The sequence below is a fragment of the Hyperolius riggenbachi genome, chromosome 2, assembly GCF_040937935.1.
Source record: "Hyperolius riggenbachi isolate aHypRig1 chromosome 2, aHypRig1.pri, whole genome shotgun sequence".
Taxonomy (NCBI): domain Eukaryota; kingdom Metazoa; phylum Chordata; class Amphibia; order Anura; family Hyperoliidae; genus Hyperolius; species Hyperolius riggenbachi.
This window is the reverse complement of record NC_090647.1, coordinates 348,197,499-348,321,959: the sequence shown is the minus strand read 5'-3', so window position 1 is coordinate 348,321,959 and position 124,461 is coordinate 348,197,499. Positions and strand designations below refer to the sequence as shown.

Below are 124,461 nucleotides of genomic sequence, written 5' to 3'. Positions count from 1 at the left end.
CTCACGTTGTACTTGGCGAAATAGATTCTGAGACACTCCACAGCCCAGTGACACCCAGAGCTGTGCATAATGTGATTTCTGCCCATTAGGTTTTAAAACGCGACTTTGCGTCAACTTCGTAATTTTTGGTGAGACTTTTGGCATGGATCCCCCTCTGGCATGCCCCTATCCAGATGTTAGACCCCTTGAAACAACTATTTCATCACTTTTGTGGCCAGAAACAGTCTTTGTGGGTTTTAAAATTTGCCTGACCATTGGTCTATGGTGGTTCACCAAATTCGCCTGTTTGCAAACATTTTTGCGGAAATCCGCGTTGGCGATATCTCTACCAATGGACACAGGTACATAGTAATTCAGTGGTGTGGGAATTTGTTTGCTAAAAAACACACAAGTTCACACCTAGTGAAAACGGACCACGCCTGACTAAGACAGCTGATAACGACCGCCTCAGCCGATAGTCAGGCGTGTCTACAGTGTCCTCAGCTACACACGTCGTTAAAGGCCAGCCAGCAATGTCGCACAAGGGTTCCAGATCCTGCATGGGAGACACAAGTCAAGAGGTGTGCACGCACCTTTAGATTTCAGAAATTATCAGCTGTAACCCAGCTGTCTGATTAATACTATTTAAATGTCAGGAGATAACTAAAGACACTGATTACTTGATTAACAGCACCATGGATAACAAAGTTATTTTTAAAAATAATTTTCTGACTGGGTGTATCTGGGCGTAACTGCATTGTTAACATAGCAGGAGTTGTAAAAATAAATCTTCCAAAAATCACTTTAAACACACCCAGAGATAGAGGGCAAGACATGCTATTTTTGTGATTATTAAAAAGAAATTATGAGCAAGGGAAATGATACTAGAGATTAATGATAACTGTAATGACTAGGTATCTATTTATAGGACTATTATCGCAAAAAAACAATAACAACAACAACAACAACAAAAAAAACAACTGTAAAATTTAAAATACATGTGTATGCATATACGGTACATAAGACAGGGCCGGATTTATCATAAGGCACTGTAGGCATGTGCCTACAGGCACCTGATGGTGGAAAGGCGACTCACTTCCCTCCCCTGTGCCTCCTTCCCTATGCAGAGTCCTGAGCAGAGTGTAAATGAGGGGTTACTCACACAGCCCTTGGCATTCCACTGACGAGATCTCCCTTCAGTTGATGGCACCACTGCCAACTTAATACTGAGGGTACCTCTGGCTACCTAATGCTAAAGGGCACCTGTAGCTACCTATGACAGGCAAGGGACGTAAGGGAGAAGTGACAGCTGGGACAGCCAGCACACTTGCGATGCAGTTTGGTGGCGGTTTGTATGTTCAAGCAGGGCGAATTCTAGGGTGCTAGGACCACTGTGCCTATAGGCTCCTGTAAGGTAAATCCTCCTGTGTACACATGTTCTAGAGTAAAATGCACTACATATTATTATTATTTAGTATTTTATATAGCGCTGACATCTTCTGCAGCGCTATACAGAGTATACATATTGACTTGTCATTTAACTGTCCCTCAGAGGGGCTCACAATCTAATCCCTACCATAGTCTTATGTCTATTTCATCTGCTGTATGTGTCTTAGGCTAGGGCCAATTTAGGGGGGAAGCCAATTAACTCAATAGCTATGCTATGCTTTGTTGCAAATGATTGATTTGTAGACTGATTGAGTGCTATGTTATTTTTATAAAAAGTGTCTGTAAAGATGTGATCTTGTAAAAGGCTGTTTTTATATCTTGCCAAATTAAAAAGATTTAAAAACAAATGTTACAACTGTTGATCATAGTGCCCTGCGGTACTTATAAATACGTTTCTAATGACTCTGACATTTCTAAATTGCATAATTCCTATATGAAAATCTCAACTGAACCAGGGAGGGGATTACATTTAGCCAATTAATTAAACCTACTAGCTGTTTGTTCTTTCACTGCCAGCTATCTGATCAGCAGCTGCAAGTTTTGAAAGGTTCAGTCTCTTTCCAACCCCCTTTCGTTGGAGTTTTGCATGTTGTGGAAGAGTATAAGCATGACAGCCAGGCAAATAGAAAACATTTTCTTATTATATGTGGCTTTTAGGTCTCTTTCACAGTGCGACGTTAAAGTTGCACGTTAGAAAATGTTTTAACGTGGACTAACGCACAGCAATACTAAGTCTGTGCAACATTCACAGTGCACACGTTGCGTTTGTGTGTAACGTTTAGCATTATTAAATGAGTGCTGCATGCTGTGCGTTATACATGTTATTAACTACGTTGGACTGTTTGCACATGCGCAGTAATGACTTGGAAGCATACTTTTCATTGCCTGTATGCTCTAGTCTACTGTATGCGACGATAACAGGGCATAGAGTTGCGTTGTGACATTTTTGGGACATTAACGTTGCATCAAAATGCAACATCCCGCTGTGAAAGTAGCCTAAATAACCCTGTAGCACATTATTGCACTTTAGACATCAGCAATGCTCTTTCTACTGCCCTATTCATTTAGGCCATAAATGCCTTTTATGCATACTGGAATACAATATATAGTGACCTGTTGCCAATGCATCCCACCATAGAAAAAGTTGGTATGGTTACTAACAACAACTTAAGGCCTAGAACCCACTAGCAGTACGTTGCTAAGCCATTTCTAAGAGCTAGTGACTTGAAAAGCTCTTGCTAATGTAATGCTATGGGTGTGATCCCACTTGAGGGGGGGTCATTTTATAAAAATCACCCATAGTATACCATTAGCAAGAGCTTTTCAAATCACTAGCGCTTAGAAAAGGCTGCTAGTGGGTTTGAGCCCTTAGGTAGCTTGCACAGGTGTAAAAGAAATGAGCAAATTTGCTTACCTAATTACCCCATGAACTAAAGCCACCAGGAGTAAAACCACAAGGACTTGCTTCATCATGACCACATGCAGAGACTGAGCTGAATGTAGTAAGGACCAGCTAAGAATTTCACTTTATATCATCTGCTAGAACCAAACCCATTTTCCCAGATAGCGCTGTTTGCAATGCAGAGCAAACACATGACTGGTTTCCGTAGTTCTTAAACAATTAACAAGGTTAAAAGCAGGTGCGAGTACCTGCCACACCATTGCTAGTGACGTTGCTGTGCAGCCCACTTCTGAATACAAACTGTAATATAATTTAAAAAAAATGCACCCACATGTACACATACATACATACAGTACTTCAGTGCTGAATCTACATTACCTATGACTTTTGCCTTGCAGTCCTAATACATGATTATGTGGAAATGAGTTGTGTATAAGGCGAGTTCATACATTTGGCAGTGTCCCTTCCAATGCTGTAATTTGTCTCATTAAGGTAGCCATACACTGGTCGATTTGCCATCAGTTTCGACCAACAGATAGATCCCTCTCTGATCGAATCTGATCAGAGAGGGATCGTATGGCCACCTTTACTTCAAACAAATTGTGAATCGATTTCAGCCTGAAACCGATCACAATCTGTGGAGTTGCCGCTGCTGCCGCCGCCCCCCCCCCCCCCCTGCATACATTACCTGTTCCGCCGGCGCGACTCCCCTGGTCCCCGCTGTCTTCTTCTCCGCTCCGGGCTCCGGACCGTTCCTGCAGCTACTGAACTTTCGGTCCAGGAAAAGTTTAAAGGGACACTTAAGTCAAACAAAAAAAATGAGTTTTACTCACCTGGGGCTTCCAATAGCCCGCTGCAGCTGTCCGGTGCCCTCGCCATCTCCCTCCGATCCTCCTGGCCCCGCCGGCAGCCACTTCCTGTTTCGGTGACAGGAGCTGACAGGCTGGGGACGTGAGTGATTCTTCGCGTTCCTGGCCACAATAGCGCCATCTATGCTGCTATAGCATATATCATATACCATATAGCAGCATAGAGGGTGCTAATGTGTCTGGGAACGCGAAGAATCACTCGCGTCCCCAGCCTGTCAGCTCCTGTCACCGAAACAGGAAGTGGCTGCTGGTGGGGCCAGGAGGATCGGAGGGAGATGGCGAGGGCACCGGACAGCTGCAGCGGGCTATTGGAAGCCCCAGGTGAGTAAAACTCATTTTTTTTGTTTGACTTAAGTGTCCCTTTAAACAGTAGAGGGCGCTCTACTGTTTAAACTTCCTGCCGGGACAGGAAGTTCTGTGTAGCTGCAGCGGTCCGGAACCCAGCGCAGAAAGAAGGTAATGTATACAGGTAATGTATACCTGCTGTATTGCGTCGGTCGTCGGCCATTCGAACGCCGCTATCGACGCACCGCCGACCCACCGGCGATCGAGAAAAATCTTCTACACGGACGGATCGACGGGAATCGACGAGAACGATCGATTTTGGACGGAAATCGATCGTTCTGTCAGCGGTGTGCGCGGCGATTTCACAGCCGATTCGATCACTGTGATCGATTCGGCTGTATATCGGCGGGAAAATCGTTAGGTGTATGGGCCCCTTTAGACTGATTAATGACAGACATGCCTTTTGCCTTCTTTTCTTGTTTTTCCTAACATAAACCGTCAGATGGAAGTGTCGAAGTTTGTTGCTAATAGATGGATTGCAGGGGTGTTGCACTCTAGCCAAGAAAAAAGGGTGTGGCCATGCACCAGAATGTGGGTGTGGTCATGGGTGGAGCCAAATTTACCTGAACTTAACAGCGGTAAGTAGGCCTGCCCAGCAAAATGTTGCAAAATCTCGAAAAGAAAAAGCACAAATGTCTGGCACTGTAGCTTTAATATAAGCAGCAGGTGTACAGCAGCCGGAGACCTGCTGGTACCAGGTGTCACCAAACATAAAGGCGTTGTGAGTAAGAATAAAGCCTAAGCAGTCGCAAATGTATTCATTATAGAGGGGGTCCTTGTCACCTCTGTCAAGATACATTCTGACAGCTTTAAGGCCCTCTAAGTGCGGTATCCTGCTGTAAAGGCTTGTGACATCAACGGTAACCAACAGGTCCCCTTCGCACCACAATGTGGACTCCAGGCCCCTCTAAAACATCGAGGGTATCGCTCAGGTGAGAAGGAACTTGGGACAAGAGAAGTCTGAGGATGTGGTCCAGATACCTGGAGAGTCTCTCCGTGACCGACCCCAGGCCTGACACAATAGGTCGGCCCGGTGGGTCGGTCAGGGACTTGTGAATTTTAGGTAAGTGGTACCAAACCGGCTTGACTGGAAAATCAGGTAACAAATCCTTAGCCAACCTGGGGGTCAAAAAACCCAGTTCTACCCCTTTCCATAGGAGAGACCTCAAGGCGGATTGATATCCCACAGTGGGGTCTCCCTTTAAAGGTTTATAGGTCGAAGAATCAGTGAGCTGTTTCAGCGCCTCATTTTTATAAGCTGTAGTAGCAAGAATAACTACTGAACCCCCCTTGTCCGCCTTTCTTATGGTCAAGTCTGGACGATTCTTGAGCCATTTAAGGGCCTTCAATTCCACTGGGGTAAGATTGGGTCATGACTGGGGGTACAAAAGGGCTTTAACTTCCCTATCTACTCGCTTCTCAAAGATATCAATAGCGGATCCAGCTTGTGTGGGAAAGGGCATAGTGGATTTACAAGGTTGGAATTTCTTAGAGTAACATAGCGACACTTCAGTCGGAACTGACTCCGTTAACAGTTTATTCATGGCTGAGATTATTTCTAAGTCCTTATCATTCCAGCTTTTTGATGTGCTGAAGCCAAGGACTCCCACAGTTGGCCTTCTACCTGATTGAGTGTTACTAACTGGATTATCCCCATCTGACTTCCTCTTTTCAAAGTGGTGTCTGATATTTAACTTCCTGACTCCCTTATACAGATCCACCTTGAAACTAGAATAGTCAAATTGAGTGGATAGAGACTAGTGCCCCGCTTCACTGTCCCTCCTGTTACCCACCACATCTCTCCCATTCCTCACCTGCACTCACATCCCTCACGTTTCCCTTACCCATCCTCTCTTTTCCCTTCCCCCCTCCTCTTCCCCTCCCGACCTGGAGCCATCCATATCTACACTGATTACAGCGTAATCGGTGTTGATAGCATGCTATAACACGACCCAGCTACTGAGCTTTTTTCCTTGGTAATTTACCAGGATTTACGTGGTGCAGACGTCGGACATGGTTAGGCAACATAGCTTCTGCAGGCAATCATCGTTGTGGGGCATGCAAGGCATGCCGGCACATGAGGACAGGCAAGTCGTACAGACTGGGGCCGATTCAATTCAAGGTCCCCTTTTTTGCAACCTGCAGGACAAGCTACGTTGTCTATGCATTATGGTGCCCTTGCCAACGTTTTTACGTTGGCAAAACAACCAGGATGGCCAAGGATCGTATCTTGGAGCATGTCCGCTTGTTGCCCAAAGGTAAGGGCTGCCCGAGAGTGGTGGAGCACATGACTGCTGTCCACAACTCGGATCCCAGCCTCTTATCCTTTGCCTGTGTGGATTATTGTCATCTTCCACGTAGAGGTGGCAACAGGAAGAAACTGCTTCTTAAGCTAAAAGCAAAGTGGATTTTCAAGACTGACGCTATGGGCCCTTTAGGCCTAAACGACTATGTCGATTTGGCCTGTTTCCTTGATCCTTAACCAATCTCCATCTTCTCGGATCTTTTGTCTATCACTGTTCTTCGCCCCTTTATACATCTGGTCGCATAGGTTGTTAATATGTAATTTTGCTGAATACAGCTTTCCAATAAATTTCTATTTTTATTTTTTACACCTTGCGGCCATACTGTATGCTACCTGGGTGTTCTTCACTCTCCAGGGTATCTCTCGGGTACTTGGAGCTGTTTTCAATCCTCTCCCACTTCTGCTCTCTATGGGCCTCTATTCCTGGGACTAGTGCCCCGCTTCACTGTCCCTCCTGTTACCCACCACATCTCTCCCATTCCTCACCTGCACTCACATCCCTCACGTTTCCCTTACCCATCCTCTCTTTTCCCTCCCCCCCCTCCTCTTCCCCTCCCGACCTGGAGCCATCCATATCTACACTGATTACAGCGTAATCGGTGTTGATAGCATGCTATAACACGACCCAGCTACTGAGCTTTTTTCCTTGGTAATTTACCAGGATTTACGTGGTGCGGAGGATTTTGTGCATTTCAGCCGTTCACCCCCCTTGCCTGTATCGTGGGCCGATAGGTGTTTTACTGTGGCCTGCTTTGTTGGATGAGGGAGAACGCTGCTATGCACAACTATTTGTTTACTAAATGTGTGACATACCCGCCCCCTGCCTGCCGATTGGCTGACAGCTGTTAGCTGCCGCCTCTTACATGGCTTGGGGCGGATTAGGTTGCCATGGTTACGCGTTCCTCCTTTAAATGGGGTAAGCGTCCACTGAACGCGGTGACGTATGCACACCGCCCGTCATGACGCACACAAAGCCTCTATCTTTTGATTGGCTCCAGGCCGTTCTGAACAGGTAGGCGGGGACTTTTACGGAAGTAGGCTATTTTAAAGGCCTCTCCCGTCCAGCACTTTGTGCAAGTTAGCCTCCAAGGAAGCAAGGCTCACCCCGTTGCGAAACGGTCATAAGGCCGTGCACCCTCTGGCGCCCACAGCTGCCTCCCCACTCCAGCAGAGCTCGATAAGTACCCCACTTTACATGGACACATGCCTTTGTGTATTTGTATGTGTTTTACACCTGCTGTACACCTGCTGCTTATATTAAAGCTACAGTGCCAGACATTTATGCATTTTCTTTTCGAGATTTTGCAATATTCTGCTCATCGTGTCTTGAGCATGTAGCCAGGGCCGGTTTAAGCAACAATGGGGCCCCAGGGCAGAATAAACCGGGGGGGGGGGGGGGGGGCCCAACAGATACCCCCGAACAAAAATCGGCATTAAGGGACCTTTTTTGCAGCTGGTATAGTCAGGGTGTGAAGCCCCAATTGGTCGGAGCTCCACATTCTGGTTATCCCAGCCTGCATGGGGGACAAGGTGTTAAAAAGTTTCAGGAGGGGGGACCCCACATGATTAAAAAAAAAAAACTTCCCACACTTTAAACATAAATAAAAAATTGGGAAAATAGGAAAAAATGCCAGGGATCTTCATACAGCCATATTGCGGCTGTATAGCGATCCCTGGCCAAAGCGATGCAGCTGCGTATGGACCCCCTGGAAACCCCGTCAGGAAATGTATTGCTCTTTCTTTTGATACATTTAAAATTACACTACCGTTAGGTTTGCTACTAAAAGTGACATTTACCGCATTTAAAAGTATACTTTTTTCCTTCGAAACTTTAAAATCGATTTTCTCAAAAACGATAAGGTCTTTTTGAAAACTTGTTTTTTCCTCTTATTCCCAATGATCTCCTTAACATATCCAGAAAATTTTGAGTTTCTAGCATTTAAGGATTTGCTATTAACCATTAAAGTCGGTGGGTTTTTAAATGTGTATTTTTTTTCCTTTGAAACATTAAAATCGATTTTCTCAAGAACTATAAGGTCGATTTGAACCCCTACAGGCTCTGGGGCCCTGGGGCAACTGCCTACTTTGCCTCTATGGTAGCGCCGGCCCTGCTTCTGCTGGAACTTTACACCTATAGTTGGTCATCTCAATAGCATCCACAGTTTTACTGAGTGCCTGCCTCCTCTCTCTTAGATTGCATCCAGCAAAATGTTGGATGAAGCCCCCCTATCCATTAATAAAAAAAAAACAATGTGTGCTAGGTGCTATGGTGCCATACTGGGTAATGTGGTGCCTCTGTGGTGCATACTGGGTGCTGTAGTGCCTCTATGGGGCATGCTGGGTGCTGTGATGACATGCTGGAAGCTGTGGAGCCTCCATAGGGAGCATGCATTATTGTGTGTGTCCCGCTGTTCTTCCCCCCGACCCAACCCCTTCCCAGCAGAGTAGCACAGCGGGAGGAACTTATCTCCTTCATCCACTCTCGAGAATCAGATTCTAGGAGCTCTAACTTCTGATCCCCTTCTCTGGGAGAAGCCCCGAAGAGATGTCTGCAGAATCTGGAGAGCAAGCGACTGGAGATGTGTACTGCCACCCGCTGCCTGATTCTGCCTGGGGGACATCTGGGGCACCCTAGAATACATCCAGGGCACGTGACACTGATCTTTGGGGCTAGCAACGCCCCTGACAGATTGGTTCTTGAGTTGAAGATGAATAACAAGGGTTCCAACTCTGTGTGTCCAATTGCTTGTGGATTAGGATGAGACGTACTTGGCAGTCTATACTATACATGCCTTGCTCACAAACAAGTGCACTCTGAGCTTACTGTCAGTGTTTAGAAATTCATAACTGGTTACAAGTCTAAATAGGAAGGTTATTTTTAATAACATTTGAAAAAGGCTCCTTCAGCACTGATATATATATGGTAGACAGAGCCAACAAAGGGACTCTGTGCAGAATAAATGGAAAGGGGCCCCGTGTGAGTGGCCATGGTCATAACAAATCATGGTTGGATCCAAGCCCGAACTTACCATTAAGCACTGTAGGCTCATACCTACAAGTGGCCTATCTGGTAGAGAGCCTACAGGCCGTCCAAAGTGCCTAAACCACCCGGCGGCTAGCTCTCCCTCAGCAAAGCAGCAACTGCTCCGTCAGGAGCTGGTGAGTTTACTCAGGGGCGTAGCAATAGGGGGTGCAGAGGTAGCGACCGCATCGGGGCCCTTGGGCCAGAGGGGCCCCGAAGGGTCCACCCTCTATCACAGAATTAGCTCTCTTTTGGTCCTGTGCTGGTAATAATCACTTCAATAGATGCTTTGAATAGTAGTAATCCTTAACAAAATGTTCCTCATCCCCTTCTTGCAACTCTGACACTGTGGTTGTCCTTGGCAGGTTTTGGTGCGCCGTATCACTTGTTATGTATAAAGTTCTTGGGGGGGCCCCATGTAAAACTTGCATCAGGGCCCACAGCTCCTTAGCTACGCCACTGAGTTTACTGCCATATGTTGCTGCTTACTGCTATGCAGAGGGGGGGAGGGAGGGAAGGAGCCGCCACTGAGCCTGTATAAATAAATGGAGGTAACTATTTAATACTAGGGGCTGCCTAATAATAGGGGCATGTCTGGCTACCTATATAGGGGGCTGCCTAATAATAGGGTAGGTCTGGCTACCTATATGGGGGGCTGCTTTTTTCAGCTGAAATGATCACTGATTGATGGTGTTTGGTAAAAAACTACTGTGTACAGGTGTACCCCAATGTCATTGACCTCTCCTCAAATAACAGATTACAATTACATCAATCAAATGCCATTGCAGCTGATTTTGATTGATCAATTTTCAATCTGCAAATTTATTGATCTATCACTGAAATCTACTACCTGCCTGTGATTAGAAACTATTTATCACAATTGTCATTTATATTATGTCTGTAACGATCTGCCAGTGTGTGTGGGCACTAGCAGACAGACAATAAATAGACTTTCCCTGAAACGGTAAAGTCTTACATACAGTGGCAGTAGAAGGCAGTACAAACATATATATATAGAATGGTCAGGCAAATCGAGTCGGCAACAGATCAGATTGGTCAGGTACAAAATCGGCAGGCAATAACAAAGTGAGTAATCAGGCCGAGGTCGGCAACTGGTCAGATAGGCAGAGGTACAGAATCGGCAGGCTAAATCTAAGTGAGTAAACAGGCAGAGGTGGACAACAGATCAGATTGGCAAGGTACAAAATTGGCAGGCAGAGAGTAGTCAGAAAAACAGGCAGAAGTCAATACACAGGTAATACAATATATAATAGCTGAGCTAGTATGGAATCCCCGGGGTCCTGTCGGTTCAAGCCACACACGGAACTGACTAAGGTCTGAAGCCTTCACTGCAAAGTGTTAGCTAGAGCAGACAGAGAGCAAGTGTCAGAACAGAGCCCGGGTAAGCAGGAGAACACACCCCCTAGCCGCTTGGCCAATCAGGAACCGGAGGTGGAGTCCTGCGTGTCAGCTGACAGCTGATCAGCTGACACGCTTCCTTAGGGCATAAGAGGAGCGACGTTGCCAGCACATGTGTCTACCCTCATTTACAGTCTGAGTGTCATGCGGCCGGCTCCCCGCAGGAACGTTGCTGACACTATCCCTGCCACTGTGGGCAGCCGCACCGGAAGTCCAAGATGAGCTGCCAGTGGAGGCAGCCGCAACTGAGTTGGTAAGCACAGGATTTCTGACAATGTCTGCCTGGTTTGTATTATCTGCTTGTGGTTGGTAATATCAGCCTACATTTGATACATTATACATGTCGTTGGTTATATCTGCACATTGCTGGTATTCTCTACTTGTCTTTGGTAATATCTGCATTACCTTGTGTGGTTTCAGTGAATGGGAAAAGGAGGTGTGATGTGAAGGGGGTGGCCTGTGATAAGGGGCTGAGTTCAGGATGCCAGAGCTTATGTACCTATTGGCTCCTGAGCTCTAAACCTGGCCCTGGTTGGATCCAAAGATAACTTAGAAATACATGAACCTAGGTTATATTCTGTAAGCGCATGACTGGGCCACAAGCAATTATCACTGTTCCTTATGTGTTACAGAGAGAAATACATGAAGAAGAGCCTAGGGGATAATTATGCCCTAATTGTGGTGGAGCTGGATGAGCCCTAGAGGACATGGTGCCCCAGAGGCACAGGCCTATGTCTGCATTTGATATATATATACATATTCGATTAGATTGTGACCTCTTTTCATGGACAACTTTTGATTTGCAGCTTGGGAATGGGCTGACAGTCCAAAACAGCAGGCAGTAGCCACTGTCCATCCTTTTTTTTCACCCTTTTGCAGAGGTTATTTCTTTACTCTATATTATAAAAAAATAAAAATAAAGAGCTGTTTTTACAAAATGAGTGTTGCTGGTCTAAACTATGCTATCTTTAAATAATTCTCTGTGCATTATGCATTAATAATAGCCATTGCCACCTCTCTGCGCTATAATAAGTTCTGCTAAATGCAAATAATATTAATTACCAATGTCAATGGGAGTAGGCGCTGGGAGAAGTTATACCTATTGAGCTGCACGTTCAAAAAGGGGTAATCCCAGAACCCTCGAAAAGTTAGAAATACAATTATAAACAGAGAACATGCGCTATTTCCAAAAAAGTTAGTTTAATCTATGATTCTCTCCAGATATACATATAAAACTTCATAAAATCTCACACTAAAAGTAGTTACTATGTTAAAACAAACATTAATACTCCTCAATCAACCCCCAAACCATCATGCACTCGTCAATGATAGCACACACTAATATACGGATATAGAGGCTGGACACTACTGATTGGCAATTCTCACTTCCCGTGATAAACAAAACATGGTTTGCTAATGTCGATTTCAACAGCTATTTAAAAAAATAGATCGTAGTGTAGGATCCTACTTTAAGAAAAAAATGCCGATCGACCTTATGATTCAAAGATACTGGTATTTCCGGTTAGTGGATGGGTCCGTTCTCAATGGATTTATCCTGTGCGGCATATACTAACAGTCACGTTTTAGGTGCACCTTCTTCTGACTTAGTTTCAGGGCAAACTACATTTACTATGGTACCTCTGAACCATGGAAACTCTTCTTACGGATATTCGAGCTATACGCTCAGCCATGCACTTCAGGGCTTCTCTCTCCAGTCAGCTCACGGCGTTGCTCGGCGGCCTACGTCACTTCCTGCTGGCAAGTCCAGTGTGACGCTCGCTCTCTATCCCGGCAAGCCCAGAGCGGTCTCTTTGGGTGACGTCACCTTAAAGAAGTAGGACCTTTAATACGGAAATGGTCGCTTTAGCGCTATTGCGGCCAACCTGGCTCCTATACTTCAAAGACAGCTTATTTAGTTTCAGGAGAACCTCTACGCGTTTCAGCTAAAAATCGTTAGCCTTCATCAGGAGGAATAATTCTGCTGAGTGTGGCTCATCCATTTATACAAGTCTCTGCCCATATGCAAATGTCACTCCACCCATCTGATAATCACACTGATGTGGATGTATGCAAATCCTTCCGTGCTGTTGCGATGTCACATGCTTTATTCTGCTCTGCCTATTTGCCAATCTGAATAGTTCGAATTTATCAAATTAAACAGATCTCATATTTAATCAAAAAATGCGAATGTTTCCATCTCGCTATTAAGGCCCTTTGGCATCAGTGTGTCCAGCTGAAAAAATCCATCTAGATTCATTTTTAGACATCTTCTTGATAAAATCTCCCCCCCTGGGACTCCTCTTTATCACCTCTAAACCAAAGAAAGTAGTGCCTCTTAGTTTCCCACCATGTTTCTCTTTATAGTGGTTAGAGAGTGGATGCTTATCATTTTTCTTAAGGATATTTTTAAAACGTTCATTTATGCGTTCATGTAATGATCGCTTCGTCCTGCCCACATATCTTTTGTGGCAGGGACATTGGATGCAGTAAATGAGCCCCTTTGTGTTACATGTCATAGAATCTTTGATTTTAAAGGACACCCCCGCTGGCGTGATAACTTCAGTGACCTTCCCATGGTTACTTGTCAATCTGCAGTTTTTACAGAATCCACATCTTGTGAATCCCTGTTTCCCTTTTGGTAACATCAACGTATTTTCTTTAATGATTTGGTTGGCAGCTGTAGCTATAGAGAGGCCCACATTGGGGGCTCTCCTAAAAATTAATTTTGGATCTTCTGACAGTAACTCCCCCAGAATTTTGTCCTCCCTCAATATACTCCAGTGTTTCCGGATAATTCCAGATATCACCTTAGATTGTGAAGTGTATTGCAGAACCATGGAAAAATCACTGCCGCCGAGCTGGAGGGGTAGCTAGCAGAAAGGGGGTATTGGGCCTAGCGGCGGGGAGGGGGGTCGGACCCCCCCCCTCCCTCGCCTGGGTCCCCCGATCTGCGCTCCTTCTCCAGCGTAAAGTACCAGCCAGCCTGCATATGAGAAGAGGCAACGGGCGGGGGAATCACTCACCTTCCGCGTTCCATCGTGCGCTCCACCGACGTCACTTCCTGCAAGGCCGTCCACTTACAATACAGTGGGCGGCGTTGCCGGAAGTGACGTCAGTGGAGCACGCGATGGAACGCGGAAGGTGAGTGATTCCCCCGCCCGTTGCCTCTTCTCATATGCAGGCTGGCTGGTACTTTACGCTGGAGAAGGAGCGCAGATCGGGGGACCCAGGCGAGGGAGGGGGGGGTTCGACCCCCTTCCCCGCCGCTAGGCCCAATACCCCCTTTCTGCCTGCTACCCCTCCAGCTCGGCGGGCGGCCCCAGCGTCCATGGACGGGCGGGTGCCGCCCCCCCAGATCTGCCGCCTGAGGCAAATGTTTCACCCCGCCTCATGAGCGGGCCGGCCCTGTGCAGAAGCAAAACAGCAAGCAATCCCCCAGCACAGTTCAGCCAGTTAATGGCAGCATGAGGAAACAAACAAGATTTTAAGCAACATGACACGTTCTTACATGTGCTGTAGTTCTCCACTGGAGTCAACCAGGAGTAACTCTCTAGGCAGCTTGGATGTTCTGTGACTGATCAGTCATTGTAGGTTGGTCTCTGGCTGAGGCTGACAGATGCTGGATGCTGGGTGAGGCTGCCGGGTGAGCTGGATGTCCAGGAGCAAGGGTAGTGGCCAAGCAGGTCCAAGGTGTGTGGTGCGGGGAGGCCGGGACGCAGCACATGCGTCCTCGACCGGTTTCGCCGGACTTCCGCTTCCTCTGGAGGTATGACACTTCCTGTGTCGGCTCCTATTTATTCCCCCCAAGGTCCGGAATGGACAGAGAGGCCATGCCACGCCCGCCCCCACCAGCGGCCAATGCTGGGCAGGAGGGCGGAGCCGGCCGACGCCGCGGGCAGACGCAAATCATCCACCCGCAGCGTCAGCACAGCACCGCCCACCCGCCCGAACAACCGCCGTGCGACGGGGCGGGGCAGGCAGACACCACGCGAAGGCCGCTAAGCAACCCACACGGCGCGTCCACCAGGCCCCGCCCCCACACCCAGACACGCCGCCGGAGGGGGCGGGCGAGGACGAACACACGCCAGCCCACGTCAGACCAAGAAGGGAAACCACTTAGAGGCAGCACCAGGTAAACAAACCCCGTATCCTCCCCAAATGCAGTATATAGAACATTACCTTTTAAATTACAAACACCATAGAAACTAATCTCGATATATAGTGACAGTAAAGAGCATCCTATCGATAATCATGCAAATGCCCAGGAACTTAACATAAATCGCGGCTCATATCAACATAAGCCGCGTATCTAAATATTCCTGGTATCTAGGCAAACATCAGCCCATAATATGGCAAATATCTATACAATGATCTTACAACTCCATGTCTGGCGATGTGCGGTAAAAAAAAACCCCCACCCCCCCACGAGATCAACAGAACATGTCACAGAAACCAGATCAGCCAAAGCTCCCACAGACCCATCAGAGTGGCAAGAACGAAGCATAACTAGTATGCTCGTTCAGACCGGGGGGCCTAGTGGCCTCCAGTTCAAAAATCCATCGTGATTCCTTTTGTAATAATAGGTGATCCATGTCCCCACCTCTGATGGAGGCATGGATCCGATCAAGGCCTACAAATCGCATTGCGGTAGGACTACCCGCATGCATGGTTTTAAAATGTCTGGCTACGGGAGTGAGACTGGAAAGGCTTTTGCTTTTAATATTCGTAACATGTTCAGACATACGTGAGCATAATTCACGTTTGGTTTTACCTATGTAAAATGCCCCACAGGGGCACTGCAAGAGATATACTACCAAAGTGGTGTTGCAATTAACATAATGTGCCAATTTCCAGTCTCTACCATCCGGCAGCCTGACACTTTTTCCCACCTGTATGTACCTGCACATCGTGCAGCCACCGCAGGTGTAAGTGCCTGTCACTTTACAATGTTTGGATCCAATAGATGGATCCGAAAAGTGGCTGCTAACCACCCTATCCCTCAGTGAAGGGGCCCGTCTGAAAGAAAACAGAGGTTTGGTAGGTATATATATTGATCTGCTTCTGGATTCTTCCCCTCTATCTTTTAATTTGTCTATCCAAAGGACTCCTTCACCTCTTAGTTTGTAATAAGTGTGATAAAAAGCACCAGGCTAACGAAATAGTCTGGATAATTTTTAGTGTTTCTGTTATGAGGCTATTAGCATAGGACGATGTCACACATACAGTTAAAGGGAGAGTTCAGTGGGTACTACTGCCTCTCACAGAGTACCACCAAACTGTCTAGTACTAAATATTGAACTAAGCAAAATTGGCAGAGTACACAGCGACCCAAATGCATCTTGTCATGTTCAGGCAGTAGGTAGGACAGTAGAATGTATTTCTGCTAAGACGTCTAACAATATGATCATTATATCACCAACATCCTATTGGTGGATCAGAATGTTAAACAAAGGAGACCTCTATGAGAGGACTTTAGTGGGGATAACAACAGCAGCATCTATGATAAAAGCTAAAAATTGATACATTGACAACTTTTATTCACACAAAAGCAATGAACAGTACAAAACAATACATGAAAAGTGGACCAAGACATCTGCTATTTAAAGAGAACCTCCTTCTTTTATAATAATATCATAAGCATCGAGTTTGCTAATTGGAGGAATTCCTATATGATAATGATAGCATGTTTAACTAAATAGATATAGTCCGCTGGGGCATCAGTCCATCTTTTAGGACATTACAATAACGAGTTTGCTAATTGCTCATGGTTCAAGCCAGTAAATGGCCAATCAGAGCAATGACAGAGAATCTTGACAAAATATAATGTTATACATAGACATTGTACTCTGCAATGCTGATTGCAATCGATTCTAGTGCAGTCTTTAGTTCGCTGCATTTCTTGAAATATGATTCACTTCCTCAAAAGCAACTGAATGCATTGGACCCAGAATGTAACGCCCTCTAGAAATAACAAGAAAGCACACAGCTATAGCATACTGTAGATTCATATAAAAATGTGAGTAAAGTGTAGAATAGAATATCATGCTTAGTTGTTCTGTAGTGCACATGAATTGTCTCACTACAATTTATTCATTCATATTTTCAGTACAGTACAAAGTACAGTAGGGACTTTTCCTCTTTTAGGGACTTAAAGAAAACCTGAACTGAAAATTAAAAGTCAAAATAAGCATACGCAATTCATACTAACCTTCCATGTAGTCTACTCCTCAGTGTCTTTCTCCTGTCTCGCGTCCTGTTTGTTCACTGTGATCAAGGGAATTTTCCGTCCTCCATTTTGAAAATGCACACTACCCATAACAGCTTTCTGGTCAGCACACTGTTAAACTGTAACATCGCCCACTTGAGCCATAGGGAAACATGGACATTACCTGGTACATCAATTTTCCTCTCAGCTATAACTGACAGCAACTGATATTTTATTGACAGCAACTGATATATTTCAGATCTGACAAAATGTTGTCAGAACTGGAAGGGATCATTGTCAGAAGAAAATGGTGAGCTTCTGAGAGGAATTGATGGCAAGGTAGCTATTTAATGTTCATTTGAAGTTACCTCATGTGTTTATTTTAAATATTTTTACTCAGTACAGGTTCTCTTTAAAGGGAACCTGAAGTGAGTAAAATTATTTAAAATAAACACATGACGTAGCTGCAAATGAATATCACATACTTACCACGCTGTCAGTTCCTCTCAGAAGCTCAACATTTTCTTCTTACAGTGATCCTCTCCAGTTCTGACAATATTTTGTCAGAAATGAAATATACCAGTTGCTGTCAGTTATATATCATCTGCTGACAGTTACAACTGAATGTGCAAGGTAATGTCCATGTTTTCCTATGGCGTTGACCAGGAACCTGTTATGGGGTAATGGCCATTTGAATTTTATTTTCAGTTCAGGTTCTCTTTAAGTTTTACGCATATGAACATCAAAAGATACTGATACAGTTTGAAAAATGTGAGAGTAACAGGGTAAAACCATGCTGTAAAAATGTCTTACTTACTGGTTAATTAACATTTTAACTTCCAATGTAATTAGTGGCATGCCAGTTCTCCAGGCCAATTAATTGTAATATATGTATACAAGCCCAGCGCAAGGGTGGACCTAATCACAGTAGTAAACCACTGCTCAGCTGCGTGTTATAAAAGGGGCTCCCTCAACCCCTCCAAATCAAATAGCACAATTTTTAAATACAAATAACACGCGCTAGGGAGTCACCAAAAGACATTTATTAGTGATGATCTAAAATACACACTTCAGACGCAGGTCTGCTGCCTAAACATTCAATATGCCACTCATTCCTCACGCATTCAGAAGGGCCCTTCTAAAAATGACACAGAAAATAAAGAGAAAAAAAATGTAAAAAAGAAAAATAAGAAATATATAAAAGATATAAAATATATCGGGCAATACAGGAGATAATGAGTTATTACTCTCCTTATAGAAGCATATGTATCCTTTCAGCTGTATTTGAGTGACGCTAATGTCAGTTTCCTTATAAAAAATAGATTTCCATCCAACACTCCGCACAGGTAATATATAGTCCAGTATACAGTTCCTTGTCGGAATGTTAATACACGCGCTGCGTGTGTCAAAATACTAATGCTGGGGCAGATTGTACAAAACTCACGTATTCCCCCATGTGTGTCCTCACACCTCTTAAGGTCCGGATGATGTTCCTCCGTTCTGCTTACACAGTCCAATGGCGGTGGCGGTAGCTCCAAATTCCGGCTTCTTGCCACACATCAACCTCTCATCGGCGGGTTCGTTCAGAGCGCGTCACTTCCGCCAATAGATACAGCGGGTCGCTTACTCAGTACTTCCGCCAGGTCCGGCTTCGCTGGGCTTAGCTTACAGATGGTGACGTCACCTTAAGGTCTCTGAACTTTTGCACTTAAGCGGCAGCTGCGCGCAAGCTGCCTACCTAGTTCAGACCTTGTGCCCACAGTAGTCCAGCAATAAAGTGTTGCCCACAGACAGCAACAATAACTCTGCACCTCTACGCGTTTCAGCCACTAAAACGGTGGCCTTCCTCAGGAGGGTTTCCAGCTTGTGAAGCCATCCGCCATCTTCATTCATATATATCTTGCAGAGATCCGCCCCTCCCTATGTCATTGGGGGCAAAGTTCATCCTTATCAATTTCGTTTGTTTGAAACCGAGAAACACACATGAGAGGTCCCCCTAGTATTTTTATGTAAAGAGCGTACTACAATAAAAAACTCTAGTAGTGACCCGTTAGTAACCTGTTATCATCCTGTTTCAAAAAATAAATAAATATAAATAAAAAATAATAAATAAATAAAAAAAATAAAAATGTGAATAGAAGCACACCATACTTATTCATTCACATAATTCCAATGTATTCATAATCCCTTAGCATCTCCCATAAATCAAATATCAATATTTTCCAGTTTAAATAATCAACCTTCCCCCACTCTCTATATGGTGCAGCCCTCCCCTTCACTCATTGGAGCTTAATTTCTAAAAAAATGCAAAAAATTCCATTTCGCTATTTAATCCCTTTGGAATCAAGGTGTCTAGTAAAAAAATCCACTTCGATTCACTTCTGGACATCTTATGAATATAATTGCCCCCTCTCTGGTCAGGTTCCACTATTTCTACCCCAAAAAATATTGTACCCCTTACACTCCCATTATGTTGTTCCTTATAGTGTTTAGAGAGTGGGTGCCCTTCATCCTTCTTTTCAATATTATTAAAGTGTTCCCCCACCCGTCTTTGAAGGGACCTCTTGGTTCTCCCAATGTACCTCTTATGGCAGGGACACTGGATGCAATAAATCACCCCCACTGAAGTGCAAGTGATAAAATCTCTAATCTTATATTTCACCATATCCAGTGCCTCAATTTCCATTATCCTACCTGGATTACTAGTCCTTCTGCAGTTCAGACAAGTTCCACATCTTACAAAACCGCCTCTATCTCTAACTCCACTACCCTTTGGGGGAAGCCCCTCATTTGCCGCTGTGGCTATAGATAGCCCCAAATTCGGAGCCTTTTTAAAGATCACTTTGGGTCTGTCTGGCAGTCTCTCACCCAGTATCTTATCTTCTTTAAGGACATCCCAATGTTTCTGGAATATATTCACAACCTTTTTTGATTGGGCCGTATATTGTAGCACCACATTAAATTCATTACCCTCCACACTATTCCAGTCCCGCACATTTCTAGAACCCAGCAACTGGTTGCGTTCTTTTTGTCTTATTTCTTCTTGTGATCGATATACCTTTTCGTTAGGATATCCCTTATCAAGGAAGCAATCCACGAGCTTTTCAGATTCTTTATCATAGTCGTCTATGTTCGTACAATTACGTCTGAGTCTCGTGAACTGCCCCTTGGGGATATTGTTTAACCAACGTGGCAAATGGCAGCTAGTGTATAAAATATAACTATTGACATCAACGTTTTTTTGAAAGGTTTTAGTGTTTAGAGAGTCATTTGCCACGAACACTTCCAAGTCCAAAAAATTCACTCTATGTTTACTGATATCCACAGTGAACCTGATGTTCCAGTCATTCGTATTAATGTCATTCACATATTTCTCCAATGACTGAGCGTCTCCTTTCCACACCATCAACACATCGTCGATGAAACGACGCCACAGGACCAGGTCCGCACCAGGGCCCCGCACCCCAAAAACATAGAGTTCCTCCCAATAGGACATAAATAAATTAGCATAGGCCGGTGCGAACCTGGTCCCCATCGCCGTCCCACCGACCTGTAGATACCATTTTTCTTCGTATTGGAAGTAGTTATGTTCCAATATGAATCTTATTGCTTTCAGGATAAAATTCTTTTGTGATATGCATATCTCCTCATCCTTACTCAGATAGTAGTCAACCGCCTCCAATCCCCTGTCATGATGTATAATAGTATATAGGGATGCTACATCCATAGTGCATAGTATCCAGCCCCCTCCCCACTGCAAACCTTCCAAGGCGTTCAAAATATGTTTTGTGTCTTCAATGTATGCCTTTGTCTTTCTGACTGATTTTTGTAAAAAGGTATCTACATATCTTGAAAGGTTTGCTGTCAGGGAATTTACACCCGACACAATTGGTCGGCCCGGGGGGTTTCCCAGGTCCTTATGCACCTTTGGCAGATGATAAAACAGCGGCTTCCTGGGAAATGTAATATTTAAGAAGTCATATTCCTTCTGATTTAGAATTTCCCCTTGTAGTCCTTCGTCCAGTAATTTCTCCATTTCTCTTGCAAATTTGACTGTAGGGTCCTGACCCAAGACGCGATATGTCTCTGGGTCACTCAACAGTCTCAGTGCCTCCGCTTGATATACATCTGTATCCTGTATCACTATACCCCCTCCTTTATCAGCAGGGCGGATTGTTATTTTAGAATCTTCCCGCAACTCCCTTATAGCCTTCCTCTCACCGCGTGTTAAATTGTCATTCCCGAATTTATTAATTTTCATACGTCTAATGTCTTTCTCTACCAGATTTTCGAATGCCTTCATGGCATCACTATATTCTGATTGCGGGAAGAAGGTAGAGGGGTTTTTTAAAGAGGTATGTACAAATCTGGATTGCTCCAGTTCCCTCTCGGCGGGGTTTTTTAAGAAATATTTTTTTAGACAGAGTCTCCTCATAAATTTCTTTACATTGACATAGGTTTCAAACTTATTAGCTCTGTTATTCGGTGCAAATTTTAATCCTTTAGATAGGAGGTTAGATTCCTCCTTCCCCAGTTCCCGTTTACTTAAATTGAATACTCCACCAACCTCCCCCGAACCAGGAACCTCTATAGTCTCTTTTTTACCCCTCTTCCTACCTCCCCTGCATCCCCTTTCCCGTTTTTTCCCCGGGGCATTCTTAAAAAATACTGGCTAATTGAGTTGCGTGGTTCCTCCACTATTATATTATTTCTACTCCTTATTCTCTTAATACTATGGTTTCTTGGGGTTTGATGAGGTGTTCTAATCGGGGTCTGTCTGGTGCTAGAGCTTTTTCTATTTCTTTGATAGGGACCATGTCCCCTTAATGGGGGACCACTTGGAGTTCTATTCCTTCTTTCCTCCGTGTATCCTCTTTCCGTTCTATTCCTTCTTCTCTCTGTATTATCCCCCTCTGGGCTCCGAGTGAGGGTTGAGTATCTGTTTGACACAGGGATATTATATCTTACAGGACTCATGAGTCCTAAACCAGCCTCTGGGTTCCTGACTCCATTAAGGGCCCTACCACTGATATTACTAATATTTTGGGGTTTCTCCTGATTCCGGGGTATGCGATGGGGTTTAGGGATACTTACCTGGATCTCATCTCCACTTGTTTCATCCCCACTTAGAATATCCTCTACGTCTTCCCCAATCTCTATTTCCAGTCCCTGTAGTGTGGAACACCCAGCACCCCCCCCCCCGCTCCTTCCACTATCACCTCCCCCTCCCCCGTCTCATCAATGGTCTCCAGCGTCCCGCACATCGTATTCCCCCCAGGGTTCTCTCCTTCTACACTTTCCTCCACCATTATTCTGAGGTCCTCTAGCTCATTTATGGGGATCGAGTCTCTAGCAAATTTTCTCGTTTTTTTATTTACTATTTCTTTTTCTAAAGTCTCCAGTCTGCTCCTTATACTCACCTCCATATTTCGATATTCCTTCATAGATTTAAATGGTGTTAACACCTGCTGTATGTCTTTAATTTCTATTCCCAAATTTTTTGTTTGTGCTTTCCTCGCATCCATCACAAATTGGACTGTTTCCATGGAAAATACATGAAACATGTACTCCCATTTAGCCAGTGTGTCCTCATCTGCCAAATCTTCCGATAAAGTTTTAGTCACTGCCAGGCCCACCGGGGCTATTTCCCACTCCAAATATTTCTCTAAAGATGCCACCTCCCAAACGTTCTTTGTTTCTTTTACAAGTAATTTTTCTAGTTCCTTCAATTGCTCAATAACACCACTACTGCTAATCTCATCCTTTATATCCATTCCACCAAAGAAGTTCCTAATCCGACTCCCCTGATGGGATCTGTAGTCCCACAAGTTTCCACCTGCTGCCATGGTTAGAGGGATAATGCGAATATATCAATATATGTATACAAGCCCAGCGCAAGGGTGGACCTAATCACAGTAGTAAACCACTGCTCAGCTGCGTGTTATAAAAGGGGCTCCCTCAACCCCTCCAAATCAAATAGCACAATTTTTAAATACAAATAACACGCGCTAGGGAGTCACCAAAAGACATTTATTAGTGATGATCTAAAATACACACTTCAGACGCAGGTCTGCTGCCTAAACATTCAATATGCCACTCATTCCTCACGCATTCAGAAGGGCCCTTCTAAAAATGACACAGAAAATAAAGAGAAAAAAAATGTAAAAAAGAAAAATAAGAAATATATAAAAGATATAAAATATATCGGGCAATACAGGAGATAATGAGTTATTACTCTCCTTATAGAAGCATATGTATCCTTTCAGCTGTATTTGAGTGACGCTAATGTCAGTTTCCTTATAAAAAATAGATTTCCATCCAACACTCCGCACAGGTAATATATAGTCCAGTATACAGTTCCTTGTCGGAATGTTAATACACGCGCTGCGTGTGTCAAAATACTAATGCTGGGGCAGATTGTACAAAACTCACGTATTCCCCCATGTGTGTCCTCACACCTCTTAAGGTCCGGATGATGTTCCTCCGTTCTGCTTACACAGTCCAATGGCGGTGGCGGTAGCTCCAAATTCCGGCTTCTTGCCACACATCAACCTCTCATCGGCGGGTTCGTTCAGAGCGCGTCACTTCCGCCAATAGATACAGCGGGTCGCTTACTCAGTACTTCCGCCAGGTCCGGCTTCGCTGGGCTTAGCTTACAGATGGTGACGTCACCTTAAGGTCTCTGAACTTTTGCACTCAGGCGGCAGCTGCGCGCAAGCTGCCTACCTAGTTCAGACCTTGTGCCCACAGTAGTCCAGCAATAAAGTGTTGCCCACAGACAGCAACAATAACTCTGCACCTCTACGCGTTTCAGCCACTAAAACGGTGGCCTTCCTCAGGAGGGTTTCCAGCTTGTGAAGCCATCCGCCATCTTCATTCATATATATCTTGCAGAGATCCGCCCCTCCCTATGTCATTGGGGGCAAAGTTCATCCTTATCAATTTCGTTTGTTTGAAACCGAGAAACACACATGAGAGGTCCCCCTAGTATTTTTATGTAAAGAGCGTACTACAATAAAAAACTCTAGTAGTGACCCGTTAGTAACCTGTTATCATCCTGTTTCAAAAAATAAATAAATATAAATAAAAAATAATAAATAAATAAAAAAAATAAAAATGTGAATAGAAGCACACCATACTTATTCATTCACATAATTCCAATGTATTCATAATCCCTTAGCATCTCCCATAAATCAAATATCAATATTTTCCAGTTTAAATAATCAACCTTCCCCCACTCTCTATATGGTGCAGCCCTCCCCTTCACTCATTGGAGCTTAATTTCTAAAAAAATGCAAAAAATTCCATTTCGCTATTTAATCCCTTTGGAATCAAGGTGTCTAGTAAAAAAATCCACTTCGATTCACTTCTGGACATCTTATGAATATAATTGCCCCCTCTCTGGTCAGGTTCCACTATTTCTACCCCAAAAAATATTGTACCCCTTACACTCCCATTATGTTGTTCCTTATAGTGTTTAGAGAGTGGGTGCCCTTCATCCTTCTTTTCAATATTATTAAAGTGTTCCCCCACCCGTCTTTGAAGGGACCTCTTGGTTCTCCCAATGTACCTCTTATGGCAGGGACACTGGATGCAATAAATCACCCCCACTGAAGTGCAAGTGATAAAATCTCTAATCTTATATTTCACCATATCCAGTGCCTCAATTTCCATTATCCTACCTGGATTACTAGTCCTTCTGCAGTTCAGACAAGTTCCACATCTTACAAAACCGCCTCTATCTCTAACTCCACTACCCTTTGGGGGAAGCCCCTCATTTGCCGCTGTGGCTATAGATAGCCCCAAATTCGGAGCCTTTTTAAAGATCACTTTTGTAAATAGCAGCTCACATGGCCATGCCTACACATTAACACGGGGCTGCTCCGGCTTACCGCACAGGCAAGGCCGTACTTGCACTGGCACCAGGGGCGTCGCTAGCCCTGTTTTAGGGGGGCACGTGCCCCCAATCTTTCCTGGGGTGCCACGGATCTCCGCCCGGCCGCCCCCTCTGTCAGACTCAGCGGCTCCCTCCAGCCGCCGCGTCACTGACAGTCTCAGACCTCAGGATCAGGCGGCGAGCCGGCGACCAATCGTGCGGGCGCTAGGACCCAGCGCCCGCACTGATATGCGGAAGTGACATCACTTCCGCATATCGAGCGGGTGCGTCCAGTGCCCGCTCGTACATCTGGTCGGGTCGCCGCTGATCCTGAGGTCTGCTGAGAGGTAGGGGGGGGAGCGGCGGCGGCTAGAGAGGGGGCCTCCCTGTCACTCACTCACTAACTAAAGGGGCTCCCTGTCACTCACTCACTCACTCCCTAAAGGGGCTACCTGTCACTCACTCACTCCCTAAAGGGGCTCCCCTGTCACTCACTCACTCCCTAAAGGGGCTCCCTGGCACGCACTCACTCCCTAAAGGGGCTACCTGTCACTCACTCACTCTCTAAAGGGGCTCCCTGTCACTCACTCACTCCCTAAAGGGGCTCCCTGTCACTCACTCACTCCCTAAAGGGGCACCCTGTCACTCACTCACTCCCTAAAGGGGCTCCCCTGGCACGCACTCACTCCCTAAAGGGGCTCCCTGGCACGCACTCACTCCCTAAAGGGGCTACCTGTCACTCACTCACTCCCTAAAGGGGCTCCCTGTCACTCACTCACTCCCTAAAGGGGCTACCTGTCACTCACTCACTCCCTAAAGGGGCTCCCTGTCACTCACTCACTCCCTAAAGGGGCTACCTGTCACTCACTCACTCCCTAAAGGGGCTCCCTGTCACTCACTCACTCCCTAAAGGGGCTCCCCTGGCACTCACTCACTCCCTAAAGGGGCTCCCTGGCACTCACTCACTCCCTAAAGGGGCTCCCTGGCACGCACTCACTCCCTAAAGGGGCTCCCTGGCACTCACTCACTCCCTAAAGGGGCTCCCTGGCACGCACTCACTCCCTAAAGGGGCTCCCTGTCACTCACTCACTCCCTAAAGGGGCTCCCTGTCACTCACTCACTCCCTAAAGGGGCTCCCTGGCACTCACTCACTCCCTAAAGGAGCTCCCCTGGCACTCACTCCCTAAAGGGGCTCCCCTGGCACTCACTCACTCCCTAAAGGGGCTCCCCTGGCACTCACTCACTCCCTAAAGGGGCTCCCCTGGCACTCACTCACTCCCTAAAGGGGCTCCCCTGGCACTCACTCACTCCCTAAAGGGGCTCCCTGGCACGCACCCACTCCCTAAAGGGGCTCCCTGGCACGCAGCCACTCCCTAAAGGGGCTCCCTGGCACGCACCCACTCCCTAAAGGGGCTCCCTGGCACGCACCCACTCCCTAAAGGGGCTCCCTGGCATGCACCCACTCCCTAAAGGGGCTCCCTGGCACGCACCCACTCCCTAAAGGGGCTCCCTGGCACGCACCCACTCCCTAAAGGGGCTCCCTGTCACGCACCCACTCCCTAAAGGGGCTCCCTGTCACTCACTCACTCCCTAAAGGGGCTCCCTGTCACTCACTCACTGCCTAAAGGGGCTTCCTGTCACTCACTCACTGCCTAAAGGGGCTTCCTGTCACTCACTCACTGCCTAAAGGGGCTCCCTGGCACTCACTCACTGCCTAAAGGGGCTTCCTGGCACTCACTCACTGCCTAAAGGGGCTCCCTGGCACTCACTCACTACCTAAAGGTGCTCCCTGTCACTCACTATCGGGGTCCCTGTCACTCACTACCTAACTGGAGGTGCCTGTTACTCACTAGCTAACCTGGGGGTCCCTGTCACTCACTACCTAACTTGGGGGGCTACCATATTAAGGGGGCATTCTGCCTATTTATGTGAAATGCTGTCTATTTATGTGCCTCATGACTGCTGAATGTGTCTTGTTGGGAGCCTTATGATTTTTTGGGGGCCTCATGATTGCTGAATTTGTCTTGTTGGGGGCCTCATGGTTTTTTGGGGGCCTCATGATTGCTGAATTTGTCTTGTTGGGGGCCTCATGATTGCTGAATTTGTCTTGTTGGGGGCCTCATGATTTGTTGGAGGCCTCATGATTGCTGAATTTGTCTTGTTGGGGGCCTCATGATTGCTGAATTTGTCTTGTTGGGGGCCTCATGATTTGTTGGAGGCCTCATGATTGCTGAATTTGTCTTGTTGGGGGCCTCCTGATTTGTTGGGGGCCTCATGATTGCTGAATATGTCTTGTTGGGGGTCACATGATTGCTAACTGCGAGACTATGGGAAAAGCTGAATCCTTATCATATGAGACAATAGCATTAAACCTACTTTTTTTAGCGTTTTAAAACAGAAAATAAAACTGGGAGGTTCTAAAAAATTGAATACATTTTTCAGGAGTAGGATGGATGAAATTGTTTATCTTCACAGTTTATTTTCAACTTGGATTTTCCATAATGTTCATGTATGAGTTAAAACGTTTGTACAGTATTTAGTTTAAATTGCTGTTGCCACTTTGCGATAGATACCGGTAAGTGACTTTTGGGTTGCAGTTTGGGCACTCGGCCTCCAAAAGGTTCGCCACCACTGTCCTAATCTGATGTCCCACCATTGCTAGGTTCATGTAAATTTGTCTCCACCCGTTACCACACCTATATTCTGGTCCATGGCCCACCCATTTTTTGGTGCGGCGCGATAAGCACGCCACACAACGTGATCGTCATATTTTTGGCACGCTAGCTGCAGTGTGCTGAATTCTGCTGCCTACAGTATGTACAGTATACGCTGTTCTCTAGTGCTTGCACTGTGTGCTGATTTACCTCCAGTGTGTACAGTGTAAGGTGTTACTCTGTGCCTTTATTGATTGTAAACCAGCTGTATTGTATGCTGATCCCTGCTACTTTCAGTATGTACAGTATTAGCTGTAAAGCCTGGTACACACATACAATTTTGATTAGCCAATTTTAGCTCTGTTCATAAAATTCATTGTCTGTTGGCCCACTTACTGCACGGGGGTGGGAAATTGGGGGTCAGTGATTAACCAATCAAAATTGTATGTGCGTATACATCTTTGATCTATGCCTATACTGATTGTAAATGATCGAAATAAAGGACAGGGGGCTCCGTCCAATATTTCGATGGGCAGGCCCGTTATCCGTAGCTTACACCGCTGCTAAGTTCATGTACATTTGGCCCCACCCATGGCCACGCCCACTCACCGCATGGCCACGCCCATTTTTTGCCGCGGCGCGCGCCGCATGTACCTCCCCTCCTGGTGCCCACAGGTGCCACTGATCTCCAGGGACCCTAGAAACAATACTGCCACGCGCATGCTTGAAGAGGAGTGCGGCTCCAATCTCTTGTCGGTGATCCCTGGAGGGGCCGCGCTCAGTGATTGGAAGCTGAGGATGCTGAGGGAAGCCACATTAAAATGCAGAGACTTCCCTCTCCTTAGGTACGTATTTCCTTTTCTATCCAAGCTTTGGTTATTTACATTATAAATGTTGATTAATGGGAACCTGAAGTAGAATACGGAGGCTGCCATTTTTATTCTCCAATAAACAATGCCAGTTGCCTGAATCCTGTGTTGATGCTCTGCCTCTAATACTATAATTTACAGGCCCAGAATGAGCAACCAGATCAAATGCTTTGACTCTGGCCTGACTTCATTGTTTACAAGGGAATGAAGATGGCACCCTCCATATTCCACTCCCTTCAGGCTCCATTTAACTGTAAACAAGATAGGGTCTGATTCACAAAGCTTTTCTGTTGAATTATCGGAAGCGGGAAAAAAGGGCGCAGGCAGCTAGTGGACAAAAAGGGCGCCGCCATTCATTCTCATAATAAATAACATTTAATGGGCGCCGAGCAGGAAAAAAGGGCGCCGAAGATAAATAACGTTTACAAACGGCGCCCGGAGATTTTTAATGATTTATAACTGTGCTTGTGGTGATTTACGTTTATAAAATGCACCCGTGCCGAATAACGTTTATAAAAATACTAAACATATTTATCTTATTTAACTAATTAAAACATTATTTAAAGTTTTATCCCTTACTGTTTGTAAAACATTATTATTCACAAAATAAAGCGATCAGTACGTAACGTAAATTGCAATATATTTTTTGCAGCCACAATTAGTAAAATATTATTATCCACATAATAAAGCGATCAGTAAGGGGGTCTTAGGTTTAGGCACCACCAGGGGGGTCTTAGGGTTAGGCACCACCAGGGGGGTCTTAGGTTTAGGCACCACCAGGGGGGTCTTAGGTTTAGGCACCACCAGGGGGGTCTTAGGGTTAGGCACCACCAGGGGGGGTCTTAGGTTTAGGCACCACCAGGGGGGTCTTAGGTTTAGGCACCACCAGGGGGGTCTTAGGGTTAGGCACCACCAGGGGGGTCTTAGGGTTAGGCACCACCAGGGGGTTCTTAGGTTTAGGCACCACCAGGGGGGTCTTAGGTTTAGGCACCACCAGGGGGGTCTTAGGTTTAGGCACCACCAGGGGGGTCTAGGGGTTAGGGATACAGGGAGGGTTCTGTGTGAGAGTAGGCTTAGGTATAGTTTTAGTAAAATTTTAGTAATACTTACTAATGTTTTACAACACTAATTACGAACGTAGTTATATTTATATCATCGTTATAAAGAATATTTTCAGATTTTATTATAAGAACAAACCATAAATGAAGGTTTATTTACAATAATAAATAATTATAACAATTAAACATATATTATCGTTTTTTTAATAAACGTAATTATAAGTTTCACTTTTGAAACAGGGAAGATTAACGTTTTCACAATTGCCGATTTCATAAACATTATTTAATGATTTATAATTTTGTAAAACATTATTTGTAAACAAAATATAGCACCCTATTTTTATAAACGCTATTAATGATTAATTATTAATTAGCGTTTACACCCCTTTTTGTCCGGGCGCCCTTTTTGTACGTACACGAATTATCTCACCTTATTTATTAACTCACAATTTATCTCCTTCAAACAAGCTCTCAAGACTCACCTCTTCACGCTCGCATACCCCCCTACACCAGCACCATAATATGTTCTGTTAGACCCCCTCTCAAAAGACGCACCTATTGTCTCCACCCCACCCTTTAGATTGTAAGCCTCCGGCAGGGCCCTCCTCCCTAACGTATCCAGCTTGATTATGCAATCTTACTCGCAACCACCCCTCTTGTAGACTTGAACAGTCTCTATTTTGACCTATGACACTGTATTGTTATCAAATCATTTGCATGATCTTGTTTTGTTGTGAGTTTCCGTATGTTCTACCTGTATGTTAACCCATTTATCTATTGTGCAGCGCTGCGTAAGATGTTGGCGCTTTATAAATACAATAAATAATAATAATAATAATAATCTCTCCTTAAATGACTTAACTCATGATTTAACCCTCCTTATCTAACTTAACTCATGGTTTAGCTCTCCTTATCTCACTTAAATCATGGTTTAGCTCTCCTTATTTGACATAACTCAGGGTTTAGCTCTCCTTATTTGACATAACTCAGGGTTTAGCTCTCCTTATTTGACATAACTCATGGTTTAGCTCTCCTTATTTGACATAACTCATGGATTAGCTCTCCTTATTTGACATAACTCATGGTTTAGCTCTGCTTATTTGATATATATCATGGTTTAGCTCTCCTTACCCATTTATCTCATGAATTATCTCTCCTTATTTGTTTATATCTCATGCATTAGCACTCCTTACAGTTAAGGTGAAAAATAAATGACCTTTGTGAATCATCCCCATAGTCTCTTATACATTGTTAGTTTAATGGCCCTTTCAGAATCTTGATTAATGGTCAGACATTGAGCTAGTAAGACCATTTCTGCCAGTGTTTTCTGAACCATACTTTTCCCAGACAGTATTACACTTTTCTTTGTTTAGATAATCATAAACAAATGATACCATTGGGCTAATCTACCTGCTGACGGAAATATTATCTACAAAACCTATTCACAACTCTATCTTGATAAAAAAAAATGTACCAAGGGTAGGGTAAACATGAGTTGTTGTTCCTGCTGACATGCCTTTCAGAACTATTTACATATAGTAACAGATTGCTCTGGAAATAGGAGAATTGTATAGTATTATCTGATTCCTCCTCACAGCACAAGGTATGACGTGAAAGAATATGAAACTTGTGTGGTAAATATCATTCTGGTCCAGATACATTCAGATTCAGGATGTAAAGGAAATGAGGACCGGCACCATCAGGTGAGTATTAAGCTCTTTATTGTAGACAGATGAACAGATGCATTACAGCATATCAGCGACGTTTCGGAGGACAATCCCTCCTTTATCAAGCTCTGTCCGTGTCTGAATAAATATATTCAGCTTTTCTCATCGTATTTATATATGGAATGAACCAATCATAGTGTTTCAGCCAATTTTGGCGACCAATCCCCATCCGTCCCGCAAAGCGGACTTGATAGGGGACTGCTACTAAATATGCACATACTATGGCAGCCAATGAAAACCTACCATACACGGGTCACGTGTGGGGCAACGCGACATGACACCAGCGGCGCACAGACACTCCCCGCAAGACGCCGACCAGTGGAAGGAGGGAGATGGAAGAGCGTCATCAGGTTCACGCCCCCACTAGGAGCGGACCTGATGGGAAACCTCTACCACCAGAACGGAGCGAGACCACGCCCTGATATGACGCCTCTCACCAGACTCTGTGCGGCGAAATGTAAACAAACTGCCCATGTGTCTGGATGTAGTGCCGCGCGCCGCCCATGCCCGCCGCAGTGTCCCACATCGCCAGGAATAGACCCTGCAGATACAATAAAGGACATTAAAGAAACATATCACAATACCAAAAATGCACAGAACAACAGAAGTGGACACAACAAGTACATGGGGGCATTGGGAAGCCTCCCCGTGGCGCTCCTTGATAGTGCTATAAAGCATGAACTAGTTCCCGCAGGGCAACCGCTTCGCGGTATTGGTTTTTGACCCTGCAAAGTTTGGCATGCGAAAGCAGATGCATTTCTGCGTGAGCATGTCTCATGGTAAGCCATTTTAGCCAGATTTGCACAGCCAGACTTGAAAGGGTTAAGCTTGATGTTGAGCACGCATACATTTTCTTCTGATTAACAGGGCCGGATTTGTACTTACCAGTGCCCTAGGCCTGCTGTCACCAAGCGCCCCCCAACACCCCCCCCCCCCCCCCCCCCGCCACCACCACCACCAAAAAACATTCTGTCCAACTATCTGACTAGTGATCACTGGTTTGAATGGGCTCATTTCAGTTGTGCTGCTGTGCCCCTCATTGAACAAAGAATCAGTGGATGCTCTGTCCTCTCACGATGGAAATTTGCACTCCTGCTCGAATGTGCACAGCAGCCGATAGTGTTCTGGGAATGCATACTTGAGAAATTACGCTGATGTATGATCGGTACTCGTCAAGAATGCATAACACTGTACCGGCCTTGGTTGCTGTGCACATCTGGGCAGGAGCAGGAAATTACAGGGAGAGCAAGTGGCCAGAGCATGCACTGCTTCTTTGTCCTCTGTGCGGCTGACTGCAGTTGGAGCCACAAACAGGTGGCAGGGCAGTGCAATGGAGAAAAGCCCAAACAAAACAGAGAACAGGTAAGTAGCAAACATCCTGTCAAGACCCACTTTGGATGTTTGGTTGTAATTAGTGTGGACCTGAACTCAGAACTTCCTCTCTGCTCTAAAAGATACTCAACAACATAACCTTTAAAGAAAAAACATTTCTTTGTTACAGCTGATACAAATCCTGCAATAAATAGACAGTGTGTCTAATTCCTACTTTCATGGAAGCAAATATATTAACATCTTGTGCTTTAAAATAAGCTTATATGCTGTGGCAGCCAGGTGACACAGGGAAGATATCAAATTTGTGATTAGACACAGATGTGGAAGAATTCGAAAGGCTCTCTAAATACACACATGGTGCATGTCTCTGTATGGTTTCCTTCTGTCCTGTGCAAGAGTTCAGCTCCACTTTAAAGCATCTGAATGACATTTATTTATATTTGCCGAAAAATCTACGTATCTCTTTTGAATGCTGAATGTACATATGGCGGTGTGCTTTAACATATAGACAGTATACAGGAACAAAGTCTGAAGAAGGCTTATTAGCAGAAAGATTACTCTTTTTCTTTTAAGTCAATAAATGGTATCATCCTGATTCAAAACTCTCTGCTTTTGCTGATGGCTAAGATGGTACAATGCTCTAATGCTACAGGAAAGCAGAAGGATGCCAAACCAAACACACTAGCATAGAGGTAGTAACAGCTCAGGTGACAGTGACAGTTTAGCAATGAAAGGGAAGCATACAGCATTTTTATTCCAGGCTGCAGCAGTTCTCATAGATGGTCAGAGATGAAGGACAGAAAATGAGTCAGGAAAGAGTTAACTTAAGCAGAGACCAGATCACTGGCTAAGAAGAAAAGAAAGCAATAAATTAGGCCTAGATAAGAAAGTGTAATTTACAACTGCTGGGGTCAGACAGTGTCACAGCTCTAAAAGAGAAGGCGAAGAAACTAGCAGAAATGTTTGTGAATGCCTGCATTAGAACTCAGCGGAACTTAGTTTTATCTTCTTTGTAATGTAAATCCCTGGTATTTCTCACATCCACTTGTACTGTATGTCGATCCATATAAATAATTGGATCATCAGGTGACAGTTATGATTGATCCTGATTGTTATAACACATCAGGAAGTAAGAGGTGCAGGGATTGGGGAACTCTGGAATTCCTCTATTAGTGCAGAGCAGGGCGCTGGCTGGCTGCGCTGCGGGAACAGAGGAGATGATTTACTTTGACATATGACCTCTTCTCTCTCCAAGTCATGCCGCCCTTCTGATCTTATCGCCCTAGGCCGATGCCTCTGTGGCCTTTGCAGAAATCCGGGCCTGCTGATTAAACAGGAAGTACATGTAGCCACCTAAAACAAGTGTCCGTATCACAAGAGCAACACCAGATCAACATCAAGGACTCAAATTCAAACAAAATTATATTATATAAAAGGCAACATATCATAGTCCCTATTCATGCCACGTGGCTCTAAGGTGCCCAATTTGCGAATCCAGATCGCTTCTTTATAAAGTATTCTCTTAACTCTATCCCCTCCCCGTCTAAGGGGGGGTATTTGTTCCACGATCTGGAATCGCAGTTGGCTCACAGAGTGACGTGCCTGCATGAAATGACAGGGAACTGCAAGTCCCTTGACATGATTTCTGATGGTGCTCTTATGAGCAGACAATCTAACCTTCATAGGCTGGGTGGTCTGTCCTATGTATAGGAGGTCACAAGGGCACTTTAATGCATATATTACATATTTTGAGTTACAATCAAATTGTCCTTTGATCCTAAATTTGGTACCTTTATGTGGATGGCAAATATCAGACCCCTTAATAACACTGCTACAATGTACACAATTAAGGCACGGATATGTGCCATTAGATCTCCTAGAAACTATTTTCTTTCCTATATTAGTGCCAAGATCTGCATGTACAAATCTATCCTTTAATGATGGAGCTCGTTTATATGACATCAATGGGTAACTCTGAAACTCCTCAATGTCTACAAAACTGTCTCTAAGCATAGACCAGTTACTACGTATAATATTCGCTATACTCTCGCTATAAACATTGTATTGGCTAACAAAAGGTATGCGCTTGTTGTGTCCCCTCCTGCGGTTAGTCCTATCTGACCTGTCTCTCTGTAATTGGCACCTTGCCCTGCCCAGGACCTGCCGGGGATATCCCCTCTGGATAAACTTATTTTCTAACTCATTGTAAACAATAGCGGAGCCGCCACCGCGCAGGGCAGCGTGGCGGCGGCCTCCGCATCCCAGCCGGAACCGTTCAGCTCACGGAACCGCCGGCACAGAGCTGGGCGGGCGCCGCCGCCTAGTTCTGAGGCAGAGGGTCACACGCGCACGCGCAAGGAGACAGGACTCTTACCTCCTACGTAGGAGGGTCAGCTGATTCTCCTGTCAGCTGACATCAGGAGAGTCCCTGATTGGTTGGGCTCTGGGGCGGCGCTGAGTAGCTCTCTAGCTACAAATACAACTTGCCTGTCAGTAGCAAGTTGTCTGCTGTCGTGAATACACTCGTGTTAGCGCTCAGACCTTAGCTCAGTGCCCTGGTGTTGATACTAAGGATTTCACACCTTAATTAGGATTGTATTTGATATTGTATCTGTGTTTTGACTCCGGCTATCCTTGACTACTCTCTCTCTCTACGCTATTGTGCCTCTGCCTATCTGATTCTTGTTGCCGACCTCTGCCTGATTACCGATTACTCTTCTGCCTTCCGTTCCTGTACTGCTGCCGTCATCTCTGTTGCCGAACCCTTGCCTGTCTGACCTTCCTCCCTTCAGTGGAACGTCTCCCACTGGAGGGTTATCTTTGAGGCTTGCCTCTCCGAGACGCCTGCCCCAAGCAGACGATTACTGCTAGGGGTCGAGATTCCTCACTCTGCCTGGTTAGAGGATCTCACTCACGGGGTTCCCATTCAGAGGTAACCACACCTCTGAGGAATTGCCATGAGGTGGATATTTCCACACTTTTGTAATATTACTGTATTTATTGTGTTCCCTTTGCTGGGTGTCCAGAGGTTAGCGATATATCCGTATTAAATATTGGTGATTCTGCAGATCGCCAATAATCGGTTATATATCTGTATACTTGGCGATACTGCAGATCGCCAATAATCAGATTCTCTCTGTGTGCTGACACCGATCGTTACACTCATCAAGTCTAGCCTCTCTCATAGTACTATCTTCTACTATTCTCTGTATTCGCTGAAATTGACTAATAGGTATAGACAACTTTGTGGCAGGCGGGTGGAAGCTATCAAAACGCAACGTGGAATTGGTGTCCGTAGGTTTAATATATAAGTCTGTGCTCAACCTACCCTCAGACACTCGCACCATTGCGTCCAGATAGCTAACCTCCCGGCTGTCAGTATGCAACGTGAGTCATATATCTCTACAGCTAGCATGTAATTCTTCCACAAACTGGACCAGACTCGAATGCGGCCCCGCCCACACGCAAAATACATCATCTATGTAGCAGAACCAACAAATGGCATGAGAGGTAAATATTTGATTAGTATATACGAATGCCTCCTCATACGCATTCATGAATATATTTGCGTACGACAGGGCCACATTCGAGCCCATCGCTGTACCCCTCAACTGTAAATAGTACCAGTCTTCAACTAAAAAATAATTACAAGATAACAACAACTTCAATAGACCACATAGGAACTCAATCTGCGCCAGGTCAAAATCAGAAGCACATCGTAATATATGTTCTACCGCCTCTACACCTCCATCATGTGGGATGGAGGTGTAGAGGCTTTCCACATCTAGTGTAACCAAAATAGCCCCTTCTGGAATCATAGGTAGCTTTCTAATCTCGTCTAGGAACATCGAAGTGTCTCTCAAATAGGATTTGCCAGCGATTACTTATGGTCTTAAGATGATGTCCAAATATTTTGCTATTGGTGAAAAAATAGAATCTATGCCAGCCACTATGGGGCGCCCCGGTGGCCTTTGTCTATCCTTATGAATCTTGGGGCAAATGTAAAACACAGGCACTATCGGATTTTTATGTTTTAAATAATCAAACAGTTTCTCATCAATGATATCCATCTCCCTTGCTCTTGTAAGTAACACTTTTATCTTAGATTCAAATTCCCTGGTGGGATCTTGTTCCAATGGGGCATATGTCGTAGTGTCTGATAATAAATGATAGATTTCACATTTATAGAATGCTGTGTCCATCACGACCACTGCTCCTCCCTTGTCCGCTTGTTTAATTGTGATTAATTTGTTGTTACTAAGTTCCCCTATTGCAGCTCTTTCTTCCAGACTAAGGTTATGAGATATACGAAGATTATCCAAACTTCTACCTTCTCTCAAAAGGGAATCAACCTCATGTGTCACTTTGGTAACACATTTATCAATAACTTGACATGAAGATGGATTAAAGTTACTTTTGTTACGCAAGGGAGTATCCTTCAAAGTCAACATGTCTGTATCCGACGATTTCCTAGGCATAAAAAAGTCCCCTCGAGGTCTACCAAAAAAATATTTTAAATGAATTGATCTAAAAAATCGTTGAAGCTCAATATCCATGTCCACTTGATGTGGCCAGTTAGTGGGTGCAAATGAGAGGCCTTTCTCCAGCAGGGCCTGCTGTGCAGGGGTCAGGGCCACAGAGGATATGTTTCCACTAGAGATTTTACTCGTTGGATCTGGGGTTCATCTTCCTGGGTTGACGGGGTCGCTGTCGTAGGCAATCTTTAAAAATTTCCACCGCTTGCCCCCCCTTGGAGTTCTTCTACGCTGGAAGGGTGATCTGAGGATGCCTGAGATCTCATCGCCAAAAAATCTGAAGAGCCTCCCTGTGGTTCTGGATGGCGATTGTCTTGTGGTTTTGGACGTATTGGACGTCTCCTTTTATTATTAGGTTTCTGCCAGGCGTAAATATAACCAGTAGTATAATCGGATGCGTCTCTTTGATATGTCTCCAGTTTGATGGCCTGTAAATTGATCTTATGTTCTTTAATGATAGTAGACAATTCAACTACATATCTCGCATACTCATCTGTTGGCATGTTATCACACAGTTTCTGCTTAAGATCACTAATTTGGCCTTCAAGTTTGGGTACTTCTTCCATAATTCTATCAATGGTCAGAGTCATGGAGTCAAACTACGCTTTATTCCATATAAGCATCCAAGTGTGGCAGAATTTGGTATCTGTTGGAAACATGAGGGGGCTCACATTGGAGCGTAGCCCCCTCGGTATCCTTCCCACTCTCAAATATTCTGCTAGAGTTGTGGCATGTAATTCCAGTGATGCTTTCAACTTAGATATCTTATCCAATTGTTTACGGATCATTTTATCATCAATGGTGTTTAAATATGCCACTTCAGCGGTCACCTTGGCAACGATCCTTGCCGTGTCCTCCGGTGTATAGGAGAATATGAGGTCATCAATGGCTGAATTTTCCATATTGAAACAGGGTGCAAGTCAAATGCTGTATCAATTGCAGAAATGTGGTACTGACAGCACTCCTGTGATGTTAGCAGTCGATGTGCCAGGTCACTGGGTCTCACAGCATTCGAGGCCCAAACTTGATCCAAAGGAAATGAGGACCGGCACCATCAGGTGAGTATTAAGCTCTTTATTGTAGATAGAATTATGGAAGAAGTACCCAAACTTGAAGGCCAAATTAGTGATCTTAAGCAGAAACTGTGCGATAACTAGAGTTGGGCCGAACGGTTCGCCTGCGAACGGTTCCATGCGAACTTCAGTGGTTCGCGTCCCGCAGGTGAACTTTTGTGGAAATTCGGTTCGCCCCATAATGCACCATGAGGGTCAACTTTGACCCTCTACATCACAGTCAGCAGGCCCAGTGTAGCCAATTAGGCTACACTAGCCCCTGGAGCCACTCCCCCCCTAATAAAAGGCAGGCAGCGGCGGCCATTACGCTCACTCGTGTGCCTGCGTTAGTGAGAGTAGGGCGAGCTGCTGCAGACTGTCTCTCATAGGGAAAAATTAATTAGGCTTAGCTTGTTCCTGGCTGCATACCTGTTTTGTTCAGTGAGCCCACCATACCTGTTCTGTTCAGTGAGCCCACTGGATACCTGCATACCTGTTCAGTGAACCTGCCACTGCATACCTGTTCTGTGAACCAACCACTGCATACCTATACTGTGAACCCACCACTGCATACCTGTTCAGTGAACCCACCACTGCATACCTGTTCAGTGAACCAACCACTGCATACCTGTTCAGTGAACCTGCCACTGCATACTTGTTCTGTGAACCCACCACTGCATACCTGTACTGTGAACCCACCACTGCATACCTGTTCAGTGAACCCACCACTGCATACCTGTTCAGTGAACCTGCCACTGCATACCTGTTCTGTGAACCCACCACTGCATACCTGTACTGTGAACCCACCACTGCATACCTGTTCAGTGAACCCACCACTGCATACCTGTTCAGTGAACCTGCCACTGCATACCTGTTCTGTGAACCCACCACTGCATACCTGTACTGTGAACTCACCACTGCATACCTGTTCAGTGAACCCACCACTGCATACCTGTTCAGTGAACCTGCCACTGCATACCTGTTCTGTGAACCCACCACTGCATACCTGTTGTGTTCAGTGAACCCACCACTGTATACCTGTTCAGTGAACCTGCCACTGCATACCTGTTCTGTGAACCCGCCACTGTATACCTGTTCTGTTCAGTGAACCCGCCACTGCATACCTGTTCTGTTCAGTGAACCCGCCACTGTATACCTGTTCTGTTCAGTGAACATGCCACTGCATACCTGTTCTGTGAACCCACCAATGCATACCTGTACTGTGAACCCACCACTGCATACCTGTTCAGTGAACCCACCACTGCATACCTGTTCAGTGAACCTGCCACTGCATACCTGTTCTGTGAACCCACCACTGCATACCTGTTGTGTTCAGTGAACCCGCCACTGTATACCTGTTCAGTGAACCTGCCACTGCGTACCTGTTCTGTGAACCCGCCACTGTATACCTGTTCTGTTCAGTGAACCCGCCACTGCATACCTGTTCTGTTCAGTGAACCCGCCACTGTACTCCTGTTCAGTGAACCCGCCACTGTACTCTCGCCATTGTGCGCACCAGTCCAGCACGGCCGTCACTACACAAACAGCTGTTTGCGGTGCGTTACACGGTGAGTTTGGTGTGTCAGTGTGAAGCAGTACCTTAATTACACTACCTGATTGATGTATACACATGCAAAATGTTTTAATGCACTTTAGGCCTGTCATTTAGCATTCAATGTGATTTCTGCCCTTAAAACGCTGCTTTGCGTCAAATCCAGATTTTTCCCGGGGACTTTTGGCATGTATTCCACTCCTCCACCTGGGGTCCAGGTGTTAGACCCCTTGAAACATCTTTTCCATCACTTTTGTGGCCAGCATATATTTTTTTTTTCTTTCAAAGTTCGCATCCCCATTGAAGTCTATTCCGGTTCGCGAACCTAAAATCGGAGGTTCGGCCCCACTCTAGTGATAACATGCCAACAGATAAGTATGCGAGATATGTAGTTGAATTGTCTAGTATCATTAAAGAACATAAGATCAATTTACAGGCCATCAAACGGGAGAAATATCAAAGAGACGCATCCGATTATACTACTGGTTATATTTACGCCTGGCAGAAACCTAATAATAAAAGGAGACGTCCAATACGTCCAAAACCACAAGACAATCGCCATCCAGAACCACAGGGAGGCTCTTCAGATTTTTTGGCGATGGGCTCTCACTCATCCTCAGATCACCCTTCCAGCATAGAAGAACTCGCAGGGGGGGCAAACGGTGGAAATATCAAAGATCGCCTACGACAGTGACCCCGTCAACCCAGGAAGATGAACCCCAGATCCAACGAGTAAAATCTCTAGTGGTAAACATATCCTCTGTGGCCCTGACCCCTGCACAGCAGGCCCTGCTGGAGAAAGGCCTCTCATTTGCACCCACTAACTGGCCACATCACGTGGACTTGGATATTGAGCTTCAACGATTTTTTAGATCAATTCGTTTAAAATATTTTTTTTGGTAGACCTTGTGGGGACTTTTTTGTGCCTAGGAAATCGTCGGATACAGACATGTTGACTTTGAAGGATACTCCCTTGCGTAACAAAAGTAACTTTAATCCATCTTCATGTCAAGTTATTGATAAATTTGTTACCAAAGTGACACATGAGGTTGATTCCCTTTTGAGAGAAGGTAGAAGTTTGGATAATCTTCGTATATCTCATAACCTTAGTCCGGAAGAAAGAGCTGCAATAGGGGAACTTAGTAACAACAAATTAATCACAATTAGCGGACAAGGGAGGAGCAGTGGTCATGATGGACTCAGCATTCTATAAATGTGAAATCTATCATTTATTATCAGACACTACGACATATGCCCCATTGGAACAAGATCCCACCAGGGAATTTGAATCTAAGATAAAAAGTGTTACTTACAAGAGCAAGGGAGATGGATATCACTGATGAGAAACTGTTTGAATATTTAATACAAAAAAATCCGATAGTGCCTGTGTTCTACATTTGCCCCAAGATTCATAAGGATAGACAAAGGCCACCGGGGCGCCCCATAGTGGCTGGCATAGATTCTATTTTTTCACCAATAGCAAAATATTTGGACATCATCTTAAGACCATGTGTAATCGCTGGCAAATCCTACTTGAGGGACACTTCGATGTTCCTAGACGAGATTAGAAAGCTACCTATGATTCCAGAAGGGGCTATTTTGGTTACACTAGATGTGGAAAGCCTCTACACCTCCATCCCACATGATGGAGGTGTAGAGGCGGTAGAACATATATTACGATGTGCTTCTGATTTTGACCTGGCGCAGATTGAGTTCCTATGTGGTCTATTGAAGTTGTTGTTATCTTGTAATTATTTTTTAGTTGAAGACCGGTACTATTTACAGTTGAGGGGTACAGCGATGGGCTCGAATGTGGCCCCGTCGTACGCAAATATATTCATGAATGCGTATGAGGAGGCGTTCGTATATACTAATCAAATATTTACCTCTCATGCCATTTGTTGGTTCTGCTACATAGATGATGTATTTTGTGTGTGGGCGGGGCCGCATTCGAGTCTGGTCCAGTTTGTGGAAGAATTACATGCTAGCTGTAGAGATATACGACTCACGTTGCATACTGACAGCCGGAAGGTTAGCTATCTGGACGCAATGGAGCAAGTGTCTGTGGGTAGGTTGAGCACAGACTTATATATTGAACCTACGGACACCAATTCCACGTTGCGTTTTGATAGCTTCCACCCGCCTGCCACAAAGTTGTCTATACCTATTAGTCAATTTCAGCGAATACAGAGAATAGTAGAAGATAGTACTATGAGAGAGGCTAGACTTGATGAGTTAGAAAATAAGTTTATCCAGAGGGGATATCCCCGGAAGGTCCTGGGCAGGACAAGGTGCCAATTACAGAGACAGGTCAGATAGGACTAACCGCAGGAGGGGACACAACAAGCGCATACCTTTTGTTAGCCAATACAATGTTTATAGCGAGAGGATAGCGAATATTATATGTAGTAACTGGTAAATGCTTAGAGACAGTTTTATAGACATTGAGGAGTTTCAGAGTTACCCATTGATGTCATATAAACAAGCTCCATCATTGAAGGATAGATTGGTACATGCAGATCTTGGCACTAATATAGGAAAGAAAATAGTTTCTAGGAGATCTAATGGCACATACCCGTGCCTCAATTGTGTACATTGTAGTAGTGTTATTAAGGGGTCTGATATTTGCCATCCACATAAAGGTACCAAATTTAGGATCAATGGACAATTTGATTGTAACTCAAAATATGTAGTATATGCATTAAAGTGCCCTTGTGGCTTCCTATACATAGGACAGACCACCCAGCCTATGAAGGTTAGATTGTCTGCTCATAAGAGCACCATCAGAAATAATGTCAAGGAACTAGCAGTTCCCTGTCATTTCATGCAGGCACGTCACTCTGTGAGCCAACTGCGATTCCAGAACTTGGAACAAATACACCCCCTTAGACGGGAAGGGGATAGAGTTAAGATAATACTTTATAAAGAAGCGATCTGGATTCGCAAATTGGACACCTTAGAGCCGCGTGGCATGAATAGGGACTATGATATGTTGCCTTTTATATAATATAATTTTGTTTGAATTTGAGTCCTTGATGTTGATCTGGTGTTGCTCTTGTGATACGGACACTTGTTTTAGGTGGCTACATGTACTTGTTGTGTCCACTTCTGTTTGTGCATTTTTGGTATTGTGATATGTTTCTTTAATGTCCTTTATTGCATCTGCAGGGTCTATTCCTGGCGATGTGGGACACTGCGGCGGGCATGGGCGGCGCGCGGCACTCCATCCAGAGACGTGGGCGGTTTGTTTATATCTCGCCGCACGGAGTCTGGTGAGAGACGTCATATCGGGGCGTGGTCTCGCTCCATTCTGGTGGTAGAGGTTTCCCATCAGGTCCGCTCTTAGTGGGGGCGTGAACCTGATGACGCTCTTCCATCTCCCTCCTTCCACTGGTCGGTGTCTTGCGGGGAGTGTCCGTGCGCCGCTGGTGTCATGTCGCGCTGCCCCACACGTGACCCATGTATGGTAGATTTTCATTGGCTGCCATAGTATGTGCATATTTAGTAGCAGTCCCCTATCAAGTCCGCTTTGCGGGACGGATGGGGATTGGTGCTCAAAATTGGCTGCAACACTATGATTGGTTCATTCCATATATAAATACGATGAGAAAAGTTAAATATATTCATTCAGACACAGACAGAGCTTGATAAAGGAGGGATTGTCCTCCGAAACGTCGCTGATATGCTGTAATGCATCTGTTCATCTGTCTACAATAAAGAGCTTAATACTCACCTGATGGTGCCGGTCCTCATTTCCTTTGGATCAAGTTTGGGCCTCGAATGCTGCGAGACCCAGTGACCTGGCACATCGACTGCTAACATCACAGGAGTGCTGTCAGTACCACATTTCTGCAGAGTCAGGATGTAAGCACAGAGTATTAGTGCATTACAGTTACTCTATGTCTTTGCCATGTATCTTTCATTCTTCTCATTTCACTGCTTTTCTCTTATTACCCACCTACCTCACCGCATTCCCGTTATTGAGATATCTTGTTTACAATAACTAACCCTAACCTTACCCTGGCCCCTAATACTAACCCCTTCCTGATGTTTAACCCTCCCTCACTTACATTAACCACTTCCTAACATCTGACATAACATCCTAACCCTTAACATTCTCTCTAGCTTACCCTTAAAGTACTGCTGACCTGGTGGAATTTACTTTTAAATTATTTTATTACTTGTGCTGTGTAACTTTCACAGCACACAGCACCATCCTTCCCCCTCCAGCACCCCCCTGTGGCCCGTTTTAACAACATATATTATCGGGGAGGAAGTGACAGTTCGTCCTCCCCGCTGTGCGTACATAACTTTGCCCCCTTCAGCTGCCGCTTTAGTTCCTTTTGTGTTACACTGCACACAGTGCGCAGGGGAGCTGCGCTGTGTGTGGGCTCATGTTAATTGAGGTCAGAAGACTATGAGATCTCAATTATCACAAGTCCGCATACAGAGCAGCTCCCCTGCGCGCTGTGTGCTGTGTACCACATAAGGATCTAAATCAGCAGATGGAGGGGGCGGAGTTATGTACGCACAACGGGGAGGAAGAACTGTCACTTCCTCCCCGATAATATTCGAAGTTCTGCCTTACTCGAAAACTTTGACTGAGCAGAACAGGGGTGGAAGGGGGCACAGGAGGGGGGAAGTTGGTGCTGTGTGCTAGTCGCAGCACCAGCAATAAAACAATATTAAAGGTTTAATGGGAGGGGAAAGAGGTTAAGCAGTACTTTAAAGGACCACTATCGGGAAAAAAGTAGGCAGTTAAAATCTGACAGAACCGGTTTTGACCCGGTCCTTCTCCTCATAGGGGATTCTCAGGGTTTTCTTTGTTTTCAACAACATTTCCTGAACAGCAGTTTAACTGCCAAAATAGCCAGCCAGCCTCACTACTCACTTTGCACACTATTTTGTCAGTTAGACTTTGCAGCTGCTGTTCAGAAAACGCTGTTGAAAACAAAGAAAACCCTGAGAATCCCAATGAGGAGATGGACTGGCCCAAAACCTGTCGATTCTCTCAGATTTTAACTGCCCACTTTTTTCACAATAGTGGCTCTTTAACCTTCGCCCTTCTAATCTATGCCTAACTCCTATGCTGGGTACACACGTTGAGATTTCCCGCTCGATTCGCGGTTCGATTCGATTATTTCAAACATGCTCAATCGGATTTCGATCGTTCCTGCCGTCGATTTTGTATACTTAACGTAAGAAAAATGATCGAAATCCAATCGAGCATGTTTGAAATAATCGAATCGATCCGTTCGATCCTGCGAATTGAGCTGGAAATCTCAATGTGTGTACCCAGCATTAGGGCCTGTTTCTACTACACGCAGATTGGATGCAGAATGGATTCAGAAAAACTGACTCCAATGAATCCTTATGTAAAAAATTTGCATTAAAAAAATCGCGTTTAGTGGAAACAGGCCCATAGGCATTCATTGGAGTCAATTTTCTGCATCCATTCTGCATCCAATCTGCGTGTAGCGGAAACAGGCCCTAACTGCTATATACTGTTGATAGCCAGTATTTCATCTGGTATATAATAGCTCAAATGCCTGAACCAAAATCAAGCACCTACCACCGATAAGTCCCAGAGCAGTGTTTGAGCTATGCAAAAACCAAATGCTGGCACCATAATAAACTCCCTACTGCCAATAATCTGCGCACAGCATTCTGGGTACAATGGTGCCAAAATGAAGTACCTAATAGTGATAATCTGGAGCAGCCTAACATTAGCATGGGGTTCTGGAATGGTAGCTTGCATTCACGCAATGCTGCTTGTGCAGTTCTACTGATATTCTGTGTTTAATATGCACCGAATCATTAACTCAGAACACAAATGTAGATGTAACGAATGGTGTCAGCCAGCACACAGAGTGTATCTGATTATTGATGATCTGCAGTATCACCAATAATACAGATGTTATACCTGATTATATGGTGATCTGCAGAATCACCAATAATACAAGTATAGCTTGACACAGGACACCTAATGTAGTGTGAGTGTTTGGTGCAAAAGTAAGAAAGGTTATCTCCCGAGGAGCGAGAGATACAGACATTACTGCAGCCAATGATTCCCTGAAGAGCAGGGAATTGGACTGCACTGCAGCCAGTGGATACCTGAGGTGCAGGGGGCCTCTGACTGTGGAGACACTAACCTCCTTAAAAGGAGGAGATGGAGATTGTACTGCAGCCAGGGATTCCCTGATGGATCGGGAATCAGACTGTACTGCAGCCAGTGGACTCCTATGGGGTAAAGTCTCCTGACTGGACTGTAAGGAGGTCTTCCTGCGAAGCAGGCAGCCTTTACAGCTAATGGACACCTAGAGAGTTGGTGTCACAAGGAGTACAGTGAGGCTGCTCACCCAAGGGACGAGTGACAGACAGAAGGCTCATACAGGCCAGGTTGGCAACACACGAGCAGATAAAGTACAGAGACAGAAGACTGATACGGTATCTGGGTACAGGCAAGGTTGGCAACGGGTAGACAGATAGGCAAGGTACCGAATCAGTGAGCAGGAGAGTGGTCAACAAAGCCAGAGATCATAACATGTAACAGTATAGCACAATCCTAGTCTGAGGTGTGAGGTCCTTGGTCTCAACACCTGGGAACTAGTCTGAAGTATAACAGTAGTAACACAGCAATCTCCTAGTCTTAGGTGTGAGGTCCTTGGTCTCAACACATGGGAACTAGTCTAGAGTATAACAGTACAATAACACAATAGAGACTAAAGCGGAATCTGGCTAAGTGTGAATTCCCAGCTCCAACTGGTTCTAACACACTGTAAGATCTGACTGAGGTCTGAGTGCTCACACGTGAGTATTCGCAACGGCAGACAACCTGCAACTGACAAGCAAGTCCTATATATACTTGCAGCGCTCCGCAGCACAGCCCCAGCCACTCAGCCAATCCAGAGTCCAGCTGGGATCAGCTGATCGACCTGATCAGCTGATTCCCCTTCTGCTGGCATAAAGGTCCTTCCGCCTGGCGCGCGCGTAGCTCTCCATCTGTGTGCACTAGAAGGACCAGGCGAACCAGAGACATGTTGCTGCGCGGAAAAGGCCGCCGGCTTGAACGTGGAGACAGCCGCCCTGCCGATTGTCCGCGCGGCAGTATATCCGCTATTCATTACAGTAGCCCCCCCCCCCCCTGAGAAGTGGGGACTCCGGACACTTCCCACCCGACTTCCCAGGGTGTAAGTCATGAAACTCTTTCTTTAATTCTTCCGCATGCATGCGACAATCCGGCACCCAAGTTCTCTCCTCCAGACCATACCCTTTCCAGTGGACCAGATACTGCACAGAATTCAGCACTAAGCGAGAGTCTAGAATCTTCTCGATCTCATACTCAGGTTGGTCATCGACCATCACAGGGGGGAGGGGGGGAGGAATCCACGTGCACTGCCGGCTTCAACAGAGACACATGGAATGATCTCACACCTCTCATGATGGCTGGGAGATCAATCGCATAAGTGACATTATTAATCTTTCTGGTCACTGGATATGGTCCTATAAATCTAGGTCCCAGTTTGGGTGACGGTTGTTTTAAAGCTAAATGCCGAGTCGATACCCACACCATGTCCCCTGGAGAAAACTTCCACTCTACAGACCGCCTTTTATCTGCCTGTTTCTGGAGTTTGGAAAGCTTTCCCGAAGTTCCTCTTAACCATTCCCCAAATTTCCCTCAATGCTCTCTGCCAATCCTCCAAGGCCGGACATGGGGTAGATGCCACAAGTAACGGGGCAAACTTGGGTGATCTCCCTGAAACTACCTGAAATGGGGAAAATCCAGAAGAGGAACTCTTCAGATTGTTATGTGCAAATTCCGCAAATGGCAAAAATTTTACCCAATCGGACTGGGCATCTGCCACATAACATCTGAGAAATTGCTCAAGGGACTGGTTAACTCTCTTGGTCTGGCCATTGGTCTGTGGGTGGTAGCCTGATGAAAATTAAAGGTCCATACCCAGCTGATGGCAAAAGGTTTTCCAAAACTTTGACACAAACTGGACTCCCCGATCTGACACCACATTCTCCGGAATGCCATGCAGCCGGAAAACGTGCTGGATGAAGAGATCAGCCAACTCCTGGGCCGAGGAGAATCCTTTCAATGAAACAAAATGAGCCATCTTACTGAACCTATCTACTACCACCCAAATGACCGTCTTGCCCTCAGACCTGGGGAGTTCTCCTACAAAATCCATTGACAAACGAGTCCATGGTTCATTTGGCACTGGTAAGGGTTGTAGTGTACCCACAGGTGCCTGATGGGAGGGATTGCTTCTAGCACAAACTGCACATTCCCTCACAAACTCCTTACAATCTGTTGCTAGTGTAGGCCACCAAGCACATCTGGTCAACAACAAATCCTGAGTTCTGGTGGCCCCTGGATGTCCTGCATTCTTATGGGAATGGAACAGGTGTAAGAGTTGCAGGCGAAAGGGTAGTGGTACAAACATAACTCCCTCAGGCTTCCCCTCTGGAACATCCTGTTGGTAAGGACTCAGAGTGGCCGTCCAGTCTTTCTAGGTCTCAGTAGCTGCCAGGACTACCTTCTGAGGTAGGATAGTTTCAGGGGTTGAGGGCTGCACTGTCTCGGGCTCGAAACACCTAGATAAGGCGTCAGCTTTGATGTTTTTACTACCTGGTGTATACGTTATAACAAATCTGAATCTTGAAAAGAACAAAGACCACCGGGCCTGGCGAGGACTAAGTCTTTTGGCGCCTTCTATGTACTCCAATTTCTTATGATCCGTATAAGCTGTGATAGTATGCTCTGCCCCTTCCAGCCAATGTCGCCACTATTCAAAAGCTAGTTTAATGGCCAAAAGCTCTCGATTGCCAATATCGTAGTTTTTCTCTGTGGGGGGAACCTACGGGAAAAGTAGGAGCACGGGTGAAGTTTGCCCTGCAAACCAGAGCGTTGAGACAATACAGCCCCCACCCCAACCTCCGAGGCATCGACCTCCACTATAAAGGGGAAGGTGACATCCACATGTCTCAAAATGGGTGCAGAACAGAACAGTTTTTTCAGAGTAGAAAAAGCAGAATGTGCCTCTGCTGACCAGTGGTAAGTATCAGCCCCCTTCTTAGTGAGACTGGTGAGGGGTGAAACTACCGAGGAGTACCCCTTGATGAATCTCCTGTAGTAATTGGCAAAACCCAAGAATCTTTGGAATGCCTTCAAACCTACAGGCTGAGGCCACTCCAAAACAGCAGAAACCCTTTCTGGACACATGGAGAGGCCAGACGTAGAAATAATATATCCCAAGAAGGAAATGGACGTAACCTCGAAGAGGCATTTTTCCTACTTAGCATAAAGTGAATTCTGTCTTAATTTCTTTCACACGAATTTGACATGCTTACGATGTTCCAACAGATTGGGAGAAAAGATCAGTATGTCGTCTAGATACACTAAGACGAATTTCCCCAGCACCTCCCTAAATACCTCATTTATCAACTCCTGGAAGACGGCAGGAGCGTTACACAACCCGAAGGGCATAACCAGAAACTCGTAGTGCCCATCGGGCGTGTTAAAGGCCGTCTTCCATTCGTCACCATCTCTAATTCGTACCAGGTTGTATGCGCCTCTTAAATCCAGTTTAGAGAAGATCTTAGCACTGGTCACCTGAGCGAACAAATCGTCAATCAAGGGCAATGGGTAACGATTTTTCACTGTAATCTTATTTAAACCTCGGTAGTCAATGCAGGGGCGGAGGCCTCCATCCTTTTTCTGTACGAAAAAGAATCCTGCCCCAGCTGGTGAGCGAGAAGGGCGGATAAAACCTTTGGCCAAATTCTCTTTGATGTACTCCTGCATTGCCACTTTTTCAGGTCCTAATAGATTATAAAGGTGACCCCTGGGAGGCATACAACCAGATCTTAAATCAATATGACAATCGAAAGTACGGTGAGGAGGGAGTTTATCTGCGGATTTAGGACAAAACACATCAGCAAATTCTGAGTACTGTACTGGCACACCTTTAACCTTAATCTTGGTGGCACCCACGGTTACCTTCTCCAAACAGTGATGATGACAATGGGCCGACCAGCTCTTTAGCTGACCTGAAGCCCAGTAAATCTGAGGGGAGTGAAGTTGTAACCATGGCATACCAAGAATAATGGTGGAGGTTGTCATATGCAGGACCAGAAATTGTAAACTCTCTTTGTGTAGCACCCCGACATTACACACCAACACAGGAGTCTGAGAAAGAGGTTGTCTACTTTGCAAAGGAGAGTCATCTACTACTGCAGTGACCAAAATCTGTTGGTCTAAAGGGAGCAAGGGGATCCCCATTTTTTTTGCGAAATCATAATCTATAAAGTTAGCAGCAGAACCAGAGTCTATAAAGGCTTCAGTGGAGACAGTCTGACCCTCCCATGTGATAGAACAGGGAAGGAGCAGACGATTATCGTTTAGAGGTAATGACTGCTCGCCTAGGGTATTACCTCTGACTACACCTAGGCGGCAGTGTTTCCCGACTTTTTAGGACAATTCTGAACCTTGTGACCCTCCTCTGCACAGTATAAACAGAGTCTTTCTGATTTCCTGCGATTCTTTTCCACCTGCGTCAATCTAGAGTGTCCAAATTTCAACGGCTCAGGTGGAGGCGACACAGGTGGAGAGGAGGCGTAGGAGACATATCTTACAGCATTTCTACCCCGGGTCTGTTTTTGATAGTGTAAACGGCGATCTACCCGTACTGCCAAAGATATTGCCTCGTCAATGGACTTGGGTTCAGGATGTCCTAACATCAAATCAGAAACTGCATCTGATAAACCTGACAAAAAACAGTCTAACAGTACATATGTTCCCCACCTAGCTGACACAGCCCACTTCCTGAATTCTGCTGCGTAAACCTCTACCGGATCTCGACCCTGACGCAGAGTCTTAAGCTTCCGCTCAGCGGTGGAAGCAATATCCGGATCATCATATATAATGGCCATAGCCTTAAAGAATTCCTGAACTGATGATAAAGCCTCATGCTCTGCATGAAGGCTATATGTCCATGTTTGTGAGTCTCCTGATAAAAGGGTCTTAAAGAGAAACTCCGACCAAGAATTGAACTTTATCCCAATCAGTAGCTGATACCCACTTTTACATGAGAAAAATAATGATTTTCACAAACAGACCATCAGGGGGCGCTGTATGACTGATTTTGTGCTGAAACCCCTCCCACAAGAGGCTCTGGTACCGTATGGTACTCTGGGCAAACTGCCACAATGTAACAATGTTCACAGACAGGAAATAGCTGCTTATAGCTGTCTGTTAAAGCCAGACCAGCTAGAAACAGCTACATAATCTGCCCACAGTAACAATGTCACCATTTAATACATGTCAGAATGTGAATCTGGGAGAGGAAAGATTTTACAATGAGCAAACACTGACTAAATCATGTATACATAATTATTGTAAAAATGAAGCACTTTTTTTATTACATTATTTTCACTGGAGTTCCTCTTTAATAAAAGTAATTCTCTGCGTTTCAGTTCCCGACAAATTAGGTCTTAACTCAAAATAAGACAGCACTCGATTTCTAAAGTTCTGAAAGTCAGATCTATGTCCAGAAAACTTTTCAGGTACAGACATTCGAAGGTCTGTAACTGGAGGGGATCGCACTGCATTCACAGCCGTTTGGAGGACCTGTATTGACCCAGACAAAGCGGTGATCTGAGTCTGTTGGCCATCAAGCACCCTGATGAAATTTTCCACCGAGGTGGCTAATCCGTCAATTCGGCTGTGGAGTGCGTCCATATTGTTTTTGGTCTGCCGTTCTGTAACGAATGGTGTCAGCACACAGAGTGTATCTGATTATTGATGATCTGCAGTATCACCAATAATACAGATGTTATACCTGATTATATAGTGATCTGCAGAATCACCAATAATACAAGTATAGCTTGACACAGGACACCTAATGTAATGTGAGTGTTTGGTGCAACAGTAAGAAAGGTTATTTCCCGAGGAGCGGGAGATACAGACACTACTGCAGCCAAGGATTCCCTGAAGAGCAGGGAATTGGACTGCACGGCAGCCAGTGGACACCTGAGGTGCAGGTGGCCTCTGACTGTGGAGACACTAACCTCCTTAACCAGTTCAGGACTCAGCCTTTACCCCCCCTTAAGGACCAGCGCTGATTTCGCTGATCTGTGCTGGGTGGGCTCTACAGCCCCCAGCACAGATCAAATACCAGGCAGAGCAAACAGCTCGCCCCCCTTTTTTCCCCACTAGGGGGATGATGTGCTGGGGGGGTCTGATCGCTTCTGCCTGCGTGTGGCTGGCGGGGGGTGGGGCACCTCAAAGCCCCCTGCACCGCAGGATTCCCCCTCTCCTCCCTCCCTGCCCCGTAGATCGGAGGCTGCACAGGAATGGATCTGTCCTGTTCAGCCTCTAACAGGCTCCTGCCTGTCATGTGACAGCGATCCCCGGCCACTGATTGGCCGGGGATCGCTGATCTAGTACAACGCTGCTACTGTTAGCAGCGTTGTACAAATGTAAACAAAGCGGATTATTTCCGCTTGTGTTTACATTTAGCCTGCGAGCCGCGATCCGCAGCCCACAGGCTATTCACAGAGCCCCCCGCCGTGAATTGACAGGAAGCAGCCGCTCGCGCGAGCGGCTGTTTCCTGATTAATTAGCCTGCAGCCAGCGATGCAGATGTGTGTCGCTGGTCCTGCAGCTACCACTTTGCCGACGCGCGTTATGAGTGCGTGGTCGGCAAGTGGTTAAAAGGAGGAGATGGAGATAGTACTGCAGCCAGGGATTCCCTGATGGATCGGGAATCAGACTGTACTGCAGCCAAGGATTCCCTGATGGGCTGGGAATCAGACTGTACTGCAGCCAGTGGACTCCTATGGGGTAAAGTCTCCTGACTGGACTGTAAGGAGGTCTTCCTGCGAAGCAGGCAGACTTTACAGCTAATGGACACCTAGAGAGTTGGTGTCACAAGGAGTACAGTGAGGCTGCTCACCCAAGGGACGAGTGACAGCCAGAAGGCTCATACAGGCCAGGTCGGCAACACACGAGCAGATAAAGTACAGAGACAGAAGACGGTATCCGGGTACAGGCAAGGTTGGCAACGGGTAGACAAAGGTCCTGTCGCCTGGCGCGTGCGCGCGTAGCTCTCCATCTGTGTGCACTAGAAGGACCAGGCGAACCAGAGACATGTTGCTGCGCAGAAAAGGCCGCCTGCTTGAATGTGGAGACAGCCGCCCTGCCGCTTGCCCGCGCGGTGGTATCTCCGCTATTCATTACAGTAGACCAGGTGTTCTCTTCTGATACTATTTGCTATACGTTTATTGCAGTGCAACTCAAGATTTACAGACAAACTTATATGTAAAATTGTGGAGAATAATCAGTTTGAATTAAAAGTGAGCTTAGACATCAGGAGCAGAAGCAGTTACATTCTAGTTCTGAGCTCCATTATTCTGGCTAAGAATTTGCCTTAGTTGACTGACTAAGCTTTCACCGGTCAACTTTTCATAAATATTTAAATGGGTCCAGAACACATTTGTATCACTTCTGATTCCCAACAATCTCCAGCACTAATAAATAAGACCCATAGCTAGTAAACACTGCTAACATAACATTAAAAAAAAAAAAGATTCAAGAAACAACAGAAATGTAACCTGCAAATATTAGACAAGACAAGACAAGACAAATAACATTTATATTGCGCTTTTCTCCTTGCGGACTCAAAGCGCCAGAGCAGAGCAGCAGCTACTAGGGCGCGCTCTATTGGCAGTAGCAGTGTAAGGGAGACTTGCCAAAGGTCTCCTACTGAATTAGTGCTGGCTTACTGAACAGGCAGAGCCGGGATATTATTAACTGAAGCTCAACTGAAATGTAATATGTACATGACTGAAATTGTGCTGAATCATTGTGTGTTTTAGAGCAGGTACAATGTGGATTATCAAAAAGAGCTTATCTGCCAGGAACTCACAAAGCAGACCATAGATATTAATATGTGACTAAAGACTTCCGCGTGCTGAAAACGTTCAAAATGCTCAAAAGGGGATTTATCACTCAGAAAACAAAAAAAGTGTAATTACAAGTGTAATTACAAAAATTATTTTAAAAGATAATATTTGTAGAGGAAAATTACAACTTATTTTAGCACAACTTTATAATCCGCAGCTGGTGAGTGGGAGTGGCGAACAAGACTGGGAGTGGCAATTCATAAAACAGAAAATTCACATTTAAAGCTCTTCTTAGCAGCACATATGCCTGACTGTATACATGCCGATTAAGTTGTAACAGTGCAACACTCAAAAAAGTTAAATAATAAATTCATCATCTTTATTCAATAACATTAAAAACACTTAAAAACAATGATAGCAGCCATGCCTAAATTACGTGATTGTAAGTCCCTATACAGTAATATCAAGGGTCAACATTCATTGAATAATATGAAAAAATGCAGAAACTAAGCAGCATCAGCAAAAAACGTGTAAGAAAAAATGGATGAATAGTGAATATACACAAACTGAGGTAAGTCACTAGAAAGGAGGTAGCAATGAAGATAGAAAGTGCGGAGTGCAGAGAAAACCAGCGTATACTACGCTGGAAAATAGTGTGCAACAGGGAAATATAAAGTGATGAGTGCAAAGAAGACAGCGAACAAACGCTGAAACGTGAGCTGGTGCTTACCAAGAGAGTATCAATGGAGGATGTCGGGCATGGCGTCCAACAAGCGTGCCGTCGCGGTTCGCCGCTCACCGGAATACGGCGGCTTCTACTGGCTTCTAGTGGATTTACAAAATTGGATGAACACCAGCTGGCTGAGGCTGAACTCTGACAAAACAGAGGTGTTGGTGGTAGGTGGTCCACACATGATGGATAAAGTTCAAAACGCTCACTACCTCAAACTAGCAATTGGGGGAGATACTGTACAGTATAAAGACTGTGCGAAACCTTGGGGTGATCCTGGATGGAAATCTAAAACTCAGACAGCAGATATCAGCTGTCGTCAAGTCTTCCATCTAAGAAATATAGTGAAAATCAAACACCTTATCCCAGCTGAAGACCTACCTGCCCTGGTTCATGCATTTGTATCCTCCCGCCTAGACTACTGCAACGCCCTGTTCATCGGATCTACAGATAAGGTTCTGCGCCCCTTACAGCTAGTACAGAATGCTGCAGCCAGACTCCTAGCCAATGCCCCCCACAGCTCACACATCACCCCAGTACTGCAAACTCTTCACTGGTTGCCAGTAAAATGGAGAATCAATTTTAAGATCTGCCTGCTGACATTCAAGGCTCTACACCACATGGGACCCAAATACATAGCGGATCTATTGGAACTTTAAGCCCCTCCACACACCCTCCGCTCTGCCAACAAGATGAAGCTGGTTATTCCCAGGATACACTTAACATTTGGTGCTCGGGCCTTTTCCTATGCAGCCCCTACTCTATGGAACTCACTTCCACAATCAGTACGAGAGGCTCCCTCTCTGGACAGCTTTAAAAAAGGCTAAAAACTCACCTCTTTTCCCTAGCCTTTGAGACTGCATAATGCGGGGTCACAGCTCTTTGAGTCCCCAGGGAGTACAGAATGCTGCAGCCAGACTCCTAGCCAATGCCCCCCACAGCTCACACATCACCCCAGTACTGCAAACTCTTCACTGGTTGCCAGTAAAATGGAGAATCAATTTTAAGATCTGCCTGCTGACATTCAAGACAAGCGCTATATACATATTATTGTTATTGTTATACTGGGACTCCTACCTATGCCTATTTAACTACTGGGACACCTACCTATGCCTTCCTACCTATACTGGGTCTCCTACCTATGCCTAGCTAACTACTGAGGTACCTACCTATGCCTACCTACGTATACTGGGACTCCTACCTATGCCTACCTAAATACAAGAAGATAATAAGGTCATTGCTTCATTGTGGACAGACCAAATTTGATCAGCCTGACAGTCACTGTTGTTCTATCATTGAGCTACCACAGCCCGGCAACCATATGGGCTTGAAAACCGCCACTGCCTACACTCTGGCCATGTTGTGCACCAGTCCAGCACGACCGTCACTACGCAAACAGCTGTTTGCGGTGAGGTTACACGGTGAGTTTGGTGTGTCATTGTGAAGCAGTACTCTAATTACACTCCCTGATTGATGTATACACATGCAAGATGTTTTAAAGCACTTTAGGCCTGCAATTTAGCATTCAATGTGATTTCTGCCCTTAAAACGCTTCTTTGCGTCAAATCCAGATTTTTCCCCGGGACGTTGGGCGTGTATCCCACTCCGCCTTGCCCCCCTCCAGGTGTTAGACCACTTGAAACATGTTTTCCATCACTTTTGTGGCCAGCATAATATTTTCTATTTTTCAAAGTTCGCACTCGGCCAAGTTACAGACATTTTGGAGTTGCTCCGTTTATTGCTGATGAAGTGGGAATGTGCCCGCGAAACGCGTTGCAAAGTGGAGTGTATGTTCAATAAATGTTATTTTTGATATAAATAACGAATCCCTGTCTGTTTGATCTTGAGGGAGGTAAGTCCACCTCTTCCCCCTTTTAAATGGTTTTTAGACGTTTTTACCCTATTTTGGCGCCTCTGTTGAAAGACATTTTCGACATAATTTTTATTTAGATTTAGATACAAGAATTATCTATACAGTTCTTTTTGTACTCTTGTACTGCTAAATTGATTTTTTTTCTGTATGTCTGTGTGTATGTTATGTACATTGGGTGCTACCTTGAATATACCTTGAAATGAATATATCCTTGATGCTCCTGTGTCAAATATAAAGATGAATGACTGCACTGCTAAAAAGCTGTTTGTGTTGTTTTTCAATTTTATATATTTTTTTACTTTTATATGCTCAGTAGAGATGGTCCAAACGGTTCGCCGGTGAACGGTTCCCGGCAAACTTCCGGGGCTCGCAATCGCGGAGAACCGCAAACTTTTCCAGAAGTTCGGTTCGCCCCCATAGTGCATCACGAGGCTCAACTTTGACCCTCTACATTACAGTCAGCAGGCACATTGTAGCCAATCAGGCTACACTCCCTCCTGGAGCCACTCCCCCTCCCTTATAAAAGGCAGGTAGCGTCAGGTTTTGGAGTCACTCGTGTGCCTGCATTAATTAGAGAAGGGAAAGCTGCTGCAGACTCTCATAGGGAAAGCTTAGTTAGGCTCTTGTAGGCTTCTTAGCTTTTTTTGTGTGTGTGTGTGTGTGTGTGTGTGTGTGTGTCCTACTGACACTTGTGTTGGTTAGACAGCCTTGGTAATTCCTACTGTGTGTGCCACTCCCAGGCCCAGCACATTTAGTGACTACCTGTGTGTGTGACAGGCAGCTGCACATTGTAATACCCATTACTGCATATACCTACCTGTTGTTCACTTCAGTCAGTGCACCCACCTACCTACATGAGCGCACAGTGTCACTGTGCCTGTCCGGTACCTGTCTGTATGTGACAGGTGCACATTGTAATACCCATCACTGCATATATCTACCTGTTGTGTTCAGTGCACCCACCTACCTACGTGAGTGCACGCAGTCTGATATACCACTCCGTGCATACCTGTTTACTGCACCTGTGTGACTGCACATTGTATTAGTCAAGTCAGTGCATACCTTTCACTTCATCCCCCCCAAAACTCATCCCCCCCAAAATGGACAAAACAAAAGGCAGAGGCAGGCCATCTGGCAGGTCTGTTCAAGGCCGCACTGTCGTGATTTTGTGTGGCCTTCAACCAAAGTACAGTGTTCAGAAGAAGGCACATGCCATCAACCCCCAATATTGTCAAGACGTAGTTGACTATTTAACACAGAACACCTCATCTTTCTCAGCTTCTGCGCAGAAGCGTGACATATCTTCCTCATCCTGCTCTGATTCTGGCACCCCACTTAACACTCAGTCGGCCGCCACCACCAAAGTGCCATCACCCCAGCGCTCAGCGGTGTGGACATTTTTTTGTGTGTCTGTCTCAGATGAGAGCAATGCCATCTGTACTCTCTGCCACCGAACATTGAGCCGTGGAAAGACCAAGTCCCGCGTAGGGACAACTACCTTACGAAGGCACATGATGACAAAGCACAAACTGCAATGGGATGACCACCTGAGGAAAAGCAGCATACAAAAGCAAAGCCACACACCGAAGTGGAAGATACCAGGCCGCATTTTTTCTCAAAAAAGGCGATACCTAAACTGTACCGTGATGTTGAAAGGCAAGTGGTGAATCTCTGGCACACAGCGTTGGGTCAAAGGTACATCTGACCACGGATGCCTGGTCTGCAAAGCACGCTCAGGCCTGCCCGAAGACTAAGTCAGTCCCCACACACAGCATCTCTGCCTGCACGCCGTGTGAATGCCTGCCCCAAGACTATGTCACTCCCCACACAGCACCTCTGCCCGCAGGCCGCTTGACTGCCACCACCAACAGGGTTCAGGACTCCAGGTGGATTCCTGAATTTTTAAGGCCGCTGCTAGCAGAAGCCGCTATACTAATTTTTCTGGTGCGTGTACATGCCTGCCTAATTTTTCTGTAGAGAACAGTTTCTAGAAAAACCATGGTGAAGAGTATCCGGTCAATGAAAATTGGTGACAAACCTCAGGAACCGGGAAAGGAGAAAGTAAAAGAAAACTCCAAGAAAACCAGGTAGTGTAGTATTTTCAGACAATTATATAATGAGTGAAACAAAATACTACTTACAAAACTATTAGACAACCACAGTATCAGGCAGGTGGAGAATCTTCATGCAGATTTGGTATCCTCTTCAGGATGGGTTGAGTCTCCAGAAATTATTATTGTATTTATAGAGTGCCCACATATTACGCAGGGCTGGACAATAAATAGGATACATACAATGTAAACAATGGGTGACAGACAGAGAGGTAGCTAATGTCTATACAGCATAGCACAAGGTTATCCATGCAAACATGTGATTTTACAGAGACTCAGCAATTCAAGTTCGAGTTAGCACATGGGAAGGGTGTCATTGCTTGGGTAGCAAGATCAAGAAAAACACACTAAAGGGGGACAGGGGAACCTTATAAAGGCTTACAATGTAAAGAGTGGAGAAGGGTATGTAGGCCCTGTCACAGGGAGCCCTGGTGGCTGGAACGCGAAATGCCTTCCAAACGGTTCCAGCGCACAGATCGTGCAAACTGTGGTCGCAGTCAATGCGCAGAAACCATTGGGAATTGGCCGCAGACAAACCAGAAGGGAGCCTGTGGGTTACGTTAATACACTTTACACACTATTTCAGGGTATATCTGCCACGACCACTGGTATGGGCCAGTGGACCCTACCGACTGACTGACTGATCCTGCAAATAAAACGGTTAAAAAACGCTGTATCCTGTCTAGATATCAATATTAGTAGCGACTCCTCAGAGACCTGAGTTCAGTTTCTGTGTATGGCTGTATAGCAGGTGTAGCGGAACAGTAAACGCCTTGGATAAAGTCTTTATTTACGTGCAATATAAATAATTAATATATACAGAAAATCGTTAAAATCAACAATTATAGAGACAAATGATAACACAGTATAAAAGAAACTAAAAGGAATAAAAAATACTTAGATTTGTGGAAAGATGCCCTTTTGTGGGAAAAACTTGTAGAGTTCCTTTTGTTTCAGTTCAAAGTTCAGAGTTCAGACCAGGTGGATGCCAGCATATCCTCAAGCTGGCATAGATGTGATCAAGATGGTGTTTCAAGGTGGAGGACACTTGCGTTTCAGCCTGTCAATAGTTTTATCACCCATCGCTGCAGGGAGTGGCTATGACAGGCACGAGTCCAGCCTCGGGAGGATGGAGCAGGGGCTGTACCATCCTTACAGACCCTCAGACTGGCAGAATTCTAGTTCGGCCCATCTTGGGGTGCACGTGGGGGCAGTTAAAACCTATACCGCATATTCACACTCAGCATGATTTTACGAATCCTAGGACATGAAATATGACAGGTCTATCATGAGAATTTACCCCCCGTCTCTTCAAGCCCATATTGCTATGAGAGTTTAGGGGACAGAGTTCTGGGAATTTCACAGAACCAGCACCAGGACTCGTGCTATACTTTCCCCACGTTTGGCGAAGCTGCCATCTCAGAAACCCCGGAAATATGACAGATCTGGGAAGTTATGGATTATGCTATGAGCCTCAGGTCATTCAGGGTGTGTGCTGGCAGTTGGCTTCCCTTTGATCCTTACCAGGGAGCAAGGTGTCAAGACCTCCCAGGGATTCGTAGCCTGCCTAGCTGAATCTAGGCCTCCTTATCCGAGTGAAGTAGCTGGCATATCCTCTGAGAGGGACCATTAGCTCCCCAGGGGGCCGGGGAACCAGCTTGTTACAGCTATGTGCTAAACGCAATTAACTACCTTTCCCAGAACTGTCTATCTTAAAACCAAAGTTTGTCATTCTGATCCCTACAATAGATGTGCGATCGATTGCGGTGATCAGAAACGACTGCTGGATCTGCGATTTTTATGGGTTTTGGACGACTGGGCATCGCCTGGCGTCACAGGCCCCACCCCCATCCCCTAAGATTGTCTTTACTAAACTATGCCTGACCCTAACAATTTAAACCTATCCAATACTCTCCTGTCAATTTCTATGTTCATATTTAAAGCAATGTAATAGCCAAAAACCTGACCCCAAAAGTATCCTCCTTCAGAACTAAAATAAAAGGATTGGGTGCTCTATCTATGCAAAAGCCCAGCTCATCTACCAAATCTATGAACAACGACACATGATCTCAATGACAAAATTAATGTTTTTGAGGGGCAGGGGCTGTTACTGAACAAAATATCTGATTTGAAGCTGCCTTGAACCCTGTAAAACATACAAACATCTGGTTGTTAAATTGAATCTTGCTACACTAAATCAAGAACGTTTTTATATATTTAACTTTCTAATGCAATAAATATGAATTATTATTATTTGTGTCTATTATCTATTATAGAAGCTCTAACCAGGCCTGGATTTACCTCTCAGGAGCCTAGAGGCACAGATGTCCTGGCACTTCGCCCTTCGGCACTTAGACTTCGCCCTTCATGAACCTACAAACCCCTGCCAAACTGCAAGTGTGATGATGGCTGGTAGCTACAGGTTCCCAGTATTAGGTAGCCAAGTGTACCCTCAATATTAAGTAGCATTAAGCATTATTAAGTAGTAGTATGTTCCCATAAGTATTAGGTAGCTAGAGAAAAACAAAAAACTAAACCTATGTGCCTCTATACTGCAGGGGAGTATTAAGTAGTTAGAGGTGCCCCTGATTGAAGGGAGATCTCATCAGTGCGATGCCAAGAGCAGGATGAGTAACCTCTCATTTACACAGTCATCAGGGCTGTGCATAGGGAAGGAGGGAGGGAGGCACTTGGGGAGGGAAGTTAGCTGCCTTTCCATCATCAGGCGCCAATAGGCATGTGCCTACAGGTTCTTATGTTAAATCGGGCCATAACTGTAACACATATAATGCTCTAAAAACGTCTACTTGTTTAAACTTTTAAATGAGGAGTGCATAGCATAGTTAAGGCCCTGATTCAACAAGCTTTTCTCTAGACTTCTCTTAAAAGAGATGTTTTTTCATCTTTTCTACATCACATTACCTACTGTACCTGACAAGTGAGAAAGTGTGTAAGAAAAGTAATATCACACTTTAGTCCGTTTTTGACAACTTATGGTGCTTTTTGGTGGCTGAAAATATATTTACTGATAAGGTATAAAAACGTCTGTAAGAGAAGAGCAGGGGCAAACCCAGGGTTTTCAAGGGGGGGGGGGGGGGGGATTCCTAAAAGGTCTCTCTCAGCCACATACAATATACAGTATAATAATACGGTAGGACATCATGGTGGGTACACATAATTCAATTTCCTGTCTGACTGACAGGATCTGACAATTATTTCCTAAATGTCCGATCTGCTCCCAATCGACAACAGTATCGATCAGGAGTAGTCTGGATACAGATAATAATGAGGACAGCTGACATTGCTAATGAAGGGGAAAATGAAGCATTCACACAGCAGGGCACAGGGCTGTGCTCATACCTGACTCTGTTAAGTTCCCCAGAGCTGCTCCATGCTCTGTATACATACTGCTGCTACATGTAAAGTCAACTGTAGCAGGGAATGAAAGGGGATAGGCCCCATATAGTGCAGGCAGCAGCATGGTGCTATGAGCTGCAGGATGCCTGCAGATACTCTGGTGTCTCAACTTGTGCCTGTCCCCAGACACTGCACCGACCCTGGTCTGATGGGGATTTTGGGCAGCTGTAATCCCCCTCTGCGTTTGCCAATGAAGAGAGAGAAAAGTTTATTGAAAGACGTGTCTTATTAGCAGTGCATCACATTGCTGGCATTTCGTACTTCTTTGACTCTTTAGAACTCTACTGACAATTAAAGAAAAAAAACTTTATTTATAGTATGTATACCATACTTGAGTCAGTATTTCAGTAGGCAATATGGAGTCATCATATGAGCTTTTTTTTAAATACAAACAATATATCATTTATGATATCTGATGCTGGGATTTATAAATCTGTTTAAGAGAGCTTTAGAATGGGAGTATTATGGGGATGATGCTAGACTAATGAAATGAGCCTATGACAGATCTCTTTCTCTCTCTCTCTGCGCTATAATATTCTAAAACTGTTTATTCCATTATATTGTTTTTATTCTTTTATTCATGACCAAGATATCATCATTATTCTTGGCTGTGTAGAAAACAATCACTTGGCTTACTAAGTAAAGTATCAAAAAGTATAACACATTACTGTATGAAGGGAAATAATCAGTTACATTTAGAACTGTCCACCTGAGTCCCGATAAAATAAAGATAGCACACCCTGTAGACTGGACAGGTGAAATGATTCCCTACACAAGTAAAATGAGCATGGCAGAGATGGGTTCAAGTTGAGGGCCGTTTAGATCAGATTTGCTATAAAGCAAAAAGAGATCTCCAGGGGACAAAGTGTACATATAAGAGAAGCACCTGGTACTTTGGGTGACGGGTCATGCAGTAAAGTTTCTCCAATAGTTACAATATAGGTAGTGTTACTGATATTCTACTATTGTCTTGCTAACCTATACCGCACACTAACCCCTCCACCTATGACTAACACTAATCCCGCACCTATGCATACCACTAAACTCCTCCCTACTGATGCCTAACACCTTTCCCCTGATACGGCGCCCAAGGATCCCCAAGTGCCACTCACTCACCCCACCTCTATGTCTGCCAGTATGCAATGTTTGGCTACATGAAAGCTAAACTCCCAGGTGCCGCTAATTGACCTTCACTGCTGCCACCATTAGCAGGAGTTTCACAATATAACAGCAGAACCACAATGCCCAAAAGCCAAACTCCAAGCAATGCTAAGTAACCCATGCTGCTGGCTGCCATTAACCGTTGTTTGGCTATATAACAGCTGAACCTCGGTGCCCCATTACACAGTAGGCAGTGCCATAACCGCAAATGACGTGGTCTATGGTGGTGCTCAGTATGCCGATAAAGATTGCACCCAGTTTACCTGCTTCAAAAATAATAACCCCATCAACTAGTGGTGTCTAACTATCTAGATTCCATTTCACTAATTATTAAAATAAACAGCTAGGATGATAAAAATGCTGTTTAGGGGTTAGTGTCCTTCACATCTATGTAGTAGTATACTGGAAATGTACTATGCAATCTCATATCATATATATTGCAATCTAATCTCCATATTTTACACATACAGCACTTCAAATAACATGCTTTGCATGCCCAAACGTTAAATACTGCTGGGAGTTATCATGTGTGGTGTGTTGTCATTTCAGTACATCATGACATTTATGAGATACAAAGTAATACAGCTTTAAGATTAACTTTATTGGCAGCTAAAATAATTTAAGGCTGATTTAGAGTTCTGAGTGTGCAGTTTTGTGCTGAAACTCTCTAACGGTCTTGTCAGTGTTTGTAATTAATGTCAGCTGCTGTGTCAGACTATTGATCTGCAACATTTCATGATAGCACTTTTTAGGAATACTTACTAACAAATGTATAAGTACAGGATCTTCTCAAAAAATTAGCATATTGTAATAAAGTTCATTATTTTCTGTAATGTACTGATAAACTTTAGTCTTTCATATATTTTAGATTCATTACACACAACTGAAGTAGTTCAAAGCCTTTGATTATTATAATATTGATGATTTTGGCATACAGCTCAAGAAAACCCAAAATTCCTATCTCAAAAAATTAGCATATCACGAAAAGGTTCTCTAAACGAGCTATTAACCTAATCATCTGAAACAACTAATTAACTCTAAACACCTGCAAAAGATTCCTGAGGCTTTTAAAACTCCCAGCCTGGTTCATTACTCAAAACCGCAATCATGAGTAAGACTGCCGACTAGACTGCTGTCCACAAGGCCATCATTGACATCCTCAAGCAAGAGGGTAAGACACAGAAATACATTTCTGAACGAATAGGCTGTTCCCAGAGTGCTGTATCAAGGCACCTCAGTGGGTAGTCTGTGGGAAGGAAAAAGTGTGGCAGAAAACGCTGCACAACGAGAAGAGGTGACCGGAACCTGAGGAAGATTGTGGAGAAGGACCGATTCCAGACTTTGGGGGACCTGCGGAAGCAGTGGACTGAGTCTGGAGTAGAAACATCCTGTGCCACCGTATACAGGTGTGTGCAGAAAATGGGCTACAGGTGCCACATTCCCCAGGTCAAGCCACTTTTGAACCAGAAACAGCGGCAGAAGCGCCCAACCTGGGCTACAGAGAAGCAGCACTGGACTGTTGCTCAGTGGTCCAAAGTACTTTTTTCGGATGAAAGCAAGATTTGCACGTCATTCGGAAATCAAGGTGCCAGAGTCTGGAGGAAGACTGGAGAGAGGGAAATGCCAAAATGCCTGAAGTCTAGTGTCAAGTACAGGTCAGCGCCTCTGCCGCTGTTTCTAGTTCAAAAGTGGCTTTACTTGGGGAATGCGGCACGTGTAGCCCATTTCCTGTACATGCCTGTACACGGTGGCTCTGGATGTTTCTACTCCAGACTCAGTCCACTGCTTCCACAGGTCCCCCAAGGTCTGGAATCGGCCCATCTCTACAATCTTCCTCAGGGTCCGGTCACCTCTTCTCGTTGTGCAGTGTTTTCTGCTACACTTTTTCCTTCCCACAGACTTCCCCCTGAGGTGTCTTGATACAGCACTCTGGGAACAGCCTATTTGTTCAGAAATTTCTTTCTGTGTCTTACCCTCTTGCTTGAGGGTGTCAATTATGGCCTTCTGGACAGCAGTCAGGTTGGCAGTCTTACCCATGATTGCGGTTTTGAGTAATGAACCAGGCTGGGAGTTTTAAAAGCCTCAGGAATCTTTTGCAGGTGTCTAGAGTTAATTAGTTGATTCAGATGATTAGGTTAATAGCTCATTTAGAGAACCATTTCGTGATATGCTAATTTTTTGAGATAGGAATTTTGGGTTTTCATGAGCTGTATGCCAAAATCATCAATATTATAACAATAAAAGGCTTTGATCTACTTCAGTTGTGTGTAATGAATCTAAAATATATGAAAGTCTAAAGTTTATCAGTACATTACAGACAATAATGAACTTTATCACAATATGCTAATTTTTTGAGAAGATCCTGTATAGCAAAAAGTTAAATAATTTTTGCAACAGGACAAATTATTTTAGCTTGTGTTTATTACATGATTATCAGCATTAATGTTAAAAATAGCTGTAACAACAGTAGATTTAGTACTAAATTAAAATTTCCATACAAATCGTGCAGCAGACTAGAAATAAATCTATGCTTCCAAGTGCTACTAAAACACAGAGATGATCCAAACCCGGTCAATAAAAATTGATCATATAATGAAACAATGCTTATCCACAGATTACCATATCTCTTATGAAAAATGCATGTCAAGACACTCAGAAATACGGGGTTAATGCAATCTGCTAAAAATTAAAGTGAAATTAAAGTTAAACGCCAGCATGTTTGAACCAACTAAACAACCCCAAGGTGCAATACAAGTGGCTAAGGAGACAGAACAACCAAGAGCACCTTCTATTAGAGAAGCTAATACCGGATATTAATTCAGCAACTTTCGTCTCAGTAAGTATTAATTAATGTGATAAAGATTGCAAATAACATTTGATAATACCACTTTTGGGTTGCTTATGTCCTTTGCTTGGGTATCTATGAAAGGAGTAGTTTAAAGTGTACCTGAATTGACATGTGAGCTGAGACAAACATGATCTAAAAGCAAATACTTTATGTATGCAAATGAGGCAAGTGAACTGCAGTTGAGTAAATCAGTAGCTTTCCTGGAAAGTAACTAAAGGCAAAAACAATTTTCTCTGGTTATACAAACAATCCTGATAATAAGAAAAGGCTCAAGAGCTAAATATTTACAGTATTTTCCTTGAGAGCTGAGTAAGCCAGATTGTGTCACACTGACATGGCTGCTGAGCACACATCAGCATTAACCCCTTACAATGAAAAAAAGAATATGAGACACCAAGACATTTTTATAAACCATTGCCACCATACATACAATGAATGATCTCTTCTGTTTATATCAGTTCATTTTTGCTATAAAGTGTAACTGGAACTTACATTTCACATTGCTCCCTACCAGATCAATCACAGAAGCATTTGCATCAATCACAGAAGCATCGCACTCTCACTCTGCAACATTGCAGTCTTTGATTCACATCTGGGCCAAGACACTATATCTCCGGAGTTTGTATGTTCTCTCGGGTACATACTGGTAAAAACATACTGGTAAGTTAATTGGTTTCCCCCCAATAAATATGTTGCCCTGTGTGTTGACGGATAGGTGAGGAGAAGAAAAAGGGGAAACTGAGAAGAAGCAAAGAACTGGCTGATTTCCACTTTGATAAATGTCCTTTTAAAACTCCTTACTTATGAATTGCATTCTGTAATTCTGTATATATCTGAATGTGCTTTAAAATGTATGCATCACTATATCACTTATTAGCAACATATGACCATAGATTTATTTCCACAATAATGAAGAGAAGAGCTGAGTGTTCTGGCTACAGTCACTGCTTTATTGTATTACTGAATCAATGCAAGGGGAGTAATTCACATTTACTACAATCTATGCATGATGTGCTGTGAAAATACCAAAGCTCAGCTAGGTCTAAATTAGATCTGTCATTTCAGATTCTATCTCTGCTTTTTATGGGAGGCTCGAACTGTAATTCAATTTTCAGAGGAAAAAAAGTAGGGATGGGACGAATCCACAATTTCTTCGAATCCGAATCTGGATCCGAATCTAAAAAGGTTCTCGAATATCTCGAACCTTTCGAATCCCGAATCTAACGAATCCTACACATAAAAATTGTGCGATCCGTGGTATAGTTGCCCGCAGTATAGGTACCCAGGCATAGGTAGCAAGGTAAAGGTGCCTTTAGTATAGCTAGCTAGGTATGGGTGCCTTCAATATTGGTAGCTTTCAGTATAGGTAGCAGGGTTTATGGGCCTTCAGTACAGGTAGCAGGGTATATGGGCCTTCAGTATAGGTGTCAGGGAATTTGGGCCTTCAGTATAGGTAGCAGGGTATATGGGCCTTCAGTATAGGTGTCAGGGAATATGGGCCTTCAGTATAGGTAGCAGGGTATATGGGCCTTCAGTATAGGTAGCAGGGTATATGGGCCTTCAGTATAGGTAGCAGGGTATATGGGCCTTCAGTATAGGTAGCAGGGTATATGGGCCTTCAGTATAGGTAGCAGCGTATATGTGCCTTCAGTATAGGTAGGTAGCAGGGTATAGAGGCCTTCAGTATCGGTAGCAAGGTACATGTGCCTTCAGTATCGGTAGCAAGGTATAGGGGCCTTCAGTATAGGTAGCACAGTACATGTGCTTTCAGTATTGGTAGGTAACTAGGTATAGGGGCCTTCAGTATAGGTAGCAGGGTATATGTGCCTTCAGTATAGGTAGCAGGGTATATGTGCCTTCAGTATAGGTAGGTAGCTAGGTATAGGGGCCTTCAGTATAGGTAGTAAGGTACATGTGCCTTCAGTGTAGGTAGGTAGGTAGGTAAAGGGACCTTAAGTATAGGTAGCAGGGTATAGGGCCTTAAGTATAGGTAGGTATGAAGGTAGGTAGGTATAGGGGCCTTTAGGTAGGTAGGTAAAGGGACCTTCAGTATAGGTAGCAGGGTATAGGGCCTTAAGTATAGGTAGGTATGTAGGTAGGCAGGTATAGGTGCCTTTAGGTAGGTAGGTACGTTTAGGGGGCCTGTAGGTAGGTAGGTAGGTAGGTATTGAGGCCTGTAGGTAGGTATAGTGGCCTGTAGGTAGGTAGGTAGGTATAGGGGCCTTTAGGTAGGTAGGTAGGTATAGGGGCCTTTAGGTAGGTAGGTACGTGTAGGGGGCCTTTAGGTAGGTATAGGGGGCCTTTAGGTAGGTGGGTATAGCGGCCTGTAGGTAGGTAGGTAGGTATAGCAGCCTGTAGGTAGGTAGGTAAGGATAGTGCCCGGTAGGTAGGTAGGTAGGTATAGTGGCCTGTAGATAGGTATAGTTGCCTGTAGGTAGGTAGGTATAGTGTCCGGTAGGTAGGTAGGTATAGGTGCCTTTAGGTAGGTAGGTATGTATAGGGGGCCTGTAGGTAGGTGGGTAGGTAGGTAGGTATTGAGGCCTGTAGGTAGATATAGTGGCCTGTAGGTAGGTAGGTATAGGGGCCTTTAGGTAGGTAGGTATAGGGGCCTTTAGGTAGGTATAGGGGCCTTTAGGTAGGCAGGTAGGTGCGTATAGGGGGCCTTTAGGTAGGTATAGGGGCCTTTAGGTAGGCAGGTAGGTGCGTATAGGGGGCCTTTAGGTAGGTATAGGGGGCCTTTAGGTAGGTATAGGGGCCTGTAGGTAAGTAGGTATAGCGGCCTGTAGGTAGGTAGGTATAACGGCCTGTAGGTAGGTAGGGATAGTGTTAGGTCGGTAGGTAGGCAGGTAGATAGAACCCCCCTCCCACGGCCCCCTCCGTCCCCCGTGCCTCCTCCGCTCACCCCTGCATAATAATCTACTCACCTTTCCCGTGGAGCGCAGAGCGGCAGACCTCTTCGTTACTTCCCTGTTCCCTCTAGTGGCCGGACCGGCTCTTACTGATGACGTCATTGTAAGAGACGGTCACTAGGGGGAACCAGGAAGTCGGCGAGAGGTCTGCCGCTCTGCGCTCCGCTATGGATAGGTGAGTGGATAGTAACTATGCGGGCAGGGGGGGCGAGCGGAGGAGGCGCGGGGGGTCGGAGGAGGACGAGCGGCGGATGCGCGGCGATGCGGCGTCGGGATTCGGCGGATTCGTATAGTGGAAAATGCCGTCGGGATTCGAATCCACGAATCTCGAATATTTCCTAATATTCGAGGGATTCGTGGATTCGCCGGATTCGTCGTCCCACCCCTAAAAAAAAGGATTCCCTTCAGGACAGCTATGCACAATACACACAGCAAACTTTACTAACTCGTCCTTGCTTTTCTTTGTCTGTCTCAGTGGCTTGGTTCAGGTTCTGAGTGGATGTAGTAACTGAGTGTGTCAGTACATGAGTAGTGAACTATATACAGTATGAGATTCTAATATCTTAAATACTCTTCTCATATAAATAAAACATTCCCTAGGATGCAAATGTGGCATCAATGAGATGCTGATAATTACAGTAGAAGTTGATGCAAATTGTATGCTAATTTTAAGAAAATCATGCAGCTTGGAAGTGGACTGCAGTGCACTGATGCCATTCCCCCGTGGTCTCGCCTGCGGTTTCTCTGGCTGGCTTCAGGTCCTTGATGCCTTGGCTTCTTAGTCCCTTCCTGAAGCTGATACTCACTTTGCCATTGATTTTACCTGCATATCTGAGGACAACTTTGGGGGGTGGGGGGGGGGGGGGTGACAAAAAGTTACATGCGTAGGTAAAAGGAAGCCTCTAGAACTAGAGTCTAGCTTCCCATGTCCTCCTCAACCCCACCATTGCCGTGCTTGGACCCTCTGGACATATCCAACAAGAGCTTGTTGGATATGTTCTCTTGGCCGGGCTCCCCGTAGTGAATGAGCATTGCTGTACTGCAGCTGCATGAGTATTGCCACACCAGTGCAGTAAGCCAAGTTGCTCATCCACGTTTTGGTTAATGCTACTGTACAGGCGCAGCTGGTGCAGTACAGCTGTGTTCCTTCATGATGGGGAACATGATCCTAAACTGTCAGTGGGTGTAGGCCAGCAGTGGTGGTGTGAAGGAGGGCACAGGAACCCTCTGGACTATCTATAGAGTTCACTCTTACTAGGTAAGTATATCTTTCTATCCCCTGGAGACTACAGTTTTACTTTGTGTTCATTTATGGGAACTACAGCGATAGTTTCCTCCTGCATCCTCCTGCATGGATAATAAGGCTAACCTAAGGCTAACCGAAAAAAAATGAAAGAGAGAAAAAGCCTCTTTGGACAAACACAAAATTACTGACCCAAATGTAGATGTCTACGTGCAAACAGCAAAGTACAGTGGAGCCAAAATCACTCTATATAATGATTTTGAACTTGAAGTTCCACACATATGAAAAACAAAAACCAACAAATTATCTTATAACTCTATACAACAAACATAAGATAAGCAGACAAAACATATATTAGAAATCACAAAGTATTTGAACCCACATAATCAATATGTACTATGGCGCCTATCAAAACCCTTATAATTTTTATGGCCTATATTCCTTACCAAAAGGAAAATAAGTTTCCTCCCTAAAGAAACCTATTTGTGCCTCTTTCCTAAAGAAGCCTATTTGTTGAGTTGATCAAACCCAAAATATACAGATTTTCCCCAAAAAAATCTGACACCCAATTCATTCAGACTTTTACCTAAAAAGTCCGAAAATTTAGACTTACCAAAAGTCAACCTATCAACCTATTACCTGTCCTCCCCCCTTTTTTTTCTTCAAATTACGGTCTATCAAAACGGGTCACTCGCCCCGACACCCACAACAGTCTACGTAAGCAATAAAAACGTCCTCAAAAATAGAGACATAAATATTACTTACGTATACTGAAGATGTCCAGTGTTCAGAGGGATCCCTGGACGATTGCCCCCAACTGAAAGGACTGGTCACTTTTCAGAACCGATTGCCCATCAAGGATGACCTATAAGTAATACTTTGTGAGTTCTGGCCGGCGCCAGCGGTGAGCCTAGCTCAACTACAATGAATACACAGAGGTAGGTTTGCAGTTGAAAACTAGACTGATTTTTGGTCAGCCCGGACTTTATTCTTATACACAATTTCAAAAGGCTGCGCATGCTCAGAAAGAAGAACCTCTGACCTACAAACATTACAGGAAAAATACCGGGGAAAAACATGACATTTCTAGCAGGTGCTATCGGCAGTTTAAGGGTGATACGCTCCACTTCATTCTTAGTTTCATTCGGCCGGTGTGGTTAAAAGTTTCCTGTATGTTCAGAATGGGACAGAATAAGAATATAGGAAAGCAGAAGTGAAACTGAAGTCACTCGCTAGAAATGTTCCCTAACTGTCTTAAGCTCTGAGCTGAAGATATATATAATGTAATTCAGAGATGTAGAAGAACATGGCAGCTATAACACAAAATGGCTGACAGTGTAAATGCTTATAGTGCTTAGGCTTTGCAAACTCTTACAATGATGCTAGCTCCTGTCAAGTTCATCATTGACTCTAGTGTCAACATCATGACAGTGGCTTGTATGCTGGCTGTCAGCTGTCCACTACCTATCCAACCCTGGCCTATCTACTGATTATCTTCTGATTTCTGCCTGCACCGATCCCAGCTGTTTACTGGTTATCTTGCCTGCTGCCTGTCCTGACCCCTGACCTGTTTCACCATGATCTTTCTGCCTCACTTTTCTGTATAACATAAAAAATCCTGGTGCGATCATCCCAACCAGATGAGTGATGAAGACAACCCACCTCCTCTGCCTGATCTGTGGCAACTAGGGATAGTCAGTGAGATGCTAATCATTCAAAGTAATACAAGTATTATGCTAATTTTAATGCTAATTGGAATGGAACCAGTAAAATGCAGCAGGATTCAATAAAAAACAAGGATTAAACAAAAAAATAAATAAAAAAAAATAAAAACTAGGACCCATTCAATCAATTTGTAATTTAAACTTGGCAAGGAATCAAAGAATATGCCAGCAGTATGGCATGATCTCATCCAGCTACTAGTGCCAGGTCTATACACAATTGGAACAATGTATGGATGAATACTTCTCCTACAGAGCTCCCACAAGTGACACACATATACAGGAGTGACTGACTGGCAAGCTGAACATCATATATTACTAGTGGGCAGCGGACAGATAACGTTGTATACTATGTTTATATTGGCATTTTTAAACAATGTGGGGCTGGTGGCCTCTGATTTATCAGTGAAAGGCGGAATATTGTTGAAGAAATGGTCTTTAAAAATTGTTTCAGGTAACAAAACTCTAACGTGTGTACCAAGCTTTATGCTGACCTTATTGCTACACTGTCACTCTGCAGAGTTTGATTAGATAAAATAAGTGGGCCTACAGTACAATGAAGCATTTTCAGGATTAATTTGCCATGAAGTGAATTTATCATCACCAAATTTGGCAGGGCCAATAGTGGAAACATTTTAAAAAAATTGGTAAAAATGTTTTCCTGAATCAGTTAGAGAAACAAAGCAAAAGCACAAATTTTCTTTAACAACTAAAAAAATGGACAGCATAAGTGTTCCCCCTCCAAGAACCGTTAGTCTCTTGTCCTCCATGCAGGCTGGCATTCCCCAGGGAACTCGAAGCCTGCCCGTGTGAGGTTCTGCCTCCTGTCTTATACCAGCCTGCATGATCCTTAAGATTGGGATTATGCTGTGGAAAGGAGGAAACCTCCAGTGAGGTGCCATACACTGTAATGCAAAATTTGTCTTGTGGTGATTTTTGGCCCCAGAATTACAAACAATTTGCCAATTTGCCTTAAAGCATCCTGAGCACTTCTAATGTAAAAATATTTAAAACTAACCTCCCCCTAATAGTAAATGAAATGTGCTTTGTGGAGAGGGGGGTTTCAGAATTGAGTTAACTTACCTAGCCCCTGTCCCTATAAGGCCATCCATCTTGGAATGCCGCAACGTCAGGGTTGCCCGTTATATCCAGTACGTCCGAGGCCACTGGTGCATGCTGGGAAATGCAAGATGGATGCCCTCATAGAGACAGGGGCTACGGAGCAGCCCCTGTAGGTAAGATAATTTACCGCCCATCCCCCTCCCCTCGCTACACACACACACAGCACACATCATTTAGAAACCTCCATTAGAGGGAGGTTAGTTTTAAATATTTTTACATAAGAGGTGCTTGTGTCACTTTAAGCAGAGCAACAAGATTCATCAAGAATATGAATTTCTAATTAACCTGCTAATTAACCTGCTAATCCCATGTCTCCATTTTATCGGTGATAACTTAACTAATATGATATCTATGTGTTATATACAGTACAATTTTTGGGAGGATTAGCTAGACTCATTTGAGTGCTATGTTTTTCCAATACAGTAATTATTTTATTTCCTATGCAGTTTGAAAGAAAAAAAACAATGTCAATGCCAGAGTTCAGGACACTATGAATCATTTTGAGAAGGTTGGAAACCCTGGACTGATTATAGGGGAGGTGCACATATGAATGACATATTGAATATATGACATTTTTTCCTGCTGTATTATGCCATACTCTAACAATTTTCCTGTACATTTATCTCTCAATCTATGTCTGCCCTTGCTGCTATCTTTTTTTCTACTCATTGCTAAATTGTGATACTTGTTATACCCTGAAACTACATTTATTTAATTCTTTATTTTAGGTATTTATATAACATATTACGCAGCGCTGTACAGAGTTTATATAGTCTTGTCACTAACTGTCCCTCAGAGGGGCTCACAATCTAGTCTCTACCATAGTCATATGTCTATGTATGTATCATGTAGTGCATGTATCGTAGTCTAGGGCCAATTTTAGGGGGAAGCCAATTAACTTATCTGTATGTTTTTGGGATGTCGGAGGAAACCGGGGTGCCCAGGGGAAACCCATGTAGACACGGGGAGAACACACAAACTCCTTGCAGATGTTGACCTGGCTGGGATTCGAACCAGAGACCCATTGCTGCAAGGCGAGAGCGCTAACCACTACGCCACTGTGCTGCCATGTATAGTTGTTATCTGTTACTCCTTGCTCGTTATTTTGTTTGATATATTCTGGAGATTGTTCTATAACCTGTTTTTCTGGTACCTTCTGTTTGCTGATCAATAAAGCACCTTTTGAACACTAAGGGCTCTTTCACACCAAGACGTTGCTTCCATTCTACATCTCCGTTTTAGTTGCCCCTATTAAAGTGCCTCCTCATCTCTGTGCTGTAGTGTAGTCCTCTTACAGTGGTTGCCATGCTGTGTCTCCAACTTAGTGTCCCCCCCGCCCCTCCCCCCCCCCCCTCTGCTTTATCTCTTTTATAGCATTCCCTGTATTGTGGTCCCCTTTTAGAGGTCCCTTTACAGTGGTCCATGTGCACCCATGTAGTACCCTCATACTCTGCCCCCTCATAGTTGTTCATGTGATCCCTTAAAGTAGTGCCCAATATTTATTTTCCTAGTGGTATAGTGGTCCTCCCTTCCCCTTATAGTTTTCTCTGGTGGATAGCTGTCCCTGCCTCTTCCTTATAGATTTTCCTGAAAGTCTAGTGGTCCCCCTTTTATCTATAGAGTTCCTCATGGTTTAGTGGGGGGAGGGAGGATTGGACAATAGGGAGGGATTTCCCAGTTTAGTCCTCTAAAAGTCCCAAGCGTAATGAGCACAGGAACATACTAGCCCGCATTCTGTGCTCATTAATTGCACAGGATATGTATCTACAACCTTGTGCAACCTTGTACCAGAGGCTCAGAGGATGTAGACATACTGTAGTATTATTGCGAACACTGAAACTTCACATTGACTTTAGTTATTACCTGCACTGCTGGTAAATTCTGCTGATTGCCCAGATATCTGTTAGTGTGCGACAAGTATTAGACATTAAACAGGCTGAGTATTAATAAGCTCTCAATGATATAATGCAAAGTCAAACATTTTCATATGCTTTTTGGTCAAGACATGTGTTAGCATTGCTCACAATCTCTGCTGGGTTTTACGGGAGCAACTTGTCACTCAGAGGTCTTACGGTAGTAATGGTCATTACAGATTCAGAAAAGGAGCAAAAAGCAATGAAACGCCTGCCTTATAAGCAGGGAGAAAATGGAAATGCTGGCAGTATGCATACAGAGTGGAGGAGCTGATGCAGGACAGCTAGATCCCTTCACTGAGCACCAGACAAGCATATTCATTTTTAAAGTTATCATGAAAATGTTAATGCTGACTTATTTGCTTCTACTGATGATTACTGCCTACTCAAAGTGTGCCATCATAACAGGGGTAAGTCTTAATAGATGTTGCAGCATTAACTTCATCATACTTCATTTATTAGCAACTGTCAGTAGTGAGTGAAATTGTCAATATACCTCAATTTTAAAATGATAAGTAGATGTAAAAGAATTGACTGTTTAGTATACGGCATTTCATCTAATAATGGGTCTCTAATAATGGGCATTCAAACAAAAATGTTCTTGATTATATTTTGCTATTCTTTTACATAGTTTATTGCTACAGGGTTTAAACTATACATATTATGGATAAGCTTTAAATGGGAAAATGTTATATTATGTAATCAAACACCAAAAACATAGGATCTTTAAGGACAAAAGGACATAGCATCTTTAGTATGGAGTAAGCCTTAACCTAGATTATTATTATTAATATTAATAATAATAATAATAATAATAATAATAATAATATTTTAAGTACTACAAGTGCTTCAGTGGTCTTTAAAGTAGAACTCTGGAATGTGCTAAATAAAAGTATTGCTTTAAAATATTGCTAAAAAAAATGTTCTGCTGTTTAAAACACTGTGTGGAGTGAGATAAACTGAACTTTCAGCTGCTTTTCTCACACCTCTTGCTGTATGATCTGTGACTCCCACATAAACCCCAGATATCATTTTACATTAAAATATATTTTCCTTAAAATACTAATACAAATATTATATTTTTCCTTTTAAATGAAAGGAAATAGCTATATGGCATCGATTGATATTTGCTCACATCCTGTTTTATTTGATGGAAGTGAATTATTAGGTTTTATATTGTTTTCAAATTTAAGATGTATTTGTAATAAATATTGACTGTCTATACACTAGACACTGACATTGTTATATTTCTACAACGTGTTTACTTTAAAACTCCTTTAATGTGGCCAATACAGCCACACACCTCCTGACTGTGTACAGGTGGGGTTCACTTATGACACTCCTGCCCCTTCACCTGTATAGGACTGGGTGTGTCTGGGATGGGGAAGAAAGAACTCTCTTCTATGTAGTGCTTCATCTTGAACGTTCTGGCATTTGACTTGAAAGGCATTAGCTGTGCTAACAGTGTTCTTTTATTTCATTTACCTGTTTATGTTTAACTCTTATATGGTTCTTATCAGGACATAAGACAGTAAAAAGCACAAGAAGCACATTTACTGATAATATATTTTAATTAAGCAGCCAAAGAGAAAAATAGGACCAGCGATCAATCATGTGGTCTCCAATCACTCAAAAGTAGATTAAAGAGTAACTGCGCAAGATGTGTGCAAGATTTAAAACAAACATATTTTAATTAGATTGGCTTTAAGGATGGACTAAGAAACAACTTACACAATTAATGTTAAAAAAAATACAAATATCTTCTTATCTTGTCTTGGTACTAGGCTATGAGAGATAAGCTGAATATCTTGAGTTGACATTGTAGTTGTAGAATTTTACTCTTGTTATCATTTTTGGATCAAGGAAGGTGTGAATGGTTTTGAATAGTTTGGGTGGTTTTATATGAAAAATAGTGGCATAAAGCAGTCGGTGGCAATGCACTTACCACACTGCATACTGGGAGGATTTAATAGCAACAATAAATTCTTGTCCCTTATAAAGGATTCTGCAAACATGCTAAAAGAAATTCTGTATATCGTCAGGAGACATCTATAGCATTAAAGATAAACTGAACTCAAAATAATGCAATGAATAAAATTGCTTATTTTTTACAATATTACTTATTATAATTATATTTATATAAATGATTCTGTCATTGTTTGCCCATTGTAAAAATCTTTCCTCACCATGGTTTACAGTCTGAAATTTATCACAGGTGGCAACATCTTAAATCCTAGCAGGTGCTCTGGAGGGGGCACTATTCTGCGTGGCTAAACAGCCTAGGCTACATACCAATATACAGCAATAAACAGATATAGGAAGTGGTTCTGATGCTGAAACCAGGATAATAAACATAAATGTGGGTATACTGAACAAATGACTGCATTCTACTATGTGTTACGTGTTACAACAGTGCCTCTTTAACATTGAACAAGGTCAATTTGCAAAGGGGGGGGGGGGGGGGGAGCTTTTGCTGTTTGCCCATAAGTGTTATTGACCATGTAGAGTGGTATTGTTCAGGAGATTGTTCAGCACTCTATGTTTTTTACAAGCCTACATGGGGAGAAGGGGGTGAATGGTGGTTGGGGGGCTTGGGTTTTAGAACATGAGATGCACCTTTCCTTCCCCAAACGTGCCCCCCAAGTGGTCATGCGTGACCATGGCACACATGTGCCACTGGGGTTACAACCAGTAATGAGGAAGTATGGAGGCCATGAGGAACAGAGGACCCGGAGTTGTATAATGGCAGGTGGCCACAGTGTACAGCTATATCACCATTAACTGCACAAGGGGAAGAGGAGAGCGTCTGCCTCAACAAAATGAAGTGAGAGGGGATAGGAGGGGCAAGGTCAGGTGAGAGCTGAAGTACTAGTGTAGTGTAGTGTTAGTGCATTACAGGTTAGTGTAGTGTTAGTGCACTGTGTAGTGTGAGTGTTATTGTAGTGCAGTGTAGCGCAGTGCTGTGTAGCTTAGCTGGTAGGGCAGCATGGGTTAATGTAGTGTAGTGTAATTAGAGTAGCTATTGGGGCATCCGGTGTTAGTTTAGTGAAGTGTAGTGTAGTGTAGTTAATGGGTGCAGCAGGTGAACTATTACGGAGTGTAGGTGTGGAATTCTCCACTAATTTTGGGGTGTTCAGGACATTTTCTGGTGAACTTTTTAATTGGGTATTTTAGTAATTAGGCTGGAGGATACAAATACATTAAATAGTTCAGATAGGTGTCTTGAGGTATAATAAAGTATTTGATTCTTACTACAGTGTGTTTGTCAGGTGTATGATAACAACTAATACTTGCTGGCTGATGGTAGCTTGCCATCAAGCAATTGCCATGAAGTCACACACAGAGTCTTTTTACTGCAAAGCCTCAATGGCTTGGTAAGGTGAGTAATCTTTTGTCATAACATCATAACAAGTCACTAACCACCACCACCAGCTCTTCACTTTCGTCAGAATTCAGTCTCAGCTAGCTGCCAGTTTTGAAGTATAATGTGTAGACAAGGTTTGATGGATTCTGATGGGCTTGAAAGAAAGATTCAGCTATGGATCAGCTGCATAACAATGGTTACTGTCCTAAACTCAAATACTCTTGAGTGTCCACTAGTCACTTGGATGCTGGCAGTTGACTATAACAAAGCTGATGCTGGTACAGTGGTACTCAGTAGGGACAAGCAAGCATATTTTACTAGCTGCAATCTATGTTTTCACCATGGCATGAATTTTCCAGAATATTTCTTTGATTATGTCATGTTGAACTGCATGTCGTAGCACTTAGTGAGTACGATCAGCCAGTTGAATGTTCCCAGGTATTGTTGCTAACTCTACAGACAGCCACAACAGCAAATCATAATAAAGTAATTCTTCTCCCTATGTAGAACTGGTAGGCTTGCAGTTCACAAGGGGATAGATTGGATTAAAAATCTACAGCAGTCTTGCCGCTGACAGTCTGGAGAAGAAACATAACTGTAGTTAGCCAGGTAACTATTGCTGTCTGTGGTGCCTTATTGATATTCCTCACCGTATATTTTTTCACTGAGATTCTTAACATTTCTTTCCACAATGCTATTTATTTTTGATGCATCATATTACTGTATACATGGGAACCTAGCTTTGTTTACTGCTTATGCAGTGGGTTTATGCAATTTTGATCATCACAGTTTGCAGAAGCTGTTTTTTTTTACTACCTATTTACTTGTATTTTATATTAGTGTACAGTGTACACAGACACCCAGCAGTTTGTGTTGTATCAGCATCAATCCTTTTTGAGGGATTGCACAGTTTTGACCTCACTGTTTTCAAAAGCTGTTATTTTTCTAAATAATATAAAATACTATCTATCTATCTATCTATCTATCTATCTCATAAAATGATAATCATTTTTGGCAAATGTTTGTTTTTAGCAAGCACACTGATCTTTGTATTCTGCCACCACTATTATCCCTTGTATCTCTTTTTTCCTGTTGTCTACCTCAAATAGGTAAAAAAAAGTTGCAAATAAAATAATGAGACTGAGACAAATGAAAGGTCCCTGGTAGTATTGGTATGGGGATACAATGTAACCTATAGTTCATATCAACAAACACCTCCTCAAAGCAGTGCCGAAAGTGCTGATGATGACTTAGGGGCATGCAACAAGACTGTGCTACAATTTTTTGAGACAAAAAAGGTAAGAAGTTGTTGTAACTTGTAAAGATCCTTCTGATGCTCAAAAAGAACAGCAAGGCCTTGGGTATGAGTCATCATGCATCTTATGTTAATCTGGGGCCGGGGTGATGCAGAAGAGGATGAGGACAGGCTTTTGTTAAGTAGCAGCAGTGATGAACATTTGAAGTCATTACTACTGGCAGGACAGAAGCAAACTAGACCAATGGGAAGAAATACCACTAGGCAATTAAGATTGACAGGCGGATCACAAAATGCAGTATACCAAGGCAACGGTCAACATGCATCCAAACTCAAGAGAGTGCAGCAGGAGTCAGTAAAGCATAGTTGTAGACATAGACCTTTCAGCTGTCTTGTTGGGGAAAAATTGCAATCCAGATTTGCAGCCAGTGGATCAGAAAATGGCAGAAGGGGAATTTGGAAATTAGAGGGTTTCCCCCCCCCCCCCCCCATATGAAATAGCACCATAGCTTTCAGTGGGAGCAGTGTAAAGGTGCAAGGGAACAGGGCTTCCTTCTGTACTTCTTCTCATTCTCCACATTCTTATGTATGTTCAACCTGCAACAAGCTTCCGAAATAAGTAACATCTGTGAAACACCCTCTGTCCCTGTTAACACTAGTAATTCCTTTGGCAGCCTAAACTAGGAGGAACTGACTTCTGGTTCTCATGACAGCCAACTAGGACACAGATAATATCAAAGAGGAGGTCCCATGCCCCCAGCCATCCTCACATCCAAAACTAAATGCCGGACTGTCCAAATGGTTCGGAGTTTAGAAACTAACATTTTGTTATGTAGGTGCTGACACTTTCTGTGTCCTAATGCCTTTGGAAATTCTGAATAGGCAGATCTCAAGTAATTTCTATTTTTTTTCAATTTGTTTCAAAAGATTACCCATTAGATTTAATATAAACAAAGAATATAATGAAAACTCATTGAAGCTATGGCATATTCCATTGATATTATGAATGAGATGTCAAAAATATATGGAGTCAGTGGCAGCAGGAGTGTGTAATTAAGCTTTGCTTTAACTTTCTACCTTGGTACTGCATTTAGGAGAACAAAAGTTAATGTCTGCAACAGCTAGATCAATAGTAAGGTGGCTACATTTAATACATTTTTTATATATTTATTTTCAATATGAGAATTACAATCCATTTTGATTAATTGCAACATTTGAAAAATCTGACAAATGTAACACACACATTGCGATGATATATGTGGTGATGATGATATGTATGGTAATATGCAAAACATGGTGGCCATTTTTGATTAGTATCTAAGGTAGCCTCCATCTTGTTTGTCTACCTCACATGTGTAGGGCTATGACATAGTTGTCGCCTGGAAATAGTACATTTGCATCTAAAGGTGAACTCTTGTGAATAGTAGGAGCAGGAAATGCTAAATTGGTTTGCTAGCCTCCAGTAAGGAAATGTCTAATTAGGCCAACAGCCAGCCATGTCCTTACCTTTGGTCTGCTATGAAATACTGTTTCATATGTGTATTTTGCTCTGGAGTGAGTGTCACCTGTAAGTTGTAGTAGGGAAGTCTAGAGTGCCTATAACAAGGAAATGGGTAATTCGATTATTAGCCAGCCATTGTCCAGAATTCACACCTGGACTGGCTGCAGTGTGCTTTGATGCAGATCAACCCAGGACAGAAGCCAGCAATTTACATACAACAGCCTGCTGGAATGTTAAAGTGGATCCGAGATGAACTTTTACTCATTGCATAATTGTGTTCCTTTCCTATTGTTTATAGGGCATTCCTCAAGCCAAATACTTTTTTGTTTTTGTTTTAATACTCTAAGTCCCTATAAACTAAACAAGCCACGCCCACAGGTTTTCAGAGAGCCAAGGCACTTTCAGACCGTAGCAAGGGCTCAAGGGAGCTCAGTCTGGGCAGGAGGAGGGGGAGGTATTACTAGCCAGAGATTTCAGAGGCAGAGGGGAGGAGGGAGGAGGAGGGGGTAGGCTTTTTTGCTCAAGATGCAGGATACAGGAATATCATATTCTATTAAAGTTGTTTGCAGCTAGATGTGCTGTGTAAACTATCTAAACTTTAGATAAGATATATAGACAAGTTACTTGTTATAGTTAGTTTTTCATCTCGGATCCGCTTTAAAGAACTCTAGGCCAGCCAGGAAGCCCTTACTCAGAAGTCTTTTGATGTGTGTGTTAAAATACAATTTTACCTATGAAAATTAGATCTATGGGGAGATGGGAGATGTCTGGAAATTTAATTAAAACTAACCCCCCCCCCCCCCCTTCCAAACAGGCTTGTAGCCTCAAGGCATATCTTACAGCATAAAAGGCAGGGGCAGATACGTAAAAATCAGTCCGCTCCTGATGGTAGCTGAGCTAGGTGGACTCCTGAAACAATCAGAACAATCAGAACTGTGTCTGTGAGTTAAAGGTTCTTCTATCTTGATTCCTGTTTATTTTGGTAAGCAAATATCCTTGTGTGTATCTTTGTTTCTTATACTTTGTAATTTTTACTTTGTTTTTGTAAATCTTTTATATATATTACTTTCTGCACTGTTCCACTTTTTTCTGGAATATTAAATATTTATTTAATAAGTTTGACGTCTGATGTACTAAACCAGCTCATAGCCTAGAGAGAGACTGCAGTGTAATTTGCGTTACAAGTTCAGTGCCTGGTTGTGCCTTGCTACTGTGTGATTGTGTTGTGTGTGTGGCGTTTCCGTATTTGGCCTAAGCGCGAAGCTGACCCAAAGCTGACCCAAATACGAAAACGCTGGAGTGCAGACCACTCGACAGCAGATCCAGATCCTGCACCCACTAGTTTGGAATGTAGGGGGTTGAGCGTTTTGAACTTTGTATTTTTCACTCGACAGCAGAGTGGGAATTGTTGAAGTGTCTAGCAGCAGCTAGTGGTGGCAGTGAGAAGTGTTTTTGAGGGGTGACAGCCTTGTGTTAACTTAAATAAGGCTGCTTCCCCTTGCGATCTAATCTAACCCCCAGTCGGGAACCGTCGCTGCAGGCTTGCCGTGGGGCCGGTTCCTGACACACATGTAATCAGTTTTTCATCAATTATGAAAAAAAATATTGAAAACATTGAAATAATTACTTAGTTAAGCAAGGAATTTACAATCTACCCTGGACCACTCAATTTTCATAAAAATTGATCAGAAAAATCAGCCACTCCCAATTAAGTTGTATTGATAAAAATTGAACATTTAATCAATCATCACGGTGGCGTAGTGGTTAGTGCTCTTGCTATGCAGCGCTGGGTCCCTGGATTGAATCCCAGCCAGGTCAACATCTGCAAGGAGTTTGTATGTTCTTCCTGGTAGAAGCCCCAGGTGAGTAAAACACTTATTTTTTTGCCTTAAGTGACCCTTTAAACTAGACTTTGTTGTCTACTTTATTTAATGGTGTGTTCATGCATTCTTTATAAACAAATGTGTCTCTTACCTTTCTCCTTTTTGTTATCAGATACATATTTTCAGTAATGTCTGAACCAGATATTGATAGACAAGTATGCAGCTTTTTTGTATACTGATATTTCAGCAGCTTTCAGGAAATAACTTTTAATAGTGACTCTTGCAAATTTAAAACAATGTATTTATTTTTCTATGGGAAAGCAGAATCAGCTTTTTTTTTCCTTTGCAAACAGCTGCATTGTAAGATAAAAAGATTTATTGCAACACGCTAATAGTTGTGGAGTAAGGCAGTGTAGGAGATGTGTATTACTACTAAGACATACAGCAATGGTATTGGCTCACAGTGATGACAGGGTCAGGAGCCAATGAAATTGGCTCCTGACCGGCTCACAGAGCTTTGCCGTCATATAGACTGCAGTGCAAGTGAGTTGTGGCGATGGGAGAGTGGCAATACTGTATGGCGGCGATGTTTGAAATCTACGTCCTGTCAGAGCCGCGTAGCCACAAGCAGGACATAGATTTCAACCGCGCTGGTCCGGAACCATTTAAGTTGTATAAAATCTCCTATATTCTAAATATGATTTAATTTAAATATGGCACATTCAGCAATAATGAAAGCCTATGTTTTATGACTTAGGCTTGCGAGAGAGATCTGCAGTGCGGTGTTGGAACTTGCTGTGCAATCAGTCTATGGTTACGCGGTCTAAGAATGTGCACTCCAATGGGGCAAGAAGGAGAGGAGTGCCATCCGTTCAGTCATAAGGTATCTATTCCTTCATTTCATATTACTCTACTGTTGTTCACTATTAAGTAATCTGAGGTAGAAATGTTTTGCTGCAAGCCACTGATGTCATATTGAAAAAAATGCCTGGATCATACTTCATCAGATAATTATACCACCATCCAGCTCTAGATCCCTTACTAGTCATGGTACAGTGGTGTAGTGGATAGCAGTCTCACCTTGCTATGCTGGGCCCTCCTTTCGAATCTGAGTCAGTACTCCATCTGAATGGAGCTTGTATGTTTTCTCTGTGTTTGCATGGTTTTCCCCCAGGCTCTCAGGTTTCCACCCACATCCTAAAACACCTACAGATAAGTGAATTGTCTTATCCCAAAAATTAGCCTTTGACTACTGTACATTGTGAAATTAAAGAGGCATGTTCATTCTGGAGTCACATACCTTCGTGTTGGCCATTCCTCTCCTTTCCCTCTCCTTTCCCTCCCCCCAGTCTCCGTAATCAGAAGTATTAAAAAATGAATTTGGGATAACGTCAAATTTTTAGACAGCAACAAAGAGAGGAATGCTCTCTGTGTTAAAAATTACAGTATATGAGCCTCTCACACAGCAATATATCAGCTTGCCTTATTAAATGGCTGACACTGTCATGCAACAATCAACAATAGTCATCAATAGAAGTATGATTTGCAAAATATGGTATCTCCTTCTGGAGCTGGAATTGGTATAAACGCCTTCATCTGTCCAGGAGTGGGTTCAATGAGAAGGGAGCATTGAATGTCTGACTTTTAAAGGATTTTAGCCCCAATAGAAAACCATAAATGTATAAGTACTTACCTAGGGCCATTTCTAGCCTTTTTGTCACCCCAGGCAAAAAAAATCTGTGTCACTCCGCCCCAACCGTACATATATAAACACACTATAAAACACATACCATATGATCTATATCACGCATCATATACTGTAATACATACAGAAAATTTCCAGAAAATCAAGTATTTCTCATAGAAAAGTATTGCAGTAACACATGTTTATTCCTTTTGTGTGTTTTGGAACAAAACAAAAAAAGTAGGAAAAAAAGCAAATTGGACATAATGGGCCTGATTCACAAAGCGGTGCAAACACTTTGCACGCCTGTGAAAAGCCCTTTATCATGCCTAAACTTAGTTTAGGCGTGATCTGAAGGAATTAGCGCGAACTCCCGCGCGCAAAGTTTTGCGCGCGCAGCACACCGTGCTACGCGCGCAGCGCACTGTGCTTCGCGCGAAGCGCCCATTAAGCCCTATGGGACTGTGCGCGCGTTTGCGTGCGGGAGCTTCGCGCGAATTATAGCACAAAGCGGTGATAACTTTGCTAGTGCAAAGGTTATCACGCCTAAAGTCTTTTAGGCGTGATAACTGAGTTATCACTGCTTTGTGAACCAGGCCCAATGTCACACAAAACTGGACTGGACAAAATTATTGGCACCCTTAACTTAATATATGGTTGTACACCCTTTGGAAAAAATAGCTGAAATCAGTTGCTTCCTATAACCATCAATAAGCTTCTTGCACCTCTCACCTGGAATTTTGGACCACTCATCCTTTGCAACGTGCTCCAGGTCTCTCTTATTGAAAGGGACCAACAGCAATTTTAAGATCACTCCACAGGTGTTTAAATGGGATTTAAATGTGGACTCATTGCTGGCCACTTCAGAACTCTCCAGCACTTTGTTGCCATCTGTTTTGGGTGCTTTTTGACATACTGTAATGATCGGTGTCAATAAGCAGAGAGAATCTGATTATTAGTGATCTGAAGTATCACCAACAACGCAGATGTCACCCGTTTATTGATGATCTGCAGAATCACCAATAATGCAAGTGCAACTAACCTCTGGATACCGTGGCAGAAAAATGACAATCAACACTGTACAATATACAAGATTGTGGAACTATCCAACACACGGTGATTCCTCAGAGGTGTGGTTACCTCTGAATGGGAACCCCGTGTGTGAGATCCTCGGCCCAGGTGAAGATTGGGATCTCAGCCCCTGGCAGTAATCGCTGCTAGGGCAGGCGTCTCGGAGAGGCAAGCCTCAGAGATATCCCACCAGTGGGAGACGTTCCACTGGGGGAAAGAGAAAGGTCAGACAGGCAAAGGTTCGGCAACAGAGAGACGGCAGCAGTAACAGAAGGCTGATTCAGAGTCCATATAACAGGCAGGGTCGGCAACTAAGAATCAGATAAGCAAAGGTACAAAATCGAGAAGAGGAGAGAGTAGCCAGGGATGGCCAAAGTCAAGACACAGACAAATATGCAATACAATCCTAAACTGAGGTGTGACGTCCTTGATATCAACACCTGGGAACTGAGCTAAGGTCTGAGCGTTTACACCTAAGTATTCACGACAGCAGACAAAGAGCAACTGAACACAGGCTCCTTATCTGCTGGGAGCGCATCTGCAGCGCCACCCAGCCGCCCAACCAATCAGAAGGCCTCCTGAAGTCAGCTGACTGGAGAGTCAGCTGACCCTCCTACGTAGGAGGTAAAAGTCCTGCCTCCTTGCGCGCGCGTGCGCGACCCTCTGCCTCTGTGCACCGGAGAGGCCAGGCCTAGGGTCCGTGCACGAATGCGAACCGAGGTCCGCCAGCTGCCCTGCAGGACCCGCCGCCATGCCGCCAGCCGCGGTGTCCCCATCCACCTGCGCCAGCGATTCCGCATGTGAAGTGGAACCCGCCGGCTGGGAAGCGGAGACCGCCGCCATGTTGCCCCGCGGGGCGGCGTTGTCTCCGCTACGTATCACACATACATTTGGGGTCATTGTCCTGCTGGAGGACCCAAGATCTCAGACGCAAACCCAGCTTTCTCACACTGGGCTCTACAGTGGGAATCCTCAGATTTCATGATGCCTTCATGATGCACCCAGTGACAGAGGCAGCAAAACAACCCCAAAACATCATTGAACTTCCACCATATTTCACTTTAGGTACTGTGTTCTTTTCTTTGTAGGCCTCATTCCATTTTCAGTAAACAGTAGAATGATGTGCTTTACCAAAAAGCTCTATCTTGGTCTCATCTGTCCACAAGGCGTTTTCCCAGAAGGATTTTTGCTTACTCAAGTTCATTTTGACAAACAGTAGTCTTGCTTTTTTATGTCTCTTTGTCAGCAGGAGGGTCCTCCTGGGTCTCCTGCAATAGCGTTTCATTTAATTCAAATGTTGATGGATAGTTTGTGCTGACACTGATGCTCTCTGAGCCTGCAGGACAATTTGAATTTCTTTGGAACTTGTTTGCTTATCCATCATCCGGACTATCCTGCGTTGCAATCTTTCATCAATTTTTCTTTTCTGTCCACGCCCATGGAGATTAGCTACAGTGCCATGGGCTGCAAACTTCTTGATAATGTTGCGCACTGTGGACAAAGGCAAATCTAGATTTCTGGAGATGGACTTGTAACCTTGAGATTGTTGATATTTTTCCACAATTTTCCACAATCATTCATATCCTGCCCCTTCCTTCACTAACTCCATGTGTTCAACCAATACATAGCAGGGGGAGTGTGTGGGGGTGACCCTGTACTGAAGCTGCAGCACAGATGTCTACTACAACTACATAGTGTCCCATGGCTGCCATAGCAACCGCGATCTGGGCAAAAAGACAAGGGCAGTTGGAGGCGGACGGGTATGCCTCTGTACCCCAGGCGCAGCATGGGGGTCTTCAACTCAGTGCCATACTTAACAATAACAATAATATTAATATAGCGCTTTTCTCCCTGGGGACTCAAAGCACTGTGACCCTGCATTATGCAGTCTTGAAGGCTAGGGAAAAGGGGTGAGTTTTTAGCCTTTTTTAAAGCTGTCCAGAGAGGGAGCCTCTCGTACTGATTGTGGAAGTGAGTTCCATAGAGTAGGGGCTGCATAGGAAAAGGCCCGAGCACCAAATGTTAAGTGTATCCTGGGAATAACCAGCTTCATCTTGTTGGCAAAGTGGAGGGTGTGTGGAGGGGCATAAAGCTCCAATAGATCCGCTATGTATTTGGGTCCCATGTGGTGTAGAGCCTTGAATGTCAGCAGGCAGATCTTAAAATTGATTCTCCATTTAACTGGCAACCAGTGAAGAGTTTGCAGTACCGGGGTGATGTGTGAGCTGCGGGGAGCATTGGCTAGGAGTCTGGCTGCAGCATTCTGTACCAGCTGTAAGGGACTTATCTGTAGATCCGATGAACAGGGCGTTGCAGTAGTCTAGGCGGGAGGATACAAATGCATGAACCAGGTGTACTTCAGCCACTATAGGAACCGTGATGTGGAAGAGGGGATGGAGAAGGTGGATATGCCCCTGTACGGTAACTGCAGGGAAAGTGTCGCCTGACATGTGTGTTCCCGCAGCTGCCATTGCAAGCGCAATGGGGGCCACAACAAAGCAGTCTACAACACTCATCACAGCAGTGCAGTGGTGGGCAAGGGAATGGCTAGAGGTGGGCAGGAGTGTGGTGGAGCTGCATTACCTTACTTCCTATTGGCCCTGCAGCAAGACTGAAAAGGAAGGGGTGTGGTCTGCGAGGAAATTTACGGAAGTGCTATTTCTGATTTGAATGATCACATCAGCAAGCATACATTTCCTATACCTATAACAAGCCCATTAATCCCTTCTTCCCCCTCCCCCACCCCCATAGTTACCACAGTAAAAGACTTGTTAAGAAAAAGAAAAAAGAAAAAAAAATGAGCTGAAGTGACAGAATTTAAAATAGAATACCTTAGGGACTTTGTTTTTTATACATTTATGTCCTGAGGGTATATTATTGTTATTTTTGCAATTAAGAACTTGTAAATATTTATAGTGTATAGTGTAATGAGAAAACCAGAAACACAAAATGGAAAAAATACACCTTTATATAAAATATGTGGGTTTAATCTACATTAGCATTGTTTATATTAAACATTTAGTGTTTGAAAATGGAGAAATGGTGTATTTTTTTCCCCTTATTTTTCTCTTTAAAATGCATTAAACATAAAGTAATTACTAATAAAAAGCATCACCTACAAAAAGCGTAATTTGTGGTGAAAAAACTGTATTTATCACATTTAGGTGTGATTAGTAGTGGTAAAGTTATTGGCGAATGAATGGGAGGACAGCCGAAATGTGAAAGGGGAAAACAACCTGTAGTGGTCAAGTGGTAAGTATAAAGTTATTTATTTGCAGTTAATTAAAATATGAAACCTCTCAAAGCTCAGCCTTTCATTCTCACAATTGATAATACAGTATAGTTACCCAGAATCAGGTAAGGACACATATTTATATACCATAAGTGGTTACCACAGACTTAACACATTGCTTCTATCATCCATTCAGACCGAACTAGTTTTATTGTGGGACGATCAACCAGGTTTCAGGGGAGCCTCGTGACTATGTAAAATACTACTTTTTTTTTGCAAACTAAGACTTCTGATTGTAATTTAACTGTAGTGATAGTAGCGATACCTGGAAGGCTGGTCTGCAGTGAGTATTTGCATGACAGTGTGTGCAAAGGGTTTTCGCTATTATGCAAAAAAGCTTTGCAAAAGCTTTATGTAAAAAAGGGGAGTAACTGGAGCAGGGAAAACCAGAAAATGGGAGGGTGATGTCACAGCAAGCCTACCTCTCTTCCTGTTAGAAAATTTGACTTTGTCCAAAAGTCAGATTTTTCTAGGAGTGATTATGGAGACCAGGTGGACCAAGGGAGGAACAGACAATGCACATACAGTAGGTTTGTGTATCCAACATGAACATACCTCTGGGCTTACTTTGGGTAGCTTTGCATCAGTTCAGGTGTGTTTCAAGCTGTGTGGTTTTGAACTGTAGCTGGACCAATTTGCACTTTTATTAGAAAGCAAGTAAAAGTAAATTTTTAGCAGCTATTGTAATATTGTATTGATATTATAATTACAGTACTTTCATCCATCACCTGAAATGTCTAGTTGTTGAAAATTGTTATCCCTTTTTAGATGGAGGACAGTGAAATTAAATATTGCCTTTTTTAATGTTTACTTTATGTTTTTTTGTAATTGAAAAATAATTTGTATATCTTTGCGCCTCTCTTTTCATAGGTTCCCTTCCCTGGTAAACGCCTGCATCACAGCTGTCCCTGTATTCCCAGCCTTGTGTGCTCAAAGTTTCTCAATGGCAAATATCGGTGCTCAATTAACTTCAAGAACCTGGATTTCCAATAAACATTTTCTAGTAGCTATAGTTTAGACCAGCCCTTTTCAAACTGTGACGTGTTCCATTCAAGCCACAGAGGTATGATATCATATATGTACAGAAGTACAGTGTTGCCACACAATGGGTAAAAATGCACCGCAGAGCAACCTGCTATGTAAGACTATGGTTGGTGAGGACATCAGTGAGGATTATGGCTCCTTTCCAACCAGCAAGTACTGCACATCTGCTGGTTTTTCACAGGTACAAAACATGTTAAAAAACACCTTAAAGGGAACGTTAACTTAAAAAAAGAGTTTCACTTACCTGGGGCTTCCAGCCCCTTGCAGCCATCCTGTGCCCGCGCTGTCACTCCTCGATGCCTCGCCATCACGACTCGATGCTGCTCCGTCACTCTTCGATGCTCCTGTCACCCGCAGGGCCTAAGTTTTGATTTTGGTGGCAGAGCCAGTCGCCGGCCACTGCACCTGCGCAGCCCTGGCCGCGCATGTCCTCGATCCTGCTCTCGCATTAGGAGAAAATCTCATACTACGCATGCACAGGACGCTCCTGGCGGCAGGAGCGGGATCAAGAAGTCGCAGTGGCCGGCGACTGGCTCTGACACCGAATTCGAAACTTAGGCACTGCGAGCAACAGGAGCTTCGAGGAGTGATGGCGCGGGCACAGGGCAGCTGCAGGGGGCTGGTAAAAGCCCCAGGTAAGTGAATCTCTTTTTATTTAGGTTCACTTAAGTTTCCCTTTAACTGAGAGTGATATGGAGGCTGACATATTTATTGTCTTTTAAACAATACAGATTGCTTGTCTGTCCTGCTAAGACTCTGTTTTTAATACTTTTAGCCATAGACCCTGAACAAGCATGTAGGTAAGATGTTTCTGACTGAAGTCTGACAGTATTAGCCTCTGGTTTCAGGTGTGTGATTCAGACACTACTGCAGCCAAAGAGATCAGCAGGACTGCCAGGCAAATCATATTGTTTAGAAGGAAATAAATATGGCCATATCCTAATTTCAAGTGTACTTTAACATTTTCGTATTCCCCTGACTAAAGGTGACCACTGGCCACACACAATATAATCAAATTGTTCAGTTCAGGTTTATTTCATAAAAAAATAATAATAATAAAGATTGTGTAGAAAAGTAGAACAAAGCTTACCATTTGGTCAATTTTGTAAGAAAAACAAAACTTTGCTTTCCTAAAACAGAAAGAATTTGTGATAATTCAGGTTGGAGTGAGCTTGAGATGTCTCCCAGTGCATCACTGCTGAATACATGCAAATCAACCATTGTTGCCCTTAGAAGCTAAACACACCTCCAGAACCGCTGGAATGCAATGATGTGTCAGCTTGTTAATTTGTACAGAGCCATAATAATCCAACATGCATACAGACTGTTTCAGATTGTTTGATCCTCATCAGTGCATGGCATGGATTAATTTGGCTCTATGGAGTAGGGCTTGTAACACCGAGAGCTACAGACTAACCAGCAAGCTTTTGGTGAACCAGAACTCATTGGAGTGTGTAAGGGACTACAATGGTCCTAAAAGCCCCCTTACTAAAATGCTAAGAAAAACAAAAGTTTGCTTTCTTAAAACAGAAAGAATTTGCGATAATTCAGGTTGGAGTGAGTTTGAGATGTCTCCCAGTGCATCACTGCTGAATATATGAAATAATCTCTATTCATTTTGGCAGAAATATTTTATTAAAGAAAACATAAAAATTTTTATCAAACCATATGTGGCCATCTTAAAACTTACCATATACCCCATTTAATTTTGTACACGCTTTTTCAATTTTCCACTTCTATGTACCGTATATACTCGCAAGCAAGCCGACCCGCATATAAGCCGACCCCCCAACTTTTACCTGAAAAACCAGGAAAAAATTATTGACCCCCATATACGCCAGGGGTAAGAAATGCTCGCTGCGTGATCCCCCCAGTGTGACCCAGTATAGCTAGTATAGTGCCCAGTATAGCTAGTAAAGTGCTCAGTATGGGTAGGTTTTCCCCCAGTATAGCTAGTAAAGTGCCCAGAATAGCTAGTATAGTGTCCCAGTATAGCTAGTATAGTGCCCAGTATGGGTAGGTAGCGACCCAGTATAGCTAGTAAAGTGCCCAGTATAGCTATTAAAGTGCCCAGTATGGGTAGGTAGTCCCCCAGTATAGCTAGTAAAGTGCCCAGTATAGCTAGTATAGTGTCCCAGTATAGCTAGTATAGTGCCCAGTATGGCTAGTATAGTGCCCAGTATGGCTAGTATAGTGCCCAGTATGGCTAGTATAGTGACCAGTATGGGTAGGTAGCGCCCCAGTATAGCTAGTATAGTGCCCAGTATAGCTAGTATAGTGCCCAGTATGGGTAGGTAGCCCCCCAGTATAGCTAGTATAGTGCCCAGTATAGCTAGTATAGTGCCCCAGTATAGCTAACATAGTGCCCAGTATGGCTAGTATAGTGTCCCAGTATAGCTAGTATAGTGCCCAGTATGGGTAGGTAGCGCCCCAGTATAGCTAGTATAGTGCCCAGTATGGCTAGTATAGTGCCCATTATGGCTAGTATAGTGCCCAGTATAGCTAGTATAGTGCCCAGTATGGGTAGGTAGCGCCCCAGTATAGCTAGTATAGTGCCCCAGTATAGCTAGCATAGTGCCCCAGTATAGCTAGCATAGTGCCCAGTATTGCTAGTATAGTGCCCAGTATAGCTAACATAGTGCCCAGTATGGCTAGTATATTCCCAGTATGGGTAGTTGGGTGGGTGGGTAGGTAGTGCCCCTCCCCGCTCCCCCCGCGGCCGCCACTGCTATTACCTTAGCCGGCGCCACTTCCTCTATCCCAGTCCTGCTCGTACGGTAACTAATTCACAGCAGTGCGCCCCACGGCGGCCGCTGTGATGAGGGAGGAAGCCTAGAGAGAGTTGCTTCCTGTAGTGGCGATATGTATTATTATGTACTATGGGAACCGCTCTCTATGGTTTCCTCCCTCATCACAGCAGCCACCGTGGGGTGCGCTGCAGTGAATTAGTTACTGTACGAGCAGGACGGGGATAGAGGAAGCGGCGCTGGCTAAGGTAATGGCAGCGGGGCCGCGGGGGGGAGCGGGGGGGAGAGACACATGACTCGCAAGCAAGCCGACCCTCCAACTTTTGGGCCACTTTTGGGGGGTAAAAAATTTGGCTTGCTTGCGAGTATATACGGTAGTATTAGTGCTCACCTAAACAACCTGGTATACTACAGAGATGTGGTAAAATTGATCAAGGTTGTACAATTAGGATTGCAAGGTGTATGGTAAGCTTTATCTTAAAACACTGCCAGGTAACTTATCATTACTGCACTGCACAGAACTGGGCTGTACTGTAAAACACTATTCACTTCATCTTAGAAAGGGAGAGCAGTCTGATAACCTCCTCTGTGCACTGTGCAACTTACATGTCCAATCACCAGGCTAGAGGCAAAAAAAAGGGTTGGCTCACAGGCTGTGCTGTGAGGCTGGACTATGTGGATAACGGAACTGGTTTTAAAAATTCTACCATATGTTGCTGGCATTATATTAGAACTTGTATTTAAGGGATAGCCAGGTATCATATTTGAAGAAAAGCTAGATGCATGTACTGAGAGAGAAGGCAAGACAGTAAAAAGGGCCTTATTCAATTTACTTTTTCTCCTGAGTTTTCACTTAGGTGATACTTTACACCCAGTGCTGGATTTCTGGCAAGGCCACATAGGCCATGGCCTAGGGCACCAGAAATTTAGGGGCGGCTCAGTGAGGGGCAGTAAAGCTGTTTTATGCAGCCATCCCTATCTACAAAGACAGCTTTATCCTTTGAACTATCTGTCCTGTACTTGTGTCGTCCCTGCAAGACCTGTAAGCTCTATCCTGCAGGTACACATCAGCCTAACTCTCATGGTGACACAATGGGTCCATCATTAATGATATGGCAAACATAACATAAAAGTTCTTAAGGAAAACATAACTAATAATCTAGACACAAATTACTAAAATAGTTATTGTCTGTGACATCCAATGATGGAAAGTAAGTAGAATTCTCATTGAGGCACGCAAAGATAACAACCATACAGACGGTATAGTTGGCCTTGGGCGATAAAAAGTACAAATCCGGCCCTGTTTACACCTTATCAATAAAATAAATAAAATGCCTTTAAGTGATATCTAGGCTGCTATATGGAGGATCACCCATACTATGCCAGGAAAAACACATACAGTATATAAGTAGTATAGTAGAAATACTTGATCTACTTACAAAACAGATGTATTGTACTGTCCATGTTTTAATTTCAGTGAATTTTAGATAGTAACTGAAGAGAATTCTGTTCCTGGCAGGGGCGGTCTTTTTCCCATAGTGTTAAGCTAAATCCTGATGTAATTTCCTCCCTTAATTAAAGCGGAATATAACTCTGCATTTCAACTTTGCTCTAAAACATTATTTACAGCATATTATATGCAAAAAGCATTTTTTTTTACTAAACCAGCATTGGAAGAGTTAAACACAGAGGTTTAACGTTCCGTGGAGAGATATGCAGAAGTTCAGATTGTTACATTCTATTTAGTTATATGTATCTATTGAAAAATGTTACACACTCTTTGGCTGTCCTCCAACTCCTTCTCAGTCAGAGAGATGAGTCACATTCAACACTTAGATACATTTATGTAAACAAAATGTATCTATGTCAGCTTCGGATGCGTCTGCAGAAATCTCCAGGAACTTTAAAGCCCTGTGTAACCCTTCCAATGCTGGTCTAGTAAAAAAAAAATGCTGGTTGCATATAATATACTGTAAATAATGTTTTAGAGCAAAGTTGAAATGCAGGGTTATATTCCGCTTTAAGTTTTTTCTTTTCTCCTCCAATCTGCTGCATCATCTCTGGCTTGCTTGTAAACACGTGTGAGCACAGGATCATGTTGCAGCCTCAGCCTGTCACACTAAAGTGTGCTCAGACCAATCAGCGAGAAGCAGGAATGTGGGAGATTAGATGACAAGCTTTCTCTTCAGCGATGGCATAGAATAGAGGCTGAAGGACTGGGAAAAGATAACCACAGCAGAGACAGTTCTGAATAGATTGGAGATCTTGCACTGCATAGTGAGATGCCTGGCAGCATTACAAACACATTGCAGTGTTTAAATGGAATTTGATTTTGTGGCATAAAATCCCACTTTTAGTTTAAACAATTCCAGTTATCTGACAGTACTGCAAATCTCTTTGGATATAGCAATGTCAGAGTCACACACCTGAAATAAGTATGTGGCTAATCCAGTCAGACTTGAGTTAGAGCAACTGATCTGGTATTGTTGATGATCTAGCTAAAAGTATTATGGTGCCCATACATCTAGCACTCTTTTGGCAGATCAACCAAGATCTCCCTCTCTGAGGTCTATTGGCTGCCCATACACCACAGGTCAATTCCTGATCGATGTCAGAATAAATCGACCTTGTGACGCTGCCTCCGCCACCTCGCCGCTGTTCCCCCAAATGTTGCTGTGCACTCCCCCCCCATCCCTGTTGCCCATGTATTCAAATCTCACCTGGTCTACCTGTTCTGCCTGTCCAGCCTCTCTGGGGTCTCGTATGCTGTTTCACCATGAGCACCTCCTTCACCACCATGTGGTTTCCTTGTATAGCATGTAGCAGGTGTGTGACATCACACAGGTGTCACATGGAAGAGAAGCAGCAAAGCAGACGAGGAGAAGCTGGACAGTCCCAGCAGCTTGAGCAGGTAAGATTTAAATGCACAGACACCGGGGGGCACATTAACTTTTGGGGTTCCATTGTGTTTGTCGGTCGTCACGAAGTTGTAAGTTAGTGCCGTGCATCCGATCGTCCATGTTGGCCCCTGTTTTCCCAACATGTTCGATCGAAAAATCAGACTGATTTTGAGTGAAAATTGGTCAAATCATTGATTGGGCATGTTTGTTGCAGCACCGATTTTCATCCGATTCAATAAAATTATTGTATCAAATGGTCAATCAGGCAGCAAAATTGACAGATATATGGCCACCTTCAGAGACATAGGATCAGGAGGACAGCCAGGCAACTTGCATTGTTTAAAAGGAAATAAATACATCAGCCGCAATATCCCTCTTCCCTCAGGTTTCCTTTGAACCACCAGCAAGCAAGAAAATACTCAGAATAATTCTGACAGTACTATTTCCCCTACTTTTTGGTACTTTTTGCAGAGTGCAGAAAAGTTATTTTAAACAGAAGTTGAAAATGATCTCCTAGGAGAAAACTTGGAGAAAAGTGAATTGAGTAATGGCCTTTATGTAATTTGTAACTATAGGGAAATTACAATTGTAGTTTAAGGTAGCTTGCTTCCAATTAATTGTATTATGAATGCTACATTTTGGTGTTTTATGTTATTTTTCATATGCATTTAATTAGGAAGGATTCAAACTTGCAGTGTGAGAACAAAGCACACATTGTTTTCCTGAGCAACATGTGCATTCATCTCCGTTACAACATGCGTGTTTTGACACAGTAGCTGGCTTTTTGCACACTGCAAGCGATTCAGGTTCAGATTCCGCTTTTTAATCGGTTTTTACTTCCGATTCCGATTCAGATTTGCAGTTTGCTCCCTGCACACTGCAAATCGGAATCTGAATTGGATGTAAAAACTGATTAAAAAGCGTAATCTGAATCGGAATCGGTTGCAGTGTGCAAGAAGCCGCTAATTGTAAATGATATAACGTGTGCGGAAAAATGTTGGATGATACATGTTTTTTTCCCACATGCAGAAATAACATTAAATGTGGACAAACTCATTTATTTTCATGGGCTGTGTAAGGTAAATATCCTGCTGGGCGGTCTGGACGAGCTCAGCTCGTCCAGTACCGCCGGAGCCTGCCGCTCAGGCCCTGCTGGGCCGATTTGGCTCAAATAAAAAGCAGCACATGCAGCCGGCACTTTGCCAGCCGCGTGTGCTACCTGATCGCCGCTGCAGCGCGGCGATCCGCTGCATGCAGCGGCAAAAGAGGGTCCCCCCAGCCGCCTGAGCCCAGCGTATCCGGAAAAAAAGTTCCGGCCAGCGCTAAGGGCTGGATTGGAGGCGGCTGACGTCAGGACGTCTGCTGACGTCCATGACGTCACTCCGCTCGTCGCCATGGCGACGAGGTAAGCGAAACACGGAAGGCCGCTCATTGCGGCCTTCCGTGTTACTTCTGGTCGCCGGAGGCGATCAGAAGAACGCATCCGGAGCGCCCTCTAGTGGGCTTTCATGCAGCCAACTTTCAGTTGGCTGCATGAAATAGTTTTTTTTTTTATTAAAAAAAACCCCTCCCGCAGCTTCCCTGGCGATCTTAATAGAACGCCAGAGAGGTTAAAGTGGGTTCTTTTTTGAGACTGTAAGCACACAATACATGCATACACCACTGTCGGCATCAATAGTTAGTCAATCGATAGCACCGCAAATAAGAAAGGGAACACACAAGGCAGTATGTATGTCCAGAGCTTACTCAAGGGTTTATTTACCTTTCTGGTGGTTATAAAGGAGAAAATGACATATTTTACATCATAGAACATAATAGACAAAAAGAAAACAATGAATATGATTAATTCAATAAGCAGAGAATAATTAATGACCACTGAAACCTCCTATAACAATGAACTGTCCATCATTCTTGCATACAGTAAATATTACGCCTAACTTCTTCTGTTTTAGGCAATTCAGACAATTAAAGAAAATATTAGCATTTCCGGGTCTGGTGTTATTCAGCTTTGGTCTACTAGAAAGAGAAATATCATTGTGGTAAACAAGAAAAGCTGTTTAAAGGGAACTTACCGTTTTATACAGTATATCTCTATAGTGATGGTTTTCTTAAAATTACTTATTTATTTATTTATTGTATTATAATGTGCAACTTAAACTAATATAAAAAGTTACAATATAAAGAAAATGACGTCTAAAGAAAGAAAATGGCATTTCAGCACAAAATAGCGTCTCAGCACAAAATGGTCGCAAAATGGCCGAAGAGGTTCAAATAATCTTTTCAGGCTGCAAAATAGAATGCAAAATCGCATGCATTGAAAATGCACATGATCCTGGTAAATGTGAACCCTGCGTTACTGACACACTCAATGACTCCTGCATTAAACTTGTGGCACAGCCCCGTTTCTAGGAGCAGGCGAGGTGGCGCAGTGATGGAGTTGGGGTGCTCACTACTCCCTGGAGACAGAGCAGCACAGCGGAACATGATCCTTGCATGGAGTCAGAAGAAGAGAATTCACTAAGACCGCTTCCCACTGCTGCCATACATTGCTGCAATGGAGGGGGGAGCATGGAGGGGGACCCGAGGAGAGGGAGAAGTCAGGCCCCCGTCCCCGCGACTGAGTACCACTATACCGCTGCTCCCCCTCTTTCACAGACAAAGTCGAACACATTGAACCCCTCCAGCAGCACGGAGCGTTGCATAATAACAAATTATGTTGGCACTCAGTGGTGGTGGTCCTAAGGCACTATAACCTGCATCAGTGGTGGGGGCAAGGCCAGCTTGAATATTGTAACTCCACCCCCCCCCCCACCTCCCCCAGTGATGTTGGGTATAAAGCCTAGGGACCATTGCCACCTTTTGTTCGATCACCTACGTACCCTCAAGCACCCCAGAAAAAGTCAGGTGCCGGGGGGACGTGAGTGATTGGGAAATAGTACTGGAAAGGGTACAGGCTACGTCCATATTTGGCCCTCATCAGACAATTATAATAACATTACTAATGCAATTATTTTGTAATGGTAAGTTAGCAGTGCAGAGCGATGGAGTCCATCGGCCTAACACAGTGCATGCTGTGTGTAACCGTATAACATGTGCATTTACAGTGGCAGTGAAGCATACTTTGTATGTGCTGTAAGCTTCCTTGGATACATCACACTGCACTTATAGCACGTACATGCAGTGGGGTCGCAAGATACAGGTGTCCCCACTAGCAATGGAGAAAGACGCAGGACACGGTAGGAGGTGAAACGGTGGACAGGTGATCCTGCAACACATTAGCAGCCCGGGGAGGAGGGGGGGGGACACATTTCACATGGAGGAAGACTGCCCAGGGGCCTGTCAGTTGCCCCTCACCCATCTGAGCCCTTTTAAGACAAATATTTCCAGCTTTCTGCATCGATTATGTAGATCAATTTCGGCTGGAAAACGGTCTATAATATTATGATCAGGTGGCCATGTAGTGGCATCAATCTCTGGCAGATTTGACCATTATGATTGCATTTGCTGGATATCAATGCTGAAAATCAAGTAATGTATGGGCATCTTTAGTCTAACCTATATCTACTGCATCCACAGCCTGGTCAGATACACAGTCAGGTTGCTGGCAGGGTTGGTAAGAGCAGCAGCAGCTTCCCCTGTGTGTTTTTTTCCACTGTAACACTGATCCTTCCTTTACCTTCTGTGACTACAACTCATATATAATTATATTTTTATTTTATTTAAGAATGAAGACACACCTGGATTAAGGGTGGTTTTATACCTGCCTACAGATGGTCTTTATAATGGAAAAATCTGTCACCAAGAGAGACTGCAGAGCATCCTATGGGATTAAAACAATTAAAAATGTTTTTTGCAAATGTGTGTATAATTTATAATTTCAATGTAAAATATATGCAGTATATAAATGACATTATGGTCAACTCCTTTCCTTGTTTAGGAACTGTAGATTATGAATGCGAAGTGTGAGATCAGGGAAACTGCTGGGGATAACAGGTCATGCCTCCAACAAAAACAAACAAAAAGGAAAAAGTCTGATAACTGCTGAACACTTGTCAGTTGGTATTGTGTGCAGTAAGGACTCTTTCTTACTGGGGCGATTAGCACCAGTCACAGATTGCGGTTCTAGAGCAATAGTGCTTAAAAAGCGCTAATCGCGATCACTCAAAAATCACGAGAGTGTACAGTGATTTTATATTTCCTAGTAATGGTGGATCATAGCCACCACCCCCACCCCACAGCCCTCATGACCATATACCAGCTCTGCATTGGAGCACAGACTGAATTACTCCAAAGTAAGGCCTGGAAGGTTGCCCATGCTAGGGGTAGGGAACTGGTAGGGCCGGCCCTACCATGAAGACTGGAGGGGCCAGCATCAGCTTTACAGTGAGACAATATTTTTCAGTTTCTCCCTCTGCTCTGTTGCTCCTGCCTTATGCTGGGACCACACAAAACAATTTCCCATCCGATCGATGGATGAACGGACAGGAAGTTGTAGCGTGTGTACATGTCCAAACTGTTTCCAATCAGTAAAGGGATCGATTTTCCGATTATAATTTTGTAAATTGATCTTTCTCGATCCCAAACAGTTTGGACATGTGAGAAATAATTACCCAATTCCAGGCCGATTGGACAGGAAATTGCATTGTGTGTTCCCAGCATAAATCATGGAGCACAGAGCTTACCTGCAGAGAGTCTGTGTGTGCTGGCCCCACCTTTTAATTAATATGCTCTGCTCTCTGTTGGCCCCGCTCCCTCTCCTCACTCAGATATACACCCATCAACCCCTATTCACCTGCCTATCAGCATCCAGCCACCTACCTATACATCCGCATTCAGCCGCACACCCGTCAGCACCCATTCACCCGCCTATCAGCATCCACTTACACATCTGAACTCAGCCTTACACCCATAAGCGCCCATTCACTCACTTATCAGCACCCAGCCACCCACCTAAGCATCGGCACTCAACTGTACACCCATTGATACCCATTCACCTACCTAGCAACACCCAGCTGCCCACCTGCACACCTATCAGCGCCCAAACAGGTCTGTCAGCGCTTAGCCACCCACCTACATATCCACTGAGCTGTACACCTATTAGTACCCATTTACTCGCCTATCAGCATCCAGCCAGTCACACATCAGCAGGAAGCCATCTGCATTCATCCATTTATCAGCATTCAGCCAGCAAAATCTAGCACCCACTCCAAGAATGCAGATACCCACCTAGCCATCAACACCTAGTCTACTCACTCTGTCCCAGCTGCACCCAAATTTCACCCAACCAGTTGCACCCAGCCAGCCTAATATCCTTCACTCAGTAGCACCCAGCTTAATTACCCCAACCCAGAAGCACCCAGCAAGCCTAATTTCCCCCACCAAGACTTACTCAGTCTAATTTCACTCGCTTAGAAGCACCCGGGATAATTTCTCCCGCCTAGAAGCACCCAGCTTAATTTCCCCAATCAAAACTTACCCAGCCTAATTTCCCGCACTCTGAAGCACCCAGCTAATTTCTCCCACCCAGCTGCTTTCAGCCTAATTTCCCATACCCTGAAGCATGCAATCTGATTTCCTCCGTCCAGAAGCACCCAGTTTAATTTCCCCAACCCAGAAGCACCCAGTCTCATTTCCCCAACCCAGAAGCACCCAGTCTAATTTCCCTCGCCCAGAAGCACCCAGCCTAATTTCCCCCACCCAGCTGCTCTCAGTTTAATAGATACCTGAGACCAGTGAAACACAAACAATGATACATACCTGGGCTTCCTTCAGCCCGCTGTAATCCATGAGCTCCCTTAAAGTATGTCCGGGTTCCGTCCGTTCTACTACAGTCGGATCCAGTAGTTGGGGACTACTGCGTAAGCACCTCCTTGGTCACACTTCCATGGCTGGGAGCGTTTTGTACCTGTGCTGTTAGTTAAGACTTGTAACAGTGCAGGTGCAAAATGCTCTTGGCCTTGGAAGCATGGCCTATGAAGCTGGAGAAAGCCCCAGGTATGTATAAATGCTTGTGTTTGTTGGTCTCAAGTACACGTTAATTTACCTCACCTACCTATTCACCAGAAGCAACTAATCTTATTTTGTATACCTATCCACTAGCAAAATCCAATGGGGGGTACATCATTACAAGTTTGGCAAAAATTCTAGAACCTACCCTGGCCACCATGAAGGGGTTTTACTGCCAGCGCTGTTCCCTAAGAGGTTAAAGGGTGTTCTGTGAGCAGGTTGGGACTGGAATAATGGTAGGATCATCCTATAGGAAGTAATGGGAAGTAGGAGGGGGTTTAGGTACTGTACATGAAAGGGTGGAGTTACTCACAGAAAATTAGGAGTGTTGAAAAGGATTCCCCACACTCTTACCTAATTTTATATTGGGTTGCAAGGCAATATGGTTAAAGGGCCTGAGTGGGTCTGAGTTAACGAATGTGGGTTTGGAGATGGTGTTGGTGATGTTATGTCATTGCAGCCTAAAGGGGTAGGCCTCTGGAGGTGAAATCATGGTCAGTTCGGGTGGTGAGGAACCACCCTTTGGTGGCAGCTCTCCTGGTCAGTTGTTAAAGTCAATGTCGGGTAGGACCATTAGTTTTGGTGGCACACAGCTATCTCTGTGCCAGTGCCCATGGCTGGGGGACATATTTATTGGCTTTGATGCTCTTGCAGTTTTTTGAGACCTCTGTAGCCCCTCCCCAAGGCTAATCATAAACTGATTATAAATAACATTACATTTCAGCTAATTGTCATTTATTTTTGTTAATAAAGGGCAGTTTTGGGCTTTGTTTCTTTGGTAAGCCAGAAAGGTAGATCCCACCGCAATAGAGCAAGCAAGCAAAGCAGATCCAGCAAGCAATTATGAAAGTAAAGTCCCTTGGACTTAGTATGGTAACGCATATATGGTATCTCACCAGTCTGTAGCTGCTCTGCAGCAGTTGTGAAAACAGAATCAGCAAAGAATCAGACAGTTGCAAAAATACAGTCGCTAATACTAAGGGACACCTGTAGGGCAAGGGAAGTAAGGAAAAAGTGACACCTGGGCCAGCCAGCACATTTGCGTTATGGTTAGGCAGGGGTTTTTAGGATGTTGGAGGGGGGAAGTCTAGGGTGCCAGGACATCTGTGCCTATGGGCTCCTGTGATGTCAATCCGGGCCTGAGTCCTCTATTAACAATGTAGAGGTAGTATGGAGTGAATATGTGCTATCTGAAAACCCCCTTAATGAGCATAACCAAATAAATAGTTGCCCCTTCCAAATGGTGTCAATATAGGGGTCCTGACCCCTTACCCTTAATGTTAAAAATTAGAAAACAAAAAAGAAAAAGACATATCTTAAAACAAATACATTGGTGTTATTTTATTTATAGAGGGAAAATTATTTATCTTAAAATCACAGTGTTTGTGGTGTTTATTTTATTTTACTAAAGGACTACAGAGGTGACATGTGACATGATGAGATAGATAGACATGTGTATGCACAGTGCCAAGCACACAAATAACTAGGCTGTGTTCCTTTTCGTATTTCTCTACCTAAAAAGTTAAGCATTAGGTATGCAAGTGGCAGTGTCTATCTGGGTTGGGACCGGGTCGGATTGGGTCAGACTATAGCATAACCCTCACTGATAAGTAATTACAGCCATAAAACACTTTCCTGTCAGTAAGTGACTTCCTGGAGCAGGAAAGAGATACAAAGGATCAATAATTCATAGATTTGAGCTCTGACATACTTCAATGAAGGTGTCATTGAGCAGAGACAATGAAACAGTAAAAACTTAAAAACTAGTTTTAAATATAAAATACAACTGTGAGATATCTAAAAAAAAGTCATTTTTAGGAGACTGAGGATAGATACAATTGTTTTTCTCATCAGTTCATTTTCACCTCGGATGTCCTTTAGGGGCTTGTTCCCACTACATACATTTGAATGTATTTAAAAGAATGCACAAGCCCCAAATTGCACTACATACATTTTCACATGCAAATACACACTTGTCTTCCCCCCTGCCTGTTTTAACATAGTGCAGTTTTTAAACTCACTGATACTTTCATTATTTCTCATAAATGTATGGAGCACTCAGTCTCTTGATAGGGGTTGTCAATCTAGTCTTCCAGGAATAGCACATAAATTCCCAGTATTAACATCCTCTTTTTGGAGTGCATGGGGATGGGGAAAGGTGGATACCAGTGAAGAAAATTGTAATGGTTTCTAACTGGTGTAAGTAATTAGCATGTGATGGAATTATGCTGCCCTCTACTGGCTATATCTGGTAACAAACATTTTCTATATCTATATATTGCTGTATATTAGTGTGTAATCCCACCCTCCCAGTGATGTTTAGTCTAGGGCTAGGCTATTTTGGTATGCAGTCTTCTGCCCCAAAGCACTCTGGGAGACCAGGGGCTTGATTCACTAAAGCGTGATAACTGCTATCACAGCAATTATCATGCGAACTGGCGCTCGCAAACATTTTCAGGTGAAAAGCATCACTTCACTTGATGGGCTTGATTCACCAAACCGTGATAGGACAAATATCACACCTTATCAAAGATATCACACGTTATCAAAGTTATCACATGTTACCAAAGTTATCATACCTTGGGCTTGATTCACTCATATCACAGCTGCGCACGTTTTTTAAAATTTTTGCGCGCAATTGCACATTTTTGCGCACGATTGCACAAGAAAATATGCGTTATCAAAGTTAACGCCTTATCAGAGTAGCATAGCGAGCGCTAAAAAAATTATGATTGCTAATTGGCAATGGCACTCGTCCTGCCCTGAGCCCCTGCGGGTTCGTAGTGCTCGTTATGCTACTCTGATAAGGCGTGTTAACTTTGATAACGTGTGATAACTTTTGATAATGCGTGATGATAACTTTGATAAGGTGTGATATTTGTCTTATCACGGTTGAGTGAGTTAAGCCCGAAAAACAAACATTTGCACACGATCATGTGCGCGTTTCACGTGAACCTTTGTTTATCACGTAAACTAATGCTGTTCGCATGTAAACTTTTGTGAGTGGTAGAGCGTGTGATAACTGCTGTGATAGCAGTTATCACACTTTTGAGAATCGACCTCTATGCGCACAAACCTTTGCGTGCAGCAGATCTTGTGATAACTGCTGTGATAGCAGTTATCACGTGATAACTGCTATGATAGCAGTTATTACGCTTTAGTGAATCAAGCCCCAGGTGTTGTTTCTGCTCACTTCAGAACACACAACAAAAATTCTACAGTGATGTAACTTGCCAACAGATGTCACCACCTGTGATAAATTTAAGAATGTAAGTTGAGGTTGGGAAGTGGAAAGATTTTACAGTGGGCAAACATTGTCTAAATAATGTACAGTATAAATGAATATTGAAAATATAAGCATTTTATTCATTTAGTTACATTCAGTAAAGATCCTCCTTAGTTTGAAAATGTCATTGAACAGTCACTGCTGAGATGTGTGGCCAGCACTGTAGTCAAAGTTACAGGTTTGCTGAAGTGGTATTATTGTTGTTTGGAACTTCATTCAGTTTCACAGACCTCTAAGCAGTACAGGGAGCGCTCAAAAAAATTGATCTGTTATGTGACTAGGCTTATCCAACTCTTATGCCTAGTACACACGATGAGTTTTTCAGGCAGATTTCCTGCCTCATCGATTATTTTCAACATGTCCAATCTGATTTCAATCAATTTTCCGTTAATTTCTATGGAAAATCGATCAAAATTAGATCAGATGTGTTGAGCATAATCAATCTGGCAGGAAATCTGCCTGAAAATCTCATCATGTGTACTAGGCAAGTATAGACTGCAGTTTGATGGCACCCCACAGTAAACTTTCTACTATATTAAGTACAAGCGCTCACAGACCATAAGAAAATTGCAATCAATAAATGCAAATAAATGTACATAAAGCACATAAACAATGAGGCTGAACAAAACACTCTCAAGTCTAGTGGAGCGCTCCCTTGCTATTGGTGTAGTTAGAGAAAAGGAGTCATTCAGTGTGGGGTAAGCGCTCAAATGTTCAGTCTCTGTAGCTAGTTAGCTAGCTCATGCCTCAGCATCCTCACAGCTGTGTGTAAAGCTGGCCACTAACTGTCCAATTTCTAGCGAAAAATCGTTCGAGCGATCAGAAATTCTGATCGGACGAAAAATCGTTCACTACACCATCAACTAATCGATCTTTGCTTCCTATCTATCACGACCACCAAGAAAATCCAAATTTTCGTTCGACGAAAATTCATTCGGGCGACATTTTTTTCACTCGTTCATAATCGATTGTGTCCACCAATAGAGATTATTTACAACCAATCCGATCAGAATTTCTGATCGCTCGAACGATTTTTCGCTAGAAATTGGACCGTTAGTGGCCAGCTTTAGAGATATGACACTGACCTCTCAGGAAGGATTGGCACATTGGGTCACATACAGCATCAGGAGCCGTACGGGGGATGCAGCAGACAGCTGTAAGAAGTGAAGAGGACCAGTGCCCGGAGATCTGGTGACACCATGATTGGAGTGCAAGAGCCCAGCAGATATTGCCGGTGAGGCTGAGGGGTGGCCAATACCCCTGATGCACTGTACGGCCTATTGGGCCTCTTTTCTTATAGGGGGTTGCTTTGTGCACCCCGCCCGTACCTGTTTGAAATATAAAGACTTCCTGTTTGCTACAGAGACTGAACATTTGAGCGCTTACCCTACACTGAATGACCACAGTAAACTTTGATGGAGGTAAACTATATCCCACATTAAACAAACAGCTCTCTGGCACAATCACCTATAGACCAAATGTCACAAGGTCATCCCTTAAAGTGTTGTCCTGGATTGCATGCTTATTTATACATAGTACCTTGTAGGGTTTCTATTTTATTTAAGTTTCACTATTCACAATAAAAGTACTGCTGTCCTATTTAACCAGCTCACAAGAGGTTGTTTTCAATGTATTGACCAGCGCAGTTTTGACATTTTAGCTACCGGTATATCCCTATTGATCTAGCAATACATGTATCACTATGTGTTTATATTAGTTTTTTTCTGGGTGGGTGGGAACTGGAAGCTAGCTTGGGTGCTCTGGGTAGGTGGTATCTGTGTGTGTTGGGGTAGGGGGGCTGTGTGGTGTGAGTTGGTAGAAGCTTTTGGATGGGTGAGAGCTACAGCCTGGTTAGTTGCTCTGGGTGGGAGGGAGCTAAAGGGTGGATGGGTGCTGCAGGGTGGGAACTGCCTTCATTAAGATTACTGTGGTGGGATATTTACCTATATAGTTAGTCTCACGTAGAATGCACTAAGAGTGAATAGAGAGTCTAAATATATTCATAATTGGCGTTATGTTTATTAATGTTTATTCATAAAGAGAAAAAATTGTACAAAAGACTAACCCACCCATGGCCATCTTTCACTTCATGCTAGTGCTTTTTTCTGTATGGTACCTGTTGGATTAAAAGTCTGGAAGCAATTAACTTTGGTGCCCAGTGCTTTCGTTCTACTTCTGCAAATGTGAATCTGGTTACTGTGAGCACAAAGTCAGCTCATCAGCCCGATTGTGTGCCAGCCACCCTATTTCTTTCTTTTTGGAACTGTAAGGGGGGGCTGGAAGCTCTGGTTGGGAACTGAGTGGGTGTTGGTGGGTTGAAGCTACTGGGCGGGTGTTGGTAGGTTGAAGCTACCGGTAGTGGGTGGTGATGGGTTGAAGCTTCTGGGTGTGGGTTGGAGCTGCTGGATTGGTAGGAGCTTCTAGGTGGGTGGAAGCTGCATGGGTAACTAGTTGCTCTGAATGTATGTGTGCTGCAAGGGGACTGGATGCACTTATCTGTACTCCATCAATATAATAAAGCCCTCCTAACACGTTAACTCTAGCGGTGTGTATGTCGTATCCTTTTCAACTAATGAACCATCCAATGCAAAGTATGGTTCACTGTACAAATATTCCTCATTTTATTGCTTTTGATATTTGTAACATTCATTAAAAAAAAAAAAACCTCTAGTCGAAGTATAGAAATTATGTCATCCCCATTTGTACCATTGTTCATTGTTGAGACGAAACTTAGCACAATAAAGACAAGCCCTGGTCATGTATTTAGTATTAGTTGATGGAAATATCCTTGTTGAAAGAATGTATAGTGGAATAAAATTAGCTGTCAGCTGTGCTGTGAAATGCCTTACTGTTGTCGTAGAGCAGGGGTTCTCAAACTGGGTGCCGCGGCACCCTGGTGCGCCTCGGGCACCTTTCAGGGGTGCCTCGGCGTGCATCCCCATCCTTTATGCAATACCATCAGGTAATGCAACTGCACATTGATATACAATGTGGCTGCATTACCTGCTAGTTAACCTTTAGTCCCCGCAACCATGGTTGAAGTTGAACATGAGAGGAATCACAGTGCCTAATAAGCATCACTAGCTACTTGGTGTGAGTCGTCGCCTGCTAAGGGTCATAACGGCATTTCAGTAGTTTTTGCCGAGGGGTGCCTTGAAAAAATTTCAAAGCCATCAAGGGTGCCCTCACCCAAAAAAGTTTGGTAACCACTGTCGTGGAGGCTTCTGTGGCTGACTGACAAGCTGACGACAACATATAGAGATGTAAATGTTCTTTGTAGAAATGTCATTGTAGGTGTATAGGGATGTTATGTGAACCATTTGTAATAATGGTAATTGGCTTGTTTTGTAGCAGGATTGATGTCAGTCCTCAGTGTCTCTTCTTGACTCAGTGCTTTCATTTTCAGTTGGAATTTAGAGGTAACTGTATAGGTACAGACCGCTTCATCTCTGAAATAGAGTGATGATCATTATTTCATTAAGTGATCATTAAAACAACTAATCATTATTCAATCAGCAGAATAAATTGTAATTAAACATGGTTTCTGTGGGGGATACAAATTAAACTGGCAATAGACATAATATATTCAGTGAAACCATACAGCACTTGTAGGAACCAGTCTGGGTGATTGCTTCAGGTTGCTGCACATTTCTTCTTCTGCTGACTAAAGAAGAACTCTGCCAAGAGAAAATAGCTTCATCACTGTGGAAAATGTATTTTTCTCCAACTTCTAGCACTTTTCGTGCTTTTATAATGACTATAATGTGAACAGGTTTTCCTTTTTTTCTGTAGGGCCATTCAAAGACCTGTACAAGCTGAACATATTGTTATTAATATATATATATATATATATATATATATATATATATATATATATATATATATATATATATATATATATAGTATTATTTTGTATTTATTATTTAGTATTATTATGATTTACTATTTATATAGAGCTCACATTTGCAGTGCTTTACAGTGTATAAAGTCTTGTCACTAATTTTCCCTCAGGGGTTCACAATATACGGTAATCCCTATCATAGTCCTATATGCCCATTGTAGTCTAGGGCAAATTTAGAGGGAAGCCATTTAACTTATCCGTAGGTTTTTGGAATGCAATAGGAATGCCTGTTGGAAACCCACAGACACAAGGAGAACATTCAAACTGCATGCAGTTGGCTGGGGTTCAAACTGGGTACCCAGAGCTGCAAGGGGAGTTTGCTATATCTACTAACCCACCGTGTCACACATACGGTATCACAATTTAATATCCTTTTACATTAGTTCAGCTAGCCTGCTTGTATATGATGGACTTGATTCAGTAAAGCGTGCTAACAGTTAGCATGCCTAAAAGCTTTGCACGTGCAAATTAGGGTGCTAACTAGCTAGTGTAACGATTGCTGTCAGCACACAGAGAGAATCTGATTATTGATGATCTGCAGAATCATCAATAATACAGATGTAGACTTGATTATGGATGATCTGCAGAATCACCAATAATACAAGTATGACTAACCTCTGGACACCTACTGTAGTGTAAGTGTTTGGTGTAACTGTAGGCTATCTCCCGTGAGGCGAGAGACACAGGCAGCTCGGTCAGGAACCACCTGAGGGGAAGGTGGCCCCCGGCTGTGCAGGGACTATCTCCTTGAGAGAGAGAATAGAGAGAACCTGGCAACCAGTGATACTTGGTGATCAGATAATAGACTGTACTGCAACCAGGGGACTCCAGAGGAGTAGAGGCCACTGGCTGCTAGCAGGCCGGACTCTCTGAGGAGCAGGAGTCCTAACAGCTAACTGATACTTGGTGGAATAGTGTCACAGCTAGTACAGATAGACTGAGCACTCAAGGGATGAGTGACAGCCTGGAGGGTCGGGCAGGCCAGGTCAGCAACACACGAGCAGATAAGGTACAGAGACAGAAGGCTGATTCGGTAACCGGGTACAGGCAGGGTTTGGCAACAGGTAGGCAGATATGCAGAGGTGCCGAATCAGAAAGCAAGAGCGAGGTCGACAGAGCAAATAGTCATAACAGATATAAAGCACAGTCCTAGTCTGAGGTGTGAGGGTCTTGGTCTCGACACCCAGGAACTAGTCTAGAGAATAACTCAGCAATGACACAGTAATCCTAAGCTTGGGTGTGAGGTCCTTGGTCTCAACACCCCGGAACTGGTCTAAAGTATAACACAGCAGTAATCTGGCTAAGTGTGAATTCCCAGGTCCACCTGGTTCTAACATACTGTGGGATCTGACTGAGGTCTGAGTGCTCACACGTAAGTATTCGCAACGGCAGACAACCGGAGACTGACCAGCAAGATCTATATATACTGCAGCGCTCCTCCGCGCCGCCCTGCGCCACTCAGCCAATCAGTAACCGCGCTGGGATCAGCTGATCGACCTGATCAGCTGATCGCTCTCCTACTGGCATAAAGGGCTTGCCTTCTAGCGTGCGCGCGCGTAGCTCTCCATCTATATGCACTAGAAGGCCCAGGCAAACCAGACGCATGCTGCTGTGTGGAAACCGCCGGTCTGAACGCGGAGACAGCCGCCCCGCTGCCAGACCGCGCGGCGGCATCTCCGCAATCCATTACAATACCCCCCCCTGAGGAGTGGACTCCGGACACTTCCCACAGGGCTTCCCAGGATGTGAGTCATGAAATTATTTCTTTAATTCTTCCGCATGCATGCGAAAATCTGGCACCCAAGTTCTTTCCTCCACACCATATCCTTTCCAGTGGACCAGATACTGCACAGAATTCTGCACTAATCGAGAGTCCAGAATCTTTTCAATCTCATATTCAGGTTGATCATCAACCATCACAGGGGGGGGGGGGAGGAATCCATGTGCACTGCCGGCTTCAACAGAGACACATGGAATGATCTCACACCTCGCATGCTGGCTGGGAGATCAATTGCATAAGTGACATTATTGATTTCTGGTCACTGGGAATGGTCCTATGAATCTAGGACCCAGTTTGGGTGACAGTTGCTTCAGGGCCAAATGCCGAGTGGACACCCACACCAAGTATCCCGGAGAAAATTTCCACTCTACGGACCGCCTCTTGTCTGCCTGTTTTTTCTGGGTCTGGAAAGCTTTCCCCAAGTTCCTCTTAACCATTCCCCAAATCTGCTTCAAAGCCCTCTGCCAATCCTCCAAGGCTGGGAATGGTGTAGATGCCACAGTCAACGGGGCAAACTTGGGTGATCTTCCTGACACTACCTGGAATGGGGAAAATCCTGAGGAGGAACTTTTCAGGTTGTTGTGCGCAAATTCCGCAAACGGCAAAAATTCTCTCGGTCTGTCCATTGGTCTATAGGTGGTAGCCTGATGAGAATGCAAGGTCCATATCCAGCTGATGGCAAAAAGCTTTCCAAAACTTAGATACAAATTGGACTCCCCAATCTGACACTACATTTTCCGGAATGCCATGCAGCCGGAAAACGTGCTAGGTGAAGAGATCAGCCAATTCCTGAGCCGAGGGGAGTCCTTTCAATGGAACAAAATGAGCCATCTTACTGAATCTGTCTACTACCACCCAAATGACCGTCTTGCCCTCAGACCTGGGGAGTTCTCCTACAAAATCCATGGACAAATGAGTCCATGGTTCACTTGGCACTGGTAGGGATTGTAAAGTACCAGCAGGAGCCTGGCGAGAAGGTTTACTCCTAGCACACACTGCACATTCTCTTACAAACTCCTTACAATCTGTTGCCAATGTAGGCCACCAAGCACATCTGGCCAGTAAATCCTGAGTTCTGGTGGCCCCGGGATGACAAGCATTTTTGTGGGAATGAAACAGATGTAGGAGTTGCAGACGAAAAGGCAGTGGTACAAACATAACCCCATCGGGCTTCCCCTCTAAAACATCCTGTTGGTAGGGACTCAGAGTGACTGTGCAATCCTTCCAGGTCTCAGTGGCTGCCAAAACTACCTTCTGAGGTAGAATGGTCTCAGGGGCTGAGGGCTGTACTGTCTCGGGCTCAAAACACCTGGACAAGGCGTCGGCCTTGATGTTTTTACTACCAGGGGTATACGTAATTACAAATCTGAATCTTAAAAAGAACAAAGACCACCGGGCCTGACGAGGGCTAAGTCTCTTGGCGCCCTCTATGTACTCCATATTTTTATGATCTGTATAAACTGTAATAGTATGTTCTGCACCTTCTAGCCAATGTCGCCATTCCTCAAAAGCTAACTTGATAGCTAAAAGCTGCCGGTTGCCTATATCGTAGTTTTTCTCTGCGGGTGAAAACCTACGAGAGAAGTAGGCGCATGGGTGGAGTTTGCCCTGCAAACCCGATCGCTGAGACAATACAGCCCCCACCCCCACCTCTGAGGCATCAACCTCCACGATAAAGGGGAAGGTGACATCCACATGTCTTAATATGGGTGCAGAACAGAACAGCTTTTTCAGTGTAGAGAAGGCAGAATGTGCCTCTGCTGACCAGTGGTAAGTATCAGCCCCCTTTTTGGTGAGACTGGTGAGAGGCGAGACCACTGAAGAGTATATAAAGTACTTTATAAACCTCCTGTAGTAGTTGGCAAAGCCCAAAAATCTTTGGAGACCACTCCAAGACAGCAGAAACCTTTCCAGGATCCATGGAGAGGCCAGACGTAGAGATAATGTACCCCAAGAAGGCAACAGAGGTTACCTCGAAAAGACATTTCTCTAATTTAACGTAAAGCAGATTCTGTCTTAACTTCCCTAGGACAAACTTAACATGTTTTCGATGTTCCAAGAGATTGGACGAGAAGATCAGTATATCGTCCAGATATACTAAGACGAACTTCCACAACACCTCCCTGAATACCTCATTAATCAACTCATGGAAGACGGCCAGGGCATTACACAGCCCGAAGGACATCACCAGGTACTCGTAGTGCACGTCGGGTGTGTTAAAGGCCGTCTTCCATTCGTCACCATCCCTAATTTGAACTAGGTTGTATGCGCCTCTCAAATCCAGTTTAGAGAAAATCTTGGCGTTGGTAACCTGAGTGAGCAAATCGTCAATCAAGGGCAAAGGGTAACGATTTTTCACTGTAATCTTGTTTAAGCCTCGATAATCAATGCAGGGACGAAGGCCTCCATCTTTTTTTTTTACAAAAAAGAATCCTGCCCCTGCTGGTGAACGAGAGGGACGGATGAAACCCTTGGCCAAGTTTTCTTTGATGTATTCCTGCATTGCCAGTTTCTCAGGCCCAGATAGATTATAGAGGTGACCCCTAGGGGGCATACAACCAGATCTTAAATCGATGGGACAGTCGAAGGTACGGTGGGGGGGAAATTTTTCTGCTGATTTGGGACAGAATACGTCACCAAATTCTGCGTATTGAGTTGGCACACCTTTAACCTGAATCTTGGTGTTACCCACGGTTACTTTCGCTAAACAGTGATGATGACAATGGGTAGACCAGCTCATTAGCTGACCTGAAGCCCAATCTATCTGAGGGGAGTGAATTTGTAACCATGGCATGCCAAGAATAACGGTGGAGGTTGCCATACGCAGGACCAGAAACTGTAGACTCTCTTTATGTAGCAACCCAACACTGAACATCAACTCCGGGGTCCGCGATAAGGGATGTCTACTTTGCAGAGGAGAGTCATCTACCGCAGTGACCAAAACCTGTTGGTCTAACGGAAGTATGGGAACCTGTAACGATCGGTGTCAACACGAAGAGAGAATCTGATTATTGGTGGGCTGCAGACTCACCAATAATGCAGATATACACCGGATTATGAATGATCTGCAGAATCAATAATAATCCAGGTATGTCTAACCTCTGGACACCTGAGACGTGAGTGTACAGTATCACAGTAACACTTTGAGAGGGAACTGCCAGGAAGACTGGAGGCAGTGAGGAGAAGGAAATTCACCCCTAGACATGGGTGAATTCCCTTAGGCCAAAGGCTCCCTAGGAGAGGGAACTAGGCCTGGTTGCAGGAAGCCCTGCTGCTAATATGAACAGATTTGCCCTATCTGGTTGTGAGATCCTATCTCACTACAGCCTAGTGGTGAACCAAGGAAGTACATATATACAGTGCTAGTCTTGGGTGTGTGGTCCGTAGTTACAGCACCCCGGAACTAATCTAAAGCATAACATAGAACTGACACAGTATCCTAGTCTTGGGTGTGAGGTCCGTAGTCACAACACCCTGGAACTGGTCTAAAGCATAACATAGAACTGACACAGTATCCTAGTCTTGGGTGTGAGGTCCGTAGTCACAACACCCTGGAACTGGTCTAAAGCATAACATAGAACTGACACAGTATCCTAGTCTTGGGTGTGAGGTCCGTAGTCACAACACCCTGGAACTGGTCTAAAGCATAACATAGAACTGACACAGTATCCTAGTCTTGGGTGTGAGGTCCGTAGTCACAACACCCTGGAACTGGTCTAAAGCATAACATAGAACTGACACAGTATCCTAGTCTTGGGTGTGAGGTCCGTAGTCACAACACCCTGGAACTGGTCTAAAGCATAACATAGAACTGACACAGTATCCTAGTCTTGGGTGTGAGGTCCGTAGTCACAACACCCTGGAACTGGTCTAAAGCATAACATAGAACTGACACAGTATCCTAGTCTTGGGTGTGAGGTCCGTAGTCACAACACCCTGGAACTGGTCTAAAGCATAACATAGAACTGACACAGTATCCTAGTCTTGGGTGTGAGGTCCGTAGTCACAACACCCTGGGACTGGTCTAAAGCATAACATAGAACTGACACAGTATCCTAGTCTTGGGTGTGAGGTCCGTAGTCACAACACCCTGGAACTGGTCTAAAGCATAACATAGAACTGACACAGTATCCTAGTCTTGGGTGTGAGGTCCGTAGTCACAACACCCTGGAACTGGTCTAAAGCATAACATAGAATAACATAACATGAGAAGGTAATCTAGCTCAGTGTGGATTCCCAGGTCCGTCCTGGTTCAACCACACTGTAGGATCTGACTGAGGTCTGTGTGCTAACACGTTAAGCATTTGCAACGGCAGACGATGTGAGACTGAGGGACAAGTGGTTATATAGTGCAGCGCTGGCCAGCGCCGCCCAGTCCCTTCCAGCCAATCCGCATCCATCCTTGGATCAGCTGAGCGGCGGGGTCAGCTGATCCCTCTCTGCTTCCCATAAAGCTTCTGTCTTGCCGCGCGCGCGTGTATTCCGCAGCCTATGTGCACAGGAAGGCTGTATAGCATCAGACACATGTCGCCGCGTGTAAACTGCCGGAGCAGACGCGGAAACGGCCGCCATGCCGTCAGAGCATGCTGCGGCCATTCCGCAATCCTTCACAGTACCCCCCCCCCCCCCCCCCCGAGGAGTGAACTACGGTCATGAAACTTTTTCCTCAAATCATCTGCGTGCATGCAGCACTCTGGTACCCAAGTTCTATCCTCCACACCATAACCTTTCCAGTGTACCCAATATTGCACAGAATTTTGCACCAGCCGGGAGTCCAGAATCTTCTCAACCTCATACTCAGGTTGATCATCAATCAATACAGGAGGGGAGGGGGGGGGGGGGGGTAGTGGAATCCACCTGCACTGCCGGCTTGAGCAATGACACGTGGAATGATCTTACACCACGCATACTGGTAGGAAGATCAACGGCATAGGTGACAGCATTCTATCCTCCACACCATAACCTTTCCAGTGTACCCAATATTGCACAGAATTTTGCACCAGCCGGGAGTCCAGAATCTTCTCAACCTCATACTCAGGTTGATCATCAATCAATACAGGAGGGGAGGGGGGGGTAGTGGAATCCACCTGCACTGCCGGCTTGAGCAATGACACGTGGAATGATCTTACACCACGCATACTGGTAGGAAGATCAACGGCATAGGTGACAGTATTAATTCTTTTGGTGACTGGAAATGGCCCCACAAATCTAGGCCCTAATTTGGGTGACAGTTGTTTCAATGCCAGATGCCGCGTAGACACCCAGACCAAATCCCCTGGCGAAAAGTCCCATTCAGCAGTGCATCTCTTGTCGGCCTGCTTTTTCTGAGACTTGAAAGCCTTCCCCAAATTTGTTTTCACCAAGGCCCAAATTTGTTTCAACGCCAGCTGCCAATCCTCCAATGCTGGGAACGGAGTAGATGCCACTGGCAAAGGAGCAAACTTAGGAGACCTCCCCGAGACCACCTGAAAAGGGGAGAACCCAGAGGAAGAACTTTTCAAGTTATTGTGCGCAAACTCTGCGAAAGGTACAAATTTTACCCAGTCAGTTTGTGCATCAGCCACGTAGCATCTGAGAAACTGTTCCATGGATTGGTTGACCCTCTCAGTCTTGCCATTCGTCTGTGGGTGGAAGCCTGATGAAAATGAAAGATCCATGCCCATAGACTGACAAAATGCCCTCCAGAACTTAGATACGAATTGGACTCCCCTATCTGACACTACATTTTGCGGAATGCCATGCAGCCGGAAAATGTGCAGGATAAAGAGGTTAGCCAGCTCTTGAGCGGAGGGGAGTCCCTTCAGAGGGATAAAATGGGCCATCTTGCTGAATCTATCTACCACCACCCAGATGACAGTCATGCCTTCAGATCTGGGGAGTTCACCCACAAAATCCATGGACAGGTGCGTCCACGGTTCACTTGGAACTGGCAGGGGCTGCAAGGTCCCCACCGGAGCCTGTCGGGAAGGTTTGCTCCTAGCACACACAGCACACTCCCTCACAAACTCCTTACAGTCCGTGGCCAGAGATGGCCACCACGCACACCTGGCAAGGAGATCCTGTGTCCTGGTGGCCCCTGGATGACCAGCATTCTTATGGGAGTGAAACAGCTGCAGAAGCTGCAGGCGGAAGGGCAAAGGCACAAATAACACTCCCTCTGGCTTCTCTTCTGGGACATCCTGCTGATATGGGGCCAAGGTGGTAGCCCAATCCGTCCAGGTTTCTGTTGCTGCCAAAACCACCTTTCAAGGCAGAATAGTCTCGGGTGCCGAAGGCTGTGCCGTTTCAGGTTCAAAACACCTGGACAAGGCATCAGCCTTAACGTTTTTACTACCAGGGGTATACGTAATCACAAAAGAGAATCTGGAAAAGAACAGTGACCACCGGGCCTGTCGGGGACTGAGTCTCTTAGCGTTTTCAATGTACTCCAAGTTTTTGTGATCTGTGTAAACTGTAATAACATGTTCTGCTCCTTCTAACCAATGTCGCCATTCCTCAAAGGCTAACTTGATGGCCAGGAGTTCTCGGTTGCCTATATCGTAGTTTCTCTCCGCTGTGGAGAACCTGCGGGAGAAATAGGCGCATGGGTGAAGTTTACCCTGCAAACCGGAACGCTGATACAGCACAGCCCCCACCCGCACCTCAGCGGCATCAACTTCTATGATGAACGGGAAGGTGACATCTACGTGTCTCAGGATGGGAGCAGAACAGAACAGTTTCTTTAGGGTACTAAAAGCCGTGAGAGCTTCCTCGGACCAGTGGTGAGTATCAGCCCCTTTCTTAGTGAGACTAGTGAGGGGCGCAGCCACTGTAAAGTACCCCTTAACCTCCTTGGCGGTCTGATTCTTTCCAGATTTTAGGGTCTAAAAGCGGTGCAATTTTTTTTCACTCTTTCAGACCCTAAAACCTGAAAAAAATCATTCTGGCAGGGAGATCTGCAGCAAAATAAAAAAAAATTACCTTCCTGGGCTCCTGGGCTGCAGTTTTCTCTTTGCCCACAAGATGGCGCTAATATACATATAAACGAACTTCTCTATATTTCTCTAATATAGAGAAGTGCGTTTTCAATGTTAGCCCCGCCCCCGATGACGTCACGCTGCCACCACCGCTCTGCTGCCACCACCACGGCTGCGCTGCTCCAACTGGCTGCCGGGTCCCCGGAACAATAGCGGGGACCTGGGGGATCCCGGCGGCCAGGGAAAGACCCCAGACTGCCGGGGAGAGAGGATGGAGTCCCGCTGCGCAGCGAGATCGCGCGCGGGACTCCACAACTAAAGGTAAAGCTCTGCAATGCCTACCCCGACCTGAGCTCGGGATCACCGATAGCAGCTGCTTTTTTCTACCCCGAGCTCAGGTCGGGAAAACCGGCAAGGAGGTTAATAAATCTCCTGTAGTAATTCGCAAAACCCAGGAATCTCTGGAGGGCCTTCAGACCCACAGGCTGTGGCCAGTCCAGTACAGCAGAGACTTTCCCAGGGTCCATAGAGAGGCCCGAGGTAGATATTACATACCCTAAAAAAGCTACAGAGGTCACCTCAAAAATGCACTTTTCCAGTTTGGCGTACAATTGATTCTGTCTTAGTCTTTCCAGCACATACTTGACATGTCTCCGATGTTCGGCAAGAGTGGCTGAAAAGACTAGTATATCATCAAGATATACTAATGCAAATTTACCCAAAATTGGTCTGAAAACCTCGTTAATTAGCTCTTGGAAGTCGGCCGGGGCGTTGCACAACCCGAAGGGCATCACTAAGTACTCGTAATGCCCATCGGGTGTATTAAAGGCCGTCTTCCACTCGTCACCGTCCCTGATGAGCACCAGGTTGTATGCACCCCTTAAAGGGACACTTAAGTCAAACAAAAAAAATGAGTTTTACTCACCTATGGCTTCCAATAGCCCCCTGCAGCTGTCCGATGCCCTCGCCGTCTCCCTCCGATCCTCCTGGCCCCGCTGGCAGCCACTTCCTGTTTCAGTGACAGGAGCTGACAGGCTGGGGACGCGAGTGATTCTTCGCGTTCCCAGACACATTAGCACCCTCTATGCTGCTATATGGTATATGATATATGCTATAGTAGCATAGATGGCGCTATTGTGGCCAGGAACGCGAAGAATCACTCGCGTCCCCAGCCTGTCAGCTCCTGTCACCGAAACAGGAAGTGGCTGCCGGCGGGGCCAGGAGGATCAGAGGGAGACGGCGAGGGCACCGGACAGCTGCAGGGGGCTATTGGAAGCCCTAGGTGAGTAAAACTCATTTTTTTTGTTTGACTTAAGTGTCCCTTTAAGTCCAATTTCGAGAAAATTTTAGCATTGGTGATCTGGGAGAATAAATCATCAATCAGAGGTAGTGGGTAACGATTTTTCACAGTGATCTTATTTAGGCCCCGATAGTCAATGCAGGGCCGGAGGCCTCCATCTTTTTTTTTAACAAAAAAGAACCCAGCGCCCGCAGGTGACCGGGAGGGGCGGATAAATCCCTTAGCTAAATTTTCTTTGATGTACTCCTGCATTGCCAACTTCTCTGGCCCGGACAGGTTATAAAGGTGACCCCTAGGAGGCATACAACCAGATCTTAAGTCAATTGGACAATCAAAGGGACGGTGAGGGGGTAATCTGTCTGCTGATTTCGGACAAAAGACATCAGCATAATCTTTATACTGCTCTGGCAATCCTTCCACCTGAATACTGGTGTTACCCATGGTTACCTTCGCCAAACAATGATGATAACAGCGGGTAGACCAGCTCATTAGCTGACCAGAGGCCCAATCAATCTGAGGAGCGTGAAGTCGCAACCATGGCAAACCAAGGATGATGGTGGAAGTTGCCATTCGTAACACAAAAAACTGCAGACTCTCTCTATGTAAAACCCCTATGGTGACCCCCAACTCTGGGGTCTGAGACAGAGGGTATTTACTCTGCAGAGGAAAGTCATCCACCGCAGTAACTAACACCTTTTGGTTCAATGGGACAATAGGAATTCCCAATCTTTTAGCAAAATCATAGTCAATAAAATTGGCAGCCGAGCCGGAGTCGAGAAAGGCCTCAGTAAAAACTGTCTGGTCTCCCCATGAGATGGTGCATGGGAGGAGCAGTCGATCATCTTTAAGAGGTAAATTCTGTGCGCTTAGGGTGTTACCTCTGACCACTCCTAAGCGACAGCGTTTCCCGACTTTTTGGGACAGTTCTCTGCTTTATGACCCTCCTCTGCACAGTACAAGCAGAGGTGTTCCTTCTTTCTAAGAGTCTGCTCGACCCGGGACAATTTTGAACGTCCAATCTGCATGGGTTCAGGGGAACGTGAGGTAGGTGGCGAGGAAGTGTAGGAAACATATCTCACAGTACTCCTACCTCGACTTTGTCTCTGATACCGTAAGCGACGGTCTACTCTGATTGCTAGTGAAATGGCTTCATCAATGGTTTTAGGTTCAGAATATCCTAACATCAGATTAGACACTGCATCTGATAATCCTGACAAAAAACAATCCAACAATGCAAATGAGCCCCACCTAGCTGACACTGCCCACTTCCAATTCTCCACCGAGGTGCTGAGTGCAAGCAGACGACTGTCAAGTGTGTCCATATTGTTTTGGTCTGCCGTTCTGTATCGATCGGTGTCAACACGCAGAGAGAATCTGATTATTGGTGGGCTGCAGACTCACCAATAATGCAGATATACACCGGATTATGAATGATCTGCAGAATCACTAATAATCCAGGTATGTCTACCCTCTGGACACCTGAGACGTGAGTGTACAGTATCACAGTAACACTTTGAGAGGGAACTGCCAGGAAGACTGGAGGCAGTGAGGAGAAGGAAATTCACCCCTAGACGTGGGCGAATTCCCTTAGGCCAAAGGCTCCCTAGGAGAGGGACCTTGGCCTGGTTGCAGGAAGCCCTGCTGCTAATATGAACAGATTTGCCCTATCTGGTTGTGAGATCCTATCTCACTACAGCCTAGTGGCGAACCAAGGAAGTACAGATATACAGTGCTAGTCTTGGGTGTGTGGTCCGTAGTTACAGCGCCCCGGAACTAGTCTAAAGCATAACATAGAACTGACACAGTATCCTGGTCTTGGGTGTGAGGTCCGTAGTCACAACACCCTGGAACTGGTCTAAAGCATAACATAGAACTGACACAGTATCCTAGTCTTGGGTGTGAGGTCCGTAGTCACAACACCCTGGAACTGGTCTAAAGCATAACATAGAACTGACACAGTATCCTAGTCTTGGGTGTGAGGTCCGTAGTCACAACACCCTGGAACTGGTCTAAAGCATAACATAGAACTGACACAGTATCCTAGTCTTGGGTGTGAGGTCCGTAGTCACAACACCCTGGGACTGGTCTAAAGCATAACATAGAACTGACACAGTATCCTAGTCTTGGGTGTGAGGTCCGTAGTTACAACACCCTGGAACTGGTCTAAAGCATAAAATAGAACTGACACAGTATCCTAGTCTTGGGTGTGAGGTCCGTAGTCACAACACCCTGGAACTGGTCTAAAGCATAACATAGAATAACATAACATGAGAAGGTAATCTAGCTCAGTGTGGATTCCCAGGTCCGTCCTGGTTCAACCACACTGTAGGATCTGACTGAGGTCTGTGTGCTAACCATGGGCGTTCCTAGGGTCCTTGGAGATTGGTGGCACCTGGGGGGCACTAGGTGGGGGGGTACATGCGTGCGCCGCGGCAAAAAATGGGCGTGGCCATGCAGTGAGTGGGCGTGGTCATGGGTGGGGCCAATCGTACATTAGATTAGGACAGCGGTGGCGCACTTTTTGGAGCCCCAAACTGCAACCCACAAGTCACTTATCTATCGCAAAGTGGCAACAGCAATTTAAACTAAATACTATACAAACGTTTTAACACATACATGAACATTATGGAAAACCCAAGTTGAAAAACTGTGAAGATAAACAATTTCATCCATCCTACTTCTGAAAAAAAATATTTTCATTTTTTTAGAACCTCCCAGTTTTATTTTCTGTTTTAAAAAGCAAAAAAAGTAGGTTTAATGCTATTGTCTCATATGATGATGATTCAGCTTTTCCCATAGTCTCGCAGTTAGCAATCATGTGACCCCCAACAAGACAAATTAAGCAATCATGAGGCCCCTATCAAGACAAATTCAGCAATCATGAGGCCCCCAACAAGACAAATTCAGCAATCATGAGGCCCCAACATGACAAAGTCAGCAAGCTTGAGGCCCCCAACAAGACAAATTCAGCAATCATGAGGCCCCCAACAAATCATGAGGCACCCAACAAGACAAATTCAGCAATCTTGAGGCCCCAAACAAATCATGAGGCCACCAACAAGACAAATTCAGCAATCATGAGGCACATAAATAGACAGCATTTCACATAAATAGGCAGAATGCCCCCTTAATATGGTAGACAACTCTCACCTGGCTTCTGAATTCTCCTCTACTGGCTGCTGTGCCTGGCAATACTGTTTTTGGCTGGATTGGGGATGATGTGTGAGCTTAAAGGCCTGGCAGTGATGCTGTGGCCTGGCTGGCGGTGATGCTGTGGCCGATGTTGTGGCTGGGTTGGCTGGCAGTGATGCTGCGCTGTGCTTGGCTGGTTGAAGTAAATGCTGGCCTGACTGGTGGTGATGCTGTGGCCTTTTTGATAGTGATTCTGGGCTGGTTGGCTGGTGGTGATGCTGGGCTGGCTGGCCTGGATAGTTAAGGTAGCGACAGGTGCCCCTCAGTTAAGTGAGTGATGACAGGTGCCCCCCAGTTAAGTGAGTGACGGCAGGTGCCCCCCAGTTAAGTGAGTGACGGCAGGTGCCCCCCAGTTAAGTGAAGACAGCAGGGACCCCCCAGTTAGGCAGTGAGTGACAGCAGGGACCCCCCAGTTAGGCAGTGAGTGACAGCAGGGACCCCCCAGTTAGGCAGTGAGTGACAGCAGGGACCCCCCAGTTAGGGAGTGAGTGACAGCAGGGACCCCCCAGTTAGGCAGTGAGTGACAGCAGGGACCCCCCAGTTAAGCAGTGAGTGACAGCAGGGACCCCCCAGTTAGGCAGTGAGTGACAGCAGGGACCCCCAGTTAGTTAGTGAGTGACAGCAGGGACCCCCAGTTAGGTAGTGAGTGACAGCAGGGACCCCCGTTTAGGTAGCGAGTGAGTGACAGGGACCCCCGTTAGGTAGCGAGTGAAAGCAGGGACCCCCGTTTAGGTAGCGAGTGCCAGGCGCGCTCCCCACCCCACCTACCTTGCTGGCCGCGTCAGACCTCAGGATCAGCGGGCGACCCGACCAGATAGAGCGGCAAGCGGATGCTTTCCTTTGGCGGCGGGTGCAGAAGCCGGCGCCGCCAATATGACACCATGTGCGCTGCCTTGCCAGGGTCATACTCCGTGCAGGGGGCGGAGCTAGTCACGCTACATGGCTCCAGCCCCCTACCTTTCGATGGAACGCCACGCCCCCTGCCAGGTGCTCCTCCGCTTCTGATTAGAGCACGGGGCGGCAGGGGGGCGGTTCAAGGCAGCGTATGCTGCCTGTCAAATTGATGTCGGGTCGGGAGCCGGAAATGTGAGCGGCCGCCGTATCAAGCGAACGGCGGCCGCGTTGACTCTTAACTTGTGCGGGCAGTGCGGCTGTGCCCATACATTCGGGGCACCTGTGTTGGGCACCCCCATAACACAGATCAGGGGCACCCTACGCCAGGTTTGTGGCACGGGCCACGAACCAACAGCGCTAGGAACGTCCCTGGTGCTAACACGTTAAGCATTTGCAATGGAAGACAATGTGAGACTGAGGGACAAGTGGTTATATAGTGCAGCGCTGGCCAGCGCCGCCCAGTCCCTTCCAGCCAATCCGCATCCATCCTTGGATCAGCTGATCGGCGGGGTCAGCTGATCCCTCTCTGCTTCCCATAAAGCTTCTGTCTTGCCGCGCGTGTATTCCGCAGCCTATGTGCACAGGACAGCTGTATAGCATCAGACACATGTCACCGCGTGTAAACTGCCGGAGCAGACGCGGAAACGGCTGCCATGCCGTCAGAGCATGCGGCGGCCATTCCGCAATCCTTCACAAATACAAGTATGACTAACCTCTGGACACCTAATGAAGTGTAAGTGTTTGGTGTAACCGTAGGCTATCTCCCGTGAGGTGGGAGACACAGGCAGCTCGGCCAGGAACCACCTGAGGGGCAGGTGGCCCTCGGCTGTGCAGGGACTATCTCCTTGAGAGAGAGAATAGAGAGAACCTGGCAACCAGTGATACTTGGTGATCAGATAATAGACTGTACTGCAGTCAGGGGACACCAGAGGAGTAGAGGCCATTGGCTGCTAGCAGGCCGGACTCTCTGAGGAGCAGGAGTCCTAACAGCTAACTGACACTTGGTGGAATAGTGTCACAGCTAGTACAGATAGACTGAGCACTCAAGGGATGAGTGACAGCCTGGAGGGTCGGGCAGGCCAGGTCAGCAACACACGAGCAGATAAGGTACAGAGACAGAAGGCTGATTCGGTAACTGGGTACAGGCAGCGTTTGGCAACAGGTAGGCAGATATGCAGAGGTACCGAATCAGAAAGCAAGAGAGAGGTCGACAGAGCAAATAGTCATAACAGATATAAAGCACAGTCCTAGTCTGAGGTGTGAGGTCCTTGGTCTCGACACCCAGGAACTAGTCTAGAGAATAACTCAGCAATGACACAGTAATCCTAAGCTTGGGTGTGAGGTCCTTGGTCTCAACACCCCGGAACTGGTCTAAAGTATAACACAGTAATGACACAGTAATCCTAAGCTTGGGTGTGAGGTCCTTGGTCTCAACACCCCAGAACTGGTCTAAAGTATAGCACAGTAATGACACAGTGATTCTAAGCTTGGGTGTGGGGTCCTTGGTCTCAACACCCCGGAACTGGTTTAAAGTATAACACAGCAATGCCACAGTGATCTTAAGCTTGGGTGTGAGGTCCTTGGTCTCAATACCCCAGAACTGGTCTAAAGTATAACACAGCAGTAATCTGGCTAAGTGTGAATTCCCAGGTCCACCTGGTTCTAACACACTGTGGGATCTGACTGAGGTCTGAGTGCTCACACGTAAGTATTCGCAACGGCAGACAACCAGAGACTGACCAGCAAGATCTATATATACTGCAGTGCTCCTCCACGCCGCCCTGCGCCACTCAGCCATCCAATAACCGCGCTGGGATCAGCTGATCGACCTGATCAGCTGATCGCTCTCCTAC

The 124,461-nt window shown here is 44.7% G+C and overlaps 1 protein-coding gene across 2 annotated transcripts; it reads left to right on the top strand.

Annotated features, from left to right (window-relative positions):
* Positions 1-10,885: 10,885 nt before the first annotated feature.
* Positions 10,886-99,110, top strand: PROK1 (prokineticin 1). 2 transcript variants are annotated; one of them, XR_011025869.1, is made up of 6 exons: positions 10,886-11,043; positions 60,555-60,714; positions 66,219-66,364; positions 83,313-83,438; positions 89,473-89,665; positions 99,018-99,110. XR_011025869.1 is itself a non-coding variant. In XM_068265544.1 (5 exons), the coding sequence occupies exons 3-5, from the start codon at positions 66,329-66,331 to the stop codon at positions 89,593-89,595; spliced, it is 285 nt and encodes a 94-aa protein (XP_068121645.1). In that variant the 5' UTR covers positions 10,886-11,043; positions 60,555-60,714; positions 66,219-66,328; the 3' UTR covers positions 89,596-89,736. The 2 variants fall into 2 exon arrangements, 1 of the variants encoding a protein (XP_068121645.1); XM_068265544.1 differs by lacking the exon at positions 99,018-99,110 and having other exon boundaries at positions 89,473-89,736.
* The last annotated feature ends 25,351 nt before the right edge of the window (positions 99,111-124,461 follow it).

What these genes read in the sequence shown, in the direction of transcription:
- PROK1 (XM_068265544.1), top strand. Translation starts at nt 66,329, where the DNA reads ATGTTCTCTCGGGTACATACTGGTAAAAACATACTG. An exon ending in ATACTGGTAAAAACATACTG is followed by an intron (nt 66,365 to 83,312) that starts GTAAGTTAATTG and finishes TTTATGACTTAG; the next exon opens with GCTTGCGAGAGAGATCTGCA. An exon ending in GCCATCCGTTCAGTCATAAG is followed by an intron (nt 83,439 to 89,472) that starts GTATCTATTCCT and finishes CTCTTTTCATAG; the next exon opens with GTTCCCTTCCCTGGTAAACG.